The 144179-nt window shown below is 45.4% G+C and overlaps 1 protein-coding gene across 1 annotated transcript; it reads left to right on the top strand.

Annotated features, from left to right (window-relative positions):
• Window positions 1-27751: 27751 nt before the first annotated feature.
• On the top strand, window positions 27752-130085 carry LOC147701193 (free fatty acid receptor 2-like). Its single transcript, XM_086928592.1, has 2 exons — window positions 27752-28129; window positions 128456-130085. The coding sequence occupies exon 2, from the start codon at window positions 128464-128466 to the stop codon at window positions 129427-129429; it is 966 nt and encodes a 321-aa protein (XP_086784718.1). The 5' UTR covers window positions 27752-28129; window positions 128456-128463; the 3' UTR covers window positions 129430-130085.
• The last annotated feature ends 14094 nt before the right edge of the window (window positions 130086-144179 follow it).

The following is a 144179-nucleotide window of genomic DNA, read 5'->3' as shown; positions in this document are numbered from 1 at the left end:
CGGTGGACCACTCCATCCTCCTCCACCGTGTCAGGGCGGCGGGCATAGAGGGCTCGGCCCTCTTATGGCTTGAGTCCTTCCTTGCTGGGAGAGCTCAAGCGGTCCATCTGGCTGGCTTCGCCGCGGCCTCCCGCAAGGTAAAGTGCGGGGTCCCCCAGGGCTCATCACTTTCCCCTCTTCTGTATAATTTATACATTTACCCCCTCATTTTTATGTTACAGCAGCTGGAGGTCACCGTGTTCAACTACGCAGATGACCTCCAGCTAATTTTCAACCTTTCCCACCCATCTTCATCCGCCCAGAATGTCCAGACAGTCATGACGTTCATTCAGGACTGGATGAACTGCAACCACCTCAAACTCAACCCGGACAAGACCGAGCTGGTCCTGACCGGAGGTGGTTGCAGTCCGTGGTCCCCCTCCTTTTGGCCCTCATCCCTTGGTGTCCCTCCACTCCCTGTACCCAAAGTAAAAACTCTTGGGATCCTCCTAAACCCACAACTCACTGTCTATTCACAAGTTGGTTCTGTGGACTCCTCTTGTTTCTTTTCCCTCAGAATAATCAGGAAAGTCTCCCGTTTCTTTTCCCCCTCTGCTTTAAAAATAATCGTGCTGGCCACGGTACTATCTCGTATAGACTATGGCAATATTATCTACAATGGGGCTCCTGCCTATGCGATCCACCGCTTGCAGCTGGTACAGAATCAGGCTGCCCGCCTGATTCACGGCCTACCCAAATACCATCGGGCCACTCCACTGCTTAAAGCACTACACTGGCTTCCTGTGAAAGAGCGCACCCTTTTCAAACTTGGCTGCCTCACTTACCAGGCCAGATCGGGCACCGCTCCCGAGTTCATCTGCTCTGTTATCAAGCCCTACCTTCCAGGCAGAGAACTTCGCTCCACTCATTTGGCCCTTCTAGCTATCCCCCGTTTTAAAAAACAGAAGGCTGGTGGAGCGAGGTTCGCTGTTCTGGCTCCAGTTTTCTGGAACTCCCTCCCTGTTGCCCTGCGGACTTCTCCTTCTTACCTCCAGTTTCGGAAGGACCTCAAAACCTTCCTTTTTACGCTAGCTTACACTGCTTAAACTCCTCCAGCTGCTTGCGTCCACTGTTTCACTCATAGCGCCATGAAACCGCTGGGTAAAAGTGCGCTGAATAAATGTTTTTAAATTCAAATTCAATTCAAGTACCCTAGGAGGATGTATTCTGGTGAGGCTAGGGCGTGTGGGCTGATGAGGTCGGTGATGATTTCGCTGAATTGTGTGCGTGGGCCCGGGGGTCTGTAGATGAGCATTCCTCTGAGGGTCGGTGTGGATCTGGAAGTGTTGGTGTTCGGCGGCGGAGAGGGTGTCTTCGGCGCTGGTCATGACATTGATGGTGTTCCTGTAGATGATTGCGATTCCTCCTCCAGTTTTGTTGGCGCGGTCCTTCCGGGTAATTTTGTAGCTGTCCGGGATGGCTATGGCGATGTCGGGGGCTGAGGAGGCATTCATCCAGGTTTCCGTGAGGAAAGCGACGTCTGGTGCTGTTGTATCGAGGAGGTCCCAGAGTTCGACGGCGTGATTGTGGACGGAGCGGGTGTTGAGAAGGATGCACTTGAGGTGGTTGTTGTTGTTGCTGTGTACGGTGGGTGGGGTGCAGGATCGAAGGAACGTGAATTTGCAGGCTTGGTAGGTGCAGGGTCTGTGGGTTCGCTTCAGAGTGGCTCGGTAGCAGGCGGGTGGTCGTCCGGTGTTGAGTGCGTTGAGAGTGGCGGAGTCGTATCTCAGTCGAGTTCCCTGGCTCCGGCGAGCGGCAGAGGTTCTGGCGCTAGGCGCGGTCCAGGCGCGGACGGGCGCAGACGGGCTTGCCTTAGGCAACCCTTGATGTCCGACAGGTATTCAGTCAAACTTCTTCAATAACATACATAAAGCCTTGGGCATCAGAAGCCTATCTCAAAGGACACAATATCCTGTGAGTGCCAGGGCGACTTGGTAGATCTGCCTTCACCAATCGCTGTGTTCCATCTGAGGTCTCCGTCCCTGGCAAATGTTGTATGGAGTCATTATCAGAGCTTTCACACTAATCATCGGCCCCCTCAAACTGAGTCCCTGCCTTTCTCTTGATCGTCATCAGTCATAATTTCTTCACACTCTTCACTCTGCAGGGTTTTGAAGTATGAGGAGTTTCAAGTGGCAGTGTGTCCATTCCTCCAGGTGGTGTCCATTGAGCAATTATTGTCAATAATCACCCAAGGCTAAGACTCAAAGGTCACATCTTCTTTACAAAGTCTACTTGACTTAGCAAGCACTAGAACACCTTGCTGTATGTGGGAGACCTGGGTTGCTCATCCTGTGCATATTGCTTCACATTCCTCTTAACCACAGCATCTTGGTGTTGCACCCCTTCCACTTAGAGGGACTTTCAGTTTTCCTGTGATGTTGATTGAGTGTGAATATTTTGCACCCACACTTCAATTCAGCAGAGGACACATCTATAGTAATATGAGGAGTGTCTCTGTAATCACATATTGTCTGGCAGAAAACTTCAAATAGCAACTGGTGAGTGTGCATAGCTACACTGGCTAATGTGCGGAGGACTGTTCCACACTGGGTGGTGTGGCCTAGACGACCAATGCAAGACGAACAATTGATGGACCGAATGCATAACAATGTCATACATACACCCCAGTACAGAGATCTGGGCCTAAATCCATCGTTTTTTTGCTCACCATGCCATTCCAGTTTGGACCCAGCCATATGCAGATCAGTCTTGACCCTGCGCCCAATGGGATCAGGATAGCTTGACTCCAATGGTATGGAGAGCACTGGACCTGCATCTGGGCATACCCGTCCAATCGGGGTGACAAATGCAAAAAGAAAAATTGATGGACAGAATGCAGAACAATGTCATACATTCATCCTTGTGTTTGCTTTGCTCGCCCTAAGATGGCAGGGTATGCACAGAAGATGAAGGGTGTTACACAGAAACCGGACCCAGGATGCTTGTTTCCGGTTCTGGTAAAACCTGGCTTGGCAGTTTGGGCTGGACTATTACCATGAGGCACAGGGTCAAGACGGATTTGAATATAGCTGGGTCTGAACAGAGGTGGTGAAGCGAGATAAAGAATGATGATGGATTCAACCCAGATCTCTGACTGGGACTGAGTGTCTTAAAGGTTTCAGCGCTCCTTCCATCATCTCCTTGTGTTTGCTTTGTTCGTCCTAAGTTGGCAGGGTATGCCCAGACATGGGTCCCGTGCTCACTTTGCCACTGGATTCAAGCTAGCCTGGCTGATGAAGGGTGTTACCCAGAAACCAGTCCCTGGATGCTTGTTTCTGGTTCAGAGAAGACCTGGCTTGGCAGTTCCGGCTGGACTGTTCCCATGAGGCACAGGGTCGACTGATTTGCATGTAGCTGTTTCTGAACTGAGGTGGCAAAGTGAGCTAAAGAATGATGATGGATTCAACCCAGATCTGTGACTGGGAGTGAGTGTCTGAAAGGTTTCAGCGCTCCGTCCATCATCTCCTTGTGTTTGCTTTGTTCACCCTAAGTTGGCAGGGCATGCCCAGACGTGTGCCCCTTACTCACTTTGCCACTGGATTCAAGGTAGCCTGGCTAATGAAGGGTGTTACACAGAAACCGGTCCCAGGATACATATTTACGGTTCAGGGAAGACCTGGCTTTGCAGTTCGGGCTGGACTGTTCCCATGAGGTACAGGGTCAAGACTGATTTGCATATAGCTGGGTCTGAACTAAAGTGGCGAAGTGAGCCAAAGAATGATGATGGATTCAACCCAGATCTGTGACTGGAAGTGTGTGTCTGAAAGGTTTCAGCACTCCGTCCATCATCTCCTTGTGTTTGCTTTGTTTGGCCAAGACGACCAGCCAGCAGTTAGTTTCCATAGGTCATACTTAAGATGAATAGGGCTTAGAACGCCAGGTTGAAGTCTAGTTTTGTGAGGAAATGTTGAGGATATGGAGAAGCACTCGCTGTATTCTGGTGCTTCTAGTTATCTCGTTGATGTGTTGATCAAGTTGAAGTAGTTTGCTGAGCTTGATATCAAGTGCCTTAGCTCAGGTGATAACCTTTGGTCTGAGAACCCGGACCTTTAGATAGTTGATCATTCAGTTGCAAATTTGGTTACTTGTCTAGAAAGAGAAGAAGAAATTAAGGGCCTGATGTATGAAAGGGGTTTTACTCATTCTAGGCCTACGGATAAATACATTAGAACAGAAATAGGGGAATCAGTCTCTTCAGGGTTTACCTTTAGTTTCATGTTTAACATCCAGTTCAGTATATCCAGAAGGGAAGAGGTAAGGGTCCAGATTTTGAGAATGTTTTGAAATGGTGAGTGTATTTACCTGATTGGGGGTATGTTTGGAGGACCTGGGGGTGGAGTGAGTGCAATTTGGCTTACAGGTGGCTGTGTCTGTAAACCTCAAAGGGGCGGTGACTTTGTGGAAGTTATTTGGTGGAGACAGATGGAGAGTCCGTTCTGGGGCATTGAATTTGGTATACTGGGTGGGGCAGTTTCAGTTTGATAACTTGAAGTTCACTTTACAGAAAGGAGTGTAGACTTGTGCTACGCACAAAAGAAGCTGTTCGTAGTGTAGTGAAGGCACATTGCTCATCACATCATTTACTGGGGTGGTGAAGAACTTCAGAAAAGTATTGTCTTGGTTAAACATGGCTGAGCTGCAGAATGGGTTTCTGAAGAGGGGTGTACAATGGAGCTGTAGGGGCTACCAGTAGGGTTGTGGATTTGGGCAGTAAGGTCATGGAGGGCAGGTCTTTCCATGTGTTTGGAGATTACATAAATGTTAGGGAGAAGTGCCAGACCAACGACCATATTCAGCCCTCCCTCAGGCGTAGGTGTTAGAAATGGGATTTCTGGTTGGCTAAGGCTTGCGCCAAAGCCAGGCAGAAATCACTACTCTAGTCAGGGCAAGGGAGTCACACGCCAAGATAACCCCTGCTCACCCCCTTGGTAGCTTGGAACGATCAGTCAGGCTTATCCCGGAGGCAATGTGTAAAGCATTTGCGCGCGCACCCAGCAGCAACACCCAAGGCCCACCACAAAGGAAACTCCACGCAAGGTTATATATAAAAATAGCCTTTGTATTATACCAAATACATTAGATAATAAACACACAATTTACACTGTGTCAACGGGCACGGCGGAATTTACAGGGGATTATATACACAGGACATGGCCACATGGACCACTGTCAGGAATAAGCACTTAGTAGAACAAGCACTTTGTAGAAATAGCACTTTGTAGGAATAGCACTTAGTAAAAATAGCACGTAGAACATAGGATAATTGTAGCACCAAATAGCGAATGTAGCACACAACCAGTAGCCACTGGTAGAAGGTAAGTACACCCTACGCAATCCTAACCACTTTAGGCATATATCACGCAGGGAACCATGAACTCACTAGCATAACTATACTAGGAAAAGCAATCTCCTAAGCATAAACACACATTTAGAGATATAGGCCTAAAGGCATTGCATATTATGCATAGCTCACATTAGGCAAGTAATCACATTTGCGAAAAAATCACATAAGGCATAAACATGTACCCCAAGCAAGGGCACACCACATGGAACTGTCCACAGGCCAACTTGGCTTCTCAGAGGGGCTGAAATGCCATTTGTCCACAATGTCAGGGCTGGGTTGCGCAGGGAGCCAAAGAAGAATGCGCAGAAAAACAGGCCTAAACGTAGCAGCTGCCCACTAAGTGCTGGGCAGCTGGGAAACTGAGCCTGGGCACCAGCGTGCACCCTGGCTCTCCTCTGGGGCTCTGATACACAAAAATGCGGCCACACAACGTTGGAGCCTCTCGGGCTCTGAATGAAAAATGCCGCACGTTGGAGCCTCGTGGGGTCTGAATCACAGAAAATACCCCCAGGAGCATTGTGGGCTCTGAATGCAATAATCCTGCCCTGCTGGGGGAGCGGCCTGCTGCCAACCGGGACCGCTCTACCCTCTGAAATGCCCGCAAAGTAATTTATCTCAGGCACCACTGTGCCTATGGAACTCCACTGGGGCACCTAATTAAATATGCCCGTCATGTTGGAGCGGCCCGCAATGGTGGGCCCGCTCAGAAAACAGGGGAGTCAGGCACGGTGCCTCACCGCACAAATCCCCACGCCGGAGAATCCCTCGAAAAAGGGGATTGCAGCTCCGGGCTGCAGGTGAAAACAACAGCGCACCTGGAAAGTAGGAACAAAGCGCTTCCCAGGCGCTTTAGCAAACAAAGTCACCAGTCCAGGCCTAGTCCAGCAAAAGTCTTGAGGGACGTGGGGGGGCAAAGCCTGGCCCCAGGAGCCAGCTCACAGGGCCCTCCAGGCAGGGAGGCAGTCCCCAGTGGCGGTCCTCCTGGCGCCCAGCAGCAGCAGCAGGCCCCCCTCAAGTTAGGCTCAGGAAAAGAACATTTTCATGGGGTCACAGCCCCTCTTTTATACATATATTCCTTTGTCTCTGGCTGCAGGGTGGGGGAAAACCAGAGGCAGCTGGTCTGGAGCACTCTGTTGTGCTCAGCCCCTCTCTCCATTCAATGGACAGGCTAGGGACATCAGTGTCACCACAGGGGGCGAAGCCAGCATTGTGGACGGAAGGCCCAGCCCTATTCAGGTGCCAGGTGCACTCCTCCCTCACATCAACATGCAGATCTCTCCATTCACCACTGGGCAGACCCATCCTGACTCCTGGAGCCAGGCATACCAGCCAGCTCCAGCCAATCACAAGCCAGACAGTCAATTCACATTTATTACACAGACATGCCAACTTCTAGAAGTGGCACTTCCACACCAGACACATTAAATCTACGCACAACGTTGTGCAGCATTTACTCTCACGAGTTCACACATACCAAACTGGCAGGGTGGTGGAAGCTCTTGTTGTTTCTACTGCTGGTAGAATCTGTAGGATCCTTATAAATGGCAAGCAGAGTACTGCAGATGTTATGATTTAAGTTAGAGGACAGGATCATGATCTTCATATTATTTTTGAAGTGGATTCGAGTGATATATTCCAGATTTTAATAAATGGTGCTGGTCTGTTTGTTCCCATATGGAATTTTAAATATTCATTGAGACCCAGAAGAAAGAGAGGAAGTATCCACCCACCAAGCAGGTGTGGTATTTGGGGAATCTAGTGAATTTGCTTTGATAATCCCCAACATGAGACTCTGATTTTTTATCACTGATTACAGCTTCTGATTTACAATCAGAGCCTGGTGTTTGGTTATTTTATACTTTTTGGAAAGACACAGATGAAAATTCATCTCTGAGGTCTTGTGTTGTAATCCTGCGGTCTGATCTGATAGAGCAATCTATTTGTTTTGGGTTGATTCGCTATTGTTGAGTTTTTTGGGGACGCATACATTACAAAACAGAGTAAAAACACATGAAATGGAAACCCAACCACATGGAGTACATGATATGGAGTACAACATATGAGGAAATCACGTGGAGCAATTCACATTCAACAATTCATAGAGAAAAAACTACATTGAGCAAATAACAAAGAGCAAAGCATACAGAGCAAATCAAAGTAAATAAAATGATAGGGAGCATATTATGTAAATCAAATCACAGGAAGAAAGTCATATGGAGCACATCACAGGGAGCAGCTCAAATGAAGCACATCATCTGAAGCAAAACACATGGAGCAATCCTCATTGAGCAATCTCATTGGTGCAAAATGATATGGAGCACATCATATGAAGCAGATTACATGTAGCAAAATGATATGGGGCAGATCACAAGAAACAAACCAAATGGAACAAAACACTGGGACAATTAAGTTGAAGCAAATCACATGGAGCAAAATGAAGTGGATTACAACAAATGAGGGGAAAAAGAATCTGTTCCAACTCGTATGAATAAAAAGAGGTAGTTAACGTCTGTGTGACTAGTTGTCACTTTCAGTAACTGCACTATAATTTACATCTTTGCATGTGAACCTGCAGGTTAGACTGTAGTGTAGTTCCTATTTTCCCAATAGGCCCTGCGCATTGGAATAACATAAACAGTAGTATCGACGTAGAAGTGCGGATCTTCCAGGCCTCCACTGACTATGCTAAACTTAATTGGGGTTGTTACCAACTAGCTCAGAGGTCACTGGAGACTTTCTTGACTGAATAGGAAGTGATCAGCTTCCCTGGCACAGCCAAGAAGGGATTCAGTTTTCCAACAACCGTGCAGCATGACAACTTTGCTCCTCAGATCAAGAGTCAATCTCTAGGGTCGTGTGAAACAATAGACAGTTATTTTACTCAGTCAGTGGTTGTGCAGTTTACTTTCACAATATGTAGAGAATAAAGAGACGGGCGTTTTCAATAAAGGGTAACATTTATTGAACAGTCTTTCTTCTCGTACAAGAGAAATGAATTGCCACAATTGCAAGACTTGTTATTATAAAAAGTACGTACAGTAAGATAAGTATTGCGAAATAATACTGTAAAAGCATTGATATGGTTTCTTAGCCATACAATAGTTTAAAATGAATAAAACATATATACATTCATATATACATTAGGCTAAAATACTCAACTGGTGCTTCTAACTACGCCTACCCCAGTGTACCTGACCTAAGCCTAATACTTGGGAGGGGAGTAAGTAAGTAGCTTTAGTTTAAGTTGGTTTTGCCAAGGTTTGCTTCAAGAATTCTCTCTAAGGGTTTAGTCAACACCATACCTCTGGAATAGAATGATGGAGGTCTGGTATCTCCTTCAGGGGGTCGATATCCCAGTCACCCGCAAGGGTAGACTAGAAACGCCGGAGCTGGATTTCTCTGCAGGAGAAAGACAGCGTCTCTTCTCAGTGCGTCGAGGAGGAGGAGGAGGGGCAGCGTCCGCAGGGAGCTTGCATCTGCTGGGCTCTTTGCAGGGGACGGCTGTTCAGCTCCTAAGTTCACCACACCATCGTTCGCTAGTTAGCAGCGATAGCAGTAGCGATAGCAGCTATGGTATCATCAGCATGACAGCTTCTTCAGCGATGGCATTGATAGCTTCAGCGAAAACAACAGCAGACAGCAGCGGTGCGTCCATTGGGGCGTAGGGGCGTAGCCCCACTAACCCTGGTGGACGCACCTGCGGCTAAAGCAGAGAGAGCACAGAGCACCTAAATGCAGCGCTTCCATCGGGGGTTCCGACCGGGACAGTCCCGATGGAATAGGGAGTGCGCAGGGGGAGGGGCTGCCCGGGCTGGGTTTATGTTACAACAACGTTACGTAAGAGTGTCTGAGTCGACTGACTCTGCTGCGCAATAAAGTCGGAAACTTTCCCGCGCATGCGCGCTAGCCGTCAAGGTACCGAAGGAGCCAGGGGGTGTGTCGCTGGCTGGGCCCCGCCGTTGAGAAGCGTCAGGGCGAGTGTCTGTTTGACCCCCTAGCCAATCCTGGCACTTATGCCGCGCCAGGATTGGCTGGTCCTCCACCGCGCCGAAATACGAGTCCCGGGTTTGGTAGATGGCATGCTTTGTGATCGCGGTCAACGTTGGTATAATGGTAACGGGGGTGCTGTAGTGTTGTAGGTGCCCACTGAGGTGCTCCAGGGCCCGGGCTCAGGCGGGATGCTCATGCTGCGAACTACTCGTTGTGCTCCCCTTGCTGTCCGGTGCCTATTAGAGGCCCCTGGGTCGGGCTGCACTGTCCGCGCTGCCCCCGGAGGAGGAGGAGGAGCAGTGGCTGAGGAGGAAGCGCTGCGAGCGGCAGGGACAGGAGGCAGGAGCAGAAGAATCGCAGTACCGACACTCTCTCTCCGGGCCTCAGGTGAGTGCGGAGCGGGAGGGATGCGGGCCGGGAGGGCATGTAATGGCGTGGGCGGCCGTTGCTCGTGAAGAGAGAGGGGCTGAGCACGACATCCAGCTACAGCGGTCGGCCTCGAAGCTGCTGAACCGGGTTCGAGACTCAGCAGAGACGCCCGAGATTCTGGGCAAATCAATTAATCTGTGCCTCATAAAATGAATGTGTGCGACTGGAGCTCATGTAAAGCGCTCTGATGCCTTCAGGCCGAGATCGTGCTTTAAAAGTGAGGTGCTTGTTGTCCACCCTTTGACAGAAGTTTGTCCTCGGCTCCCTAAAATAGTAATAGAATATCAGCCTAATGTTCTGGATGCTGTAAGCTTTGTTTACGAACACTGGGCAAAAACCTTGTTGCAATGGCTTTCAAAATAAAAATTCTACGGTTGTGTCATGCCCTACTTATCGGGAGTTACGGCATGCAGGGTATGTCAAATCGACCATTTTAGTTGGCAACGCACCCCCCCCTATTAACAAATATATATCTATCTCCAAATCCAAAGTGCGGTAAACTGGCGTGCTGCCTGATCGCTGGTGGTGCACAAAAGCTAGCGCTAGTGCCAGAAATATAGAAAAAACAATTCCCCAATCTCCATATGAATGAAGAGCAGACACTCATAATCATGGCCTAGTGTATGGAACTAGGAAGTGTTTGGGTTTCACTGCGCTTTTATCATCTCGGTCTGTGGGGGGAGGCAATTCACATAAAAGCCAGAAGCATAGAGTTATGTCAAATAAGAACCCCGGCCCTAAATGAACATGCTAAGCTTCTGATGCTAAATGTCTGTGCTTGTGGCTCACGGGTTTGGTGCCTCGTGTATTTTTTTGTTTATATCTTTAAGCTCATTCAAGAACAGATGTGCTGTACATTGGCAGCAGAGCCATCCTTGGTATTCTTGACTGTCTGTGTAGCGTAGTGAGCAAATAGTCACATGCAGCTTGGCGTATTTAAGGATTTTGAAAAAATGGCAGACTTGCTCAGTAAGCATAATTTGTATTTGAGAGGAAGATCAATGCATATATAAGAAAGCGTCAGGCACTGAGGCACAAGGGGTTAAAAATCCCTTACGTAGCTAATACATTGGGAAAAGCAGCAGCGGTGCTGACTAATTCCTCCCTGCTGCAGAATTTCTTGCACAGTGGCCTCCTTAGGAGGGCTGCAAGGACTAACCAGCTTCTTGTGAAAATACTGTCTGCCTCTTTTTTCCTTTCTCAGGCAATCGAAGTAGGCATTTTATTTCTTGTCTCACAGCTTGATGCCTGTGCTGTGAAAGAAGATATTGTTTTGTTTCCTGGGTCTGCTTACATTAAATAATGTAAGCAAAGCTATGCCACTGTTGATAAACGAGGTCTATAATCCGAACCGTCTCCTTTGTCACCCTTTCCGTTTGAGGGATTATTAGACCGCATGGGGAATGTGGCAGACTTTGTCTTCATTTCTTGCTCCGGTACAAGCTGTCAATTTTTCTCCCTTAGTAAAGCTGCTTGTGGAATGACCTGCCCTCCGCAAGCATGTGCTCATTCATATTAGCTTGCCGCCGTCCTTCTTCTGGCAAAGCCTCGTCTGTCAGTCCTTCAGGGCTCCCTTTCAATTCGCTCCTGATTTTGCTTTTTGGGATTAAATGGGGTTATTTCCTTCTGTCGACTTTGGCCTTTTTGCGGGATATGTTTTAATGTGTAATGGTTGCCTCTGGGCAGCAGGGTCTTAGTGGGGTAGAAAATAGGCCTGGGCAACAAAATAAAGTGGCCCATATTTATGAATTGGTGGTAAAAAAAAATGTGGCCCACATTTTCAATACGAGCAACTTTCGACTGTTTAAGGCATAATGTCTGGATGGGGGGTGGGGAACCACATGTTTTTGTGATTGTTGTAGGCAATGTGGTTGATAATATTCAAGAAATGTGACAGTCAAGTCCTTCTCTACCTAAAGGATAATTACATTGACACATCCCTGCCCTTCTACCCTCAAAGTGTGACTGGTCTATCCAATCATGCCACGAGATAACAGCAACCACAGCTGCACACTACTACCTATTACTGCCTTCTAGTCCTGATTTCAAGATGTTTACAATCCCAGCCCACACACAGCCACAAAACTGGCCCACACACTGACCTCACTCTAGGTCGTCTTGAAAACCCAGCCCTTTAAATGGCGAAGCTCTATTTGACTTATACTAAAGAATCTTGTTAGTTTTTAAAGACTGTTAGGTTTCACGTTTCAATCGAGAGTATTTATTGTTTCAAGTTACATCCATGCAAACTCTTGGATGTTGATATTTATTTGAAAATTGCATTTTCGGTGCACAAAATAGATGTGGGGTGTACGCAAGCGAGTCTATCTTTGCATAATAGTACAAACTCTGTTTTATGCATGTATAAGTTTAAACGTGTTATAGTAATTTTTAAAATGTGTTTGACATCCGCTCCAGTAGGTCGCTCTGTACGTCTTTGTATAAATCAATGTCTCGTGCATCGGGCCCCAGATACACTCTCTTTGGCACTGGAGTGCGCTTCAGTTTTCTGCAGCCGATAGAGTGCACTTGAGGCTGAGTGCAAGGTCTTATGGGGCGATAGAAGCTCATGGTGACATGAATTCCTCCCAAGAGCCACTCTCCACTCAATATAAGGCGATAGCTCTGGCTGAACTCTTATAAGGTCCCAAAGAGCAAGACCTATTGGCTATGGCAATGCTTGTTGTTTATTGTCACATGCGGATGTTAAGGTAGTGCTAATGAGGTGAAACCAATGAGCAAACAAAATGAAACAGATACTATCACAAACTATGCTGCATCACACAGCATAATTTGCCTCTTCTTGCAGCATAATTTAGTCAGCCCGCCACATACTCTATGTATCTAGTGGGTTTCAAAAATGAAATGAGCACAGCTTTCTGGCTGGGTCTAGATCTGTGTATGCTCAGAATAGTGATGAAACACAAACATTTCCCTCACTACAGGCACTGCTGTATTGCAGGTTTCTTGAATACCCAGGGATGCATATTAAGGGCAGTATCTGCCTTTGATTTATGAAGTGAGTTGATGACAGCATACCTTTCAATGTGGCATGCAGACCGGCCAGGTTTATCATTTATATCAATTTTGTCATGTTAGATGTTGTATTTACTACAGGTTGTGATTCCTACATAATTGATTAGTGACGTATTGGTCTTGCTGAGGATGGAGCAATGGAGATTGGGCAAAAGATGATGGCTATGACAGCAAGTGTCCTATTATTTAATTTTGGCAATTCACCTTTGAATTTAGATCTCCACATGCTTTTGGATGCATGAATGATGCAGCGATTGACAAGGCATATCTAATTGTCAAAACACAAGGGATACATAAAGGGGAATTTAGAGACACCTTCGCAGATCCATTCTGCAATGGTTTTTTAGGATATACTTGACATAACTTTCATATTGTTCATATTTAACTTCTTTCTGAAGTGCATATTGCTCCAAACTGTCATCCCTTTCTGGTCCATGGCTATGCATACACACAAATTAGAAGATGTAACACACTAGTCTAGCAATCAACAGCGAGGGACTAGCAATTTAAGAAATCAGCATGTTTTCCATCCAGTGGAGTTATGGTAGAGTCATTTACATGTTCACGACTGCTATACAATCAGCCAGTCTCTGATTCCTGTATCTAGCAGAAAGGGTATGAAACCAGCATGAAAACAGAGTACACATTACATTACCAAGGGTTCATTCCCTGCCCGTAAAGGCACATTGCCTGATCAGTCAATGTGTTTACTGTTACTGATCATCTGTTTTCCTCTCCATATTGTTGTGATGTTAATGCTATTGGTTTTACTGGAAATTGTGTTGTATTTACAGAAGTGATATAGTTGAAGTAAAAGGCACTTTACGCCCATTCCCAACCCCACCCATCCATGGGTTGCGGAAGCTAATTAGCAGACTGGGAGCATTGCTTTTATTTTCCTTTAGTGTAATAGGCTGGCTGGTGAAGTGCACTTCCCATAGTGTGCAGCCACTTCAATTTGCCTTTAGGTGACTACCTGGCTTGATGGTGGTTTTCTATTTGATTTCGTGTAACTCCTTGTCTTGATGAGTGCATTGGTTTTAGTTTGTTTGAGGTAACTGCTTCACATGCTGGTTTCATCACACAGCTGATACCCACCCTGAGAAAGCCAGAGCTGCCCTGTTAGTGGTATCAACACCAGTGCGCTTAGGTTCCTTACAGCTCCTTCACTTGAAGTGGGTTACCACCTACCCATTACTTTTTGTATCCTGCTCGTACCAAGTCGGACCCAGACCAGTCCCCACAGTTGCTCCGGATTAATGGACATTGTCATGTCATCTCAGGCGCGATGTAAAGAGTGAGCGGAGGACTCTTTTGGCTCAAGAACCAACTAGCTGGTGACCCTTGTGGTTGTTTAAAGATTTAGGATCAGCCTGTAACTCAGTCTTGAGCTGGGTCGGTGACCTCGATTACAAAGTGGCTGTGCCAGATGTCCCATTATGACCCCTTTTGCCTGTCTCCCCTTCAGGCACACAGGGCATAAAACTGGGGGGTTCTCAACCCTGCCAAAAAACTGAGGGGTGACCCTAAGAGCACAGCTGCCATCCTATCAGGGGTGGGATGCTTTGGTGTGCTAGTCTGGTTTTCTGGGTGCATTGGCTCAAGTTTTTTCCATGTAATTGATTGGGTGTCTTGGTAAGTTGCTTTCATGTGAATGTCTGACTTATGACTGTGCATTCCTTTCAGTGTGCACTTGCTTCAGTTTACTTTTGAGTCACTGTCTAGTTTGCTGAATGTATTGCTTTCATTTTTCTTTCATTAAACTGTTTGACTTGCTTGGTGCTTTTATGTTGGTGCCTGCATGCTGAGGTGTACTCTTCTTCAGTTTAAATGTATGTGACTGGCCTGTTGACTAGCACCCTGCTTTCAAAGTGAAGGTTCACAGGTTCACACTTGCTTTAGTTTACTTTTGTATGGTTGACTGCATGCACTGTTTTGCTGGATGCATTGCTTTAAGTTACTACTTGATGCATTGCTTTCAGTTTGCTTTAAAGTAATTGCCTCTCATTTTCCCAAAGCTTTGTGAAGGCTGTTTCCCAACTGCGTGCAACTTCTTCTACTCTTAGAGCTGAGATTTTCATGAAAGTCTTATAGTCTGAATTCAGCACCTGAGCGTAATAGGACGAAATGTATGAAGCTCTGTGGTTATACTGAATAAGCAGCTACCTATGTTATGCCATCTATTAATGTAATAACTGCACTTTCACAATTGCTTTATTAACCTTCCTGCTTTCTCAAATTTGCTTGAAAATGCACGATTTTTCTCCTTTTTTTTCAAAATTTTCGAGGGGGGGGGTTATCCCCCAAACCCCCCTTTGGGGTTCGGGCTCGCTACGGTGCTGGATGCAAATCACTTTGCGCCCCACCACTTTGAAATGTCACCCACCGCCCCTGACAGCAGACAGCGTTTGCTTAAGGCAACGTTGGTAATATTTATACCTGAAAGGTGCCTTGTTTGACGTAAGTTTTTGGACATAAGACATCAATAAAGATGTCACTAGGAAGTGATCGTCTATCAGTGCTCATTAGAGTTCTATTACTAATCAAAACACAGCAAGCGGGGATTTCCAGGTTGCTGAGTTTTTATCTTGTTGAAGAACTCGGAGTGTTAATCTAGGAATCTCAGATAGTAACTTCTGCTATGTCATTGCACTAATTGGTTGCAAAGGAAGTGGCAGAGTAAGCGATTCTGAAGTGTGGCTCTGTTCGTGTGAGGCCAGAGACGAGTTTCTGAATATTGCACTTGAACGGTTATACCAATATAGGGAATACATGGATTTATAGCCGAATAGGGGCATAAGGTCACAGTATCGATCAGGGTCCTAGATTAGAACGCTACACCCACTCCACGAATTCATGTCCATCAAATTACTAAAACTAGAGCAATAAGACGCATGTGTAACATTGCCCACCCCAAAATACATATATGCATTTGAAATAGGCGTATTTGTAATACGTGAAAATTTAGGTACTGTACGTTTTTGAAGCATAGAAATCATTCAAAAATTATAGCATATGAAATCAATGAACTATTATGCAAAAAGAATTACACATGAAATATCTCTGAAACAGAAGAAGGGCGAGATAATTTCATCACATATAAATGCATTGCAATAAAATGTGCTAGAGGCTGGTGTAAAGTTATTATGTCTCTAGATGTGTTTAGAAATAGAAGTTGAAGCTTCTGTTCTCTAAGAATAGTTTTTACTTTAAGCAAAAAAATGTTCGTGCCAAAAAAAGGTGAATATTAAAAAGTGTTCCATTCAAAAGAATTATTGCTTGAACGGGGAAATTAGAGTTCCAACGCTTTTAGCAGTTTTTGTTGTTCAAAACTGAAGACCGAATTCAGAGTTCATGGGAACGCTGTGTGTCGGAATGCTTCTCTAAAGTTATTGTTTCTGTTCGGGTGAGAACATCATATCAGACAGGCTCTCAAAGAATTGGTCTACAAAATCAGGTGACAGTTCGACCAAATTCGATAGTGCTGTAACTTGGCAGGTGTGAGAATGATTGCTGTCATCATAGTCGGGTTCAGCAATGCTCACAGAAGGTCGTACCTGGGTGATGTTGCTTTTATCACTCGCTCCACTGTTACCACCTAGTCGAAGCACAGGAGTCTCAACGAATGCCGTCATCAGGATTGGTAGCCGCTGGGGACAACACAATGCGTGAGCCGTTATCGGACTTAGCAAAGTATCGATATCCATTGGTACTGCTGATGGAATTGAAAGACAGATGTCCAACTCGCACTCATCTCCGCATAGCATACATCATAGTACAGGTAAGATGCAATTTTGCCATATCGGTCTGAATGAAAGGAACCAGGTCATGTTTAGATCTCTCAGCCTGGCCAATCCAAGGACTCTAGTTATTCTGTCCCGGTAGCGAACTGCTAGGATTGTTTCTTCCATTCCCATAGGAGTCATGTCTGAGCTGTGGCTTGCCATAACGAAGCAGGAGGGTCAAAAATAAAATCCCTGCTACAAGTCCCAAAAATAGGGGTATGCCGCCAAAAACAGAGTGGACAAAATTTGGAACGATTCCCAGAATTGCTTGAAATGGTGTTAGCAGTCCCGTAAAAATCGTCTTAAATATGCCTGGGATGTCTGTGGCACTAGACATGTTAAGGAGTTGGCTCAACATTTCTACTAAATGCACGGGGCAATTTGTTGACAAAAGGTCATGAACCTCCGTAGCTGTCCTTGCAACTAGGAGATCATACGTCTCTTTTGATGACGTTATGGGCACTGTTGTCTGCAAAAGCACAGACTTCATTTTGCTTAAAGTATCAATTCGTATAGAATAGAGATTCAGACGAGGCCAGATGGGAGTCACTATGTCTCCAGGCCCGCTCGGGAACAATGCTTGCATACAGCATTTGACCATGGAAGTTACGCTCACGAGATAACTTTTCCCTGGCACAAGAACACAACATCTGTGATCCGTTCTTAGAATGTAACTCCCATTCGCGAGTTGCATAAAGAAGGGCTCTATCTGAGTTGCAGGTGTGACAAGCTGGTGGCATGAAAGGTTTTTAGAATTACCTTCACAGGCTCCGTGTAAATTAATACCCTGACACAAAAGTATACCGCTTAGTGAATGTTTACAGTTTTCACCACTAAGAAATACATTTTTGTCGCTGTCACTATAGCATGAATGTGTGTATGGTAATTTCCATGCTGATTTAACATATCCTTTACCCAATCGTTCATACTGGCCAGTAGGTATGTATTCAAGGCACTTTTTAAATCGGAAAGTTTTTATCGGAATAGTGATAATTCCGTGTATTATCCATTCAATGACAGGACTTTCTGACATTGTCAATGGTAATCTCTCAAGTTTTTCGATGCTCTGGATTGTATAGTCTGCTCCTTTCTGTGCCAAACTGATTTGTTTATCAGTAAGGTTAAAAATGGAAAACAATGACGTTGTGTTGATTAAACGCCAAGGCACATAGCCTGAACGAAGATTTTGCAGCGTCCAGCCTAATTGTACAATAGAACGTAATTGAGATTGGCCATGCTGTAACATTAGCAACTCTCTGTCTATTATGTCAAAGGCAGAAGATACAATATTGTCCAATGAATATATTCTGGAGGACAGAGTCATTAACACCTTGGCTGCTAGGGAAATTTTCCTCCGGTGCTGAATTGTTGGAAAGCCCCTTGTTCATGACGAGCTCAGCTCGTCATCAGCACAGCTCCACTGTGCCTCATGACGAGCTGAGCTCGTCATGAGCATCGAAGGGGTTAACCCATTGTCCACTACAGAAAGTGATTTTTCCAAATTAATACGATCAATTTCTCGTATTTTTTCTGCTGTTTCAATTTGTGTGACTTTCCAAGCCTTGTTGTACGCAGCATAGATGCTGGCCGCTATGAAACGCTTTTGACGCTGTTTGCGTGGTCCAAGAATGAAATCGCGCAAATCAGCACCATCTTTAAGTAAAGATAAGTGTTGCTTAATTTCAGCCAGTGTGGATGATCCTAGCCATTCGAGGCAGAGTTTCCCTACACTGTATGTTGTTACCATCCCTGGATGTTGTCTCTGGGAGTATCTAGGGTCTTGTCTGGTCATTTTTAACCCCTGTGTTTTATTCAGGAATCTATCTTGACAGTTGTTTGTGTCAGTAGGCCAGATTAACCACTTTTTCCAATCAGGATGTGTTCTGTTAAAATGTAAAATTTTAGTTACGTCTATCTCAATATCTGTTGTTGCATTATCAGGTATTGGCTTCGGAATAGACGGTTTGTTTAGGTCTTTGATCTTAGCTAGGCCAAGACAGGATGTTTGGTGAATTGTGTCATTTAAAAACATCATTTGTTCTGGTATCATGCAGGTTCTGAATAGTGCTTCAAGGCCTTGTACTTGCCAATCTTTCGTACCCCAAATGGTTTTTGTTTCAATGTTATTTTTCCAATAATCAAAACCAAATGTCATCATTTTTTCATAAAATGCTTCTGAATATATTAATTTAGTGTTTGTCAGCATTGTTTTCATTCCTGTTTTATCTAACAGTTTGTAATAAAACGTTTCTGCATCACTGGTGGTAAACCCTGAGAAGTACTTGAATTTCTCAAAGAATGTTTTAGAACCGCTTTTAGGTGGTGTAGCACAATGTTCCCATTGATTATACTTAAAAACATTTGCATAAATCTGCACAGCCTAAAAACATTTCTAGGCTGTGCAGATTTATGCAAATAATGATCGCCATAATGTGTAAAACAGAATAACTGTTCATAACTAGACGAACCTTGTAAATAATCATGTTCTGTAAATCTAGCTGACATTACTAAATCAGACATCATGTCATTAATACTGTCAAAGTCCCAATCATCAGAGAATGTACTAGGTTTTACAAAGTCACTTAAGGAAACCTTCAGTTGATGAGGATACTTCAGGATTTCGACCGGACCATAGATCTCATAGTCAGTTTTCTCCCATACTACCCCACCAGATATTGGAATGGCTGTAACATTTACTGTTGACAGTTCTCTTTTCTTCACGTGGGATGATCTGTGTGGTTTGAGGACTAGGTTGATGTTCTGACTTGCTGTGTCCATTCAATTGTAATAAACTTTCCTAAAATTAAAACTAAAATTAGGCATAGTAGGAGTATAAATACCCCTGAAATAATCCAATGCTCAATCAACGGTGTATCCAGATATAATTCTTTGATTAGTTGAAGGAGTTCTGTTTTATTTTCTTTAAAAGTCATTTTTGTTTCTGGCATCACTTCGGGGTTACTTTGATCCTCGGAAAAGTTGTCGAAGTCGATGAAATAACCACAGGCAGTTCTGTCAATTGTTGGGATTGTTCTTTCAATCTGTCTTTCGGTAGCACTTTCTGATGCCACATTATTGTAGACTGGTGTTTCTTGACAAACTGTTTCAATCTGTGTCTCAAGAGGCACGAGTTCCATGGCATTATTGCATAGTCCTTCTCTGTGCACTGCAGGCTGATCGAATGTGATTAGTCTTTCAGTTTGAACCTCTTGGATTGTTGCAAGTTTGGGTATTCTGTTGTTTCTTGGGAGTCCACTGGGCCTACTGTTGATTATAGGCCACATGCTTGTGGTTTTACCAGGTCGATTGATACAACTCTGTTCTCCTTTTTACCAGTAAGGGGCGGTAGTACTACTGATCTTGTTCCGGTGACTGCCAAGACAGGTACTGCTTTTCTGTAAGAAGGCCCAAATTCCTTCTTCACCGCGATTTTTTCTCTGACTAGATCCCCAATCTTTGGAATCCAGACAGGCCTTGCTGGGGCCGTTGCTTGTGGTGCCTCGTCAGTGGTATCTGGCTGTTGCTTTAACTTTATGTTGCTTAAGGATTTTCTTGTTTCATACAGTTCCTGTAAAACAGCCAAACGATCTTTGATGTCAAAGTCTGTTTTATTATCTTGTACCACTGATACTTGACTATCTAAGTCCTGAATTCTCATTCTAATTCCGAACAATAGTTCGTATTGGCTGAAACCTTTTAGAGAATTTCTTGGCAAATTGTTAAGACTGGTTGGACACTTATTAAATGTTTGACCCACCCAGCGCCTTAACCTAATACCTTCGCTGTTATAGATCGCTTTATGTCTCGGTTTTTTCTTTCTACCACACTATTCCCTTCGGGGTGCGACGGACAAGAATACCGCAACCCAATTCCCATGCTGGCCATGGCCTCCCTATAAGCTCGAGAGCTTAAAGCAGGACCCTGGTCAGAATGGAACGTGGCAATTGCGTATGTGCCGATAAAGACTCGCAGATCTTTTATAACCGTTCTAGCGTCAGCCGAGCGCTGGGGCCACATCCATATGAACCTCGTACAGGAGTCCACTGCTACCATGATATATCTATATTTGCCGTCCCTTTGTAGGGGACCACAGTGGTCCAGGTAAACACATGCAAATGGTTTATCCGAGATGAGAAGGGGTGTCTGCGCTGGTCGTTTTACTGTTGATACTTTTATCCTTTGGCATATTTTGCATTCTAATACATAGTTTTTAGTTTGTATTCTCAAGCGAGGCCACCAATATCTCTGTTTTAATAGTGACATGGTTGAGTAAACGCCAGCGTGTGCAGAAGCAAGCCCTTCTTGTGCCGCTTTGATTAGTCCTAACCTGTGTTCCATGTTTGGAATTACCCTATCCCCCACTCCAGGGATTCGAGCAAAAGGAACATTATTCGTATCTGTTGAATATAAGTACTTTTCTGGAAAGCCTTTTGGGAGTGTTTTCTTATCATTCTTTACTGACGCACTGACAGCTTGTAGAATATCGCTGTCTATTTTTGTTTGTGACCGAGTTATCACAGCTACGGAAGCCGTTTGCACAGCTGCCTTCGCGGCTTCATCAGCCAATGAATTCCCTGCAACGTGAACACCATCACGTTGATGACTCAGAGTGTGTATCACGTGAGTCTTTTGTAGTTCTTTCTGTAAAAGAACTACCTGTTCCCAAAGAATTTTATGCTTTATTGTGCCACCTTTTGCATCTTTGAAACCATTTTCCACCCAATTCTGCAAGTATTCATTATAAGATTGTACGCAATAATAAGAATCGCACACTATTAGTGTGGGGAATTCGCGATCGGTATTTTCTAGCGCCATCTTAAATGCTACCAATTCAGCTCTCTGAGCCGAACAGTTTCTTACTGATTCAGTTTTTGTTACTTTCGGTCTGAATTTACCGCACAGCCAACGACTTTTAACAATCGCACAGGCTGCATCGTAGGATTTTCTCTCTACGTTGAAATGCTGTACAAATCTATCTGTATAGATTATACAGGCGTACTGTGGGAGAGGCAGAAGTTCGATTGGCAGAGGATATTCTTCTTCATATTCTAAATCATTCAGTTCTTCGAATTGCGGGGCGAAATAGTATTTCACATCTTCCGCTCCTAGAGAATCTACACACTGTATCCATTTCGGATCCAGTGACACTGTAGGCAGGTTTACTGGGCTGAATAGCGCCTCGAAGGCGGATTCCGCTGTGAGGACAGTTCTTGTTCATTGGCTAATGCAATTTGCACTGCTTTCACAGTTCTTTCTGTGTGACTGAATGTTTTTCTACTTGTGTGTACAAGTGAGATTTAATTGAAATTGGTACCTTTTCTCCCTCATTAGAGGTCAGGTATGTGAATCCGCATCTTCCTGGGATGACTCGGATTACAAGATCGCGTGTGTTGTCACGTGTATCTAATTTTGTTTTAGCTAACATGTCTGTTTGCAATGATCTCAAAATTTCTGTGTGTTTTTGAGTCCAATTGATTTGTTTAAAATCAGGTTTTATTAGTTCGTAGAGAGGTTTAACCCTCTCTGCGTAATTTAGAATGTATGTTCTTCCGAAATTCAGAAAACCTAGTATGGATTGTAAATTCTTCAGCGTTTTTGGAGCTTGGAGTACAGCGCACTTCTCTAAGAAGTTGTCCGCTAGGCTTTTTCCTTCACTTGATAATTCGTATCCTAAGAACAGTATTGTCAGATGGGTAATTCGAGACTTTTTAAAGTTGAATTTGAAACCCTCTGCTGCGAACCCAAGTATAATGGTGTTCACCCTTTTCAAGTGAGTATCCAAGTCGTCGTCTGTGAGGTAGATATCATCTACGTAAGATAGTGCCTCATCATCATATATTTGTTACTCTAGCTGAGAATAGTCCTGGGCTGTTCTTAAACCCCTGTGGGAGTCGACAGAAATTTTTCTGCGACCCAAACGCTGAGAAAGCGGTCAAATACCTGCTTTCTGGTGCAATGTTGTGACAAAAGAAACCATTAGATATGTCTAATGTCGTTTTATATTTTTTCCTAACTATATTATTCATTAGGGCTGCACTATGCGAGTTTTGTACTGCAAAAGTTTTGCAACATGCATTAAGGTGTCTGTAGTCCAAAACTAGACAATATGAATTGTCTGGTTTGGAGACAGGAAACAAAGGGTTGTTCATTTGAGAGGTGCATTTTCAATCACCCCCTGGTACTCAAGTTGATCTAAGATCTCCCTGACTTGTTTTTTAGCTTCTTGCTTAATGGGATACTGCCGTTGGACAGTTGGTTCACTTTTTAATTGGATTTTGTGAGGAGGTGAGTCCTCATCCCATCCTACATGATTTTTATATAATGCAGGTGCCTGGGCTACTGCCCATTTCCTTGCATATGTATATTTTTTGTGAATCGGAATGTGATTCGAGAAGGCAGGCATAATCATTTCTTCGCCACGAGGGCACTCCCTGACAAACTCTGGGGGCCAATCTTTTCCAGCTAATAGAATATCATAGCCTTTTGAGAGTTTATCCCAAAATAGACCCTTTATTTTCCTAGTCTTATCACCCTCTATACGCAATGTTATTTCGTATATTTTATGGGGCTCGCTAAGTCTGGTGTCGGCAGTTTCAACCTGAATGAATTCATTCGTGTCCACTGTCTCCAGATGACTCATCAAGATCTTGCGGGCTATAGTGATTTCTGCTGCACTGTCCAACATTGTCTGTGCCCACTCCCCGTTTTTCAACTGTGTCCTCAGTATTCTCGGCATGGTTGATTACTCTAATACTGGCTACCTTCTTTTTTGGAAATTGAGATTTTTTACTCTGAGCAGGTTCCTTGTCTTTGGACTTGGTGTGCTCTCCTGGGTCTGACCGTCCTCTTCTTTCCGATTTCTGCGAAAAATATCGAGAGGGACGTGTATCAATACTTTGATATCTATCAGGCTTTTTCAAATTATCCCTATTTCTAAGGTTATATCTTTTCTCAGAGGGCTCCCTCTGGGGAGACTGGTGTTCTTGAGTCGGAGTTCTTTCCCTTCGTCGAGGAGACCTTCCTCTGGACTGGAAAACTTTTTCCTTGGGAGTGGATTGTTTATTTCCATCCCAGCTCTTTTTAGGAGTGTTTGAATTATTTGTCATAAATAATTTTACTAACTCTCTATATGCTTTTGGTAATTCTCTTATGTTAACTAAGAGTTCTTCACTTGACATTTTTTCAATGTCCGGATGTGGTGTGTAGCTGGCTAGAACCGGCCACCTTGCTCCTGGTCTACCTAGTGGACCGAGCCTGGTAATATGATCATTATGTTTTAGGGCGCCTTTAAACCAAAGTAAATGTTCTTAGTATTTTAGTGGGATTTCAGTCTCCTCGAAAGGAGCGTACTCATCCGGAGGTTTCTCTATTTTGTAATAGTCAAACTCTTTTGTTCTAGCGTTTGCCGCTGGAAAGTTTATCCATGAATAGAATACCTCTGTCTGCCGATATTCGTGTGCCTCTATCACGAAAATTACTGTACCACCTTGTGGTGTCAGTCCGTTTTCTATAAGTTTTAAAGTTATAGATTTTCTTAAGTGGACCGGGATGTCGATAGCATCCGGGTCAGTCTGTAGGAGACTCGAGTCTTCCTCTATTAGTAGGGTCGCTAGTCTAGCTGCTTCCCTTTCTTCTTCACTGTCTGACATTTTATAAATGCAGGTTTTGCAGAGTAGGTCTCCAAGGAGACAAAGATTAGGTGCACAATATTTTGGAACACTGTATCCTTCAGCGTTGAATAAACCAGAGCTTTACATAGGAATCTCTTCCTACTGAGTTCGGGCGGATTTTAACCTTTCACCCACTCCAGACGTCTATTGGAGTATTTACGGGAGAAAGGGGTCTGTGTGAAAAATGCACGACTGAGTTACTCTAACGTCTTGCATTAGTTTATCGCCTTACCAAACGTTTGGGCGCCATGTAGTGTAGTTCCTATTTTCCCAATAGGCCCTACGCATTGGAATAACATAAACAGTAGTATCGACGTAGAAGTGCTGATCTTCCAGGCCTCCACTGACTATGCTAAACTTAATTGGGGTTGTTACCAACTAGCTCAGAGGTCACTGGAAACGTTCTTGACTGAATAGGAAGTGATCAGCTTCCCTGGCACAGCCAAGAAGGGATACAGTTTTCCAACAACTGTGCAACATGACAACTTTGCTCCTCAGATCAAGAGTCAATCTCTAGGGTCGTGTGAAACAATAGACAGTTATTTTACTCAGTCAGTGGTTGTGCAGTTTACTTTCACAATATGTAGAGAATAGAGAGACGGGCGTTTTCAATAAAGGGTAACATTTATTGAACAGTCTTTCTTCTCGTACAAGAGAAATGAATTCCCACAATTGCAAGACTTGTTATTATAAAAAGTACGTACAGTAAGATAAGTATTGCGAAATAATACTGTAAAAGCATTGATATGGTTTCTTAGCCATACAATGGTTTAAAATGAATAAAACATATATACATTCATATATACATTAGGCTAAAATACTCAACTGGTGCTTCTAACTACGCCTACCCCCAGTGTACCTGACCTAAGCCTAATACTTGGGAGGGGAGTAAGTAAGTAGCTTTAGTTTAAGTTGGTTTTGCCAAGGTTTGCTTCAAGAATTCCCTCTAAGGGGTTTAGTCAACACCATACCTCTGGAATAGAATGATGATGGAGGTCTGGTATCTCCTTCAGGGGGTCGATATCCCAGTCACCCGCAAGGGTAGACTAGAAACGCCAGAGCTGGATTTCTCTGCAGGAGAAAGACAGCGTCTCTTCTCAGCGCGTCGAGGAGGAGGAGGAGGGGCAGCGTCCTCCGGCAGCTTGCATCTGCTGAGCTCTTTGCAGGGGACGGCTGTTCAGCTCCTAAGTTCACCACACCATCGTTTGCTAGTTAGCAACGATAGCAGTAGCGATAGCAGCTATGGTATCATCAGCATGACAGCTTCTTCAGCGATCGCATTGATAGCTTCAGCGAAAACAACAGCAGACAGCGTTTGCTTAAGGCAACGTTGGTAATATTTATACCTGAAAGGTGCCTTGTTTGACGTAAGTTTTTGGACATAAGACGTCAATAAAGATGTCACTAGGAAGCGATCGTCTATCAGTGCTCATTCGAGTTCTATTACTAATCAAAACACAGCAAGCGGGGATTTCCAGGTTGCTGAGTTTTTATCTTGTTGAAGAACTCGGAGTGTTAATCTAGGAATCTCAGATAGTAACTTCTGCTATGTCATTGCACTAATTGGTTGCAAAGGAAGTGGCAGAGAAAGCGATTCTGAAATGTGGCTCTGTTCGTGTGAGGCCAGAGACGAGTTTATGAATATTGCACTTGAACGGTTATGCCAATATAGGGAATAAATGGATTCATAGCCGAATAGGGGCATAAGGTCACAGTATCGATCAGGGTCCTAGATTAGAACGCTACAAGACCGAGTAATGCAGGTCTCCTCCTGGCCTTAAGAGCCCCGTACAGAACTAAACAGGTCAGCGGTCCCTAGACGACACCCTTTGATGGACATCCAGGACATGGACACACACCCGGGGCATGGACAACCTGGGGCTGGTATTTAATCAACACACAGACTACACAGGGAAGATTTGCCACATTTTGTCCATGTGTGGTGTCAGGAATGCCTAAGAGTGACAACGTTCTGCTTTGTAGAATTTGTATGTGACACTGTTGTAAGCTCTACACCTGGATATTTGGGCCCGAGTCTAGTCAAGATCTTTGTAAAAAATCTCTTCAACATTCTAACACTTAAATCTTAGTTGTAGATGCCGCCTTAAAACTGGTTGTTGTGTACTAGTGGCCTGAAATGGTGAATCGCACATCCTCGTCGCCACTGCTGTGCCCCTTGGAAGCACAGCAAAGAACACCTGTCATAGTTGATTCTGGGGTCCTACCAACATGGCCAGGGTCTGCCTTTTGTTTGCTGGCGGAGCAGGAACATTACGTTCAGGGGAATCTAAATCCGAATTTAGCGTTTGCCTTCACAATTTGTATAGGTTTGATTGTAATTATTATAAATAATAGAAGTAGTAACCGTATCATGACTGTTTATTTATTATACAGACAAACATGTTTATTGACTCTCTTAATTGATTCCCGGTTGTGTTTGATCATAAAATGAATAAAGCTTTCCTAAATCCATCCGGTGAAGGTAGAAACAGTGCCAAGTCCCTCCCGCGATGACTCGTAGGGTTCAGATATTTTACGAGATGGGCAGAGTCCGACGTGCACCTAATCTCTGGAGGGAAAAACATGCTTCATGAGTCGGTTCTTTCCCCCCAGTCTTGTCGTCACCCGACGGCTGAGGGCGGTCACTTGGGTGAAGCAGAGAGGATCCAGCTGTCAGGAGCCCAGTCCTTCCAGAAAGCGCTTGAGAGCACCTCGGGGCTGACAGGAACCCTGTTGCCAGAGAGCGCTGCAGGGCATAGCATCTCACAGCTAAGGCGGAGTCCAGTCCAGCCATAGAGCGCTACAGGGCAGAGTACTTCACAGCAGACGAGAGTCCAGTCCTGCCAGAAAGGGCTACAGGGCAGAACATCTCACAGCTGAAAGGAATGCAGTCCTGCCAGAGAGCGCTGCATAGCAGAACATCGCACAGCTGATAGACGCGTGTATTGCCAGAGCATCCTGAGGAAAAGATCTAATCACAAGAGACAGAAGCTAGCCCTGTCAGAAAGAGCTCATCAAAGAGACAGACGCTCAAGCTAGCCGTGTCAGAGCTCGCTGTCGGCCAGTGCTGCTCTCAAGAGACAGGACCCCGCTCGTGCCAGAGCCTGCTGGGGTGCAGCGCATCTCACAGCAGGCGGGAGCGCAGTCCGGCCAGAGAGCTGTGCAGGGCATAGCATCTCACAGCTAAGGCGGAGCCCAGTCCAGCCTTATAGCGCTACAGGGCAGAACATCTCACATCGGATAGGCGCTAGACCTGTTACAGCACGCTGTAGGACAGAGCTGCTCTCAAGAGACAGTACCCCGCTTGTGCCAGAGCCTGCTGGGGGGCAGCGCATCTCACAGCAGGCGGGAGCGCAGTCCGGCCAGAGAGCTGTGCAGGGCATAGCATCTCACAGCTAAGGCGGAGCCCAGTCCAGCCTTATAGCGCTACAGGGCAGAACATCTCACATCGGATAGGCGCTAGACCTGTTACAGCACGCTGTAGGACAGAGCTGCTCTCAAGAGACAGTACCCCGCTTGTGCCAGAGCCTGCTGGGGGGCAGCGCATCTCACAGCTGAAAGGAATTCAATCTGACAGAGTGTGCTGTGGACAGCTACTCACAGATGACAGGAACACAGCGCTGCTGACAGGGGCCCGGCCCGGCGAAAGCGTGCTGTGGGAGAGCGCATCTCACAGCTGACAGGAACCGAGCCCAGCCCACAAGAGCCCTGCCTCGCTGAACATGCCACGGGGCTGAGCCTGCTTCGAGCCCAAGGCGCCTAGAACACTCCAGGAGCTTGATGCGCTGTTTGGAGAGAAGAGCCTCACTTACTGGAGGCTGCGACACGCCCAGGTACAGTCCTCGAGCTGCTTGGATTGCGAGAGCGCGTGCTGCGTTATGAGCTATTGTGGTATCTGTTTATGTCCATTCTAAGTGCACTTCAACTCGTTGAAAACATTGTTAAATTTCGCATACATTTGTTAGGCCATGTCATGGTGCGTTATCTAAACAGTGTTAGACTTTTATAGCATACGCTTGTATGACTTGGTTAAAGTCGAATAAAGATATCTTGACTTGACATACGCGATGCTGTGTTTTGCTCGACCATGTTCTATTTTCTTTAGATTTGTTATGGAAGATTAGTTCATGTTATGTTTTAAGTTGTGGTGCGACGTGCCCGGCTATTCTATGACGCATTTCATGTTGTGTTGAACTGTTAAGTGCTTTTGAGTAATCTTACTCGACTCTTTTAGGATATGCTACACTTTATATCATAGTATATAATGTCATAACTTGACCTGTATTCGGCTGTGTTATGTATACTAGGTTCTGTTATTCTTCATTCCGTTCGGTTGGACTATATTACAATATATGTTATTCGATAAAATGCGTTGTAATCATTACACTACTTTACACTATGTTCTGATGTACTATCTTCGGTTATGTTCTATTGTGCTATGCTACTCTATGTAATACTAGGCTATGCTGTGACATGCCAACGTCGATACAATGAGCAGTGCTATACAGTAGGCCTGAGCGTTGTTTTCGTCAACATTTACGACGCAAAATTCACTTATTTACGCTATTACGTTAAATTTGCATAATTTGAAGTCCATTCATGTAAAAATACTACTCGCGGGAGCATGGGAGCCGCGCTTGGTGTAAGTTGTGCATTTGGATGTCAGGAGGCATTGTTTTAAATACAGCTGTAAGTGCTATGCTTGCTTGTCACTGTCACAAAATGTCACGTAGTTATGTGGGGGCTCTGCATAATTTGGCACATTTTCCACGTCATTTCGCGGGTTCCCGCACTAGGAAATTGCGCGATTTACGCCTTTCCCTACTTTGCAACTGCTACAGCCCTCCCCACCCCATTTTCATTGTACATGTTCCCTTCTGTCTTGTGTAACGGTAGGAGGAATAGCAGACACATTCTTCAGTCATAGGGGCGGAGTGGCGCATACCTTAGGTTCCCCAGGCTCCTGGGGGCATTCGGATACCACCCAGTCCGCGTCCATCTGCCTCCACTGAATCTCTGAGGTGGCTAATGTGGTCCTGGTGCGCACTTGGGGCAGGTACAAACCTTCCCTGTCATGGACATACCTGCGCATCTACCAGAGGCAGGTGCCGCCGCCAGTGACGCGTGGAGCACGTGGCTTGCCTGTGTGGCTTTACCAGCTGCCTCCATGATACAGGTTTACAGGCCTCGGATCAGGCAGGAAAGTGAATCCGACGTTTGCTGACAAAGCCTACAAGAGCCGGGCCCTCCCGCTCCGGCCCCAAAGGTCGTCTCTTTCACATCAGCAGTTCATCCAAGACGCCCGGCTCCGGAGATGCTGCCGGGCACTGTCCATGGAGAGTTGTCATACTGTCAGATAGTTTTTCACCCAAAGTCTGCGTCATAGCGTTGAGGGCAGCCGTAGGAGAGAGGAGGGAGGCGTGAGACAGCTTCACCGTTTAAGAGTCTCTAATGTATATAATATAGCACGTCACCCAGGTGCTTGCGGGTGTGGTGAGGGGAAGAGACCTCTAGACTTGAGGCAGAGCAGACGTTTATGTGAGAGTCGGGATGAGAGGGTGTGGTGACGGCTGCAAGAACATCTGTATGAGGGATTCTATTACATGTTTGCTGGTTTAAGAAAACTTCAACATGCGCCTAGAGTTTAACTGAGAAGCCAGACGAGGCTCTATAGTGAGCTGAGAGGGGGTCTATTGTGGGCTGTGTGAGGATTTACCGAGGGCTCTGTGAAGGTCCGGCGAGGGCCGTGCGGTGTTAGGGTATTTTGTGCACCGTGTGTGGGTCTGTTGAATGCTATACAAGTGCCTACTGAAGGCTATTTGGAGTTGTTAAGGTTCTATAACGAGTCTTTTAGGATCTATATAAACATATGTTATGTATGCTATATGAGGGTCTCCTGGGGCTGGAGAGAGGGGGCCGTTGGGGTCTATATCACTGTGCGCTGCTGAGGTCTATACAAGGTGAAAGTGGGGTCTAAATTCTTTGGGCTTGTTAGGGCTAACCCTGGGAAAAGCACTATGCTATGCTCGCGAAGTTTCCGCTACTTCGCTCTACGCGAATTGCACGTAGCACAGTGCAAACACGTAGGGTAGCGGGCATTTTTTGCTTGCTCGCGGTCATTTTTTGCTTGCTCGCGGTCCTCAACGCCAAGTTGACGACCGAGAGCAAGCAAAATAACATTCCGGCAAGACTTTTTCCTCGTTCGCGATCAGCAACATCAAGTTGCCGATCGCAAGCGTGGAAAATAAACCTCCCGGCAAGATTCTCAACGCGGGGAGGTCAGGTTTGTCATTGCGAGTGGTCGCGTAAGCTCGCGACCGCTAGCGATGAGACACTACTAGTCCGCGTTGAGAAAGTTGCCGCTCGAGTAAAAATCTACTCAAGATGCAGAAAACTACAGCTCGCACAGTTCAAGACGCCGTTTTAATAGATTGCACAGTGCCGGATGCTTGTCCGCGCTGTGCAATAATTGAAAAAGGCATCTTCCACAGTGCGAACAGGCTACTACGCAGTTCACGTAGTGCTATGCGTAGCTCGCGTAGTGCGAAATGCACTTTGCGTAGCTACGCGTAGCGCTACTTCGCGAACAACGCCCAGGGTTAGTTAGGCCAAAGTGAAGGACAGGTGGAGCCTCATCAGGGTCAGTTCTGAGTTACATAAGGGTATCCGTAATACCAATACTGGAATTTTGTGATTCTGTGGCTTTTTTTGCATCATTATAATTTTGCCGCATCTGCCACATAATTTGTCATCAACTGCATAATCTGCAGATTTTAACGAGAAAAAAAACCTGTTTCTACCTCAAACGGATCAAAAGTAACTAAAACTATGGAGACGTAGGTTTGCGCTGAGTGGAAGAACTTTTACAAAGCTTAACTGTTCATCTATCCGTTTTTTTCTGTATTCGGTTGTTAAATTGGTACTAATGAGGTGAAATATTTCCCCAGACAGTATTACTAAGAGTAAAAATGACAAAATAATAAAACAACGGTATATAAAGATGTGCCACGCTGTGCTGCACAATTTGCCTTTTCTTGCCTCATAATTTAGTCAACCCTGGCTCATAATTTGGTGCTCTCATGTCAAATAATTCCAGCGGCCCGGACTATAGGCTGTGGTGTCTGTATCATGGTCTATCAATGATACATGAGGCTCTGTTTGGGATCATGTTAAGTCTGCTGGATGTACATGAGGGTCTGTCATGTTCTATCTGGGGAGTCTGGAATGTGCACATATGGGGCCGTTAGAGGTTATGTTGGGCTGCTGAGGCCTATATGGGGACCATTGCTCAGTGGAGAAGTGTGGCTCACTGGTTAGAGGACGTATTTAGCCTGGCACCTGAAGGCTGCCAGGGCTCTAGGGTGCACTCTAGAGCCCTGGCAGCCTTCAGGTGCCAGGCTAAATACATGTTTTAATAAGTGTTGCAGGCACTAATCAAAGGTAGCACTCGTATCGGATTAATCTTGTCAAAAATTTAAATACAGAGTGCAGTACCCACACACATACATTGTTTTCACTGGTTAGAGGAGGCAGACCTGGAAGCAGAGGTCAGCCTGGGACCAGGGTTCAATTCCCGGCTCGGTGGGGTCTTGAGTCCTAAAAATGTCCATGGACTCGACAATTCTCGCTCCGGTGCCTACTCGATTCACGGGTTCACACTCTGCGACTCTGGGCAATAGCTTGCTTAATCTCCACAACGGCCCCTCGCGGCGGGATGTCTGGCTTTCACCTTGCGGATACCCTGCCGGGGTTATCTCACAGGGGAATACCAGGACGGGTTCCCTAAGCAAGCGCTTAGAAACCGCTCGGTGATTTGCGCTATATAAATTGCTGAGCTATATGGGGCGATCTAACAAAGTTTTCTTGGGGTTTATGTAGTAAGTTTTGTAACATATAACACAAAAATCATGTTTTCTACCAGAAACCGGAAGTCAAACGAGACCATGATGGGAAGTGAATATCCGTATAAAAGAGTTGGCGATGGGTGAATGGTTGTGTGGGTGTATTTATCTATTCCAGAGCTATCTACAAACAAGCAACGGGCCACAGCACAGCAGAGAGATGTCAGTTCATAGTATACGGCACAAAATGTATTCATTTTGTGTTTCAAGCCCCTCCCTGGTTCCTGAGAACCAGAGATTTCTTGTTGACTACTTGGTAATTCCTTGGTAACCACTCAGTTATTACTTATTGACTACTTGGTGATTACTTGCTGCACACACAAACCATTTCTTTAATTCAAATATTTGGCAGCCTCGGTTTTGTTGTTTTATCTGGCACGCTGCAATCTTGGCACAGAGATGGAGTGTGAAAATCAATTGTTTGAAGAGTGAAAAGGGATAAGCTTATCTGTAATTCTGTATAGACCCACATAAACCCGTTGTTGACATCTGCACTCAATAAAATGCTCAGGCCCTTATTTTAAGTTTTTTTCCCCTAAAATGTGGTTCCAAAATTGCCCTTCATGGGAAAGCAGTGATGCTAATTTCACGTCACTTGTGGAAATCAGACGGAAGCACTGTTCCTCCAACACACTCCTCATGTAGACTCAGAAGTATGAAGCTTTTTTGCGGCTGCAAACGGCCCGATTCACAGAATCGACTGCTCTATGATTGTAAAAATGGATTTTTTTGATGTTCAAACCACAAATTGTGATTCAGTAACAAGTTACTGTATTGCCATTTTGGTTTGAGACTGAATACCGATTCGATTTTTGGAATGGGCGTGTTGAGGGCGTCCTTCCAAATACCAAATAATAGGGTCTACAACTGTTACAACAAAGTTTTTACCACGCACTACCATTACAACGCAGGCATTACCACGCATACCATTACAACGCATTGCGCTGGGGGGTGCTCTAGGATAGGGAATAATTATAATTTTATATCCAACACCTTCCCTAGTGTCCACGGGGACTGGAGTTGGAATATAAAATTATACTTACCACTATCCAGCACCTCTAAGCGCTATGCGTTGTAACGGTATGCGTTGTAAATACCGCGTTGTAATGGTAAGCGTGGTAAAAGTATGCGTTGTAACGTCATACATCCAAATAATAGTGATTAATAGTAATAGCATTATTATTTTACTATCTCCTTAAATCAGGTGCTAAGCCATTTCTAAGGGACCTCTTCCCCATTTGTGAATGTTGACCAAAACATTTTTTAAGAAAAAGCAGTGGTCCTATCGACCACTGCTTGCTCTTAAAAAGGAAACTGACACGTTTTACTTTTTTTGATTCATCCTGTTTTCCTTTAAGGAAAATGTATAAAAAAACTGCTTTATATAAAGCAATCCCTGATATAGTGGTCTGCTAACCTCAGTAGGTCACCATCCCTGTGATGAATGTCATTCCTAAAGGATCACAAATTGTGACCTATCTCATTAATATTCATACGGTAGGTTGATTTGTGACCTACTAGGAATGGCTAATATAAAAAAATAAGAGTTTCATACATTATGAATAGTGATTATCAGGTACAGTCAGAAAAAATTGCTTTTTGGAAATCGCTACCGAAATGTACATGGTCTCTTAATTCCACTTTTTATTTAATGGCTGCACCTGGTATGTACAGTGCTACAAAGTTGCTTCTCTGTGATAGGAAGCACTGTGTATAAACAGTAACTTCCCCATTCTTAGTTTAATTGGAGTCGAGTCATGTTTTCAAGAAATGCTCCTGCAGGGGCTGGCTGTAGAGCGGTGGGACCAGTGCCATAGTTTCTGCTGACTTCAGGCGGGGGCGCCTTTTTGGCACGTATATCATTGTTTCAACAGCACCTGCTGCCAATGTGCCTTGACTCCAGCAATTTTTGGGCAACAATAAAAATGTCAAGATATGATTTATCTTCTTCCTGGTGATAGATATGAGTTTCGACTCATCATAAGGTAGCACAGAGGGTTAATTTGCCTGCTGCAAAAATGTGTACCATTCATATCACAAAGTGCATATAAGGTAAATTGGTCACTGGGTTACTGCCTTTGTCAGAGAGAACCCTTTGTTACTTGCAATGTAGAAATTAAAATCCTAACATAGAACAGTGAGCTACTAACTGTCATCATAGAGCTGCATGCAAACTTCAAGGTATAGATCACAGCGTTATGATTTTTTTCCATCTTTCATTATCATAATAATGCAAAAAGGGTAGAAATCCTTGAATTCTTAGTTTGGGTGTCTCCAGACCAAAAACTCTTAAACCATACTGCCTACCAGTAAGGATAACACATGACTCCTACACCTTGCAGTCCACTGCCTTACGTATTATTTTCCATACATTTATTTACATACCTATGATTGATTGTTTCTGTGTAATGTGTGTCTGTGAGGTAAAGTGCTCTGACACCCTACACTGGTATGAGTGGCACTATAAAACGAATTAAATGCATCTGGGAGAGAGTGGTTATGAAGACTTCTTGAGCGCAATGTTAACGGGTTGTAGTGAGGGAATCCTAGGCTGAGGTGGTCATTAGGGGGGTGCTAACAAACACTGTTGCACTGGGCAAAACTAGTGCTAAAGCCGGGTCTCTGCACCTGCTGTCATTGGCCACATGGTGTCGCTCTGAGGGCATCAAAAGATTTTGCCACATTACCTTTGAAATGCTTAGCATGTCCTGAGTAAGCGTTGGCAGTGGGACTGTGTCCTGTGCCAATATGGAAGATGCATCATCCTTTGCCTACTCTTAAATTCAAAGTAGCCGCCGCCGTTGGCATGAACCACCTACTATTAATGTTTATTACATTGGGCCTATTCAGCCTTTCTTCCTTCCAAAGACAATAAAATAAGTAACATTAAGGTATCATTAAGAGTTATGTGTTCTGTTAAAACTGCAAAGAAATCCAAGAGCCAGATGAACCTGTTTCATTCTCAAACCAGTGATGTGCATTTCGCAAACCAATTGGTTTGTGAATGGGAAGGCAACATGCGATGTGATCTATGTAGTACTAGGTCTTATCGGAAATAGTCCATTCTCATTCAATTGGAAAATGACCTGCCTAATGAATATTAATCAGGCTGGTCACCCTTTGAGATCTCTTTTGATTGTCTATGACTACAGGGATGGAAGGAAATTCAGAGTAGCTGTCACTGGCCCTCAGAACCACAGCATGAAAATGGTCCATAAATGTAAAGCTCATCCAAACAGGTGCCACCCAAATACATTAGGCCCAGGGTCCACAAAATCCTTAGGATGTCACTGGACCAGTACCATGTTATGCGCAGAATCTTGCAGCCATTCGAATTGATTTTGCTGATACTTGATTAGAAAATCTACTTGTGAGGCAGCAAATCTGCTCAAGAAGCAGCCCTCTCAGACGAAAGAGAGAGCTAGGTGGACTGGTGCTGCCTGCTTTGCAATATTATGCCTGGGCCTTCAAGCTTTCACATTTGCGAATGTTGCTGAAAATGCCTGTGAGTACAGGGAGAGGCGACATGTTCCGGGCTATGTAAAGGGGCGCTGGTTTACCAGAAGAAGGATTTATGTTCAAATTTGGGGACCAACATTTTTTCAAAAAGGTCAAACTTAAGGTCCTCTTGTCTATAGCAAAAACTGGGCTAGATTAAGGAGAAAGGTGGGGCTCAATTACTTCTCAAATCTAGCGCCATTCTGGGATTGCCCAGGCTCGCTAGAATGCCTCCAGGATTGTTTGACGACACCACTAAGAGATGCTGGGATTACAGTGTGGGGAGATCTGATTAGTGAAGATACTTTTGTCTCTTGGGAAGATCTAAGAGAGAGAGGAGGGACAGGTCTCTCTAGATTTAAGTAGACCCAGCTAAAAAGCTGGGTACAAGCCCAGCGTAGTCGGAACATATCATTTGATAGCGGCAATGACCTGGAGAAAAAGGTAGTTGTCAGGACGGTGGGGAAAAGAGAGGTCTCAGTGTGGTATTGGGCAATTGAAGAGGTAGTGGATGGGGTATTTAAGCTTGCAGATGAGTTTTGGGGGAGCACATGGACACACAGTGTGAACTTTTATGGCAGGACTCATTTAAAACTCTTTTTAGATTAGTTAAACCCACCTGGCTAAAGCGGAACCATCTGTTCACTGCTCATAGAGCGTATCTATCCCCTCTCAGACTATCAACATTTTTGATAGGAAAAGTTTGTAATAAATGTGGGATGGCAAAAGCATCAGACATACATATGTTTAAGGACAGCCCTTCTATCTCTTCCTTCTGGGAAAACGTGCGGAAGACTCTTGAGAGCATGTTGAAAGTACCAATCCTTATAGACCTGCCCCTGATAATCTTCGGCCTCAATAGCAACATCGTAGGCCCTGCCAGATCTCTGTTATTCTACGCAATTTTAATGGCAAGGAGGCAAATTTGCAAACATAGGATAGACCCAGTTCCACCTGACTACTCAGATTGGTTGACCTCACTATACGAACACAAGAGTCTATTCCATCTACCCATGTGCACCAGAAACACTCTTGTCCGACTAGAATACTCTCTCAACCAACAAAAATTGGAAGAGATGGCCGCCTTGAGCAAATACTACTATCTCACAATAGCGGCACAAGAGAAGACACTGAAGGCAGTTTTGAAAAATATCTTCAGGGAACCTGGGAACCCTTGGTCAGCCACCCTTACTGCGGCAAAGGACCTCCTTAACTTAGCTACAGAGTTCTGAGACACTGAGCTAGTCAATTACACTGCAATTAAAAATACGATTAAAAAACAAGTTCGCATCCGCTCCCGGGCATTGGACTTGGAGTCATTGGCAAAAAGAGACTTCCATGAGTCCCTATGCCTGCCGCACACAGTCCACAAGCCAAAACTCCATCTCACGCAGGCCGTGGACCGCCCAGCCCTACACAAGATTTTAGCCTAGAGACTACACCCCCTGCCCCTTAAACAATTATACGCCACCGAACGGGCAGGATCGGCAACTCTGGAATGCAGGCTCTGTGACTACAAACGGGAGTCTCTGGCCCACCTTTTATTCTGCTGCCCGGCCCTGCACACAGCACTCAGCCTCTATCTCAGGCCTATCATCAGACAACTGGGGACGGGTACCGCAAAGGAGGCGGTCCATCAATTATATACATTGAACTCAGTAAAACAGATGGCCTCATTTGGTAAGTTCATTCAACAGACTCGGTCTAAGCTGATGGCCATCTAAGACGAAAACGATTAGAGACTTAGCTGAGGCATGCTGGGCCACACTAATATGGACACTACCCCTGTCAGCTTACCAGCATCCAGGTCTTAATTATATAGACTTGCTTCAAAGAAGATGATTTATCTGTTCTTTTTTTAACTTTTGTAATTTTTGTACTTCGGTTTTAATGTAATGGTTTTGAGTAACCAAACAATAAATTAATCAATCAATTAATCACTATACGAACAGGTCCCAATATCCAAGATGGACATGTCTAGAACATGTAGTGAGAAAAACATCACATATTGGGACCTGTTGATTCAATGGAAGTAGAATTATTATTTTTTTGGGTCCTATGATTATGCCTTTTGGATACTCCTTGGACTATTCTAAGCTCCCAGGCTTTCAATAAAGTGCATCAGGTTTGTTTAAGACCTAAATGGAGTAAACCCAAACCCCCTCTTGAATGGCAGGGTGAAGCATCCTTCCGACCTAAATTTTTTTTTTACTCTTAATGGCTGAGGTACCGATTTTATATAAGAAGCCAATGACTCTTAAGTTAAATCAGTTGGGTTACGAACAGGTGGTTGGCTCCATCAAGGTGGTTGAAGGCGAATGTGGCAAAAAAAAAAGCAGCCCTCTCACTGCGACCGCTCATGGCCACCCGCATTAGAAAATGGCGCTAGGGGGCGCTGTATCTTGCTTGCATTTCTGAAGCCTTGTGGGAAAAAATTCCCCATACGGCAATTGGCAGAATTTGGCCAAGACTCCATGGGGATAACACTGCAGTGCTAAGCATGTCCTTAAATTCTTAGCCGGAAACACAGAATGCTACAGTTCATTCACAAATGTGCTTGGTATTTGCAAACTATGTACATCATTGCATTCTCCAGTGGGGTGCAAACTCCTGAATCCTGATTCATCTATTTGAAATAGAAATCATCTAATAAGCAGAAAATACACAGCTGATCTTATTGTTGGACAAAGCATCCTTTGAGTCTGAGTTTATTTTAAAAAACTTTCTCACTGCAGTTATCTGGTGTATGCAAGCCAATAATTTAAAATATAACACAGGTAAAACCATGATTCTGCTGCTTGGAAAGTCAAACATTTGTGCCACAGCCAAATTGTGCCCTCCACCCCGACATGCCTCTTTTGAGGTCATTAAAAAAAAGAAAATCTGGGAATAAAATTTGATGCCAGACAAAGACAGTGGCTTGCACTTTGATAGCTTCCAAATTGGACTACTGTAACAGTCTGTTTGTTGGATCCTCAAAACAGGCTACTCAAAAACTCCCCATTGTGTAGAATACAGCTAACAAACCAGTGCTAAAACTTCCCAGACGGTCGTCTGCCTCACCAGCTCTAAAAGCTTTACATTGGCTGCCAGTACATCAGAGGGTGCTTTTAAAATTCTTCTGCTGCACTTCAGAGCCTACAAATCCACGCGTTTGAGGTACTTGTTGGCCAGATTTACTCACTACACTACTAAAAGGACCCTGAGATCTTCCCATGCCAATCTTCTCAAGCCTGTCTCTTTTAGACTCAGAACCAGAGGTGGTAAATCCTTCTCAGCTCTGGACACTGAGGGCCTCATTACAATGGCAGGCAGACTATGTCCGCCTGCCACCGTAATGGTAAATGGGACCAACCGCCAGAGGTGCGGTGGTTCCACCAGGCCCATTATGATGCGATCGCCACCCTGGCGGCCGCATCCAGTATCTATTACATTGCAGCGAGTAGTGCTGTAAGCAGCACCCAACGCAATGTAATAGATGCATGTTGTGCATTGCCACCATGTGCGTGCCAATGAAGGGGGGTACCATAGGTACCCCCAAGGTCAGCCACCAACCTCCCAACCCCCCGGGGGCCGCAACAGGCCCCCAAAGCCATTCATTGCATGCCTTTCCATGGCAGAGTCTCCGTCATGGAAAGGTATACCCACAGCAGGCATCCCAATATGGATGAGGGTGCCTGCCAGACACCGCCACCATATTGTGTGCCCTTTCCGCCCGGCTGGCATTCCGACTGGTGGAAAAGCGGCGGACGGTCTTTCCGTCCACCGTGGTGCCCCTTGCCATACTAATATGGCGAGGGGTGAAACAGGGACATTTGGTGGCAATCTGCCCACAATCCTAATAGGCCCCTAATAGACTTGGAATCAACTTCCCAGGCCTTAAAGATTCATCGATACTGAAGCAACATTTAGAAAACGATTTAAGACCTGGCTTTTTGCAGTCCCCGACAAACTCTGTTTCTCTCTTGTCCTTTGATTTAGTAACGTCTTAGGTCCGGTTTAGCATGTGTGCTTAGGTTATCTTCTGCACCCCGAGTGTGCTGGGTATACTCAGACGTGAGTCCCTGGCTCTCCACACCAGTGGAGTCAAGCTATCCAGGCTGATGAAGGCTGATAGCCAGAAACCGGTCCTTGGATGCTTGATTCCGGTCTGGGAAAGACATGGCTTGGTAGTTCGGACTGGACTGTTCCCATGAGGCACAGGATCAGAGCTGATTTGCATATAGCCAGTGTCTAACCCAGGGTGGTGTGGGGTGCAAAAAAATGATGGATTTAGGCCCAGATCCTTGTACTGGGATGAATCTATGAAATTTTTTACATTCTGTCCATCAACTGTGTTTTTTGCAATTTTCACCCCGAGTGTGCTGGGTATACTCAGACGTGAGTCCCAGGCTCTCCACACCACTGGAGTCAAGCTATCCAGGCTGAAGAAGGCTGATAGCCAGAAACCGGTCCTTGGATGCTTGATTCCGGTCTGGGAAAGATATGGCTTGGTAGTTCGGACTGTACTGTTCCCATGAGGCACAGGGTCAGAGCTGATTTGCATATAGCCAGTGTCTAACCCAGGGTGGTGTGGAGTGCAAAAAAACGATGGATTTAGGCCCAGATCCTTGTACTGGGGTGAATGTAAGACATTGTTCTACTTTCTGTCCATCAACTGTGTTTTTTGCTATCTTCTGCATAGAGCCCGGATGGGCCCCTGGGAGGGGCAGTGCTCTTTATAAGTACTCAATTAAATTGAGAATTGCTGGGATTCTTGTACTGAGGGCCATAAAGGGGGGGAGTGGGTGCAAACACATGAAAGCAGTGGTAGAGACCCTTCAAAAATAAGGTGTGATTCGCAGAGATACGCCTGGTGAGTCCATGGAGAAGAAAGCTGGATGGGAGCCAACGAGATGTCAGGAAAAGAGAGTTCCAAGTCCCCCACAGGAAATACAATTATTAATTTGACTTTAAGTATATGATATCATTCAATCTAAATGTTTATTGTAAGACTGTTTAAAAGACACACTCATAAAACCATTTAGATAAATAAATTAAAGCAACAATAAAAGACACTAGTCTACAATCGGTCATAAAACAATGAAACAATAAAACAAATGAGCACATCCATTCCGGCCTCCCCGTTACAGCCACAGCATGTTTCACGAACCATCTCCGGGTGGCAAATAACAAGTGCATTAACACTCTCATGGTGAAATAATCCCTACCAGTTGGCACGCTACAATGAGGGACACCGCAAAGACCCTCCCCTTCTGGGTACACCAGAGTCTAACGAAGAACATAAGTGTTATTGGGGCAGATGTATCAAGATTCCGTTTTACGAATCCTAAATAGCGATTTTTTGCGAATCGCTATTTAGAATTCGCAAAATGGAATGTATGTACAAAATCGCAATTTTTTAGCGATTCCTTATTATTCTTTATTTGCGAATTCGCATTTTGCGAATTCGCAAATAAAGAATAATTTCCAATGCATTCCTATGGGCCAGGAGGCTCATAGGAATGATAGTGAATTAATTCTCAAATTGCAAATTCGCAATTTGCTAATCGCAATTTGAGAATTATTTCAAGAGTGCAGGGGTGTCTCAAAGACACCCCGCTGCACCCCTGAAATGTACATGTGTGTGCATTTGGCACACATACATCCCCTATAGGCATGTATGTGTGCCACATGCCACCCTCACAAATGCCAAATAGGGCATTTTTAAAAGAAATCGCAAATTACCACCAACTACAAGTTGGTGGTAATTTGCGATTTCTTAACACAAAATCGCAATTTCAAAATGATTCATACATATCATTTAAGGAATCACAAAATTTGCGATTCCTTAAATGCTATGGCAAAATAAGGAATCGCAAATTATTGCGATTGCTTAAATTGCGATTTTTTCATACATATGAAAAAATGCAAAAAGGCCGTTTGCGAGTCGCAAAAGCCGAAATTCTGCGAATTTCGGCCTTTGCGAGTCGCAAAAGCCTTGATACATCTGGCCCATCATCTCTACTTACTTCTAAAAGGAGCAGCTCCTCGTCACCAAGTAGGAGTAGCAGGCTGCACTACAACAAACTGGCAAAGGAAGGCACCTTCCACTAGTGACAGGGGCTTGATGTTCCAAAGTCCCCCACGCTCTGCACAACTCATCCTTGGTACACGTACAACACTCTACCAAAGTGCAAATAGAGGTCAATTACTCTTTGGATGCATGTTCAATGGTGTTCCCGCTAGGGATCAAGAGCGCAGACCATTCTAAAGTAAAAGAACCTACCTTCCTCACCCACTTCTCTGAATGTATGAATTCACATTTGGAGATGTTAATCACAGGCTTCTTCTGCATGTAGAAGGTGTCAAGAATCTCTTCATAGCATTGCACGGTGTAGTTTCTGCACTAAAAGCTTAGCATTGTTGGCGTAGAGGAGAATGTTCTGCTACCATAATAGGGGATGTCTGCTTCTACCTCTACAAACACACTGCAAGTCCAATTATCAACAGAGCAAACAGTGTGCAGTTGTTGCACAGCCTTCTTAACCCTTTCTAGCACAGGGAATTGTAGTGGGAATTGTACTCTGACCTCATAAGTGCCCTTTGAAACATGTGATGGGTATTACTTCTGCGGAGATCCTGTTAGAACTTGGTCTACAACCACCTGGAGAGGCATCACCTTGAAAAGAACCAAATCGACAGTCAAGTGGACGACAGCCATCAGCATGGATCCGAATGATTATTTAAAGGCTGGGATCAAACAAAACGTAAGGCGCTCCTTAGCTCCTATCCCTCCCTGAAATCAGGGCTGGGCATTTAATTGCACTCCCCAATCCAACACCCTGTGTGGCAGCTGAATCAGCCTCATTGGGACAATTCCAAGGAGCTTTGCCTGGGCATCAAGAAAGGATATTGACCACTGACAGGATCTACCCTGCAACCCTTTTAAATAGCTGTACAATAACAGCATCCCTCCAAGGGCTTTGGTGGAGGAGGCTCAAACAAATGTTTGCATTTGACCCTGAATTACTCTTAGAAAAGGAACACAAATCACGTTGGGCCTGGAACTGGGGCTGACTTTTGGACAGGACCATATGTAAGCTCCTAATTGTAAAAGCCTCACGGCGGAGTCAGAGAGACTAAGCTAGCAAACACATCCCCATGAAGCTCAAGAAATTGTCCTACCAGGTGCTATTGCAGTCCAGGTGGGTGGTACTTGATAGTACTTCACTATCTAGTCCAAGTCACACAAAGAACCAACCAGAGGAAGCAGCATCCATGAGCTGAATACTACTATAAAAAAAACTAGAATGGTCAGGTGAGGCAGCAACAAGAGGCAGAGCAGGGCAAGGAGGACTCTGGTAAGTTCAAGTTCAAGTTCAGAAATTTATATAGCGCACTACTCACCCAGAGGGTCTCCAGGCGCTTGAGTGAAATAGGCAGCCTCGCCACTTATGCCAAAAGTCTCCACTCACAGCTCTCCAGACCTCCTGCTCACACACACTGTCTAGTTGCATCCATTCGTCCCCCTTTTATGTAAACGAAAGTCTGCACACATGCCAATCAAAGTCTTAAAATGTTTACTAACAAAAAGAAAATATATCTGTGAGCCACTGATGCACTCAGTCAGATGGTACCCCGAAGCAGAACAGCAAGGAGCTCTTGAAACGAAGACAAAACATAAATATATGCAGTTTTACAAACAGCTTTCTATGACCTTATTAACCACTTAGCTGCCACTGCACCCCAGTGCTAATACTTTTTTATGATATTGAGGACACTTTGTGCTTAAGCCTTTATAACTCTTTTCCAAAAAAGATATCCAGGCTAAATTTGTGTCCGGTTTTTCGCCCACATGTTGGGGATTATAAAGGTATGGAGGACTTGTGGATTCCGCTGGAGGGAATCAAGGAAACCGCTAAAATATAGCAAAATGTTAGATGTTTTTGGAAAAATAGAAAAAAGTACTGTCCATAAAAGCTTTTTTTTTTCATTTAAAAAAAACACCAATAAAAAGGTTGCTGTGTTAAGGCCAGCATCTTTCCAGCTTTCTGGAACAAGCAGAGTTACAAAAAAGAATTTTTTTTAACCACAGTTTTTGCATTTTTCAAAGAGGTATTCCTCTTTTTTGTGATTTCTACCTACTTGAAGTTTGTGGTGGACCCAATTGTGAACCTGGAAAGCTATACATTTTGAAATGTGGTCCGAAGTCTCAATTCAGCAAGGATTCAGTTGTGTAAATCATTCATGGTTTGTTATTCCCTCCCTCGCCTACTCTCCCACCCTTTGAGAGAGCAGAAAGACTGTTAGGGTTGTGTTGGGGTTTGGGGCATGGCTTGTTGCCAGGAAAGGCCGCAATTCCCAGACTGGTGATGAATTTCGATTTGAATCCAGTTACCAGGTTGTAAGGAAAGACACACCTTTTATGGGCAGTGCCACTTGTTCCTGAGGATGGAAGCTGGTGAGACAACAAATTAGTTAATTGTAGTATAGAAATTCAGATCAAATTGGAGACAACATAGCTTTAGAGGTGAGGACCATTGCTCACCCCATCAATATTTCATGAGGACTCAGGGTAATAACTTGTAGCAGAAGTGTTGCTTGAGTTTTAGAACTTGACATAGATCCTAAACTACAAACATTGTCTCTCCCTATCTGAAGGGGTTTACCGAATCTTGGTAAAAAATCCATACGTATTGGCCAATTAGACTTTTAAATAAAAAGCAATCTCTTGATTTACTTGTCATTCCAAATGTAACAGTTGAATAACATTAACAAGCTAGATTTTTACCATTGAAATACCATTTGTAATTCCTAATAAAACATGTTTTGTCCTATATATAAGGGATTATGTGTAGGGGTGGACGGCAAATTCCGTTCCACTCGCGAAACTTGCAAAATTTTGGCAATTCCGTGTTCCGGGGGGCATGAAATGGGACGTTCCTCGTCATAAAACTGTGTTGGGTCCTCGTGGCTCTTTCTTTCCGTCTATCTCTACCTCAATCTCGATCCTACTGACTTGCTGGCAAACGTCTTCCATTTGTTCCCTAGTGAAATGGATCCAAAATCGAATGAAACTCTGTTGCTGGAAAAGCAGTCTGTTTATTTCAATTTTGCTTTAAATTTGCCATTTTGGTAAGGAAAGTAAGTAAAGTAAGTACCCTGAGAAAACATGCCCCTAAGACTTACTTCACCAAAGGTTCAAACCTGGCGGCATACATAATCTTGTCCTCCAAGCCCTGCATGTTGAAAAATTGCTTTGTGTGTCGGGATTTTTGAGCTTTTTCATCCGGGCACATGCGTCTATACATCATCGCATGGCCCCATGCTTCATTGTATATATAGTACCAACCTCATTGACTCAGGATGATTTATGTTATTCCAAAAAAAGGGTTCCTGTGTGTATGCATCTGAACGCCCCATGTATCCCTGTTGAAGGGATATATAAAGTATAATCACCCATGTTCTGTGTATCTTCTGGTAATGCATTTCATTACCTTTCATATCAGTGCACCTATCTCTCATGAGGATCACCTATGTCAGTACCTTTACATGACCCAGTGACTGCTGAGAGATGGAGTTCCGTTTTTCACAAAGTCATGTTTACTAGCCATATACAGAAGAACCTCGGCTGACTGTTAAATCTCTTGTGAACTTATTTCCGTAATATGTGTGACTTTGAGAAATAAAGAGCCTTGTTATAGTTGTGCCTTATCTGAAAGGTGGTACAAAAGGGGGTGGTGATGGACGGAGCGTCTGAATCAATCAAACACTCACACCCAGTCAAAAGATCTGGGTTTAATCCATCACCGTTCTTTAGCCCACTCTGCCACCCCAGTTCAGACATGGCTATATGCGAATCAGTCTGACCCTGTGCCTCATGGGAACAGTCCAGCCCGAACTGCCAAGCCATGTCTTCCCTGGACCGGAAACAAGCTTCCGAGGACCGGTTTCTGCCATTCCAGCCGTCTTCAGCCCGGCTTGCTTGAATCCAGTGGCAAAGTGAGCAAGGAACTCACGTCTGAGCATACCCTGCCACACTTATGGAGGCCAAAAGCGGTACAAAAGGGGGTGGTGATGGACATAGCATCTGAATCAATCAAACACTCACACCCAGTCAAAAGATCTGGTTTAATCCATCACCGTTCTTTAGCCCACTCTGCCACCCCAGTTCAGACATGGCTATATGCAAATCAGTCTGACCCTGTGCCTCATGGGAACAGTCCAGCCCGAACTGCCAAGCCATGTCTTCCCTGGACCGGAAGCAAGCTTCAGAGGACCGGTTTCTGGCATTCCAGCCGTCTTCAGCCCGGCTTGCTTGAATCCAGTGGCAAAGTGAGCAAGGGACTCACGTCTGAGCATACCCTGCCACACTTATGGCGGCCAAAAGCAGTACTTTTGTACCATGATAGGGTTCCAGGAGGGGGGCCACGTACCCCCCTCCCAACATCTATAAAGAGGTGGTCCCGAGGCTTGGGGGTCCATCACGGACCCTCACATTTTAATATTGAGAGCCCCGGAGAGGTGGCGGTCCCTGGGGCGTGTCGAGGGGGTTCAAGCCCAACCTGTTTTTAAAATTTTATTTTAAAAAACAAGCCCCGGGGGTGGCGGTCTCCGGGGCTTCAAGGGGCCGTGAGCCCCTGCAAATATTGTAGATAAGCCCTTGGGGGTGGCAGTTCCTGGTGGTTGGGGGTGCCTTTGAGCCCCCCACACATAACATTCAAAAGCCCCAGGGCTGAGGGGGCTGTGAGCCCCCACAATTATGTTAGAAAAGCCCCGGGGTGGCGGGCCCCAGGGCTAGAGGGCCCCTTTGGGCCCCCCAAACCAATATAAATATTGACCCTGGGGTTTGGCCTACCCAAGGGCTTTTTTATTATTTTTTCCCTGCCGGATCCACGCACTCTGCGTGGATTTTGCGGATTTTTAAAAAAAAGAAATTTTTTATTGGGCTTGGGGGGGGGGGGGTCCTTGGGGGTCCTTATGGGACCCCCAGAGCAGGCCTAGGGGGTCAAGGTGTTTCTACCCTCCTCCTTTTTGTGTTTTGCGCCTTTTTTTTCTGTTTTCTTTTGCCTCGGTTCTACTGAGGCACAAGATGGCTGCCAACTCTTCCTGATTTGGAGTGTTGACAGCCAATTAGCATGAAGCTCATGCTCGGGAGGGTGCGCGGATCCTCTGTGGCCATAGATATCGGAACTTTTTTAATTTAAATTTTCTCAGCAACTACTGAGCGGATTTACACCATTTAACAAAAAGGGTTCTTTTGGAACCAAGGGCTACCTTTTTGCCAAATTTGGTGTAATTCCGTTCAGCAGTTCGGGCTGTAGCCGTGTCTAAAGTTTTCTTTGGGAAATTGCATGGGGAGAACACGTTTTGGGAACCCCTTTTTTTCAGCCCCCGCTTGGCGAATCACCCTGAAACTTTCAAGATAGGAGCGGACTGGAGCGGACCATAAGTTTTGAGAATTTCGCGAAGATTTTTCAACCGGCGCCAAAGTTATTGGGAATAGAATGTTACGAATTTCCTATGGAAAATAGGTACTAACTATAATTACCTACGGGAGCCCACAGGAATGACGGGAAATTATTTCCCCAACTTAAAACGCGCCACAGGGCGTGTTTGCACACGTCATCTCAGGCCCCGTCCCCTCCCTTCCCCACTGTGTAAACACGCCCTGTGGCCATTTTAAGTTGGGAGATTAAGTCCATTTGAATCCTGAGAGTTCCTATAGTCAAACTAAGCCACTAAGTACCTCCAGTAAGCACCAAAGATCTGCGTTGCAGAGAGGTGTAAAAAGTGGCATGGCCTGGACCATCTCTCTGCAACGCAGCACAGTGGTGCTTACTGGAAGCACCTGGTTGGCTAGTTATCCCCCAGGGATCCTCAGGATTGAAGGGGAATTATTTCTCCAACTTAAAAGTGATATAGGGCGGGTTTGCACATGTCACCTCAGACCCCATCCCCTCCCTTCCCCATTGTGTATACAAGCCCTGTGGCCGTTTTAAGTTGGGAGATTAAGTCCCCTTGAATACTGAGGGTCCCTAGGGTCAAATTAGCCCACTAGATACCTCTGGTAAGCGCCATTGCAGAGAGGTGTAAAAAGGGGTACGGTCTGCACCACCTCTCTGCAACGCAGCGCAGTGGTGCTTAATGGAAGCACCTGGTGGGCTAGTTGGCCTCCAGGGTCCCTCAGGAATGAAGGGGAATTATTTCCCCAACTTATAATGTGCCACAGTGCGTGTTTGCACACTTCACCTCAGGCCCCATCCCCTCCCTTCACTTCTGTGTAAGCCGGGCTAATGCCCCAGAGACCCCATCCCCTCTCTGTTGGGGACCTTGGGAGGGTCCCCAATCGCCCCACGGTCCCACCCGATTACCGGATCACCAGCTCGCAGCCTCCTGCTAGAGCCAGCATTACTTTTCCACATGGGGAGCTGCTTAAATGCAGCTCCACGTGTGGAAAAGCAAACTGCTTTGGTATTTGAAAGAGAGAGCAGGTTTCCAAATACCAAAGCAGAGTTTGCTATGGCAGGACGGGAGCTGCGAGGCTCCCACCCTACCATAGCAAGCTACAGTGTCCCGGAGGTGGGCACCCCAGGACACTGCAGGAGCTGGCCCTAAGGAGTGGCAGTCCCCAGGGCCATGATAGGGTTCCAGGAGGGGGGCCACGTGCCCCCCTCCCAACATCTATAAAGCCCCGGGGAGGTGGTGGTCCCCAGGCTTGGAGGTCCATCACGGACCCTCACATTTTAATATTAAGAGCCCCGGAGAGGGTGTGGTCCCTGGGGCATGTTGGGGGGGTTAAAGCCCACCCACACAGGTTTTTTAAATTTTATTTTAAAAAACAAGCCCCGGGGGTGGCGGTCTCCGGGCCTTCAGGGGGCTGTGAGCCCCCGCAAATATAGTAGATAAGCCCCGGGGGTGGCGGTTCCTGGTGGTGCCTTTGAGCCCCCCACACATAACATTCGAAAGCCCCGGGGCTGGGGGGGCTGTGAGCCCCCACAATTATGTTAGAAAAGCCCCGGGGGTGGCGGGCCCCAGGGCTAGGGGGCCCCTTTGGGCCCCCAAACCAATATAAATATTGACCCTGGGATTTGTCCTACCCAAGGGCTTTTTATTTTTTTTCCCCTGCCGGATCCACGCACCCTATGTGGATTTTGTGGATTTAAAAAAAAAAAGACTTTTTTTTGGGCCTTGGGGGTCCTTGGGGGTCCTTGTGGGACCCCCTGAGCAGGCCTAGGGGGTCAGGGTGTTTCTACCCTCCCCCTTTTTGTGTTTTGCGCCTTTTTTTCTGTTTTCTTTTGCCTCGGTTCTACTGAGGTACAAGATGGCTGCCAACTCTTCCTGATTTGGAGTGTTGACAGCCAATTAGCAGGAAGCTCATGCTCGGGAGGATGCGCGGATCCTCTGTGGCCATAGATATCGAAACTTTTTTAATTTAAATTTTCTCAGCAACTACTGAGCGGATTTACACCATTTAACAAAAATGGTTCTTTCGGAACCAAGGGCTACCTTTTTGCCAAATTTGGTGTAATTCCGTTCAGCAGTTCGGGCTGTAGCCGTGTCTAAAGTTTCCTTTGGGAAATTGCATGAGGAAAACACGTTTTGGGAACACCCTTTTTTCTCAGCCCCCGCTTGGGGAATCACCCTGAAACTTTCAAGATAGGAGCGGACTGGTGCGGGCCATACGTTTTGAGAATTTCGCGAAGATTTTTCAACCGGCGCCAAAGTTATTGGGAATAGAATGTTGCGAATTTCCTATGGAAAATAGGTGCTAACTATAATTACCTACTGGCGACCGCCAGTAGGTGATATAGATATATATCTATATGTATATAATACATGACTAGTGAGACTCTGAAATTGAGGTAGGCATAAGGACCTTTAGGAACCTCTAGTTGGATCAGGTTTTTTGACAGTGGCAATGTCAAAGGAGAAGTGTGGCTCAATGATTAGAGCGGCAGACCCTGATGCAGAGGTCTAGCCCGGGACCAGGGTTCAATTCCCCGCCTCGGCGGGTCTTGGGCTAAAAATTCCACGGACCTGATAATTCTCGTCTCGGTGCCTATTCCAATCATGGAGCCCCACTCTGCAACTCTGGGCAATAGCTTGCTTAATCTCCACAACGGCCCCCACAACGCTAAGGATGCCTGGCCTCCACCTTGGGGGTGCCCAGGAGTGGGCGCCTCACAGGGAAAGTCAGGATGGGTTCAACAGCGGTATTCGTACAAGCGCCTTGAGACCCTTGCGGGTGAGTAGTGCGCTATACAAGTATCAATTTACAATGTCAATTACTTCCTCTTCCTCTTTCCTTCAGACATAGCTATACTATACCTATTTGGCAAAAGTACTGCCATTTTTAAAATTATAAAAATGCTTTTTGCTCAAATGATACCTTTAACTCTTTATGAGCTAAGAACCAACCCCTAGATTCATCATCGGCATGTTTTGCGAGTCTAAAATAGCGATTAATAACGAATCGCTATTACAGACTCGCAAAACGGGATTCATGTAGGAATTGCAATATTATTTGCGATTCCTACAGCTTCCTAATTTGTGATTAGCTAATTGCTAATCGCAAATAAGGAATCACTCCCCATTCATTTGGCCTTTAGGCCCATAGGAATGAATGAAAGATATATCAATGTGCGAATCGCCATTAGTGATTCGCATTTTGAGTTTGCGATTTCAAGGGTGCAGGGGTGTCCAAAGGACACCCTGTTGCACCCCTGAAATGATATCGGATGCTGGTGTTACGCACCCACATGTCCCAAGGACATGTGTGTGTGTAACATACAACTTAGAAAAATGCACTTAAAAGAATTTTTCTAGGTTTCCGCTATTTACCACGAGGTTTGACTTTGCGGTAAATAGCGGCCCAATATTGCAAATTCGCAATTTTTAAATGTTTCATGAATTGCATTTAAGGACTCTCAAATAGAGAATCCTTAAATGCAATTCCTCGCAGATTTGCGAATTCTATAATAGCGATTTTTGCATTTGGGATGATAAATCCCAAATGCAAAATTTGCGCTCGCAAAGGCCCAGATTCTCAGAATCTGGCCCTTGCGAGCCGATTTTAGGTTGATGAATCTAGCTGCAAGTCCTGTGCACACATTTGTATTGTAATAGGTCCTGATGTCAGAACTCAACATTAGAGCCAATGTTCCTTGGAATGAATGAGTCTCAAAATCCAGGTTTCGTACGTAGAAAAGATTTATAAGTCAATCTTGATCAGTACATTCTTTACAACTCTTTATGAGCTATCTAAGCATTACCCTTTGCTAGAGATGATCTTCCACAATAATGCTCGAACACTTTTCATGGCCATCGCATGCGAGCATTTGTCTTTAATCTAAAAGAGGTTGAGCTTCAGAAGCATTTATGAGCACGAGATGTAGTCCCACAGGAGTACTCTTTCACATACTCTTACATGCCTTTGTAAATCGGCCCCAACTAGTGAAAATCCCTGTTAGTAAAAGTGCAAAGAGTTTACTTTTCTTTCTATTTGTACTAACTGTTTATGAATAGTTTCCAAATATTCCCAATGTATTCTCATTTAAGATGTTTTCGGTCTTGTTCCTTAAATGTGTAAAAATAGCAAAAGAGTAGAAAAGCAGTACAACTTTCTGTAATCCAAAATACGTTTTCATCAACAAACCCAAAGGCTGTCCTTTTGGGTTTGTTGATGCTTTTTGGAGAGCATACTTTATACTGACTTCTTTCTTTATAACTACACTGAGCAGTCTTCTACAACCTCTAATGCTCACACAGATGTTGAAGTATCCTCCACATGTGGACTATACATCAGCTGCAAGTGGGGGCTGGGAATGTACTACATTCTGAGCCAGCCTTGTGAGAGTCAATTCAGGCCCACCCACTGCCAAGCAGCATTATGCGGATCTGTGTGGTGAACAGTAATGAATAGGGTGATAGTCCCTGTAATAAAAGTCAACATAATTGCTCTTTGAAAACGTTATCTGTAAGATACGCAAGCAAACATGGATGAAACATTAGCTGAAACAACAACCGGACCTAGATATGGAACTTCATGTTTATGGAACAATCAGGTTACACGTGGGAGCTCGTGGGCACCTCCCGGCTACAGCTCATTTTATCTGAGCACTCCTGGCCACCATAGAGCTGACTGATGATAGACTGAACTTCAGATAACAGACAGTGCAGGCTTTCTGTATGGTGGACACACTGAAATCTATACAATATTCCTCAGTCCAGTGGCTGCATTGACTTGGTATGAGACTACACTACATTTTGAATGATATACACAGAAAAGCTTGTTCACAATCTATAGATTGGTATAGTCATAAGGTAGTAAACACATAACATTGGGCCTCATTTATGAGGCTGTGCGTCACTTTTACGCCGCCGGTGCGTCACTTTTTGTGACGCACCAGTGGCGTAAAAATTGGGCCTTGTTGCACCATATTTACAAAGTGACGCATCTAGGTAGATGCGTCACTTTGTAAACCCCTGCGCTACATTATATCTGCGCCAGGTATAATGTATGCAAGGGGGGCGTATTGACGCAAGGAAGGGTTGTAGAAGTGACGCAGTGAAATCTATGAGACTTCACTGCGTCACTTTTAGAACGCCATTGCGTCAAAATTTTGCGCCTTGCCAAATGTGAAAGGACGCATTGCTGGAGTTGCATCACTTTTGTGACACACTTCTGCAATGCATCACTTTTGCGCTTACAGATACGTCAGAAATACTGACTATCTGTAACTCCTTGCGACATGATGCGTCATACATTATATATGACGCATCAGGAATGTCGCAAGGAGTGCGCACTGAGAAGTGACGCATTGCTTCGCTTCTTTCACGCTGCGATGCGTCATTTCATCCTAAATGAGGCCCATTGTTTTTACAGTTGATGCTCTGGACGCCAGATTGTTGCCCTCATAATTGGCGCTGTATAGTAGACCATTTAAATGTTGGGCAAGAGACACAAAGCGTCTCTTGTATAGTAGATGCTCAGACTTCTGCAGTACAGGCACAGAATGGCTTCCATATGGTGAAAACATTACATAGTTGAATAATATATACAGAATAGTTTCCATTTAGCTGGATGGATTGAACTCTCGACTTTGACTTCCATACCAAAGGTAGATTGGATAGATTTAAATGTTGGGGATGGACACAGCTTGGCTTCCATAAAGTGGAAACACTGAGTTTTGGCTACTTGACACAGAATGGAGGTCATACAAAGGATACATTTCAATTGGAGGACAGGCACCAAATGGCTCCCATACAGAGGATACATGGACTGCTGGAGAAACAACATAAATAAATGTTCTGGACAGTGTGCAGACATTGGACGTAGAATGCCACCCCACAGGCAATGCATTATATTTGGGCAAGAAAATATCTTCTCTGCAAGGGACCCACTGAACTGTGAACCTTAGGCACAGAAAGGGATAGTTTAGTTTGCATTGTTATGCACAGTAAGGCACCGTAGTGGTTGATTGCCATTAATCAACTTTGGAGATAAAGGCTGATGCATACGTAAATGAGACCAGAATTCTAATCCTCAGGATCTCCACTTTGCCCAAATTGTGCTTCAGATATCATAGCTTTCTAATATTAGGTTCACAAATTAAATATTCTGAGTACAAATAATATTCAACACACAAAAATCTAAAAAGTGGTGCATTTATACACCAGCCAAGATGGAGCTATGGAACAACCTACTGACGAAAAAGCACGAGACCAGCTCTGAAACTGGCAAATCTGTGGCAACAATACGGCACCCCAAGGGACAATGACAGCTTCCAAAGGCTGCTGAAATGGGCAAGGTCTGTAGCGCCGAGTCACCTTAACAACTGTTGCAGTGTTTTAAGGAGTGATCCACCAGGGCACGAAAAACCAAATGTAAAGGTAAAACATGCAGAAGGACATAACAAACCAGGGATGGACCAGAGTTACAGAGCGGCGAAAATTGGGGTTATGATTGAGTGGGGTGAAAACCTGTCTCAAGCAACAACCACAACCATTGCCAGGGTGAACCACAAAAGTCACTAACATAACCTGTGCTTAACCCTCTGGTAGTTTGGAACAAAAGTCAGGCTTAACTTAGAGGTACTGTGTAAGCTATCTATGCAGTACACAAACAGTATTAAAGAGAAAATACAACACAAGGGGGCATATTACCAACGTTAAGCGATATTTAACGCTAACGATGCTTAGCAACGAATTTTTTAACGCTAAGCATCGCCGGAAATTATATCAGAGATAACTTGCTATTAGCAAGGTTTATCTCAGAAGTGATAAAAATCCTCACGCTAACTGCCAATTGAGAGATTATCGCTAGAAAACCAACGATAATCTCTCAACGTTTGGTGTTAGCTTGATGATAGGGGCTCACAAACTTAGCCATGATATCCACTTTCCATAGGATATCATGGCTAAGTCAGGAAAATACCAGGTGTAAAAAAAGCAGTGCTAACCGCGGTTAGCGCTGCTTTTTTTTTATCACTAACAGGGTTAGCGAAATCCTTGATAATAGGAGAAATGTCGCTTAACAACATTTCTCCTATTATTTTTCTCTGGAACGCCCCCTTTGCATCTCATCAGAGATGCAAGGGGCAGCGTAGAGAAAGAGGGTGCTAACATGCGAATTTGCGTGTTAGCACCCTGTTGCTGATAGGGAGATAATTTTATCTACGCTTTCTTGGCTTTTAAAGCCAAAAAAGCAGAGATAAATCCCTTGATAACATGCCCCAAGATTAATTCAAAATCAATTTAGAAAAATAGAGAAACATTTAAAAAATAATTTGACACTTAATGACAAATATATAATCAGTAGAACCAGAGCTATGAATCTTTTATTTTTTAGTAAAAATTAGCACCTGAAAGAATAAAGGCCCCAACGATGGAACATCTATTCGTGGGGCAAAGTTGAAAGTTATGGCAGACCATGATGCAGCACGGTTTGGATACAGGAGGTGGATAAGGCCCAATCTCCACTTACCGTCAAACTTTGGCAAGAAAAAGTCTGAGAAGGTACAGATGAGCAGTGCAAGGCAACCAGTGGTGTCTAAAAAAGGATGCGTTGTTGTCAGGAAGAGCTGGACATATTATGGTGAAGATTCCTACGTTTGGAATCAGTTACTTTTTTAAAGTTGAAAATCTCCAGTGGGACGAAGCCGCAGGCTGTAGCCAACAATGGCCCCAGGAGGCTGGATACCTTTCAGAAGTGGAGCTGCTGAGTAGGATTTGCTGTTGCAGAGAAGAATGTGGCGGGTGCTAGCGCAAAGTCAGGCTGACCTATGATGTATCTTGGGCAGATCGGCATGTAGGTAGGTGCTAGCGTCCTGTCAGTTCTCAAAGTACTTTTTTATGAAAAAGGTTTGAAGTCACAAGTTTTAGTTTTGGCTTTTTAAACACCTATAGCACCACTTCCTAGGGTCCAGGACTGGGTGGGCACCACTTAGAGGACAGGGCTTACTTCAGGCAGGGTCTGGATGTAGGTACAAGGTTACTGGAGATGTTTATGTACCCACAGTTCAGAACAGGAAGCTAGCCTGCCCACCTTGGAGTCACTCCGATAGTCCTGAGATCAAGCAGCAAGACAGGCCTCAACCAGCAGGGCAGTCCTCTGAGGATACAATATAGTACAGACAAAGTGGTCCCAGAACAAAGTCAAGGAAAGTATGTAACAATCATTCAAATAATTTTCATCAAACTTGAAAAGTACTGCTACATTGTTATTTATTCACAATGTGCACATGTATTCAATAGTATAACGTCTGACAGACAATGATAAAATTCAAACACAGTCAGTGCCCCAGTAAGGTAAGGGAAGGGAAAGTGATGGTGTGGAGGGAAGTGTCAGGAAAGAAATTGTGACTTTGGCAATAATCAATCAATGATATTCGTTAGCCATTGCAATCAATTAGTTCGAAAAAAGTGTTAAATTAATATCTCAAATTATTAAACATAAAAATGTCATGCTTCCAAAGCTGTCATCAATCAATGATAATTATATAATATCATTGATATATGACTGCTTTGGAAGCATGACATTTTTATGTCATGCTTTCCCTTCCCTTACCTTACTGGGGCACTGACTGTGTTTGAATTTTATCATTCAAAGAGCTCCGGCCATGGCACTGTGCTGAGGGGGCCCCCTGGAGCTTGGGGTCTGCTTGCTCCGCAGGGGCTGCAGGGACCTGTTTTATGCTACTGGAGTCAGGTAGGCCATGGAGCAGCTCATTAGAACCAACAAGATCAAGAGTATGAGGACATAAACAGCAATTTTTGAGTTGCCTTCTGGAAAAAACTGTTTCACTTTCTTTAGCGAGATCTGGTACAAGTTTGTCTTTATTTTTTGACAATGTGTTCTTTGAGTGTGTGTTTGGTGTCCAATGTCAATCTAAGTGACCTGGTATTCACTGAAAGTTGGGGTTCACAACTGTCAATGTTCACGTCATTGATCAGGTATGTAGTTTCTTGTGTGTGTTTCTTGGAAAATACCAGAAAATCTGTTTTGGATCAGTTCAGCTTCTGATAGGGGCTGAACATCCAGGTCTGGATGAAGTGCAGGCAGTATTTAAGGTACTGGATGCCTGAAGCAGAGAAGAATATATTGAAGATAAAACCCAGATAAATAACACCAGACTTTAAGAAGTTGCTGAAAAAGAGGAAGGTGGCACTTGCAATATGACTGGTTTCCTTTAAAGTTTTCTACAAATACTTCTAAGCATATGACTCAACCAACCACATATGACTCAACTAACCATATACAATGATTGTGAAAGTGAGCTATATTTGTCGACGTTTCGGGCCTGTCTCGTAAAATATCAGGAAGACGGATAGGATTCCTTCTTCATTCAGAACACCGATCGTGACAGCCGTACAGAGTGCTTAAATCTTGGGCATTCTCTCACATATAATCAACCAATACAGATAAATGTACATCATTGATAAAAATACTGGAAGATAACTGATTTATCTCATCCACATCAAATTGAGTCCTTCAAACTGAGCCAATTTTCTATGAGCCCACAAATGTTCATACCCAAATGGTTTTCATTCTACATATATATTCTTGGCTCTGATGATAGTCTTCCTGATATTTGTGACTTAAAATCTAACTTTACAATTAAAGAGGGGTATAAAAATTACAATTCCTCATACACTAAACATGACATTCATACCTGCTCCCAAACACAAATTATCACTTATTCAATCAGTCAGGATTTATAAAGTGCGGTAAATCACCCGTGCAGGTCTCAAGGTGCTTCGTTCATTTGAACAACCATGTCTTGAGTCCTTTTCTGTATTCCTGGAGTGATGTGGCATTCCTGAGGTACAGGGGAAGGTCTTTCCAGGCTTTGGCCAGCAGGTGAGAGATGGATTGTCCACCCCTGATGAATTGTCGGATTCGAGAATATCCAATAATTTTATATACTTAAGACAATACGAAAAACAATAAAAATCCATAATACAGTACTTCAAAATCTTCACTTATCAAAATATGCTTTAAAAATAGGTCCTTGATGTCAGGGGCTATCGCGGTGTCGTGAGCAAACAAATCCAAACAGTTCTAGCTGACAGCGGCGTCGCTGGCCAGCTACGGTGTCGGGAAGACCCGCAAAACACTATCTTTAAAAAATTCAGGGCTTCAATGACCTCTCGTTGAGCTTCCGAAAACACGGTGTCTGCAGGCATCAGTTCTGGAGGACGGTGCAGGAGTCGTCGGGGCCCTCGAGGTCACACGCGTTGCAGGTCGATCTCCTCTCTGATGGAGTCAGGAGCACTGGCGTCGGCAGGCGTTGTGTGCTGCAGTGCGAAGTGCAGCGGTGTGGCGTGCGGTGCCCTCAGGTCACAGTGCTAGCTGCGGCTCGGTGGCGGCATCAGATGACGTTGTCGGTAAGACCAGGGTCGCGGTGCGAGATGAAGGCAGAGCTCGTCACAGTGCTGGCAGGTCACGGGGCAAGCAGCGTTGTTGTTGTTGCTGAAGCATTGTCGTCGGCTGACGAACTGAAGTCAATGGCGCTGTCGTCGGTAGGCCAAGGCTGTGTCGCGGGATGAGGACAATGCGTCCTGTAACTTTACGAGTGGTGCCCTAGAACCACAGTGCAAGCAGCTGCGCTGATTTTAGTGTGGAGCGGCGTCGTTGGGGATAACAGGGTGTCATCGTGAAGCGAGGTGGTGCAGAGTGTGGTGCCCGCAGGCCGTGGTGCGGGCAACGGCTTGGTGGCGGCAACAGGCTGCAACAGGCGTCATCGGTGAGACCAGGGCCACGGTGCAGCATTGCGGTGGTGCCCTCTGCGGTGCCAAGGTGTGGTGGCGAAGTGGTGTGGAGTGGGGTGCCCACAGGTCGCGGTGCGAGCAGCGGCTCAGTGGCGGTGTCAGTAGGCGGCGTCGGTGAGACCAGGGTTGGGGTGCAGCTGTGCCCTCTACGGTGCCTTCAGGACACGAAGTTGGCAGCAGCGCCATAGACGTCGTCAAGTTGCTTTTCTTCTGTTGCAGTACAAAACACACAGTCCCCAGTGCTGAGAGCAGAAGAGCTTGATGTCTTTGCTGTTCCTAAGACTTCTTGAACAGGGGGCAAGCTCAACCTCAAGCCCTTGGAGAAACTCACAAAAGTAGATTGCAGAAAGTTCAGTCCAGTCCTTTAACTGCCCAAGTCAGAAGAAGCCACTGTAGGCCAGCCCAGCAAAGCACATAGCAAAGTGGTAGTCCCTCCTCACAGCTTCTCCAGCTCTTCTTCTTGGCAGTTTTCTTGATCCAAAAGAATTTTAAAGTTCAGGGGTCTGGACCCCAATATTTATATCCCAAAATGCTTTGATCTCCTAGGCAGAGAGTGTCTGTGCCCACCCAAACCAGTTTTGCCTTCTCTGGTGTGATTTTCTGGCAGGAGGTGGAGACGGCATTGTCAGAGGCAGACCAGGCCCTTTGAGGTGCAAGGAAATCTCCCCCCCCCCCCTTCCCCCATTGCAGCCTAGGTCTATTCATCCCTTTTCTGACCCTACCTAGACTGTCTGAAGCCACTCCTGCTCCCCAGCCTTCTGTCATCCCAAACCCAGACATGCAATCCACATTCCAGCAGTGGCACACGGGATGACTTTCTAAAAGTGGTATTTTCAAACACAGAATGTAAAAATCACCATTACTAAAAGATGCATCTTTAGATTCTCAGTTCAGGCAAACTAAACTTTATTTTCCCACCTATTTCTCAGGACCAGTTATGTTTATAAGATGTTATTAACAAACTTTCCATTCTATCCTATGGGGAACAGTAAGCCTTGAAATAGTGAAACACAAAATTGGCTGCAATTCACTATCAGGAAATGCCAAACACACCAAGGCATGTCCTACCTTTCACATACACTGCACCTTGCCCACAGAGGTACCTTGGGCCTACCTTAGGGGTGACTGACATGTAGGAAAGGGAAGGATTAGGGCCTGGCAAGTGGATACACTCACAAAGCCGACCTGGCAGTTACATACTGTGCGCAGACTGCAATGGCAGGTCTGAGTTACCTTTTTAGGGCTACTCATGTGGGTGGCACAATCAGTGCTGCAGGCCCACTAGTAGCAGTTGATTTAAAGGCCCTGGCACACTCAGTGCACTTTACTAGGGACTAACAAATAAATCAAATTCCCAATCCTGGAAACACCAATCCATAACACAATTTACATAGAGAGCATATGCACTTTAGCACTGATTAGCAGTGTTAAAGTGCCCAGAGTCCTAAAACCAACAAAAACAGGTCAGAAAAAATAAGAGGAAGAAGCAAAAAAGTTTGGGGAAAACCCTGCAAAAAGGGCCATTTCCAACAAGGGGTATCCACGAGGAAAAAGGATGAGTATCGCAGGTTCTGGTTGGTAAATGGAAGGTCATTTGTTTGGTGATGTATGCTGGTCCTTTGTCATGCAGGATTCTGTATGAGTGGGTCAGCATCTTGAACTGGCATCTCTTCTGAATTGGGACCCAGTTTAGGTTTTTTGAGGTGTGGGGTGATGTGAATCAATCTTGGGAGGTCAAGGATGAGTCTTGCCGCTGTGCTTTGTATTGTCTGTAGTCTCTTCAAAAGGCATGCACTGATTTCCACATCATGAGTTTTACCGCTGTCCAACCTGCTGGTGATGAGGGCTTGAGTGACAGTCCTTCTGGTGTCAACTGGAAGCCACCTGCAGATCTTACAAAGCACCCGTAGCGTGTAGAAGCAGGCAGAGGAGAATTACTTGTTTCTATGTAGATCATTTTCTGTACAAGATGATGCCGAGGTTGTGACATGGTCTGTCGGGCGGGGAAAGGGCCAAGTTCAGCAGGCCTCCAAGTGTCATTCCATGGAGAGGTGTTGTTCCCATAGATATGGGCTTCTGTCTTGTCTGAGTTGAGCTTGAGACAGTTGTCCTTCATTAAATTGGCTGCGTTGATCATACATCTGTGGAAGTTGGTTCTGGTGGTGGAGGGGGCTGTGACAGCGAGAGGATGAGCTGGGTGTCATCGGCATGGGGGAGGATGTTGAGTCTGTGCGATCTGATGGTGATGGCAAGGGGGGTCATGTATGTGTTGAAAAGGGTGGGGCTGAGGGACAATCCTTGTGCGATGCCGCAGATGGTTTCCTTGGGTTCTGAGTGAAATTGGTGGGAGAGGGATTTTCTTGGTTTTATCCGTTGTCTCCTTGGATTTGGATCTGGTGGAGTCTGTTGATCAAGATGTGGTGAGAGACAGTGTCAGAGGCAGCTGACAGGTCTAGGAGGACAAGGACTGCTGTTTCACCACAGTCTAGTAGGACCCAGATGTAATCCGTGGCTGATATCACGGCTGCCTTAGAGCTGTGGTTGGCTTGGAATCCCTTTTGAGAAGGGTCCTGAAGGCTGTGGTGTTCCAAGTGTTTGGTGAGTTGCTGGTTGATTGGCTTTTCAAGAACCTTTGCTGGGAAGGAAAGCAGGGAGATGTGCCAGTAGTTCTTCGGATCTGCCAGGGCAGCAGATGGGTTCTTCAGGAGGGGCCTCACTTTGGTGTGTTTCCAGTCCTCAGGGAAGGAGGCCATGGTGATGGAGATGTTCAGGAATTTCTTGAGCTTGTCGTTAATTGTCTTGCTACCAATGTTGAAGATGTGGTGTGGACATGGGTTCATATGTGCAACTGAGTGTAAGGAGTTCATGATGGAGATTGTGGTTTGAGTTGTGAGAGAGTTCCAATGGTGTTCGGGGTTTGTGTTCATGTGTGTGAGTAAGCTAATACTGTCACTGGCAGGGAGTTGGGCTTTGAAGTTCCCGTAGGTCGGTTGTATTAGCATTGTTAAGGTCGTTCAGGTGGAAGTTTAGGTTTCCTAGGAGGATATAGTGCTCAGAGTCGATGGCACGTTGGGTCGATGAGGTCAGGGATGGCATTGTAGAAGCTGGGGTGTGGTCCCAGTGTTCTGTATTTGAGGATGCCTCTAATGGTGCTTTTTCATCTGTATAAAGCTGGAAATGAAGATGCTCCTTAATTGGGGTTGGACCGTCTGAGGAAGTTGTGCAGCAGATGGTGTCCTTGTAGATGATTGCAATTCCACCTCCGTGTTTGTTGATTCAGCCTGGGTGTGGGGATGGCAATGTCTGGTGCAGAGGCGGTGCTCAGCCTGGTCTCTTCAATGAAGATGATGCCCTGGCGTGTTTGCAGAAGGCATGGTGAGCGCAGTTGCTTATGTATTGCAGGTGAAGTTGCAGTGCTGGTAGGAGAACTGTCCTCTGGTGGTGAATGGCGATGTGAGGCAGCAGCTGTTGATGCGCCCAGGGTTCGGAAGTCTGATGCGAAGTAACTGTGCGGGGTGGGAGAAGCAGGGTTCCTGGCGCAGACACACTTGACTTTGGCAGACCTTGGGGCGTGCTGACTGGGCGGACACACATCGACCTCGAGTAAGTAGGTCCTGGGAAGAGGGAGGAATGCTCGCTCAGAGGCGGTGGTGGGGCTATGTGGAAGGCGGGAAATGGGCAGAAGGCGGGAGCAGCAAATGAGGAAAAAACAAGGTAAACCTGTAAATAATGATGAGAAGAATGAGAAAGTACTAAGTAAAATGGAGAAAAAGAAGGAGAAAACCATAAAAGGAAGTATGTACAATGCAATAGTTCTCGCATTACTGATAGTTTGAGGTATTGGCGGTGCAAATAATAATGCAACGCCAATAGCTCATACTTTCAGTAATGTAAGACCTAGTGCATTGAAAATGCTTGCGTAGTAAGCCAGGAACCAGCATTGTATGTCTCAGTGCGGTACTGCAAGCTGCTCCTAGAGGTCCCTAGTGAGCAAGGCACCAGCATTGCATGTCTCGGTGCAGTACCACAAGCTGTTCCTATAGGTCACTAGTGAGCAAGGCACCAGCACTGCATGTCTTGATGCAGTACCGCAAGCTGCTCCTAGAGGTCCCTAAAGGCCTCTTAAGTGAGTGGCACAATATGTGCTTCACACCCACTAGCACTATTACATTTAAAGGCCCTGTGTACATGTAGTGCCATTTTACTAGGGACTTCCAAATAATTTAAATGTGCCAATTTGGTGTCAGCCAATTTTACCACATTTAAAGGAGAGAGAACACGCACTTTAGCAGTTGTAAGGGCACAGAGTCCCAAAAGACAACAAAAACATGTTAAGAAAACAGGAGCGGAGAAGGGAAAAAACTGTGGGGGTGGCTCTGCAGAGAGGGCCATGTGCAACAACAACCAATAATGATACGTGACTCAGCCGCTGTACAAAGGTGCCACTACAGGTGTTGAGAAAATTAAATCATTTGTATATGCTGATGCTGGCCTTACACCCCTCACACCTTTTGATACCTCACTACTGGCGTTGTTGTCACTAATACAGACCTTTTTATACTTCTCAGTAAATAAGATAAAGTGGTCCAAATGTGTAAAATTACCAGTCTCTAGAATAACTACAAGGCCTGCCTAGGTCGCCTCATCATGAAATAGACGCCATGTGGTTAACCCCTTCAGTGCTGATGACGAGCCCAGGCTCATCATGCAGCACGGTGCTCGTGTGCTCATGACGAGCCTGGACTCATCATGAGCCGTGGAACGCTCACACGCGGGGCTAATTCCCCCGCTGTGCTGAGCATTCCATTGCGCGGGCGGGTTCATGACGAGCCCAGTGCTGCATGACGAGCCTGGGCTCGTCATCAGCACAGCGGCGCCGTGCGCGGCCCCCTTCCCCCGCACCGCGGGGAAATTAGCCCCGCAGCGAAGGGGTTAAAATAGTTGGGTGTTCTACCTAATTCTGGCCTCAAGAAAATGATACCTGACAATTTGGCCTTTCTCACATTATGAACATGAAATTGTGCCCCAATGGGGAAAATCTAAGGGCCTGAGTAAAAGTTCCATGGTCCATGGGTCCGCCAAACTTGTGGTGGCTGCGCAGGTCACAGTACGGAAACTGCCTCATCAGTGGTCGGTTCACCATGTTACGACTACGGCAGTCGGATCATTGTGAGACCACTGTAACCACCAGTGAACCGCGATCTCCGGCAGTCTTGAGGCCGCAATATGCCTGGTGGTGCCATTGTGGCACTGCCAAGCACAATATGAGTTTCCTCCCCGCTAGCAGTTTCATGGCGGTGAGCCCACCATGAAAATCTTGGTGGTGAGGAAACTGTCTGTTGCCTCAGACCCGTGGGATGCATGCAAGGGTGCACATTGTGTGCCCCCCTGTGTGCATGCACCCCGTCTCCTGCACGGCATGACCTTAACAGGCCATGCCGCGCAGGAGCAGGCTTTGACATTCCCACTGCAGTGCCTTTTTGAAAGGCATCACCGTGGGAACGTCAAAGGACAGCCCACCAGACTACAAAAATACTCCGAATCTTGTGTGCTGTTGGCGGCCCTGGTTGGTGGTCCTGGAGTAGGGCAGCGGCGTGAGGGCACGCTCCAAGCTCACCAAACATGTAATCATGCCCTAAATCTGTAACCATGGGGCAGAATACATACTGTCAAAATGAATATAGACTATTTATTTGGCATGCTTACATTATTAGTACACAGTAGCGCTTTAAATCAAGTAGACCTCGATGTTAAGATATTTATCTGAGGAGGGTGTAAACCGCGTTTGAAAGCTGCCAAAGTACAAGCACACAGAAGCTGGCAGCGACTACTACACATACACATACATAGGTATTACCTATCACATCAATGTTCACATGTACAATATTTCCCAGACGAGATCAAATACCTGGCTGGGTTCAATTGGAGAGGTATTAGGAGAACAGAAGGGTATAGACCCCTTACGTAAACCTAAAGGACCCCCTAAAAGACTCTTCGACCCGATAATAACCGCAATGCTACAATCTTGTCCATAAGTTGCTGGTTATCCATCCCTGGCTTCAGACTGACAATCAAGGGAGTAAGATGTTTGCAATGTACACCTCACCCAGGGAATCTGAAAATCGATAACGTAGCTTTTGCCTTTCGATTAAACACATATCTGGTCTAAATTAAATAAAACGGGGAAGCAAAGAAATCATTCCACAAAGTAAGCACTCTTTCAAACAGGAAATAAAGTGAACAAGAATATACCAGTTATGGCCAAGCCTGCAAGGGCCCCTGCTGACTGGGGTAATTATAGGCCAATATCACCGGTGAAAATATTGGCAAAAATCTGAAGGCTTATAATGGTACAAAGAGTTAAGTAGTCGATCTATAAAAAGCAGGTGGTCTTCATTAGGAATGAATATATGGGAAGCAATTACTATGGATATAAAAGATAGCGCATGGCATTGTGTTCAATTAACTGTAAAAAACAAACAAAATATGATAAGTTATGTGGTATTTCAAATGCACAATTTTAATTAGCGTAAAACATAACCTATCTGTACAAGACTTATTACTTTTGGGCAAGGCTACTTAATAAGTAGAACTAAGTTAAGGTGCCCATGATATTTCATCCAAGTGCCACATACACTGCTGCTGCCTGGTTATTTAGGAGAAAAAAAATAGTAGATTGGATTACGTCAGTTTAATGGGATTAAATCTCATTACATAAATGTGTTAGTAAACTTGATCAAATTATCCCTAAAGGGTTTGCTTGCATTCAAAGCAAAGACTGTAGACATGAGCGCGCGTGCGTGTGCGTGTGTTTGTGCGTGTGTGCGTGGTTGTGTGTGTGTGTATTTGTAAAAATTCTTAAATATCTTCTCTCCAGACCTCCGCATATTTCACACAGAAACTTTAAAAAGTATTTGAAGTTTGTGAGGTTCTAAAAAATATTGTCTTTTCAATGAATCTCAGCAGTCCTTTTTTATGCTAGTGTAATTTAATGTATTTTCTTTCGTGAGTTTTTAGTCGCTCATCAGGAAACGCTAAATACGGTGTGCACTTCTAAAGAATGCTTGCATTCACATACACAATGCTAACGAGGAACTCTCAAGACAAGCACTAGCAGAGGCCTGGGGCAGTCAAGAACCTGTCACCTACACGAAGGCCAATACTCGGAAACTTGGCTTAATAAAATCCTAATATATTTAGGCAGTCTTGGTACATTTTGATTCATTTTGTTTTCATGTATTGCTTATATTTAATAGATGTTTCCCAGAAAATGAATTGTCGCTACTTGCCAGGCTAGAATAGGCCATGTGAAAAGCAAGTCAAATATTAAAACTATAAGAGATACCATCATCCGAGTGGTGGATAAAATAATTTTTAAAAGACAGGGTTTGAGTGCTGAAGGGATGCTTACCATACGGGCATGCATGGTGCAATCTGTGCATTGTAGGAGTAAGTGACGAAATGACAAGATCATGTTTGACTACAAAACGGGCATTAACTGTAAATAGAAAGTTGATATTTGCGTGCAAAATGATTGCGGCTACAAAATATATTTAAGCCTCAAATTCATTCTGGGTTCAGAAGCAGTATTTCCAGCGTGGGTTCCCTTGCGCCAGTGTGGGCCTCCTGGTGTGGTCTTTTTATTGAATTTGCATTTTAAAGTTATTTCAACATTAATATCGTTAATACCTTTTATATGACATTAATGCCATTTCTGCCTGAGATCTGAGCCTGTAACACTGGTATTACCTGCATGCTTTCTAAGCTCTCGGACCCTCCTGATGGGTCTGACCTCTGAACCTGCAAGGTCTGTCTGGCTCTGCTGAATATTGTGTGGCCAGTGTAACTTTCACTATGTGGCTGCCCCAATCCGGACTCGGGATGGAAGGGGTAGCCTCATCCTCTGGCTTCCTTCCTCTGTTGGATTCACTTTTAATATCCTCACAGTGTCCCTTCTCAGTTGATTCTTAGTCATAACTTACCACAGCAATCACACATGGACGGACCAAAAAAGGTGAAAAGTGGAATACAGTAATGAAGACATATGCAAGATGTATTTTTGAAAAATGACAGGCAGCGGAAAAATGTACAGAAGCTTTGGAACTGCCTTTCATAACTATGGCTTCTTAGCCAACTTCTAGAGGTGTTTGGCTGGAAGTATTTTCATAGATTTCTTGGGAAGGCAGCACATTCAGCACACTTGGAGAGGGCCATGCTTGACATAGCATGAAAGAATTGAAATATTCCACGAGTTTCTCTTCAGAACCTTCTTTTTTAAATAATAGATGTGATTAATGTAATGTAAAATGCACCATATGTGTCCCCCATTCAGTCAGAAATGTTGCAAGGGAGAACCCCCCCCCCCTCCGAAAACAAAATGTCCAACATGAGGTATTTAAATGTCACCACTTGTAAACTTTACTAGCTAGTAACAGTATTCTTCACAAAGATTCTTGTCATAATGGTTGATATTTGCATTTTTTTCACCAATCCTGCTATTCGAGTACTGTCGATGCCAGCAAACGCCACTCCAGCACCACAGAAGAACCACGGAGTTAACCGCCAGCAAGCTCCCTTCCCATCAGGGGCACCATCAGAGAGACACACTGAGTGCAACAGAGACTCTCAAACTAGAACTGGAACCACCCACCTCCCCATGTTTGAGGTTCATGCTCCTTTCCTGAGAACCCAGTACCTTAAGGGCAACAGAGTGCAGGACACAAATGATTCCCTGCTGCCCATTTAAGGACTTATTGGATCTATCAGAAATTTAGTACAAGACCCGCGAAGAACTGATCCAAGAACTCTTCCCTCACAGACTCAATGACCGTATAGGATCTGAGGGAGTTGCTACTCTTGCGTGAAATTGCTGTGAGCCAATTCCAACCAACATCTGGACATATCATCCTACCACACCCCTTACAATGCTTGATCTGCACTGAAAGATTATAGGCAACATGCTAGCCAATAAGATTGCACCACTGATGGCAGGAATGGTTCAGGGATCAATCCACCTTCATACCGAAAAAAATGCAGCAAGGAATATTCAGTTGCTTGTGCTTTTCCTGGAGGAATGTCTAGAAGATGCTGCTAAATTAGTGGTAGCATCGGTGGCTATTGAAAGATCCTTCGACAGATTAAATTGGGAATGCCAATGCACAGTACTGAAGGACATGAGGAACGGGGAATGATTATTCGCAGTACTGAAAGAAATGGGGAACAGAGTACTGAAATAAATGGGATTCAGAGAGGGGCTAATGAAGGGAAGTGGGTTACTATGCACACATCCAGCAAGGAGGGGAGATAATGTCAGACTCCTGACTTGCAAACGGGGTACACCTCAGTGTTGTCCCCTTTATCCCTCTCCCGTTGACTGCATTCATGGAGCCATTTTCTGCAGTATGCCGTAGGAGGACGAAATCTTAGGTCAATTCAGTCCGATGATATAAGAACATAATGTCAACTTATGCGGATAAGTATGGAACTGAATAATAGATGTACCCGGCCTGAGAGTATTAAAGTGTTGTTTTCCCTATACCCTCTCAGAGAAGCAACTGAATGCAGAGAGGAGACCGTCCCAGAGATATATCCGAACTAGGAGTGTACCCTGTTTCATTTTCTAGAGCTCCAGGTCTACCGCTCAGATGATGACCTCATAGAAGGTATTTCGGCTAAAACAGTCAAAGGTTTGTGCGGTGTCGGTTCTCTGGAAGCGCCTGCCACTTTTAGTTTTGGACAGAATAGAATTGAAAAAATGGTTGTGCTACCTCATCTTTTGTATTTTCTTCACAATTCTTAACCTGGGTCTGTCCATGAGCTCCTTTGATGAGCTGCATGGAAGGTTATCAGACATCTTAGGGGTGGTGGCTGGAGCTCCCTGCGGCAGAAGGAGGGCTTTTCCCTCTGGATATGCATTTATGCCACCTATCTGCACAATTGCAGTGGATGTAAAAATGGCTGTGCTGGAATAATTCCATTCAGCAACACTATGTTCAGGATATTCTAGATAATACAGCTATTCTGACGTGCAGCTTCACACCACGTAAAGGACTTGTGAACGTCTCTGGGATAAATATGGCGGCACCGGGCGATGAAGAGGATAAAGACAAGCATGCCTTATGCTTCAGATTTGCCTTTGTTGCTTTGGCCGCCTTTCATGCATTGATGGAGAGAGCAGGCACAGCAGTATAGTCACAGGCAGGTAAACCCTGCGCTTTTGTTGTCTAACAGATCCATCCTATCCCTGCTGGACAGGGTTTGGCATTTAAACAGTGCAATGTATGTGTAAAAACGCATGACATTTCGCAACTGGCATCCCACAGACACGCTTAGTACTAAAAACACTTGTAACATTGGGTCAGGGAAGAGACGTTTTCACCTCCTGGTATAAAGCATTATTAAAAATGTCCTAATCTGATCTCAAATTCTGTGGAGCAGGTGAGTGGTAACATTGGCGGTTAGCTAACTGACGAAGAATGATTATCAGCATTGGGATGCAGAAACTAATCTCCAGAAATGCAATATTCAAGTTGGTACAATACAGCATGCTGCAGGGCACCGCCAGACTCCAAGTTGATGGCACAAGTTGCACCCCAGTGCCCAACACTTGCCCAAGCGGCAAAGCTATGGGAGTCACCCTCATGAACACGCTCTAGACATGCCCCTCGCTCAGCTGGCACTGACCACAGCTGTTGGCCTTAATAAGCCGGGTAGCAGACAGAGTGTCGGCCAGGGGGCCTGGAGTAGGTATGTTAGGATTCTTAGATAGAACCTAAGTCGGGTAGCAGACAGAGTGTTGGCCAGGGGGCCTGGAGTAGGTATGCTAGGGCTGTTAGTTAGAACCTAAGTCGGGTAGCAGACAGAGTGTTGGCCAGGGGGCCTGGAGTAGGTATGTTAGGGTTGTTAGATAAAACCTAAGTCGGGTAGCAGACGGATTGTTGGCCAGGGGGCCTAGAGTAGGTATGCTAGGACTCTTAGATAGAACCTAAGTCGGGTAGCAGACGGAGTGTCGGTCAGAGGGCCTGGAGTAGGTACGCTAGGACTCTTATATAGAATCTAAGTCGGGTAGCAGACAGTGTCAGCCAGGGGTCCTGGAGTAGGTATGCTAGGGCTGTTAGATAGGTCCTAAGTCAGCTGACAGACAGTGTGTCGGCCAGGGGGCCTGGAGTAGGTATGCTAGGACTCTTAGATAGAACCTAAGTCGGCTGGCAGACAGAGTGTCAGCCAGGAGGCTTGGAGAAGGTGTGTTAGGGCTGTTAGATAGAACCGAAGCCGGGTAGCAGACAGAGTGTCGGCCAGGCGGCCTGAAATAGATATGTTAGGACTGTAAGATAGCTCCTAAGTCGGGTAGCAGACAGAGTGTCGGCCAGGAGGCCTGCAGTAGGTACGCTAGGACTCTTAGATAGAACCTAAGTTGGGTAGCAGACGGAGTGTCGGCCAGGGCGCCTGGAGTAGGTACGCTAGGACTCTTAGACAGAAACTAAGTCGGGTAGCAGACGGAGTGTCGGCCAGGGGGCCTGGAGTAGGTACGCTAGGACTCTTAGACAGAAACTAAGTCGGGTGGCAGACATAGTGTCAGCCAGGGGGCCTGAAGTAGGTATGTTAGGGCTGTTAGAACCAAACATGACAAGATGACTTGTATATTTGTTGATCCAAATCTGATCTTGGCCAGATTTTAATGCTGTGGAAATGTGATGGGAAAAAATGATCGACCTATGGGGCAAAGGCAGTGGAAACACATCTGACAAAACATCAAATAGCAGAGCTCACATGTCAGACTAAGGGGAGAATGAGAAGGTTTTTTTGCCAGGGCTTTATTCATCAGCAACATACTTATTTTATTTATTTATTTATTTAGAAAGTTTTATATAGCGCGGACAAGATCCTTGCGGATATCAGAGCGCTTTACAAGATAAGTACCTGGGGGAGCATAGACAGACAGGTGGAACAATAGGTCACATAGTATGAGACAGCATTCGATGTCCAGTGCCCTCCTCCGCCGTGTAGCGGGGGACCTCTTCCAGCCCTCCGAAGTCGTCGAGCTGTCGGGACTAGGCTCCTGGAATTTCAGCTGTCCCTGTGATGTGCAATTAATAACAGTACTGAAAGGTTGAGTGAGAGAGTTCGGGCGGGGAGGTGTAGTGGAACAATAGGTCGCAAAGTATGAGACAGCATTCGATGTCCAGTGCCCTCCTCCGCCGTGTAGCGGGGGACCTCTTCCAGCCCTCCGAAGTCGTCGAGCTGTCGGGACTAGGCTCCTGGAATTTCAGCTGCCCCTGTTTATTACGAATGTTCAGAGGAAAGCTAGTAGGGATTTGCTCATTGTAGATCTCAGGCAGTTGGCATATGATACATATTCTTAGAGTTACAAAGAGGGCAGGCACGTGAGATAACGAACTTTCCCGAAGGTGTCAGAGCGCTTTACATAGGATCCAGTGGAAAACATAAGGACTGACGGTTACATGCGTAAAATGATTGCAAATTTTTGCATTACAAAAGAACCAGTTAAAAGCATACGGACCAGGGATTACAAGTGTAACAAAAAGGAATACAAATGGATATACTCTAGGCCTATACTAGTAATATCTCTATCAACATAGGAAACAACGTTGGAAACGTTCTACAGCATATACTAGTGATTAGAGCTATCTCTATATACATAGGGAAGGGAAAGGACTGGATATACTCTAAGAGTCACAGAGAAGGCAAGCACGTGAGATAAACGAGAGATGGAAGCAGAAAGTGGTGAAAAAGACAGTGAGGAGTGTGTCAGAGGCAACAGGAGAGACAATCGGAAAGTCGAAAGGACAGTGAGAGATCACTAAAATGACGGAAGAGAACGTTAGAAGAAGAGGCAAGTCATACGGAGAAAATGGCGGGGAGCAAGAAGGTCCAAGTCCGACAGTTCCGGAAGAGGGCTGGCATAGCCAGCAGGTCCAGGGGGAGAAAAGCAGTCCGTAGCAAAGTCGCAGCCTCATCGTTCACGAGGAGCTGGGGCAGAGGAGAACAATCTGGAGACCAGAGGAGGGTCACGGGAGAGAGACCACAGGCGCCCAGGCAGCGATGGAAGGCAGCAAAGTTTGAAGCAAAGGGAAGGAGGGGCCTCTCACCAGAGCCCAGTGGAAAACCAGATCAGTCTTGCGTGACCCCGGGGCAGTCTGGTGATGTCGACAGCCTCAGCACTCCAAGTGGGGGAATGCAGCAATTCTTAAGATCAGGTACAGCTTTTGGTGTGCGAGGGCAGTGAGAGTTGGGTTCAGAAGCTCAATAGGGGGAGCCGATCGCCAGTTGCAGGTCGCCGCCAGCCGCCATTTTAAGGTCAGGCATGCGCTGGAAGGAATATCGTTATGAGGATCACCTCCAGTGAAATGCCGCTAATGAAGCACCTGGGTTTTGTAAAGCTTGTCTCAGCTTCTGTGCTGCGACCTTCAGCCGTACCTCCTGTTGGGGATTGCAGCTGTCGGCGCTCTCGGCAAGATTACGACCGCCATTTTGTATGCCGCCGCCTTCTCCCCCGCACTGCAGATTTTCACCGCTCCCACGGCACCAACAACGATCGGAGCAGCCCAGCCCTGCAAGTGCACCACACTCTCTGGTTCAGGTGTCGTGGAGAATGCTCTCCCGTGGCCAGGAGCCGTGCCGGAGCAGAGCGTGGACCGGGAGCCGAGGCAGACCCCCGCCGGTTACTTCAAATTGTTTATTTAGTAAACAACCTCTTAAATGTCAGGATGTCCCTTGGTTATGTTCTCCACAAAGTTTCAATTGTAATATTAACCTCAAATGCTGAAAAGCTTAAAAAAACATTAGAAAAAGAATCATCAGCAAATCAAATAGATCTGGTACTGGCCGCCAGGCTTTTTAACTTTGTCAATATGCTAGCTTTAGTTTGTTTGTTTACTTTTGTAAAACGTTATTGTTTGGGAAGCTGCTGTCCCTCGTCAATCTAAAAACATACCTAAAAGCTTTAATCCGTTTTTGATCTCGTAAAGCGCATCTTGTCATAATAGTCCGAGGCACTGAAGGACCCATTTTGTGTGAGAATGTGCGCCTTGTGAAAGAACAGAACCCGTCACTCACCGTGGAGCCAGCTGGTGGTTGAAGTGGGCTGGCATGTATTGCCCCAGGGCCAGGCTGATGCTGAAGTGGCTGGAAGAAAAACTGTGAATAATACAATAACAGACCAATGGATGAAGGGGGCTGGCTGAAAGTAAACATATTTATGTGCATATAATGATTGCAAAATCAAAAGGTATTGGCTAACGTCAAACCTAAAACCGGTTATTAAACTCACGATGCACCTGATAAATCACAGCCTTGCAACAGGTGCCTGGGGCTGAGGTCCAGAAGCTGCACGCGCCTCACGAGGCCTGCATCCTGCTGCCCAGTTTAATAGTAAAGAGATCTTCCAAGGTACCAGAGTTTATAGGAAATCGAGATAACACCATCCAAGCATGAGCACTCCCAGCAGGGCCAACTACACCTACCACTCATAACACCCTTGCACACGTACACCTTGCAGTGACATTACATGTCCATTCTCGCGCTTCCACGATTTGTTTGTGGATCTGCCCCAAGTTTCGATTCTGACAGCTTTAGCAAACATTTCCTGACGCTAGTAATACTTTTGCACGCGCAGAGTTCAAGATTGTCTGCTTTCTGCCCTGCAGTGGAATCGCTGCGGTCCTATCATGTTTCTGAGCTTCTTGGCACTCCTCTGATCTCCCACGACAATGATTAACAGCCAGGCTGTTTTATGAGGCTCTGCATAGGACATTCAGTGCATTTACCTTGCGTCTCACCATAGTCTGAATAAACACTTTAATGGTTAACACTGATTAAGGTGTCTAAGTGGCTGAGAGGGAGGCCTGTGTCCTTTCACCGCTGTGAAGAGGCCAGCACGGCCCTGCTTCCCACCCGTCCTCGAGCTGGAGTCCGTCCCGACGCCGAACTGGAGTCCGTTCCAATCCCCAGCGGAAGTCCGTCCCACCCGTGAGCTCAGTCCCTCCCACTTGGCCACGCTCCAAAGCAGAGTTTTCTTCAGTTTGTTTCCACTGCTTTCATCTGCTCCGCTCCCGGCACATGTTGTATGATTGATTGATCAAGTGTGATATTTATAGAGCGCAAATTCACACAAGTGGGCGTCTTGGCGCTGTAGAACAGCTGTATCACAGACAGCGAAAATGGAGACGACTAACAAAAAGAAAGGGTTTAAGGGTAGGGTTCTCTTGAAGAAAAGATGTGCAGTCCTTCTTAAATGAGCTGAGAGGTTGTTTCACTATTTAGAGAAAAATACAAAGAGAACGAGCACCCATGAGGGAAAGTTCCACTCGAGGCACCAGTGGCGGATGGTAGGGAACGACGGTGCGAGGCGCAAAGGGAGGGGTTTAGAAAAAAAGGACTTACCTCTTCGTCACTAGTAACCAGCCACAGCCTCTTCTTCGTACTTGCTGTTCTCCTGGCTCCCAGCACCCCCATGCTCCTCTAAGCCAATCACGACGCTGCTGTCACTATGACAGCAGTGCTGTTATTGGTCTGAGCACCGTAGTTCGGCACTCAGATGGAGACTGATAGCCTGTGCACGTTCTCCACCTGGATGTGCATTATAGCTCAGGGGAGAACATGCTAAGTGCGCATGACGGTTTGGCCGACCTAAGACGGCCACCCAAATCGTCATGCGCACTTAAGGTGTAGCAACCACCCCTCCCTCGGTCCTAGGATGCTTGATTCCGGTCCAGGGAAGAAATGGCTTGGCAGTTCGGGCTGGACTGTTTCGATGAGGCACAGGGTTAAGGCTGATTTGCATATAGCCATGTCTGAACTGGGGTGGTGTGGAGTGCAGAAAAACGATGGATTTAGGCCCAGATCTCTGTACTGGGGTGAATGCTTGACATTGTTCTGCATTCTGTCCATAAACGGTTGTTTTTGTAGTTGTAATATAGTGGTCAGACTGCCAGTTCAGTGATCCCTGACCCACTGAACCTCAACCACCTCCCAATTAGGCTTTTAGACTGTTTGAAAATCCTGTGCACAGTGCAAAGAGTTTTAAAGGTCAAATGCAGGTTGGCTTGGAGCCAATGAAGCTTGATCCTGGAGGGCGTGCGAAGCCTACAGACTGGACGTACTGCCAGATTTTATATCCTTTCATGTGTCACCAGTGAAGAGTCAGGCAAACCTAAATAAACCAAGTTGTAATAGTCTAATATGGAAAGAAGAGAAGCTATCACCGCTTCAGCCTGGTATTGATAAAGGAGGAAAGGGTGAATTTGGAGAGGCAGATGCAGGTGAAAGAGACAGGATTCATGTGGAATGAGAGAGTGAAACCCTGCTCAGTTTCAGCTCCTTAAGATTTATCTTTGCAAGTGCTGGAAGGAGTACAACCTAAAGGCTGTTGCCAGAGGGATGGATGCCAAGTGGTTGATGTAAAGCAGTAGCTCAGATTTATTTGAATTAGGCTTGAGAAAATTACTTAACTTCCACTTCTGAATATTTTGAAGGCAAGTGGTTAAACCATCAGCAGAGGAGCTGCAACATTTTTAGTTTAGCTATGTGTGACATTTCCATGTTTTCTCTGTGCTAATATGTGACATTTTATGCCTGTGTGTGACACTCCGAGTGACACTTCATCAAAAATAGAACAAAGAGGGTATGTCCATGAAATAAAATTAAATCAGCCAGTTTGCGCAATAAAATGCGTTAAAAGTGGCATTAAAACATCCTACAATGCAAAGGAATATTGAATAAATGTCTGGACAGGCTAAAGGAATCAGTGACCTAAGGTATGGGACAACTTGCAGCTTGAGATAGGTTTTCCATTTCTCCATAACCCCCCTGGATATGCCTGTCTGATGAATGCATGCGCACACACACACAAGCACATGCACACATGCATACAAAAAATGTAGGGCTGTAACTATCAATTTAGCATCAGAAAATAACATTTTAATCCAGTAGGATAGTTCAAAAGAAGATAATCAAAATGTCTTTAGTGACTACAGCACACTTGGCCATGCATTTTGCAAGGTGTGATCTGCGAACTCATGAATAGCAGTCTTTCTCTTCAAGTAAAAGGGATGAAAGCTGGAGTAGACCCTGCTGGGTTTTTAACCCATGGCCTTTTGACAATGGTCTGCTCCTGGCACTGTGGGGTCAAACCAAGTGAGCTACCTGGTTATCCACACCTGATACCACTCACACAAGATTTACACCCACTGTCCTTGAAAGAGACACTCAGCTACTGAACAAGGAATGAACAGTGGTAGTAATTTGTGCTGCAAGTTACAAAACAATCAAGCTCCCTATGGATGGAAACAACAATAAAAATTGTCAGTTCACAATATAGGGCTAAGTCAATTTGCTTTGTTTGGCTTGGTGTCAAAGCACAGCTCCCATTTGACCCCACATCTGGAGTGGCACAACTAAGTCATGACCATTCTGCCTTCAGCATGCTACTTTCTGGGACACGTAGGGGCTTATTTAAGAGCCCCTTACGTCACTTTTGCACCGCCGTTGTGTAACTTTTTGTGACACAGCATTAGCGCAAACGATGCGCCGTGTTACGCCATGTTTACAAGGTGACTGTCTAGGCAGACGTGTCACCTTCAAGCCCTGAGCCACATTATACATGTGGCAGGTATAATGTATGAAGGGTGGGAGTTTCATTTCAACAGAGCCTTGTAGGAGTGGCGCGGTGAAATCTATCAGATTTCACCATGCTACTTCTAGGACCCCACTGTGTCAAAGCCTTACGCCTGCCTCATTGCAGGCATAAGGGTGATGCGGTGCTATGTGTGTGGGCCTGCCACATGCATTGCTGGAGTTGCGTCATGCTTGCGACGCAAATCCAGCAATAAGTGACTTTTGCGCTTACAGATAAGTTAGGTTTCCTGACGGATCTGTCACTAATTAATGCATGGAGTGCTGTACAGTAAATATGGCACATCCATCGTGTCGCAAGGAGGGCGCAGTGAAAACTGTTGCATCGCCGTTTTCACGCAGCAATGCCAGAGTTTTCATCACTAAGCCCTGGTGTTTTCAGTCACAGCACTCAGGTAATGTTAGCTGACAAGGAATATTTAACTAGGGGTGTCAGAAATTCAGCCTCCGGAAGCATGCAGTTGTTCATAAAGTTTTATAAAGTGTGTTTGTGGGACACGAAAAAGTGTTTAGAATACTGTCAGCTATTTTCCGGACAAGTACTTTACATCATATGCTTCAATGGGAATTAATTACTCTTAATAAACACCATTTGTAAATGTTGGCATTTGCCTATTTGGTAGTAGGGTACAAATGTAGAAAGATGCAATTCATTCTAGTTTAACAAGCTAGATGTTCCACAAGAAAACCTTCATGTTTGGTGAAAATATTATATTTTTATGCAACAAAAAATAATTACATTTTTATTTTTTTTCAGGCTTTGTGTTACAGTACAGATACAAAGCATCTACCTAAATGAACCTCTAAAAGACTTTCAAACCTAGCAACGAAATAGTAGGATACATTTTTTTTGTTCTTAGGTAGGGCGATAGGTAGACCTTTTGATTTTACTAAAAATGTTATGTATACTATACTTACTGTTAGGCCTGGAATGCTAGGCATGGTTTGCCCTCTAACATTTAGCCTTCAACCTTCCTGTTTTGCTGGCTTCGTTTTTGCTGGCCTTAGGTCTCTGCACACTTTACCACTGCTGACAAATGCGAGAGGGCTTGTGCTCTTTCCCTAAAACATGGTAGAATTAACTTATACCCAATTGGCATATTTAAGTTACTTGTAAGTCCCTAGGGAATTAAATGCTATTGGTGGGCCTGTAACAAGTATTTTCACACCCACTTCAGTAGTTCTTTAAACATGTTCATAACCGCAACGGCGGCCCGCAAATACTGCACCTCACTTTTTGTTTTTTCTTGATTAGACTTTCCGTGCACAACAATTCCTGTACCTGCCGTTGTTTGGTACAGCTGCGCAGCAGAATTTAGAATTGTACTTGATATGGAATTGTGCAACGGAAATATCCTTATCCAAATAAGTAAGCCAGGCAATTTGAGATGGGTATTTTTCTTTATTTTCTTTTTAGCTCTTTTTTCATATTCAACCAAACACGAGACATCCAGCCAACGTGTTCCGTTCCAAATATTTCACTTGAACTTCTGCAGGGCTGGAAACAACATATACAATATAAATACAGAAACGTAACAAAAAATGACATAAAAAAAAAAGACATGAACAATTTTTTAAGAAACATACTACACACGATACAAACACATAACTGCCACAGACTCTTTTTTCTTTTCACAAAGGCACAAATATTACAAAGCATAATAGTACCCACGTCAATAACGAATGACGAGTAGATATATAACGTAACAAATCACCTCCCACATCTCTGTGAACAGCGATGATACACATATAACAGGAATATACACAACATTTAAAAAAGGAAAAAGAAAAATAGAGAAAATAGTACGGCAGAGGCACCCTCATAGCCCTTCCTGTTTGTCCCATCCCATAATGGGTATCTCATTTACTCTATCATAATCCTTAATACACTCCCCCATGGTTAATGTGATTGCATTATGCCGGTAATAAAGATATCACAGTCACTATTTAAGGAAAAGATTGACATACATTCCATATTTCGAAAATTGGAGTGTTCCCACTTAATCATGTGTGATATGACTATGAAGATAGGATTCATCCTCTTCGTATTAGAGAATATATCATCAATGTATCCTTATATTATGCTCAATCCATACTTTGAGGGTGCTCAGGCCTTATTATTATCTTTATTTTTATTATTCATCTTTTAATATGGTGAAATCGGATTTTAAATTACAATTTAGAAGATGGCCCTTTCAGAAAGTTGGCATTGCCCTTCCTTAGCCATTTAGGGGCATATTTACTCGAAACACAATGCAGCAAGCCCCCTTGTTGTTCTGCATGAAAGGGATAGGGCATGAACGCTCTGGGGCAGATTTACAAGCCCCTTACGCCTCATTTATGCCGCCGTTGCGTCACTTTTATAATGCAGCAGCGGCGCAAAGCCAGCACCATGCTGCAGGGTATTTACAACGTGACTCATCTGGGAGATGCGTCACTTTGTAAATCCCTGCACCACAGGCACGGGGGGGGCCTTCCAGCGCAGGAAGGCCTCCTAAAAGTGGCTGAGTGAAATCAACAAGATTTCACTAAGTCACTTTAAAGGCCATGCTGCGTCAAAACCCTGTGTCTGCTTGAAGCAATGCACCGCCTTTCCAACGGGGGATGTGACACGCATCTGCCTATCCCTGCGCCACGGTGCACCGCATTGTAAATGTGGTGGGGCACGGGTGGGCAGATGCATCACAACTCTTCTGGTGCATCCCTGCTAATTAGCAGAGATGCACCAGAAGTAGTAAATCTGCCCCTCTGTATTTAACATTATACTGTACAGTCCTGCTCTCTGCCTTGGCTGGCACAAAAAACTGCTGCCTAGAACCAATGCAGGCACCCTTGCACCATGGTGCAATAGTGCCTGCATTGTAGGCAGGATTGTTTTGTGTTGGAAGGGGCAGCTTCCTGCACAAAAGCAATTGTCAAAGGCATTTTCCCCTTTCTACATGTGCAGCACAATGCAGCACATGTAGAAAGAGGAATAAAAGCAGAGAAATGAAGATATTTCTCCTTGTTGCATCGTTGGTGGGGAGGCGTACAATTCTGATGCATTCCCAGTATAGCCCAGAGGAACGCCTGGAGACACAGACGGAGAGAGCGGTGCTGTTGGACTTGGCCCTTCTGGCAGGTCCACCCCTGAAGTTGTTGCTTGTTATATGTAACCTGGGGATGGTGATTTCCCCTCTGAGTGCGTGTGGTGAGAGAGAGACCTGCCCTCCCATAGGAAGGCATGGGGAATGTATGTGTCCCTGGTAGTTCCTGATGCGTGGGGTATGCAGGGTCGAGTTTGGTATGTGCAAAGTCATAAGATTGAAGGCTGCGCAATGGTGTATGCAGCATGAGTGTGTCTAGTGTAGAAGTCCCAGTTTTAGAAGTTGGCATATTTGTGGAATGTGTGTCTGCCGTGTGATTGGCTGAGGCAGGCTGGTGAGCCTGGCTCCAAGAGTCTGGGAGGGTCTGCCCCGGTGGTGAATGGAGTGTTTAGCATGCTGATGCGAGGGAAGGAGTGAGCCTGGGCCTGCTTGTGGATTGACTGTCTGGTTTGAGTGTCCTGAATGAGGCTGGGTTTTCCCCACACAATGCTGGCTCCACCCCCTGGGGTGCGTCTGATGTCCCTAGCCTGGCCAGTGAAAAGAATCCCCCATAACCAGTTCCAGCTGGTTCTCTCCCTGCCTGCCCCTTTAGACAAAAGGATGTTGTGTATAAAAAGGGTGCTGTGACACTCTGAAAACGTTCTTGTTCTCAACTTGAATCTACCAGGGGCTGCTGCTGCTTGGGCTCAGGGTTGGCTTGCCTCCCTGGGCCCTGCCCTACTCCTGGACTGCTGATGGCCCTTTTCCCTTCTAGGAGCTGATGTGCTCCACCTGAGGTCCTGGACTCTTTATGGACTCTGCTATTCTTCCTCTAGCGCTTGGGAGCTCTTTCCTCTGACCCCCAGCACTTGGGGAGCGCTGTTCTTCCTACCTAGCACCTGGAAGCGCTGGTTCCTGCCCTCTAGCGCTTGGAGCGCTTTATTTATGTCACTAGTGCTGGGAGCGCTCCACTTCCCCTTATAGCGCTGTCCTAGCGCCTGGGAGCACTGTTTACTCAAACCGGTGCCCACCCGGCCTTTGCCCTGTTCTGCGGAGGTTCCACACCCCCAGCGAGTGCCTACCTCGCTATTTGCCCTTAAATCCTCGAGGGAGCCTGGCCCTCGTCATTTCCCCCGAGTTCACCGCCGCCGGCCCGGGACCCCTCGTGATGTCCTTCCCGGGCCTCGCTGGGATTGGCTGCCGGCCCGGGATGTGCTGCTGACGTCTCCCCGGGCCGCGCTATGATTGGCCGGCGGCCCGAGGAGCTGGTGAGGCGACTGGAGCGAGCCGAGAATGCAGGGAGCGGCGGGAGCCGACTCCGCGCGCCTGCTTCCCCCGAGAGGACTGCTGCTTTCCCCCCGGGGCCCCCAGGAGCGAGCGGGAGCCCCGGAGAGCGAGGAGAGACCAGCATGAGCAAAACCCGGTGAGTGTTGCAGGAGGGAGAGGAGGGGCATCGGGGCACATTGCCGGTGCCCGCCCCTCCCCTCCAGTGCGAGCACCCGGGTGTCCAGAGGCCCGTGGGGCCTCCCCTGATGACGAGTCTCCCCCAGAGGGACTCCACCTATGCGAAGCCAGAGCCCGAGAGGCTCAGGGGGCAAGCCGCGATCACGAGTCCCCCGAGAGGGACTCCACCCCCCCCCCTGCTCTTTACGAGCCCGCAAAGGCTCCAAGATGGCCCAGTCGTTTCTCGAGCCCCGAGAGGCTCCACCATTGGCCCCTTTGGCCCGAGCCCCGGGAGGCTCCACCATCGGCCCCTTTGTCCCCGAGCCCCGAGAGGCTCCACCTTGGTTCCTTGTCCTTTCAAGCCTGCGAGGCTCAGCCCAGCATCTGTGTTCTGGAGTCCTAGAGGCTCCCTCATGGCGCAGTTATTCCCCCGAGCCTGCAAGGCTCCCACGATGTCCCTCAGCTGCCCAGCACTTCGTGGGCAGCTGCCACGTTTAAGTTCATTATTGGCTACCTGCAGCCTGTCCTGACATTGAGACTTTGGGGGCGTCCTAGCCCCCGGAAGGCCAGTTGGCCTGGTGAAAGTATGGACTAATGTTCATGTGATTCCTGAGAGTTATATTGTGTTGCACCTCTGAAGGTGCTCCTGAGGCGTTGTGTGCTTTATCCTTTGTGTTCCTTCCAGAATGTCCTATACCTCAAAGATGTTGCTAATGGTTATATGTGTCCTAATGCCAGTTCCATCAGGTGCATATCCCTAGCAGTGGCCCCCTGGCCCTGCACTGTACATAGTAACCTTGTAAAGTGTGTGTTCCTATGTGTCCTTTTTAATACAAGACTATTCTCATATATACCTTGTGTGGAGTTCCTTTTGTGGGAGGCCCTGGATGTTGTTGCTGGTGGGTGCGTGCGCAAATGCTTTACGCATGACCTCCGAGATAGGCCTGACTGCTCTCTCTGCGTTACCTAGAGGGTGAGCAGGGGTTGTCTTGGCGTGTGACCCCCTTGCCCTGACATAGGAGTGGTGGTCTCTGACTGGATGTGGCGCAAGCCCTGGCCGGCCGGGGTCCCATTTCCTACAGGTGCTCCTTATTTACCTGAGCTGCAGCCAGGTGAGGTGAGGCGCCATCCCCACAGAAATTGGATTGTGGAGGAGAATCTACACCTGACAAACTGGTGATATAATCTCTTTTTTATCATTTCTCACATAACTTTACAGCAGTAGCAACATCTAGGTCTTGATTAATGCAGAGGATCAAGTCCTCATATGCAGAAACATGTCGACCACTCGCTGAGCAGATATTATGTTAAATCTGCTTTCTTCTCACTTTTCACTATGTTTTTAAGCTTAGGGAGCCGAGAGAAAATATTAAAATTAACTACTCTACTCAGTTTCACCTAATTTTATTCACTTCACTAATTTCACTTGCACTGCTTTTTTCAGTTGTAACATCATACCAACACCATACTGACACCACCTAGCGAAAAACTATTGTTGAGTCTTCTTACTCGCACAGTCCTTCCCTCACAACTTGTGTGATTGTGTGCACACTAACTCCTGGGTAAGGAGAACCCAAATGATGTAATAGTGGTGGTACAGAGAGACAACTGATGGAAAAATTCTCACTCTGGTTGTATGTTGCACGTATGTGTGTTTAAATGTCTTTGTGTGTTCAATTGCTTTCAATCCACAATCTTTCCTTGTATCGTGTAACTGGTTGTCTGTGAGAAAAAATATGTTTTTGACTCCTGGGTACTTTTTGTTGCAACTAGCATTCCCAGGTCTACCAGTGTTGGTAAATCAGGGAATGTGTCAGAATCCGTGCATGGAAATACTCACTTTCCACCCATACCATGCCTCCCTGCCATACAGTAACTCTGTGTTACTCTAGATTTTTATCAAGCCACACCGGGCCATGCAAAGTGGCCTTGCATGGCTTGATAAATCTGTTTTAGGTGTTTTGTCACACTGCGTCTCCCTGCGTGGTGCAGGGCAATGGAAAACCTTTCATACATTTTGCATTAGATTTATAGCCTGTCTCTGGATCGCATGTCTGGGTGTAGCTGGCATTTGGGCTTTGTGCATTTCCTCCTAGACAGCCACACCCAAAAGAGAGCTTAGGTGTGCATGGATGGGAAGGCGAGCTCGGCAAAGCCCTACTTATGCTTGAATAGGCTGTGTCCTGCCTCCTCACAAGGGGCTGCATACCCTTGTAGTTAGTCTGGAGCCAGGTCAGAGAAGGCAGGAAATGTTTGCACTTCAAGTGGAAACCTATAGAAGCTTATACCACTTCAAAGGAGGGCCCATGTATTAATATTGGACCTCAGACACCAACTATTCATTACACCTCTGGACCTGTGGACTCTGCCAGGAAGAAGGTCTGTTGTGCTGCTTAAAGGACTGCCTCTTTACAGGACTGCTGCACTGTAAAGACTGCAGCACTGCTGTGCTGGCCTGCTGCCTGCTGCCCTCTGGCCTGAGTGAGAAGCACTGGACCTGTCTCTATTGAACCCAGGAACCCAGTGTCACTCCAAAGGCTAGTTGGCTTGCCTTCTGCTTAGAGCCTCAGGGACAGAAGGTTCCAACAACCTTAAACTCTGCACCACTATAGCATAGGGCACTGGGTCAGCCTACTTTAGCCACTGGCTAACTTCACTTTGAGTGACTATATTTAGCCCTTTCACAATGAGAACATCCATATATCAAGTAGCTCTCTTCTGTGCCAGTGTTTTTGTTGTTACTTGATTATTAATATAGTGTATACTTTGGTTATTGTAGCGCCTGATGTGATAGCAGGCCATCGTCTACTAGATGAGAGCAGAAGTCTTTTGCCAATGCTGCTAGAAATTTCTTTTGAAGTGGTCTTTGTTTATCTGACTACTGCTTTTTCACACTGTACCAGCAGCTCACATGAATCACAAATGTAAACTCATGAGGGTGCTCTATGTTTGCAAACTAACCTGTTTGTCATTCCTGCCTTCTATCCTTCTTTTCTTCCTTCTTTCTTTACTCTTTCTTTTGTTGCTTCTTTCTTTCTCTTTCTTTCTGTAATTCTTACTTTCTTTCCTTTTTTCCTGCTTTCTCTTTATTTCCTCTTTCTTTCTTCCCATTTTTGTTTTTTTCTTGCCTTCCGCATTTAGTTTTTTCCCTTCATTCTTTCTGACATTCCTTTTTCCTTTTTGTGTCTTGTTTGTTTCTTTTCTTCTTTCCCCTTTCTTCCTTTCTTTTCTTCTTCCTCTTTCAGTCTTTTCTTTTTACCCTTTTCTGCTTCTTTCTTTCCTTCTTTCTTTCTGTTTGCTTGTTTTCTTTTCTTCTTTACTCTTTTTTCTTCCTTTCTTTCTTTCTTTCTTCCCTTTCTTTCTTTCTTTCTTCCCGCTTTCATTCCTTCTTTCTTTCCTTATTTCATCCCTCTTCCTCTTTCTTTCTTACTTTTTACTTTTTTTCTTTCTTTGCCAATGGCAATGGGTTGGAATCCAATTGCAGACCAATTGGCTATTTTAAGTCTGTTAGCAAAGTCCTGTTCATTTCACTAATTATCTATAGGGATTTTCAGCCAGTCTTATCCATTAGTCTGTGGTTCAGTCATTCATGTATTTCTTTCACTCACCCCAGCATGCATCAACGGGCAATGTGTGAGCTACGGCTTGCTGCCCTTTCACAAGGAGCACAACAGAACAGTATTTCCTTTCAGGGCCAGAGAGAGCTATGGCAATGTTTTTTTTTTTTTAAGACCAAAACAGCATTTTTGCTTTAAGCCAATGTTTTGATTAAATTGAGAAGGGCCCAGCAGCTTCCTGCAAAACCTATGACAAAACGAAACAAGAATTTCAAAAAGACTGGTTGCCAATGCCAGACCTATTGGTTTTGCCAATGCTAGTTTTCTTGGCAAGAGTCTTGAACTATTTAGCAGGACGTCATGTCCTTTCGAATAATATATTTAAGTCTTGGGCGGGGTTCCAAATAATGTTGGATTATGGCAGCTTGCTTGAAGTAGCCCCAGTGACTAATTGCCTATGCTGTATGCTGCCTGGAATGATTCTGCCAATGAGATAAAATTCAGCATGCCCTCCCAGTTCAATTTTGGAAGAAACAATCCTAACCACAGTTCTGCCCACTCTGCAGAGCAGCTCTGCTTTAGCCGACGCTTGATGTAACTTTGTCCTAATCAAATGTATACAGATGAGTGATCTCTGGGGTACTGCTGAACGCTCTAACTTCTTCCATTCTGCCCCCAAATCACAGAAAGGCACTACTATATCTCACAATCCTTTTTTCCTCATACCTTGTAAAATTTCTGTAGTCAGGTATCATGTGCTCATCCTGCGGATGGGACTTGGATAGGACCCGAATGGCACCAATCCATATGCGCAAGGAAGGGGAGGGCAATTAACCAAATCAACATGGCAATAGTAGGCAAATGAAGCCTTCTTTATGATGTAACAGGAAGCCATTTTTTTTCACTCAGCAGTTTTAAGTTCTGAAAGTGCCCACAGGTTTGTGTGACAGTATTTAAGTTTGTGCAGGGATGCAGTAATATTACCTATAATGTATTCGCCTAACACGAGATGCGTGGCACTTTGCAGGGATGAAAAAGTCAAGTTGTCAAGTCTGAGGATCAGCCGCATATGAGGTATTAGGACTGTGGAAGGATCTATTTGGAGTAATCAAAGGACTTATGTAAACATTGAACAGAAAAGGCGACAGAGAAATGTCTAATGGGGACCCCAAAAGTAATTGCATCCAAAAAAAGACAGAGCATCAGATTGAGTATGAAGCATGAGTAATGATAAAAAACAATTGTCCTCTGAACCTTTAATACAGATGACCTTGTAGGAGAACATCATGGTTGGTCATATCAAAGGCCGCAGATAAACCAAGCAAAACAAGAGAGGTAGCATTGTCCTATTGAGGCATATGATCAATTTAACCCCTCCCTTGCAGGTGACGGAACCACTCCGTCATCAGCCGCTGTCGCGCTGTGCTGATGACGGACCGGTTCCATCACAGCCCGCTCGGAACGCCTGCGCGGTGCAGATTCCGCGCCTGCGCTGAACGTTCCATTGAGCGGGCGGGGACGTGACGGAACCTCTCTGTCATGAGCACAGCGCAACCGCGGCTGGTGACGGAGCGGTTCCGTCACCAGCATGCGCCCGCTGCGCGGCCCCCCGCCCCCTTAGCACTGCGGCGGAATAGCCGCCGCAGTGAAGGGGTTAATCAATAGCCAAGGCCAGGGCAGTTTGGGTGCTTCAGGCAGGACAAAAAAACTGTTGCCAGGGATCAAAAGGTTGTTAACTTCTAAATAGGGTGTTTACCCACAATACACTCAAAACGTTTTTCCAGACACAGCAGCAAGGGGATAGGTCAATAGTTTTCTAAACTAATGGAATCAAGGAAGAGAAACAATATTCTAAGTGATTACTGGCCAATGACTGAGTTCAGTACACAAAAAAATTGAAGCTTCAGTTAAAGAACCAAGACATTTAAAATAGTAATATGCCACCCACAACGTATTTGGTGTAGAGCCTTACCAGAGGCCAAGTTCTGCAGCCAAAAAAGGAACCACATGAAGTGAAAAAGATACAAACGACCTTGAAGTAATATAAACTAAATAGATACAACAAAAACTACCAAGCAATTATAGGGTTTTAATCTATTTCCCCACATTGTAGAAAACGGTGTTTCATCAGACCACCTTTCATGTATCATACTCTCCAAAGAGGGTTCATCTATCAAATTAGTTTTTTTACAATTTCAAAGCATTGCATTGATTTTAATTACCAGATACATCAGCATTACTGTCGCAGGGTTAGCCAAATTTAGCCTGTGTTACAGTCATTACAGGTATTTGGATTATGCCTAGCTAAACCCCTTTACGTAGCTTGCAGGAAAAGGGAAGGAAAAAAAGAAAAGAAAAGAAAACAAGCATTTACAATGCAATGGTCTCGGCATTTTTAAAGGTAGAGCTATTGGCATTGCTCATGACATTTTTTTTTTTTTTAAATCATAAATAGCATTGTCATTTACATTGCCAAATGAAAGGATCCCTCGCCCCCCCCACACACACGCACAACAGGCTGCCAAAAGAGCCGCATGATGTGAGACCAGTGGCTACAGCCCCATGCCCTAAACCGGTAAACTGTGGGCCTAGGCCACCAACTCGGTGTGAAGGTCCTTGCAAGATAAGGCTTGCAGCCCTTCACCTCAGTGCTGTCCTGAAAAGTAATGGATGGAGAGAAAATCTGCAATTGAATTCATTTATTGTGTTATGCTATTACCCCCGCTCCACCATGGGAAACTTAACAACCCCAAATCCCCCAAGGTTAAGGGGCTGTGTGTGTGGGTGTGATTATTGTTTGATTTCAATCTAGAGTGATGATGCCTCACTCCGGACCCCATGCCGCGATAATCACTTGAAAAGGGGCAACAGTAGTCGCTGCCTACACTAAGTGGCTCTGGTCTTCACAACATAGGGAGCCGAAGTGACGGGTCAATCGCATCCCAGGCTTTCTGACTCCTGCCCGTGACTTACAACACAGGACCAAAATGTCCCACCTGTGCTTCCCACAGCCTCCTCTTCTTTGCACCAGATTCACTAAAGTAAGAGAACGCGAATGGGCCTCATTGCTTAGCGCTCTTGGCAGCCAGGGTGTCAGGAGGAGTGTTTTGAAAATGTCCTTACTAGTGCATACGAATAAAAAATGCAATGGGAAAATCAATAGGCAAGAACAATAGGCATGAATGTGTCAGGGTTCCTGACAGGCAGCACTTATCGAGCGGTTGGCATTCAACGGGTTGCACTGTAAATGTCTGCAGTGACTGTCCTGTATGGGAATGTGAACTGCCTTGCCTATTCACGGACAGACATAGACCAGTCAAATGCAGAGCTTCCAGGGTTAGTTTGAAAACGTGTCAACTGGGAGATAGGTTACTGCGCCCACTCCCGAAATCATTGTGTAATTTGTAGGTCACAGGATCAAAGACAAGCAGGGCTGGCTCCGCCTGTCACCCATTTCAGGTGGATAAGATAGATGTTATTTCCAAGTGGGAATTATAAAAGTGTACAAAATGTTTCCTCCCTAAATTATGATATGGAAACCCTCGCTGCTCATTTTTAGTACTTCCTCACTTCCCAAATAAAGGCAACTCATTAGTATCCCAAATAGTTCAACCCAATCTTACCCCCATCCTAATTAAGGCATCAAATTCAACATCCTGCAGCTGAGGTGCTAGAGTGTGTGCCCTACACACGCAACACAACAGCAAAATACTTCACCTGCCACACTCGTCCACACCATAGACATTACCGTTTACACACTACAGACTGAAACTACAGCCAGTTAACACTCTCACTGCCACACTACAGATCATATCCTACAACTAACACACTATACAGTATATGCAACACAGTATATCTGTCACATAATACACGACACACTACAGCCGAAACACTACATCCCACACACTACAACTGACACACAATATCAGATAGACACTACAGGCGACACACTGCAGCCAAGACGGGGTCTCTGACTGCCTAAAATCTGACCTACTACAGACAACAGACGACAGACCGACCCTTCAGGGGACACACCACTCTCAGCCCCCCAAGCACCGCCAGCAGGCATGGCACAGCCTTGGTTCTAATGTGCAAGTTCATCAGCACCGGGTGAACCCTTCCTGTCCCAAGACAGCAGATATTCTCGCGAGCAGAGAGATTGGATATCAAGGACAGAAATGGAATTCTTTCCAGGAACAGTTCAGAGTCGATGGACCGGCTCTGAACAGACTTGTGGGGGCAACACTTGTGGGGTTTCCATTTCAATTAAAACACAATCTCTAGCAATTCCACCTTGTAGCACGTGTGGGAACACGTGTTTTCTCACTTAAAACGACAACTTGCATTGCAAATGCATGCTGCTCAATTGAGGCCTCAAGGGAGGCTGTGTGCCCGTGTTTGAACATGAACGCCTGTATTTTTACTTTAATGTGTTGAAGAGGACACAAGGACGACTCTTAGAGAATCATCATCTAAGGAAACTGGACCCCTAGTCCTTGGTGGCACTGTTACTTACAGTTACGGACCTTTTGGTTATTATAATTATATTCGAGTCTTCCGGGTATATGCCTTTATGTATGACCGTATTATAGACTGTCTGGTATGGCTACTGCTGCCTGTCTGCCCTGCCTCAAACCTGGCCTGGCCTCAATATCGTCGGCTGATGGCTCGTGAGGGGGGGTACGGCCCGGGAGTGCTGGGGCCTGGTGGTGCATGCATGGTGTCAATCGGAAAAAAATCTCAGTATGCTGCGCTGCCTGCCGCACACGCACAGCCCCTACAACATCCAGTGGGCATACTCACTGGTATTTTATAAGTTAACCCAGGCGGGAGGCAGGCCTCAACCGAAGCACACAGGGACTCAGAACAGAGGCCCAGATAGCCACTAAGGCTAAGCCACCACTGTTAAGCAGTAGTAAACGTCTAGGAGGGGACTGGGGGATAACAATAAATTACTACTAAATTGAAAGGCAGGCAGGGCCTTTAACTTTTAACACAGGCCGGCCCTGCCCCTGGCCCTATTATCGTGATAATGTGTCCGGCGTCGGCGGCCGCTACTTGGCCAGGCCAGGCCAGCCCAGGCAGAGTGCAGTGCGGATACTTCAAGGCGCAGGGCCGAGCCTTCTTTAACAACATAACCCCTGCCAGTGGCGGCCTGTTGAGCCCAGGCAGGAGCTCAGCATGTCATGATGTCTGACTGACTGGCAGTTACCTAGTACTTACGCACTCCTCGTCGTGGTCGGATGGGTCTGCAAGGCACTGCTTTTATTAACTGATAGGCGGGCTGCGGGTGTGCCGTGTGTGGGGCGTGGCATTGGCAAGCAAGCAGAACAAAATCTGGACCAGCGCGCACAACCAAATACCCAATCAATGTCTTCACTCCCGCCCAGTACTGCTCCCGAGTCTGCCCACCACCGGCAACAGTCGCAGTTCACTCAACCAAGGGCCGTGCCCTCGCGATGCCGCGGGCGCCATGATGATGCCATGTCACTGAAAGTATTATTATGATAAATGAATACTGAGCTGCCTACAATTGCTTTGCTCCGGAGTCCAGACCGGCTCACATTCACAACAATGACTCACTGGCTCAAGTCAACCGGAGCACACTGGCACTCTGCGCGCGCCGATTCAGAGTCACGTAATTATAAACATCTTGTCATCACCTCATCTTTCATATGTGACGATGTGCAGACTGTAGACCCGGGGCTGAAAAATAAGTGCCGGTGCTAAGCACCGGATAGCACCGGCACACTGGTGAGCAGGGGGTAACACTGTGATGGGGAGCAGGAGAAGAGGCACTGGGCAACACGGAATCGCAGTGTCCTGGAGGGCTGGCACGGAGTGCAGGAGCCATACTAGAACGTGTACAAGAGGATGGATGTCCAGTCGCGCCTCACAATACTCGCGAGGAGGGGGGAACGGAACTCTCGCGGGGAGGGGGGACGGGGGGACGGGACTCGTGCGGGGAGGGGGGACGGGACTCGCGCGGGGGGTTAAACATACAAAAACAAGAAAAGTTACCTGACTGCCCGTGTCCGCGCCAAAGCAGAGAAAGCAGCTCTAGTTTTCGGCAGGAGCCGATAGCCTCTGAATCAGCACAGCGTGTGTGCAAGGAAGGCAGGAGCAATTTGCTTCTCCTTGCATCGCGTGTGGGCGAAAAAGACTGCAGCTGGGCTCCGAGACGCCGGGCGGACATCTGCAGTTTGTGCCGGAGCATGTGCTCTGCATCACCGTACTCGGCGCCGGCTGGGCAACAATGGCGGCAACAAAGTTTAGGACATTTTCGGATTTGGGGGCGTGTTTTGCTGTGCTGAGTGACGGACGACGTCACTGTCTAAAGAACAGCAAAAATTACGCCCCCAAATCCGAAAAGGACGGGGCTACATCGGAAGGACGGATCTCTCCTCCAATGGCTGGCCTCCCTTTAGGAAGCCAACCAATGGAGAAGAGACGGGGCAAGGAGGCGGGATCTACTGAGCTACTAAGAGACAGCTTAACGGTCCCGAGACCTAAAAAGGGATAGTGTGATAGAAAGAAAGAGACAGGAAAGAAGGAGGTGAAAGCCAGGGATGGGAAAGGCTCTGTAGTGGTGAATCTCACTGGAGCTATAGTCAATTGACGTCCCACTGGTTAACCTATGGCTGATATTGCAGACCCGCGAGTCCCCCACCCCTTTGGTGCTTCTTTGGCCTTATCCAAGTCTCGTTCTCCTCTCCCCGGGGGGAGCCGGGATGTGTTCAAGGGGGCTTGGTAGAGTCCAGGTATGTATCTAGTGACTCCCACATTGCTCTGTTTGCTGGCCTCCATGGTGAATTCTGCAGAGTCATGTTGTCTGCGCCTCTAGGGTACGTCACCCAGTTAAGCCAGCCTTTGTATGAGGTCTTGGCCGTATCCTTCCAGTTAGTCAGGACCATTTTCACAGCGGTGGTCAGAAGCAGGTCAAGTAGGTCCCTGTCGTGTTCTGATCTTAGTTCTGTGTCCAAGAATACGGTGATGAGGGGGGAGAATTCAGCTGTTAAAGTGCAGCCCAGTACCCTATTTTTGAGTCCAAAGATTTTGTCCCAGAACGGTTTGAGTGATGGGCAATAGTAGATAAGATGTGCCAGGTCCCCCTTATCCTTGCGGCAGTTCCAGCACATCTCATCTTCCATGGGGCCTAGTGTATGTAACCGCGCAGGGGTCCAGAAGGCTTTGTGGAGTAGCCAGAATTTTGTTTGTGATAAAACTGGGGTGATTTTGTTACGTGACGGAGAGGACCATAGTTTAGCAACTTGTGGCTCGTTAAGTAAGAATGCGCCTTGTTTTAACCAATAGTTAGTCATTTTTATCATTAAGTTTGGTGGAGTTTGGACGTAGAAGTTTATTGAGGTGTGATACCTGATGGCCTAGCATGTTGATCTTTGCCAAGTATTGTAGGATTGATGGTTCGGCAGGCGAGTGATTGGCTCTGGATAGGGCTGTTTTGATTTTCGGATTCTGAAAACGGACCTCTCACCTCCCATTGTTTTTGCGGTAGCAAAATTTCTAACTGCGATGTGGCACATTCGCACTCACTCCCTGAAACAAGAGCAAGGTATGGGATAAACGAAGTGTGATGAATTGTAATGGTAATACACAGTTAATGATTTTAATACCCTTTTTTAACAATTTTTATCGATGTTCGGTGTACATTAATTGCTTGTTTTAATCGAATATTTGTCTGTATATCTTTTATGATCTAAAATTGATCGAAATAAAGATTGAAACTGAACGGAACTGATTTTCAGGAAGTTGTTGAATTCGATGTCTGTTAGGATATGTCTAGATTTCAATACCGCAAAGGTGGTGGGATATCACCCCCTCTAGCTGTGGCTTGAGTATATCTCTATGGTGTCTCAGAAAAAAAAGTACTCCGGAAAAATATACCTGCACTTCTATTTTCCAATTTCAATCACTAAGGGACTATTGCCCTGCGACAGACCGGCATTTTTTTAAAACTTGCACTTTCCCCCTTATAAATATCATTTCTATGTCTTCTGACCAAAATGGTTCCGTGAGGTAGGAAAGCAAAGTCAGTATGTATCGGAGCTGGAGACAGCGCAGAGTAGCCTCAAGGAAGAGAGAGCGGAGGACACTTGTAACACTCTAACGTGACTGCAAAGAGAGGTGCATGCTATGTGTTACTGTGAGAAAGGGGGCAGCTCCAGAATAGGCTTAATCCATGTACACTAGGTATGGGCAAAGGAAGTAGGGAGGCTGCAGTACCTCAAAAATAAAATTCTGGAACAATAACAAGCATTTGCAATGCGATTGGTCTCACATTTACACTACTTTAAGCTATAGATATTCTAAATAACAATACCTTTGATTTCTGTTTTGGTTTTAAAACATACATAAAAGGCATTGTCATTTAAAACACCAATAGCTCAAACTCTCACACGGGCGAGACCTATTGCATTGCAAATGCTTATTTGTTGTAGCAGACAGTGTCTTCCCAATCAAAACATGTACACCTTCCTCCCAATAAGTGGGTGAAGCCAAAGGCCCTCTCTGTGATTCTGTGCTACCAAGCCAGACCATAAAAAGGAACTGTCCCAGAAGATCTAAATACCTTGAGTCCAGTAACAAACGTTCTGTTCTTAGTGGAGGTATCAGTGCTCTCTGTGGATTCTTGAAGGAAAATGATCTTCCAAACAGACTTCTCTCTGGCTTCTGCCCACTGCGCTGCACGAAAACAACCATTCTGAGATGTATCCTCTAAATCCTAAACCACACAGTACCTCCCTAAAGATCTTCCCTCCTGAAGATAAAGGAATTCTATCAGACATCTTGAATTAGATTCATGCTTGGTCCAACGGCTATCACTGGAAACTCTACCTAACGAAAATAGCATTTTTCCTCATCTCATCCCCATCTGCAACCTCCTGATATTGGGATGGCTCTAAGATGCTGTGCTTGTGAACACCATTGCAGAAAATGTTGATTCTGTGAAATTGGGGGGATTTTACCTTGGCAAACATCTTAAACTGCAAGATCATAATGCAAATTTTGTCAAATGTGCTCAACTCCATCTCAAACTTATAAAATGAATGAATCAATACAAAACAAAGCAAAGCTTCAAAAAATCACGCAGGCTCTCCTCTTTTTACGGCTGGACGATGGTAATTTAATGTCAGGAGGAATTCCTAAATACAAGCTGCTACCACACTGGTCTTGAGCACCAGAAAATGCGATCATATTTCCCCCACTCCACTAACACTGAACTGGCTTCCAAATTACGCAAGATTTAATTTCAAAGTGGACTACATCACACATGGAGCACTGCATGAAGGACGCGCTACTTATCTTGCAAGTAAACTTCACATCTCAAAAGGTCCAAGACATCTGAGGAGCTCTACATACCCTCCTTCTTGACTACAAAACAGTTCTTCTCGGAAAATATATTCAGGCTTTGGAATTCCATTTCCCCTGGGAAAATAACAATTTCCTCTTTCAAGTTGTTCAAGAAAAAGCTAAAAACATTTATGGTTGATAATGACCTTTCACTATAAATAATCCAATCTTCTGACCACTCCCCTGGACTGAATAAAATAACTGTTCTGAAACATTAGTTGGACTGTTTATCTTAATTCCCACTTGTTTCCCTGTAATCCAGGGCATACACATCTACCTATGTTTTTACTTTCTGTTTTCAACCTTGTTCAGGCTATAGAAAACTGAATAAATAAAAATAACATAAATATGTATGGTTGTGTGTGCAAATAATGTGATGGTTCCTCGGTCATCACTACCATATTTAACATTTGCCTGAGGGTGCTTGGCTCTGATTCACTCATTTGAGTTCACCTTTTGCTGCTAAGCTGAGAAACTCATTTGTTGGCCAGGATGGAAGGAGATGTTGAGCACTTGTTGTAACTTTCAGAAAGACATTTGGAGAAACCTAAGTGCGCATGTCTGGTTGACCGGCCTAAGATGGCCGGCCAAACTGACACTCACACTTAAAAGTGTTCACCACCCCTCCCCCTGGCATGCCTGTCACACAGGATTGCCTGACCCCACAGCACTGAAAGTCGCAGGCAAAAATAAAATGATAATACAATCCTTTTATCATCATTTCATTTTTCATCTTTGAGCAGGGGGTTGGCACTCCTCTGCCATTACGGAGGAGCCACCCTTGACCCAAAGTGCTAGTTATGTGTAATAACTGGAACAGACCACTTGCAACAGATGGACAAACATTTTCGAGCCCACACCCCAACCTTCAGAATCTGTGAGAAATCTCAGACACCCCAACAATAAAAAGCACCAAGAGGGGGTGAGGAGAGCTGGAAAGAAGTACGTATATGAGGGATGCTTCTGATTTCAGGACACATGAGAGAGAAGAGAGATATAGGCGAAGCAACTCGAAATATTTTAAAAAGGTTTCCTTTCCAAAAATTCAGCCATTTGAAAAAGATAAAAACACAATTATTGCACTTTTGTGTGAATGCTTTTGTAGATTTAGGGCAGCTTGACATGCTACAACATTCCAAGCTGTGTGTGTTTTCTCTTGGGAATGTTCCAGCCTAGAGTCAGATATGCTGGCTGGCTACTGGAGGACTCCATAGGGTTGTTTCCTGCTTCATCCCTGCGGCTCCTGACCCCTTTTATCTCAGCATATGGCTCCTCATTTTTGAGCAAGGATTTTCAAACTTTTCCTGGCGCTCTTTCCTGTTTTTTCTTCCATGGGAAAGCTGAGAAACCTTGCTGTACAAATAATTGTGTGACATTTGTTCTGCCTCCTTCAGCGCATACCATGGCTTCTGAAATGGCATCGAGTGACCTCGACATCTCTTGCATTCGTGCTCTGAATAACAAGAACGAAATACAAGTAAACAGAGGATGTTTGCCTTCGCTTGGTCGAACATTGTGCATCTATCTCCAGAAGCCATATTACTGAGTCCTTTATCCTTCTGCAAACAGATTGGATACAAAGCAGATCATTGCTGTAGATTTGTCAGCTCTGGCGCTCTCTGCGAGGGAACCGGTTATTGATCTCTTGGGGACATATCTAGTTCTCTAGTCCTTTGTCTGTGTTTGCGAAGGGGCCACCATTCCCCAAACTCAGGCCTCTTATCTTGGGCGCGAGCGGCTTCAGCCACAGGAAATTGCAAAGAGATACCGGAGAGGCGTGGCTGCCAGAATAAAGTGCCAGGTTAGGAATCAGGAGTCTCAGTCTCTAGCCCACTTGCACCCTGGAGGAAAGTGAATTATTAGTTGGGGTGCGTGATTGTCCACCACAAATAATAAAGCCATTGAGCTGTTAGATCCAGTCGAAGGATTCAATCATTTAAAGACCAGCCTGAAGATGGATGAGTAGTCTGGGTCGCCGACCCTCAATCCACCGGCAAGTGGTGTAAGCATTGCTTTTACCAGGAGCAAAGGAAGTTCTCTATCCCTTACTGTACACTGTCTTCATCATCAGGCAGCCTCCAGCCAGAAAACAAGCTTTGAAACTGTTTTCACAAGCAGCGTTAAAGCTGAAGGAAGGTGCCCCATGGTGTGTGGAATTGGGGGCGAGTAGGAACCTCCTGTGTGAGGAAATGTGGGGAGTGTAATACTGCATATGTTGTGAAAGGGAGCCACACGTCACACTTGAGCGTGCTCTCGTACCAGTTGTCGCTGTGTACGAATGGGAAGTTTCAATAGGTGCATGGTACAGCAGGCACAGTATGCCAGTGTGAGATGTCAGGTGTCTATGTTTTCTGTTGTGTTTTTATTTCACTTATTTGTGGTCTGAGACCTGTCGTCGTTTTGTACAAATGGAAAGATTTGATAGATGCATGACACTAGAGACAGGATAAATTGGTGAGTGAGTTCTTTCTAAATGCGACTGCGACTAATGGAGTCAGTCATCATTCCATACTGATGTGAATCTCTGACTTGGCTTCGGTCGGTCTAAGTGCAGAGTGCTGTATGTGGGCGCTTCCTAATCCTGGGACCTTAAAGTGTTGGTCCAGTGTACTGACACAAACTGATATCAGTATTGGACCTCACGGGTTGTGTTTTCAGAGGTTTCACTCCGCGCACACTGAAGGCTGCCATCATTGTGTGCGTAAGATGTTTTGCCTGATGTTTCTGCAGTTTACAGATGGTGTGGTGCTAGGTGCAGATTTAGGTGTCTACTTTCATCTGTCTGGTTTGTGGCCACAAAGGTTTGGCCGGCTAGCTTGAGTTGGTATTGGGCTTGGTGAAGGGGTGGGCTGCACTATTATCTGAACATGAGAGTGATGCAGTGTATTGTCCTTGTGGGCATTTGTGTGTTACTGGTGGAAGATGGAGAAGGTGTGAGAGTTTGTGAGTATGTCGTGTTGTCATTGTTGCATTGGGTTAACCTTTGCCCTGTGTATGGAAAGGTGATGCGTAGTGATGGGGCGTATCTGGTATGCCATGTTTGTAAAGAATGTGGATGATATAGTGCTGTGATGTGTCTTTGTATGTATGGGCAAAGTGGGCATGCTGTAGATGTTTGGGTGTGGAGCTGTGAGAATAAGATGATGCATGAAATGTTGGTGTCTGTGTGCTGGGTGAACAACAAAATAAACAGAAGAGGGACCCTGTATCTAAGGAATAACTACAAAAAGGGGGGAACAACCCGCCAGGGCGAGACCAGAAGGAAAAAACATGAAAGGGTGTTCCCTAATAAACAAAGTACAGAAATTCAACCCACATCAGCGGCTAACCCACACATAATAATACAAAAGATTATATTCAAAAGAGTTTTTAATTTTCATTTTTTTCACATGTAAACATCAAAATATTTCTTTTAGATAAATTCATTTAAACATTAGAAAATTTAATCATCAAGGAACAAATGACAGTTTAAAAAGCTAGGACACGCAAGATCAGTTTAAAGAAAGGCACCAAATTCATCCACTCATACATACAAGCATCACTTTTATACCATCACTTCCACACACATGTATTCACATCCATATCAATCCACACAAAGACAAGAAAAGCGCCGACGCGCGTTTCGGACAAGTGCCATAAGAGGCTTCCTTCATCAGGGCGCACTTGGTAAAAACATGGACAGACACAGAATTAATGTCTGTGGCAAGGTCTTGAGAGGCGGTCCTAGGTAACAGCAAGGCTGAGGGAGGGTAATCTGTGGGGGAAAAAAATATAATTTCAGGACTAATCCAAATTAAGTAAAATTACGAGAAGGTGGCCTATGAGAGCGAGTAAGCAAGACAACAAATATTCAATCAACCAAAGACATAAAATTCACTCAAAGTAAGACTGTCCTTATATCCCACAAGTAGTAGAACTCAACAACCAAGTGAGATATAGATAAAGAAAGGTGTATAGCCAAGTAAGACCAAAAGTTCTCCAGGACAAGGGAAGGTGCACCCATATTTGGAACCAGTTCGAGGAGAAGTAGTCTACCTAGAAAGCTAAGGTAAACGAGGCCAGTCTAGATATCCAGGGGCGGTCTATAGATGAATGAGAGACCTTATCCACACGATAAATAAACTCCAGTTTCCACAGGTCAGGAGGTTAAAATTTAAGGATGGCCCCACATAAGATCCAGGCGTTCACAGGGAGCAAGAATGCAGAGACAACAATTCCGCAGACAGCATGAAATATCTAATGAAGACATGAGAAAATAAATGTGACACAAGTCTAACGATAGTGAAAGATGACAAAGTGAGGACAACAGGAAAGAAACGAATAAAGAAATACCTCAAAGTAATTGGCAAAAACTGTAGTTAATACAGGAAATAACAAGGATGCCTTTTAAGCAGAAGGGAACGACCTGAAAGGAATAGATGAAAAAACTACTAAATAGACTACACACAACATATAGGGGTGTCGTTACTCTGACATAATGCATCTCCAAACGTGAAGTGAATGAGACCCTACCTTAAAGGAATGTACTCGGAGATGTTTGGTCGGAGGTAAAATGGGGACAAGGAATATCCCGCAAGTACAGGAAGTCAATTCCAAAGGAAAATTGGGGGCCTAAAAGAAAAATGAAGAGTAGGTTGAAAGACTCCATACTGAATATAAAGCCTCCATAATTGTAAAAAGAAGCGGGCACCGGTAACAGAAAGTAAAGTGGAAAGCAGCGAGAGTGGCACATGGTCAATATAAACTAACCTGAATAGACCCGAGGGTCCGGATAGAAAGCGGCGTCCTCGCGGATGACAGACGCGGAGCTCCTTCTCCATGCAGCGTGAAGGTTTTCGTCGGTAAAAGACACACGCGAGGAGGCGGGATTAAATACACACGCCCGGATAGAAAATACCGAGCACCTGTGTGCCAAAGAAATAAACAGTGGACTAGGAAAAGAGTTACGAATGCCAAGCCCTGTGTGCCAAAGAAATGAACGATGGACCAAGAAAAAAGGGGGTACGAATGACAAACATAAACAAAGGACTAAACAAATAAACAACCAGGAATAAACAGAAAAGACAGACTAATCGGCCCGACTACCAGGAAAAAAGATTTTATGTCAATGAAATACAAAGGGACGAGGCCGATAAACCAATAACCAATTTAAGACAAAGGGGAGGTAATAAAAAAACGGATACTAGAACCCCATACAGTTAAACAAAAATAAAATACACCAGAGAAATAAATACAAGAGGAGGACTATATTACAAGTCGCAAATTTCTAGTGCAGATTAGGGAACACCCTTTCATGTTTTTTCCTTCTGTGTGCTGGGTGAAGTCTGAGAGTTGATTTGAGATGGAGAGACAAAGGCGCCCTAAAGTGACCTAACAGATCATGACTGTAATCTAGGAGCCTAACATGAACTAAAGAACTTACTTCATACAAGAATGGCCCCTGACTCCTTTGAGAAGACCCTGCTCTACAACTATTGCAACTATATTGGAAAGCATACTAAGGGCTTGATTATGACTTTGGCAGTGCGGCACTGGGTCTGCCTCACCGCTGCACCGCTGCACCGCCAAAGACGTGGTCAGACCGCCCACCAGATTAGGAGTTTCCTCCTGTCTAGCAGGCTGGTTTTTGGCATTCCCACTGCGGTGTCTCAGAAAATGGGCACCACAATGGGAATGCCAAAAACAAAAATTGCACAACATGAACTGTAAAGTCAATGCCATGCAGGAACTGGGGTGCATGCAAACAGGTGTGCATCCCCATTCCGAGGAGGCACAGGGGTCCTCAGTGTCCGCTTTTTTTCCTCTCCACCACAGTGTTTATGGAGGAGAAACCTCCATGACACCGCTGCCAAGCCTATTGCGGTCTCTTGACTGCCGCAATACCACCAGGGAATGGCGGTTCCCTGGCAGCTGCGGCAGGGCTGTGGTGGTCCGACCGCTCAAATCATAATATGAAATATGTGGTAGGAAGATTGCCACCGTCGCACCTCCACAATTCTGGCTGTCCGTGGACCGCCAGACTTGTAATCACGGCCATAGTGTGGGCTAGTTATCCTTTTTGAAGGCTCTAACAAACATATGGAGTCCTAATGAGACCCTTGTGTTCCTTACCACGTTAGGGCAGCCACGGCCCGTGGAGGGAGTTTCGGTGGGGCATGGAGGCGGGGCGGGGGAGGGGCAGGTTGGGGGGGTGCTAAAAAATGGAGTATGGATAATTGAAGGTAAGTAAACAATTTAATAAATAAAACGAATTTCGTAGCGCGCCCTGCATCGCAAAATGTGATGCAGATAATTTGGCACAGAACTACTGTCTTATGAGCAACAACCCTCTCCAGTTCAAAGAGGACCAAAAATTTCCGGACATAATAAATCTATACTAATATAATAAAGAGAGAGCCAAAACCTTTCAGGCGGGTAATCTCAGGAACCTCAGCACCAATCACAACACCCAATACAGCGTTGGAAAGGGCAGTTTCAGCAGAAGGACATAGGCTATGCAGACGCCCACCATATACATTTAAAAGGTAAAAGAACCGTGCCAGCAAAGTAGGCCCTTGTGGGCGTGTCTGGGTTGTGCTGTGGGCGTGTGCTGGGGGCGTGACAAATGCTGGGGGCGTGTGGTACGTTCCGCCCTTCATACCATGTCTCATATCGTGTGCTGTGGGCGTGTCCTGGGGCCGTGGGCGTGTGCGGGGCGCTGGATTACAGGTTCTGTACATTCCAGCTCCGGGTGTGCTTGCCCCGCGCTCCCAGTGATGTGCACCTGCTTTACTGTATTGAGGTCAGGCATGGCGCTATTCCCAAGGGCCGGAAGGAGCGCAAACAGGGGTCATTGTGTAGGAAATGTAATCTCGCCTTAACTTCCGGTGACGCCTGAAGCGCACACTGGAGATTTTCCACTTCTGTTGCGCACAGGCCTCGCGCCACGCACATCCGGACACAAGGCCCACCTCCATGGAAATAGCAAGAAAGGAACTATCCCTCCCCCGGGAATATGTGAAGATATTCCTCAAACCAACATCCTGCATACCATCACTCCGCAATTTTTATAACGCAGGACTATTACTCCGCAAAGACATCATTTCTAAAACTTTTACAACGCATATGGGCTTGTAAATTTGCCCCTCATTCTTTTAAATTGCATTATTTATATTATTATTTTTAAATATTTTATTTTATTACCCTTTACACCCTATAAACGAATCCCACCCTGCTCCCTTTAAAAACCCCTACACCCCATAATCATAACCCACCCTTACTCCTTAAAATACCCCCACACCCTTAAACACTAACCCATCTTAACCCTATAAATATACCCTGTACCCCAAAACCCAAACCTAGCCCTGAACCCTATAAATACCCCTGTACCTAAAAACCCAAACCTACCCCTGAACCCTAAAAATACCCCTGTACCCCTGTACCCCAAAACCCAAACCTACCCCTGAACCCTAAAATACCCCTGTACCCCAAACCCAAACAAGCCCTGAACCCTTAAAATACCCCTGTACCCCAAAACCCAAAACTAACCCTGAACCCTAAAAATACCCCAGTACCTCAAAACCCAAACCTATCCATAAACCCTAATAATAACCCTGTACCACAAAACCCAAACCCACCCCTGAACCCTAAAATACCCCTGTACCCCAAAACCCAAACCCAGCCCTGAACCCTAAAAATACCCCTGTACCCCAAAACCAAAACCTAGCCCTGAACCCTTAAAATACCCCTGTACCCCAAAACCCAAACCTACCCCTGAACCCTAAAAATACTCCTATACCCCAAAACCCAAACCTAGCCCTGAACCCTAAAAATACCCCTGTACCCCAAAACCCATACCTATCCCTAAACCCTAAAACTACCCCTGTACCCCATAACCCAAAACTATATCTGAACCCTTAAAATACCCAAACACCCCAAAACATATACCTCAGTACCCCAAAACATATACCCCTATACCCATACTTAGCATATAAAATGTAATGCCATGCGTTATAATGGCATTTTGGAGTCATGGTACTTTCGTAATGAAAGTATGCGGAGTGATGGTATGCGGAAAGAAAGTTGCGGAATAATGGGTGTTTACCCTCCCCCGATAAGTACATTGGTGGCACGGCGACCCACATCTCCAGCAACATACTCATATTTTTTCACCACCCATTTGAAAAATGCACAGGTGTCTCTCATTGATGGCCAGCACCAACGTACACTTTTAGACACACGTCCCGCCACAAGTTCTAGATTTGCGAACTTTAGAGCTGGGGAGCTACGTTCGAATCTTGGCATCAGCTCAACATCCTGTGATTCCAGGCAAATCGCTTTGTCTCCCCGTGCCTACCACAAATGAATGTGTTCTTCTGTAATGTAAATTGTGCTCATGCCGTGTTGTCGAGTTCGCGCTATATAATATTGCAAGGAAAAATAAAGTAAGGAAACTCGAGTTCACACACTTCTGAACGCGCACTCTTAAGTGCATCAGCAGTGCACTGTGAATCGGAGCGTTTCACAGGCCTGTCACAGATAAGAAATGCTATCAAAACGAAATCCTACAAAACAATATACTACTGGCCGGCAGCAATTCATACCCGGACAACGTCGGGACGGGCTGCAAGTGCAAGTATAAAACAATAAAGGCATAATCCCCTGCAGAGACTGCCGTATAACAGGTTCCGTCCCAGGCTGTGTCAAAAGTGCTTTGCAACGTCCCTAAGGAGGCAGCCATGAACGACAAGACTCAGAAGTATATTTCAGCTGGGATGAACATGTCCATAAACTGCAAATTCTGTTGTGTTTGATGATCATCTTCTGTCCTGATAAACAGCTTTCTTGAATGCACAATAGTCCATTCCCAACTTCCACTCTTGGAGAGGATGTTGTACTCTCCATCGCTGAGCTATGTCATGCTTCACTATTAACGACATCATTTGCTATCTCATATTCCCGCTATGTGCTGCAATTTTTAAAATCCCATTGTTTGTGACAAGGTCAACTTGTCATAAGCACAGGGCAGGTTATTATTATTATTAGATTTTGTAAAGCGCGTAGTCACCCGTAAGTATCCGAGCGCTAAGATCCGAAACAAGCTAGAGGGTAACAGGGTGAGAGAGGGGGAAAGGAAGATCAGGGGAACAGGTGCATTTTCAGCCGCTTCCTGAATCAGAGATAGTCTGGTTCCGTCCTAAGATCACGGGGGAGGGAATTCCAAAGGCGGGCTGTGTTTACAGAGAAGTGCCGTCCACCCCTGCGCACCTTCTTCACTCTGGGGATGGTGATGAGGTATTCATGATCAGATCGGAGGGATCTTGAGGCTTTGTAGGGCCTGATAAATTTTTTTAGGATGGGGGGGCCTTTGTCCTGCAGGAGTTTGTGAGACAGACAGAGAGCTTTAAACTTCACTCGCTCTCTCACTCGAAGCCAGTGGAGGTGTTTCAGGGCTGGTTTGGCCGAAGATTTAGCCGGGGTATTGGTGAGGATCCGGGCCGCGGCGTTCTGGATCCTTTGCAGTTTATTGAGGGTTGCCTCGGGAGCGCCCAGATAGATGGTGTTGCTGTAATCCAGCCTTGATAGAATAAGGCCTTGGATTAGCAGTTTCTGGGAGGCAGGAGGGAGTAAGGGCAAAATCTTCCTGATAGATTTGAGGAGCCCAAAACAAGTCCCAGCGATTTTTTTGGCTTGAGTCTTGAAAAACAGGTCTTTTTCAAACAAAATTCCCAGGCTCTTGATCTCAGACTTGGGGGCAGGGGGTTCACCCAAGCAAGGGGGCCAGATGTTCTGAGAGAGGGAAAGCCCCTTCTGGCCAAGGAGGAGAATATCTGTCTTTGAACCGTTAAGTTTCAGTGACGAGCTATTCATCCATCCTTGAATTTCTGCCAGACAGTTATATAGGTCCGATTGTTCTGGGTTGGGGTGAGATAAAGACACCACTAATTGAGTGTCATCGGTGTAGCTGATGATTTTCACTCCGAACGGGTTGACAACCTCCTCCAATGGGGACATGTAGACATTGAATAATGTCGGGCTTAGAGATGAGCCCTGAGACATACACCGCATTGGAGGGGGGTTTTGGGAGAGCGGGTGTCATTCTCCCAGACATGAAAGGAGCACTGGCCGAGGAAGGATTTGAACCAGGTCAGCGCAGTGCCCCAACACCGATGTTCTTGAGTCGCTGGATTAAGACCCGATGGTTGACGGTGTCGAAGGCCGCACTCAGGTCCAGGAGGATCACTGCCACTGATCCTCCTGCGTCCAAAAGGGCTCTGGCCTCCTCCACTTCTGCGAGTAGGGCGATGTCAGTGCCCTGCCCTGGGCGGAATCCAGTTTGCGAGCATCTGAGCAGATTGTTGGTCTCCATATACTGCGAAAGCTTTTTGTTCACTAGCTTTTCAGCGATTTTACTGGTTCCAGGGAGGAGAGAGATTGGCCTGTAATTGGCTAAGTCCGAGGGGTCCAGATAAGGTTTTTTAAGTAGCGCCTTGACGACGGCCGCCTTCCAGCTGGAGGGAACTTTTCCCTGGAGCAGTGAGGCGTTGATGAGATGAGTGAGTGGAGGGACGATGGTAGGGTAAAACCCTTGACGAGTTGACCTTGTCACAAGCATCGAAGGGGTTAAGTAACCAAGACCAATAAATGCACGGCTTGCATGGCTGCCCCATATTATGTGACTGAAAATTGTTATCCTTGTGCACTCCAATATTTTGATTTACTCTAAAATAGAATTGAATTAAAGGTTGGCGCGACTCATGCCACAAGGCGTCCTACCCTTGTCTTACAAACACAATATATGGTGTGGAAAGAGACACCTTCCCACAAATGAGTGCGCTCGATTTGCAATGAAACACTCGGGTTTCTTCACAACATTTTTTTAGTTTCATCCATATTTATTCCAACATCTGTGAATAAAAGTTCCATTTGATTTTCCATTCGCTATGGTTTTATAACACAGTTCATTAAAGTTTATCTCTCCAATGGTCAACAAATCTTTATCTCCCAATGCATTTCGGGTCGAAAAACACAGACCCTTCGTCAGGGGACTATGAAATGAAAAGAAACAGGACCAATTAATTCACTGTCTAATAATCACTATGTAAACTAAATTGCATTAACACCATCAAAGAACACATATAATTAATATGGCACATAATCAATATGGCAATACATTCAAGGTTAGCTAAACGTTACATGCTGTGCCTAGTATTATTCCTCATATTGAAAAAGCATAGGACTATCAATTATCGATATCTGTCTGAAAAATGAAAAATAACTGTTTAATACCTAACTCACTCGGGGAAACCACTGTGACTAACGCTCAGTTCATTCGCGCATAGCTTTTTAACTCGCAGCCTAACGGCAGGTTTACTTACATGCGACCATTGGGTCTGAAGCGCAGAGTATGCGACTTTTTCGTCTTGGCGTTCTAACAATTACGCGCCAAATATTTACGAGTTAACGAAGAACTACAGTTCCGGTCACGTGATCGGCAAATACTCCAATCACTGAGGTTCTATACTCTTGTCACATGGTTAGGTATACTAAGGCTTCAAGGAAGTTGGCTATGTAAACAAACTACGGGTGAGAAACCCATGAATACAAATAGAATAACATAAACTAGGAAACGTATCACGTATATTGCATGAAACGAGTAGTCATAACAGGAAAGGATACCATAATTGACATATTGCATGAAACGAATGGTAGAAACAAAAAAGGATGAAGTAATTAACGACATGCATGTAAATTAAAGAAATACTCAATTAGGGGTCTCGGATATAGTTCAAGCCTAATGTTGGGTGGATCTACAGAAAACAGGAATATTCAATTCGGTCATTGAGCCCAATGGGGTGGGCAGAGTTAAGTTTCTTAATGCAAAAGTATTCACATCTAAGTCTTTGTTTAATAGGATCCTGATCTCGGCGTGGTGAGATTTTCTCCAAAACCATGAAGCGTAATTGGGAGATTTGGTGTCTGGCTTCTGACCAGTGACTTGCTACAGTGGATTTTAAATTCATCAGTCTTATATTGCTCTTATGTTCAGTTATACGTGTTTTAACTTTTCTTTCGTTCTGACCAACGTATGTTTTCCCACATGGACATTTAATTACATATATACAGTTCATCGTATCACATGTGCTGTTATGTTTTAGTTCAATTTGTTGTCCTTTGGTGGGGTGAGTGAATTGTTTCCCGCAATAACGTTTCCACAGTGGGTGCAATTTTGACATCTTTGCATGCCTCGATAGGTCATTGTAGGTTTCTTAGGAGTATTCAAAAGTTCTTTAATGTTTTTGGACCTTTGAAACGCAAAAGTTATTTTCTCATTGTATAAGTCTTTTACGTCAGGTTCTTGCTGAATTAATCTCCAATGTTTGTTGATGATTTTTTTGATTTTAGATGCGTCGGTGGAAAATTTCAACACACACACTGTTTTCGCTTCTTGGATTTTTGTCTTCTCTTTTAACATGCTAGTTCGAGACTGAATGGCCACTTTAATTAAAGATGTTTGCAAAACATCATCTGGATATCCTCTTGACTGGTATTTGATTATTTGTTCTTGCAAAACATTTATCAGATCTCCCTCATTGGAGGTAATTCGTTTCATTCTGATAAATTGTGAAGTCGGTAAGTGTTTTTTTAGGGACATGGGGTGAAAACTTTGGAACAGTAATGAAGAGTTTTTATCTGTTTTTTTGATGTGAACACTCGTACTGATAGTATTATTTGAAATTTCCACTCTCACGTCAAGAAATGCAATTGCTTGTTCATCTATGGTATGGGTGAATTTAATGCGTTCATTACGTGAGTTGAGTACCATGATATTATTTTCCAAGTCTTGTCGTTCACCTCTCCATATTATAAACAAATCATCAATGTACCTTTTGTACATAACCAAGTGCTCTGTCCATGTTGGGTTTCCGAGAATAAAGTCAGTTTAAAATTTGTTCATGAAAATATTGGCGTACGAGGGCGCCCCCCCAAAACCCATGGATGTGCCACTACTTTGATTGTAGAATTTTCCTTCCCATTCGAAATAACTGCAGTATAATGCAAATTGCATGAGCTCTATGATTAACAGTTTCTGTTGCTCCTCAAGGTCACTGTTTATTAGGCTCCATTCTAATGCCTCTATACCCTCACTGTGGGGAATAGAGGTATAGAGGGCCGTAACATCAATGGTGCATAGTAAATATGTTTCATTTATATCTAGCACGATGGTTTTCAACAAATTCAAGAAAGCAGTCGTATCCTTAATATATGTAGAAGTCTTTTGTACAATTGGTTGCAAGAACTTATCCACAAATTTCCCTATGGGTTCAGAGATTGACCCACACGCCGAGACGATGGGTCTAAATGGCGGGTTGTTAAGATCCTTGTGTATTTTTGGCGTCATGTATAACTTGGGTCGTCTAGGATGTTTCATTTCAAAATATTGTTTCGTTTTTTCATTGATCCACTTCATGTCATAGGCATGGTCGATGATTTTTTTTTAGAATTAATTGGTATTCGTTAGTAGGATCAGATTCTAAAGGAAGATATATGTCTGAGTTGTTGATATGATCATTCACGTTTTTTATGTAGAAATCAGTATCCATGACTACTAAGGCACCTCCTTTGTCTGCCTTCTGGAATGTTAATTGTTTGTTGTTATTCAGATTTTTCAATGTATTCCATTCACTAGAGGAAAGGTTACTTTTTTTAGGTTTGGTGTATGTTATTTGTTGAACATCTGTGAGGACCGACCGTTCAAAAGCTTCAATAGTTTTATGCGTGAATGGTACGCAAAACGAACTTTTAGGCTTGAATTCCTTATCCCAAGTTTTTTCTGGTTGGGTTTCAGTGGAATCTTTAAAGAAGTATCTCAACTTCAACGATCTGAAGAATTTGAATAATGCAATGTCTGTTTCAGCTGGATTGGAACAATATGTAGGTACAAATGTCATCCCTTTATTTAGGAGTTTAGTTTCAGCTGCAGTGAGTTGTTTGGATGAAATATTAACAATCAATTGGTTTTCGTTTTTTGACTCCTTGTCCTTTCTGCTATGCTTTTTTCTGTTTCCACGTCCTCTTCTTGTGGTTTCTCAATATGAGGAATAATACTAGGCACAGCATGTAACGTTTAGCTAACCTTGAATGTATTGCCATATTGATTATGTGCCATATTAATTATATGTGTTCTTTGATGGTGTTGATGCAATTTAGTTTACATAGTGATTATTAGACGGTGAATTAATTGGTCCTGTTTCTTTTCATTTCATAGTCCCCTGACGAAGGGTCTGTGTTTTTCGACCCGAAATGCATTGGGAGATAAAGATTTTTTGACCATTGGAGAGATAAACTTTAATGAACTGTGTTATAAAACCATAGCGAATGGAAAATCAAATGGAACTTTTATTCACAGATGTTGGAATACATATGGATGAAACTAAAAAAATGTTGTGAAGAAACCCGAGTGTTTCATTGCAACTTGAGCGCACTCATTTTTGGGAAGGTGTCTCTTTCCACACCATATATTGTGCCCCATATTATGGCCATGTTTGGTGAGAGGCCGACTGCGTGTCTGTCATGTCCATTGTTTGAGAAATTATCTTCCAGTATGGTTATATGTCCAAGTTGGTTTAATTCCCAGATCAAATGGAGCACAAAGAAATCCTCAGTGCATGTTCAGATTTGCGCCATCACCTATTTATCTTGAATGCTTGTTCATCTTTATGAACGGTGTGGTCCAACTGGCTGACAGCCCTTCATTCTGATCACTGGATTATGATACCGGCGGGTGGACCATTTGTCAGGGGGAAGATCACCACCTCTGACAGAATCTAGGATGCCGTCGGGCGGTGGTCAGACTCGCATCTCTAAAATGGCAGCTGTGTTGAGGCTGCCACTGCCATTGGGAATACAATATCCATTTCCCACAGCCTTTTCATGGTGGTCTCACCACCATGAAAAGTCTGTTGGAAAGCGACTTTAGGGGCCCATACAGGTCCCCCATCCCTCGTCGGTAACAGCAAAGTGGCCTGGGGAGCGCATGTAGCGCCCCCATGCACATCCATACTCTGTGTTCCATGCACAAGGTGCATGGCATACAGGGCATGGATGCGCACAAAGGGCTCTCTAACAATGTGGCTTGTGCTGAGGCCCTTTTCCTGGCAAAGGCACAAGCCGCAGTGTTAAAGAGCACTTTTCTGACCAACACCACGATGGTCGAATTGTAATTGGCCAGTTATACCGCTGTCTGCCTGCCGGGCTGTCCCCCAGACCGCTGTGATTGCAAGCGCCGGTTGGAACATCCAGCAACAAAATAATGCAGTAAGCGTCGGGAAAGATTTGCACTATTCCTTAGAAAATGTGGGTGCATGTTTGGACTTGTACTATCACCCACTAACGATTCAGGCATATTGAGATTTTCATCACCATTCATAAAACCTCAGAACATATCCATGTTTGCATAAATATTCAAAAATAATGCCCTTTTTCATTTCCACACATACCAGCAAAAACTACAGTTTTGTTAATCTATATATATAAAAACTAAAGTATGTCTGTTTGTCCTTTATGCATTACTACACCATTCATCCGATCGGCATGAAACTTTGGGAAGTTGTTGAGAACACTCCTGCGAAGGTTTCTGGCAAAAAAAAAAAAAATTGTTAAAAGTTGTTGAGTACACTCCTGCGACGGTTTCTGGCAAAAAAAAAAAAAAAAAAGAAAAATTTGGTAAATATCGGTCCCCCGGCATGATGTTTTCTTGTGATTTTTGTTTTTTTCCTTTTGTCTGTTTGCACCTAAAGTTATGGTCTATGAATTTGTTGCGTGCTTTGCTACTTTTGAGTGAAGTTCATGCTAAATAGTTTATTTCGGAAGGTTAACATAGAAAATACATAAAATCAAAAAAGACTTTAGAACTAAGAGGACTAGATTTTAATTCCAGCATCACCAATTACTCAAACATTGTCTGATTTTGAATCTGCCTTGTATTCAGTTCTCTTGTCCGCCAATACTGTGATGATTTGGGGCTAGTTTATAGTTTGGTAGGTGGAGTGTAGCCAATCAGAGTAGGGGGAATATTACTTCTACCTGACAGACTACCGGCAGCCACATTTAGAGATAACTGCCGGTACAGCCATCATCTCTGTACACTGAAGGGAACCGCTGTCACGTTTCCTTTCAATGTACAAAAAGTAGGTGGATGGCCGTCGCCAGGTTTGACGGCCGTCCACCAAACTTTTAACTTTGTTTTAATAAAAATTTTAAAAAACACCTTTTCAAAGCTGGAGTTTGTTTTTGAAAAAACAAAACACTAATGACCACCAAATCCTGGGCGAAAACTCCTGGGTGTGGGGGTCATTATTGCTTTTTTCCTGTCCACCTCCAGATTATTCCTCGAACTGACGAACAGGAAAAAAGTAGTACATTGTCCATCCTAGATTGGGCGGACTGCTTAATGTCCTTTCTTTGATATGTCCTACTGCCTCAAACTATCGGAGGAAGTATTCAGTCGACAGAGCTAATGTTGGTGGAATATTAAATCCCCACCCATCACTAAATGAGCCGTGCAGCCCGAGGTTTTACGCATTTACGTAACCTCTCGCCAAACCCTAAATCAGGTCCTTAAGAAAAGACTAAACACCTGTATGAAACGATATATGAAAAATAAATCCAAGGATAAATTGGTTAAACTTAGAAGAGCCTAGAGGTGATTTATGCTGTTGTACAATACATGTCTCATCACCTCCATGCAGCCTCACTGCCTCTTGTAACTAGAGCACCAGAGGCTACTCATACTCTGGCTCCAGCTTCAATCCTGCAAATATAAGCAGCACCACCAGAGCCTGACAGCAGAGTCAAACTTCTGAATGTATCCACGTAGGCATCAAGTTTGATGCGACCCTAAACACAGACACTTCGTAGTCTTGTTTTGAGATGTATTACAAGCAGACCTGCTATGGCCTTGATAAAATGTCTCTTGAATGTAAATACTCTGCTTCAGAGTTTCTCTTTGATCCTGTTTGCATCAGGGCCCAAAGGCTTCAATTAGAGTTTTCCTGACCACAATTAAGGCAGACTTACTTCCTCTCCCAAAGTGGCGAGGACACCTGCCATGTCTAGAGGTCTGTACCAGGAAGGAAGCAGTTTTACCCAATGGCATCACAGAGGTGCCATTTGTCATAATAGAAGCATGGAAAATGACCCCTCCCTCACCTAATGGGTAGTAAAACACAGCTGTGATAGATTAGCAAGTGCAACTGCTGCAGCATTGATAGCTACGCGCCTATCTTCCCAAACTAATCTGCCTCCAGGCACCAGCTCCACAGATCTGCCTGTAACCTGCATGTCACTCATGCTTGACTGTACCTGTTTTGCTGGTGGTGGAAGTTAGTACTGGTCTGCCCTGCTGCATCTGTTCTGCTGCCAAGGGAAGATTGCATTTACTCCCTTCTGTGAGAGAGGAAATGATGCTTTGCTACTGCCTCTCTGCAATTTACTCTGAGGAGGCAAGTGCTGCCTGAATAAATAAAAAACAAAATACCTCTAACACCATCAATCAATTATTCATTATGCCACAATGGTTATCTAAATTAACCCTGGTCTACCATTTATTTATGGACTCATTCAATGCTTTTCAAATGGTAAAAAGAGGTTACCATCACATAATGTTTTAAGATATATGACCCCTTCTATTTGGAAGCAAACAATACTTTAAACACAGGTACAAAACACATAGACGAACATGCAAACATTAATGTGACCTAATACTGAGACAAAAAATATACAAACAACCATGTTCCAGGTTAGAACAATCCTCATACACATTTCTTATTGACAACAGTGGTCAGTCCTACTTCCTTATCGTGTAATTGGGACTTCATTTTATTCAGCCCTCAATTGTTTCCTTATTCAGGTCTTAGAGCGGTCAGGGACTTATTAGCAAACTCTAATAAAAAGCATTGAATGTTCAGCTTGAGTGTGCCTGATATCGAACGGTGTCTTTTAATTAGGTGGATCTGACCCTCTCTGGGAGGCCAATACTGAAGAAACAATACACCTCTGACACGGACATTGATGGTGTTAGAGGTATTTTGTTGTGTATATTGATGTTAATTTTGATTCCATCCTCTATCATACCTGAACTGAATCACTTTCCCCTTTGTAGAATTGATTAAATAAAAAAAGCGCTACGATGCGGTCGCTTTTCTTTCTTTACTTTCTTCTCTGGCATTTTATGCCACATGTCCAGCCTTGAAGTAAGAGCTCCAACTTAAACTGTACTGACTCAGAACTCATAAAGTGAACCATACAAAATTTCATAAACACAAGCTTAGAGAGATGCTATTTAATAAACATCCTCATTATGCAAAATAATTACCATTTCTTTCAACAGAACACTTTTGAAATTCACATGCCCAGGACAGAGGGCGTGGGGAGGAAAGGAAGAGGGAAAAAGGCAAGTGTAGGATAGTGTAACAAATAAAGTTATTCATACAAATTTGTCTGTGGTCCTATACACATTTCACATTAAGTACCACACCTAACATATATACATTATCACAATCGATTCATGTACTTGAGAGCCTATCCTGTTATCAAAGCACACAGTCACTAATGATCCGTTGTTAACAGGTGGGAGTAGACAAAAGGCGTGTCGACGTTTCGACCCCAAATGAGTAGGCGACGCTATTACCCTACGGCGGGGTCTTCCTCAGGACAGACAGTGTTGGGGTGTGGGGGTGGGGTGGGAGGGCGCCTATAAAGAGAAAGACTATTTAAAAAATTATTGTTTACTATTTTAAGAAAAAAGATGTGGGCTATATGCGCCCTACCAGATTACCTACAAAGGGGACGGTGGTATCCTTAATTCCGTCTGGTGTGGATGGTGGGCCAAGGGCTCCTGGTTTGAAAGAGAGCGTGAGCCTAAAGAAAAAGTATAGGCTACTGTGAGTTTGTGGGCAGGAAATTGCTAAGTCCCACAATTAAAACATTATAATACTACTATATACAATTGTGCAAAAGTGCTTAAATAAGCAAGCATCACACACAACCCAGCCGGGTTAAAATCAATTTAAACACTATCCTATGTTGGAGCAAAAACCACCCCAACCAAAAGCAGGAAAGGTCATGATCAAAATTGTTATTCAAAAATCAGAACGAATGACCAAAGCACATAAGTTCGCCATAAGGTACGAAAGGCAACAAACAGGTTGGACAAAGCTCACCTATTCACGCTAAAGCTCCGTTGCATCGATTTCCAGAAAAAAATCCACTGTTACATAAACCGAAAACCGGCTTCCAGTACTTAAACAAGGATCCTGCAGGTTAAGCAAAACATAGGGCTTGTTCTTAGTTCATTGTTTTACTTTGCTAGGAGGATACACACTGCACGGCCAATGGATTCATTTACTCACCGAAAGGGAAAGTATATTGGGCGGAAAGAATCCCACCATCCACACCAGACGGAATTAAGGATACCACCGTCCCCTTTGTAGGTAATCTGGTAGGGCGCATATAGCCCACATCTTTTTTCTTAAAATAGTAAACAATAATTTTTAAAATAGTCTTTCTCTTTATAGGTGCCCTCCCACCCCACCCCCACACCCCAACACTGTCTGTCCTGAGGAAGACCCCGCCGTAGGGCAATAGCGTCGCCTACTCATTTGGGGTCGAAACGTCGACACGCCTTTTGTCTACTCCCACCTGTTAACAACGGATCATTAGTGACTGTGTGCTTTGATAACAGGATAGGCTCTCAAGTACATGAATCGATTTGTGATAATGTATATATGCCAGGTGTGGTACTTAATGTGAAATGTGTATAGGACCACAGACAAATTTGTATGAATAACTTTATTTGTTACACTATCCTACACTTGCCTTTTTCCCTCTTCCTTTCCTCCCCACGCCCTCTGTCCTGGGCATGTGAATTTCAAAAGTGTTCTGTTGAAAGAAATGGTAATTATTTTGCATAATGAGGATGTTTATTAAATAGCATCTCTCTAAGCTTGTGTTTATGAAATTTTGTATGGTTCACTTTATGAGTTCTGAGTCAGTACAGTTTAAGTTTGTGCTAACTGGGACCCCTTTTTCATATACTATTGACTACCCAGGTCCCAGTACTTTTGGGTCAACCCGTATGTTGTAACATTGAAGTAAGAGCTGGCAGTGATGGGTCTACAGAAGTGGATGGCAGGCATTTTGTTTTGGTGCATCTTCACTGCTCACAGGCTTGTGCACTCTGAAATCAAAGAAAAGGCACTACCTCTCTCTGAATAGACCTGTCCCCCGAGAGACAGATCAGGAGCCTTCTCACAACGGATTGATACCTCACACTAAAGTTAAGTGGTCGGTCTGAGGTCGATAAAGTTAGTACCATTGGGTTGGGTAACAATAAACAGCGGTTATTCGGCGTCAAGATACCCTTCTGCGCGAACGCACAAATGCAAGTTATCTTTATAAGGTCTCATTTGTTCAAAAATAAACTCCTTCTCACAGAAATCATGTCACCCCCTCCAGCCTACCCAACCCTCTTCTGACCCAAGTGCTGCATTAGCTGTTACATGCAGTTGTTAATCCATCTGCAGGGTGTGTGCTTTTTAGGTCGAGCAACCGCACACATGCGCTGCCTGCAAGACCTCCTATATTCACTCTAGAGAGAGTAATTTCAGCTGCTGCCTCCAATTGGTTCATTACTCCATTGCTTTTGTTTCCTGTCTCCTTGTTGGTCGGTGTTCCAGATACATAATTTCCGTTTGGAAGCCAGGAGCACTGGCCAACTACAGTATCACTACACTGTAGGTCTTTATGCACCTATTCATCGCCAACTTTTTTTTTTAACAAATGCCGCTTTGCGCTCTTTCTCTTTAAAGGTGGCACGCTATTTCTTTAGACTGGGCTCGTCTAAACAATGGTGTGGCCGGTATTAAAGTGAAAGAGCAGAATGGGGCACTTTTATTAAAAAAAAGCATGTTTTGTCGACTTGAGAAACAAATGATTTTATTTGTAAAAGCACCCCATCCTGCTTTCACTTTAAAAGCACATTTGTTTTGAAGAGCCCTGTCTAAAGAAAGTAGCGGGTCACCATTAAAGAGGAAGTGTGGAAGAGGGCCCTGTATATAAAGAAAGAAGCTCTTCTTCCCTTCCACTACCCTATGACGCAAACGTAGCATTTCCCCATAATCAGACAGCCGCCGACTGAAATGCTGTGTGCTTACCTCTCAGCACGCAGGGAGTGAGCCGGTTCGTAAGCAATCTCCTGAGAAACTTGCCTCACTTTAAGCCCACATTCAAATGATTATTTAAACTTTTACGAATACATTTTAAAACAGATTAATTTCTTACTTTAATGTGACTTATTTCTCTTCATTCCAAAATAACTTTTTACTACAGGGGCAGTTTACCATCACCAGGCATTCTCTAACGATCTTGCGTGAGTGTAATCTTATTCTAGAATGGCGCGTACTTTCAGTATGTAAATAAATTGCCCACTCCCATTCTGGGATAATTGCTTTTTTACAAAGCCTAATGGTAATGCGACTTGTTCAAGATGGTCGCTACTTTCAAACAGAGCAGGAAAGTGTCAATGTTTTCATTGGACCTCAAACGTCTTCTGCTTAACTAGTACGTGGTAAGAAAACAGAGTAAAGCTACAGTCAAGATTGTTTGAGGAGGGCTAGTGATGTAGATTTGTTAATGTTCTGCATGGTAAACAACGTTAATCACGATTGTTCCCGCATAGAATCACAACCCGGTCGATACCACGACCGTGTTGAGACTCCGCATACCATTACTCCGCAAGTCGGAACAACGACTTGCGGAGGAGGGGGTGGGGAGGTCTTGGATTTAAAATCCAACACCTTCCTAGTGTCCACACAGACTGCAGTTGGAATAGTAAATTATACTATTCCAACATCCAGCGCCCCCACTCCGCAAGTCGTTGTTCCGACTTGCGAAGAAATGGCATGCAGAATCACAACGCGGTCGTGGTAACGATCGTGTTGTAATTCCATGCGGGAAAAAAGACTGCGGGACAAAGAGCTAGGGGGCATATTATCAAGGGGGTTTATCTCCACTTTTTTGGCTTTAAAAGCCAAGAAAGCGGAGATAGGGGGAGGAGCTTCGCGGGCGACCAAGATGGCCGCGTAAGCTCGGAGCTCCGTGGACCGTCCGATCCACCGCAACTATCCTGCCTGAAATCCTGGTCCACGTTGGTGGCACTGTAATGCTGACGGCCTACTGAGGCGGGGAATGCAATCGGCTTCCAAATCGGTGACTCCTGAGCAAAGTTACGTCGAGCTGAACTCCGCTCCGTGACGGTGCCATTGTCTATCCGGACTTCGTCACTCCGCCACTTCGCTCGACCTGACTACACGGACCCTGCCTGCCATCTCCTTGGTGCAGACACTGCGCGCCTGCCTTGCCCTCGTCGACCTGATTGTGACTTTTTGATCCGACCGCCTCTCGGCTGTGGACCCTAACCTGCTGCCGCCTGTCCCTTGTTCTTGGGAACCCATCATGGCGGGCAGAGGCGATCCGGACAGGGCATCAAATAAAGGCGGTCGGGGTAAACCGCAGACACAGAACAACCGCATGGAGCGGTATGTGAATCTCAAGTCGCCACCTACGTCGGGAGCCATCTCTAAAGGGGCCCCAGTGTCTGGCCCGCCGGACGGCTCGGATCCTACCCTCGTGGACATCATGGGTGCCATCACCAGCCTCCGTGCCGATGTACAGCAGCAGCACGAGACTCTGTCCCATAAGGTGGACTCCATGGCCATTGATATCTCCCTAATCAGGACCGACTTGGGCAAGACGAATGACCGTGTGAGAGCGCTTGACATCAAGACCACTAGTCTGACCTCGGATGTCTCTGAATTGCAAACTGAGGTCCGGAACTTGCGATCGACTGCCAATCTTTTCTCAAAGCGGCTGGAGGACTTTGAGGGGCGAGCCAGGCGGCAGAACGTTCGTATAGTGGGGGTTCCGGAAGGGTCCGAGAATGGCGCAGCGGACCTGTTTGTGGAAGAATTGGTCAAAACACATCTGGCGCCCTCTGGACTGAGCAACTTCTTTTCAGTGGAACGTGCCCACCGTGTGCCAGGGGGTCCACCTAAAACGGGGGTGACGCCGCGGCCAATTGTGGCGCGCCTTCTCAATTTCAGAGATCGTGATGCGATCCTCCAGGCATCCAGGTCGCACGGGCCACTACACTATCAGAATGCGGAGGTGCATTTCTACCCGGATTTCACCAGGCTGGTACAACGCCAACGGTTGAGCTACGCGGGAGTCAAGAGACGCCTCAGGGACATGGGTCTCAAGTACTCGATGCAATTCCCAGCGAAGCTCCATGTGGAATTCAAGGGCCGTGCCTACTTTTTTGACTATCCGGATAATGTGAGCGAGTGGCTGGACACTGTGACACCAGAGCGGGCTGAACATGAGGAAGATGTCGGAAGCGCCTTGGGCGGAGCGGAGCGGCAAGAATGAACTGGGAGCCGGAGCTACCCCTGCCTCGAATGACCGCCGAGATGGTGTTTTTGGTGTGATTAATCTCTCCTTTGTTTTCATGGTGGGTGGCGGGACGATTTCACGGAGATTCCTTACTCCTCTGGGTCTTCGGTAGAGTAGTTTATGGGGCGACAGGCACACTGCTGGTTGGGGGGGCTTTTTAGTCTAATGCAGGGGTGCAGGGTGGGGGGTTGGTTGGGTACAGTTTTGTTTTGTTCTGTGTTTCTTTTTCCTTCTCTTTTGTGGCAAATGGACAATGGCGATCCTGGACTTTTATTGATGCAAGTGTCTTTTGGGGATGGGTGGGGCGGGCAGTGGAGGGATGAGGGGTAGGGTGTTGAAGATTCTTAGTTGGAATGTTAACGGGTTGGGTGATCGCATCAAGAGAGGGGTGGTTATACAACTGGTTAAACGACATATGCCAGACGTTGTACTTCTTCAGGAGACGCACTTGGTGGGCAACGCCTGTAAAGCCCTGAATCGCAAGGGATATAAAATGGTGGCGCATTCGGGGTTCTCTTCCGGCTCCAGGGGGGCGGGAATTCTTGTGCGTGCATCCCTTCCCCTAGAGATAGAAACCACCGTGATTGATGATAGGGGGAGGTACGCCGCCGTGGCTGGGAGATGGGAAGGGCGTTCGCTTACGTTGTTGTCTGTGTACGTCCCCCCAGGGCTCCAGTCTAGTACTTTTCAGGACCTTGGTGGTGCCATCTTGTCTATGCCGGCTGGTCGTTTGATTGTGGGGGGTGACTTTAACTCAGTTTGCTCTGGTCTCCTTGATCGTCAACCACCTCGCGACCTACGTGGGCCCCAGCTGTGGCTGCCGTCCTTCCTTGAGTCTACTGGGCTGGTGGATGTGTGGCGGCTTTTGCACCCCACGCTCCGTCAATTTTCTTTCCTGTCGGGCGCGCACGGGAGCCTCTCGCGTATCGATTATGTCCTTACGCTGGCTTCGGACGCGCTGGCCGTGTCCGAGGCCCGCTTTCTTGCTCGGGGCGTCTCAGATCACTCCCCGCTATGGGTCTCCTTTGACTTTGGAGCGACTCTGCCGGAACGCCCGGCTGCAGTCAATCCATGGTATTTCCGTGATTTCAAGACCCGCTCCCTTCTGGCCAAATCTATTGACCTATACTTCTCTGAGAATGTGGGCTCGGTGGAGTCGGCCGTTACACTGTGGGAAGCTTTTAAGACGGTGCTCCGTGGTGAGGCCCAGGCACTAATTGCTGCTACCCGTCGTGACAGAGACTCAGCTATGCTGACTATTGAGCAGGAAGTGCTACGCCTCGAGGCCCAATTGGGGTCCGATCCGGACCCCTTGGTCCTCCACAATCTCTCGCTGAAGCAAGCGGAGTACCACGCCCTGGCCACTAATGCCGCTCTTGTCCTGGCCAAGGAACAGCAAGGTCGCATCTACGATGTGGGCGATAAGGCCGGGAAGCTGCTGGCTTGGCTCGACAGAAGAGATATGGCCAGTCGGGTGGTGCCGGAGCTTCTTGGTGACGACGGTGCGATCCTCACGGATCCCAGCGCCATTGTGGATTCTTTCGCAGACTACTTTCGGGGGGTCTATGAGTCTGCCTCGGACTGCTCGGAGGCGGACTCGACGGCCTTCCTTTTTGATATCGACCTGCCCAGTCTTTCCGTGGAAGAAAGGGAGGACCTGGATAGGGACATCACCGCGGACGAGGTTGATCTGGCGATCCGTTCACTTAATTCCGGCAAGGCCTCCGGGCCTAACGGCATACCAGTAGAACTATATAAAATCCGCTCGGACGCCGTCTCCCCGCATCTCCGTAAGATGTTTCTGGAATCCTTTGAGAGGGGCTCTCTCCCCCTGGACCAACGATTGGCCACCATCGTGGTCATCCACAAGGAGGGCAAACCACGGGACGTTTGTCGTTCTTACCGTCCTATTTCCCTCCTTAATGCGGAGCCCAAGGTCCTTGCCAAACTCTTGGCTAATCGTTTGATTGGAGTCATTGGTGATCTCGTGCACCCCGATCAGTCTGGGTTCATCCCCCACCGTAACACTGCCCTGAACTTGCGTCGCCTTCATGGGGTTATGGCCCGGGCCCACACTCTTGAAGAGCCGGCTGTGTTGGCGTCCCTGGATGCCACTATGGCCTTTGACTCGCTTGAATGGCCTTACTTGTGGGCGGTTCTGGCCAAACTCGGGTTTGGACCGGTTTTCGTTAGCTGGGTGAAGCTCCTGTATGCTGACCCGATGGCCAATGTTACAGTCAATGGCCGCCTATCGGCGCCATTCCCCCTACGACGCGGTACCAGACAGGGTTGCCCCCTGTCCCCCCTATTGTTTGCCTTGGCCCTCGAACCCCTTGCAGCGCTGTTGCGGTCACATCCCGACTTGAAGGGTATCGAATGGGCCCCTGGCTTTGAGGACAGGGTCTCCTTGTACGCTGACGACATATTGCTGTACATGTCTTCGCCTTGCAGGTCCCTTATTGTGGCCTGTGACGCCATCAAACTCTTTGGGCGGTACTCTGGCCTGGTTATCAACTGGGCCAAGTCCTCGCTATATGTCCTTAAAGGAGATACCCCGCGCCTCCCTAGGGGCTTCGGTATTCAGATTGCTTCGCGCGGTTTCAAATACTTGGGTATCTATATATCCGGTAATGCCAAGCTCCGGTATGACCACAACCTGCTCCCTCCTCTTCAGCGATTGCGACGGGATGTCGACAGTTGGCGCCACTTACCACTCTCCCTCCTTGGCCGTGCCGCCCTTTTCAAGATGGTGGCCCTGCCTAGATTCCTGTACGCACTACAAAACACGCAAGACCCTGTCCCGGCCCGCTACTTCCGTGAGATCGAAGGCCTTCTTCGTAATCTCCTCTGGGAGGGTCGCCCTCGCGTCGCCCTCCACAAGCTCACGCTCCCTTGGTATGATGGGGGCATTGCCCTCCCCGATGTGCGCCGTTATTATTGGTCGTCGCAGCTAGCTGCCCTGAACCATGGGTTTTACGGCCCAGTGGTGAACCCCGGATACGCCATGGATAAGTGGTTGACGGGCGGCGGTAATTACTACCGTGCCCTGTATTCCAAATCCTTCGACCGCAAGTTAACGGGTCCCACCCGGACGGCAGTCCGCACCTGGAAGGCGGTTACCAAGGCGCAGGGATGGCAGAATAGGCTCACGAGGTTCACTCCCCTCTTTGACTCCGACATCCTGGGTAGGCTGTGGCACACCAAGGGTTTTGATAAGTGGGACCTCATTGGTATTAGCAGGGTTGAGGACATGCTCTCTAGGGGTTTGATTAAGACCTTCCCCCAGCTACAAGCTGAATACCAGCTGGGCGCGACAGAGTTCTTCCGTTATGCGCAGCTGAGACATGCGCTGCTTTCGGCCTCTCCGCCGGACGGCGTCATTCCCGAAAGTTCCCCGCTGGAAGATAGAATCCTGGATGGGCATATGCCAGACAGTGCAATTTCCCTCTCGTACAAGAAGTTGATTAATACACGCACGGACCTCCTCCTGGGCTTGAGAGATCAGTGGGGGGCGGATGGACTTGAATTGGACGACGAGGATTGGCAGAGTGCGGTTTCCTCTCCTAAGGAGGTTGCCATTTCTTCCCGTCTTCGCCTCGTACAGTTTAAGGTCCTGCACCGGGTGTACGTGACAGGGCCCCGATTGATGCGTATGGGTTTCTCACCTGACGGTCTCTGCCGCAGGGGCTGTGGGGCTCCTGCTACTTTCCTACATATCCTCTGGGAATGCCCGGTGATCGCCTCCTACTGGAGAAGGGTTCACCGAGTGATGGCGGAGGTTACTGGCGTGGCATCCCAGGCGGAGGCCCGTCGATGCCTCTTGAATGTATGGGAGCCGTCCGACCACAACGTTGCACAGACTAGGTGGGTCACCCTTGGGAACATGGTGGCGAAGAGGGACATAGCCCCGAGATGGGGTGCGACTGAGGCCCCTCTATTGGTGCAGTGGAAGGCCAACATGGACTGGTGTATGTTTAGGGAAAAGACAGTCTATGTGGCCAGAGGGAAACCCCGGACTTGGACGAAAATTTGGGGAGCATGGAACGAATATAGGGGAAATGTGTGTCAACCGCCCGAACCAATTGATCAACATGATATCGCTTTTCCCTGACCTGTGACGCCAACTGAGCATTGATGTTCTTTCTATCTCCTGATACCTCCCCCGCCCCCCTCCTTCCCATCCTGCAATCTGCCTTTCTTTAGTGTTTTCTGCCTTATTCCCTACCCATCCCCGACACCCAGCGTCACGCTTTCTACACTGCCACTTTCGCGCCCGCGGGCGCCTGTTGTTGTTTTTCTATCATAAAATCAACCTTTGATGATTCTGTCTCGATTGTTTGACACTATTGGTCTCCTCTAATCTTGCTGCCTTGCCTCCGGGATGTCAGGCTGAATAGCTGTGTGTTCTGGTCTCAATAAAGGTTTTCAAAAATTTTAAAAAAAGAAAAAAAAAAAAAAGAAAGCGGAGATAAAATTATCTCCCTATTACCTAGTAGGAGATAGCGACCATCTTGGGCCCCACTTTGCATGTCAGTGATATTTATCACTAATGACATGCAAAGTGGGCGTGCCAAGATGTTAGCGACTGAAAACAGTCGCTAACTTCGCTATCTCCTATTACCAACTTTTGGAGATATTCGCGCTAAGCACGAATATCTCAAAAAGCTAACACCTGCCCTGAGCAGTTCTTAGCCATGTTATCCAATGGGAGGTGGATAACATGGCTAAGAGCATTAGCTCAGTAATGCATGAACATCGCTGACTTTTTCAGCGATATTCATGCATTGCGGTGATTTTTATCGCATTTGCGATAAACCTTGGTAATACCAAGGTTTATTTGCGGTAAAAATCGCCGCAGCTCGGCGGTACATTTTTGTCTCTAACCAAGCAATAGCGATAATTATCGCTATTGCTTGGTAATATGCCTCTATATTCGTTCTGCATATTTGTACTTTGGATCTAAAGAGGAGTCATTTTCAGCCGGGGCTCCATCTCCACACTGGCACATGTGAGCGGAGGGCAGCGCAGAGATGTCGAGAGTGGTGGGAAGTACGGGTGAGTGTTTGCTCCTTAAAAGCCTTTTGTTAGCTTTAATACTCGGTTACAGCAATGCAGACACCTGCAAATTTGGAGATGGGGCTTTCCACAGGCTAATTTGTTCCTGCCCCTATGCTGACATGGTAGCCAATGTGCTATGCATTAAGCCCTTTAGAAAACACAACTTAATTGGTGGCAAAGTCATGCTCTTAATTAATGGAGAAGTCGCGCCCTATTGTGGTAGTAGCATCAGGGTGTCAAAGAACAGAGGTGGGTGCAGGACACCATGCCCCTTTCTTAACACCCTTTGTGGTGTGTGGCCATGTTCCTGAAAAAATACGAATGTACAGCAGACAATCTCAAATCACAGTCCCATCTCTCACGATGTTGCTCGGAGAGGAAGGCTGCTAAGTAAGTCTGCTTTGATGGAAGCAAACTGCCCCCCTGTGAGTTAATCAATACTTGACAGAAGTAGCCAAATGTCACATTTATGTATTTATTTATTTATTTAGACATTTTTATATAGCACAAACTTTACCCAGTAGTGTCAAAGCGCTTTGCAATAGAACAAAGTAAATTACATGAATAGTGACTGTAGTATGGAAGTAGGTGTCACTACTAATAGGTACTTGTTGTGAAACCTCCAAAAACAACAGGTTATAGAAACATTCAATATTTTAAAATGCGAAAGGTGGTGCAAATAGAGTGGTACAACTCAGAGTGCATCTTTACAAAATTACAAACAATGTACATGCACAGAGCATGGCAGTTGCATTTTGATGTCACCATGCATGAAAATAAGTTTAAGGAAGCAAGTTCAAGGGAATCTGCTTACCATCCACATTCACTTTTACAGCTGAACAGCTTGCCCTCTGCGGATTACTTCCTTATTGCACTGTGGGCCTTTTTAGGACAAAGAACCGAAAGTCGCTGCAGGGTACCAACAGTAGAGCAGCCCATCTTACTCAGTCGGTTCAGTTCAGTTCAAAATACTTTATTCGGTTAAAAACAGAGAATAACCATAAAAGTAGCATGAAAAGGTACAATTTACAATGGGTCAGGTGATCATTATTTAAAATCTCAGCAAAAAAAAAAACATATAAGAAGACAACCAAAATAGATACATATATACAGCATAAAAGATTAATTGATTTGGATGGATTTACGACACTTAAAAACTGATTTAAAAAATTCAACAAGTGATGCTACCATAAAAACAGTTTCCATTTTCTGACACTCTAAGAACGCTAAGCGGCATCTATACACATTTAAGTCTTTGAGAATGGGAATAATACGTTTTCTTCGATAAAAAGTATAAAATTTACAAAAGAATAAAATAAGAATATCGGATTGTGGGAACACATCATCACATGGGCAGGGACATAAGTCTTTTGCCCAACAATTCATCACAGGAAAAGATAATAACCTAAAAACAATGTTAAATCTAAACCGGGTTAAAAGGAAACGTTCATGGTTGGACATATATAATGATAGGTATGGCTGTAGTTTCTCTCCATTTATAATTGCCTGATGTGCAGAAACAGTCTTTTTTTTCACCTCCTCCATTTGTCTTTTGTCCCTGAGGTGAACAATACACAGATTTTTCAGACCTCTTCTTGATATATGTGCCATGGATGACGGGTCCTCAAAATATTGAGCACAACTTAATTCTTCAAGAAAGTTTCTGACATAGCATATCCATTTGAAATTATTAATATTGTCCAGTGCAAGAATGTCCTTTAAAATGGCCCGGTTAACCACGCATTCATCATTTGTCCAAACCCTGTGCCAAAGAAGAATTGGCTGAATCTTGATTGTATCAGTGAAAAACACCACACCCAATTCAGCATGGCATATAAGGGTCGCAGTGCTCTCAGGGAGCTGCCACAGAATGTGGCGTAAAAACTTATTTTCCATGGTTTGAATTGTACTAACATTTGAGTAACCCCACAATCCTGAACCATAAGTAGCTACGGCTATACAAGTAGCATTATAGATAGTTAAAATTTCCTTTATGGGTTTTTTCCCTAGCTTTTTCATAAAACACTGTAAAGCCATAATAGTTTTGGAAAATAGCAGGGTTCTAGCATTAATTGCAGAAGTCCATGAGCCACTTTCATAAAACAAAATGCCCAGGTATGGGAAAGTAGCGGTCTTCTCTAAGGGATTGGAATTTATAAAAATTGGCTTCAAATGCCTGCTTGTTCTTGTCCCACAATACATAGACAGGGACTCACTCAGGGACTCCTGTCTTTCAGTCTGCAGTGTCACAGAGTGCCCCCCCAGCACTGGCCGCAACTAGGCATGTTTCCTGCTCTTTCGCTTGTCTGTGTTTCACCTTGCACAATTTCTGAACAAAGCTTAGTGACTCTACTAAAAACCTTACTGTGTTTTGGGGATTTCTAACAGACATACATTTATAGTGTGCACTTTTTCATTTACAATGACAATAGCTCCAACAAATACAAAACCTCTTGCTAAATTAAAAAAAAATGCTAATTACAACGCCAATAGCTCCAACTGCAACAAATGACAGACTGCCATACCCTTTCCAGGGATAAGCAGTTTGACTGAGCGATTTGGTAACAAGCTTTGGCAAAGCCAATAGATTCACCTGTATTAGATCTCCTACCTTTGTTGATGTTTTAGCCGTTGCACAGCAGCGTGAGTTGCTGTGCATCATGGTTTAAAGAAAAGAAAAAAAGTGCTATGATATGGTGAGAACTTGCAGGTATAAATATTCAGATCACTTCTGAACCTGTGGACTTTACCAGGAAGAGGACAGCCCAACTATACAATCTACCCTGCTGACCTGCTTCGCAGCCAAAGGACTGCTTTGCTGCCCAAGGACTGATGTTGCTGCACCAGAGCTCTTCTGCTTTGAGTAGCCCTGCTGAAACCAACCTGCATGTGTGTCCCAAGGCTCTGAGTTCTCCAAGGGTCAGTCGGCTGACCTTCTGTTCTCAAAGCCACAGGGACGCAACAGGCTCCTCTGTCCCACACATCATTGAAGCAGGACCACGCATAGCTTCGACTGCTGCACAAGCCTGATCCAGTGCAACACGTTTTGATGCCTACCACTGGCCCAGCGCCATGCAGTTCCTGTAGCTACGACAAAGGAATGCATATGCCCTCACCGGCTATCAACCCTGACCTAGTGCAACACATCTTGACAATGTTACAGGCTCAGCTTGATGTGGCACGACACATCCCAATGCAAGTCCTGGCAAGCCCCAGCGGCTTCACCAGCACTGGCCCAGCACGTTGCACCTTGACCGCAATGGTGACGCATCGCTACGCCATTCTTCACACGCTTCAGTGGCTTCCTCGATGACAATGCAGGACCTTGCAACCACAAGCTCCTGTTGATGATTGCTAACTTTCCTGCTTGACTCATCTCACCATACAACCTTGATTCACAAGCTGGACATCAACGATTTCTTGTTGCCGGCCAGCGCAACTCAGTGCAAGGACTTCACATCACACAGCAACCAGGAATTTAAGGTACTCTTGTTCAGCTGGCCTAAGTTGGTCCCTCTCAGCGTACCTGTGCTCCATCGTGGCCAGCCTAAACTTGTGACTTTTTCCTGGTCCGACACAACCAAATACCGACAGTTGGTGTTTTGAGCTTTTAGGCACTATTTTCACTGAAATCTTTAAAATTACATACCCTTGGTTCTTGTTGTCTTGGTGTCAAATAAGTTATTAAATTGTGGTCTATTTTTCTAAATTGGTGTGGGATTTTTCTTATGTTGTGTTTTCAATTTATAATTGTTCGATGTACTGCATAAATAGCCTGACTGCTTCTGTATGAAGCTACCAGAGGTTTAAGCACAGGTTAATTTGGGGTTTGCTTGTGTTTCACTTTGACAGATTTTGTGGTTCCTGCTTGTGTAGGGTTTCAGTCCCCTCAGCCAGTAGCCCAATTAAAAAAATTCACCCACATACATTTTAATATTAGTCTGCCAGTTTAACCACTGGAGAATGTATGCTTAAGGGACATAACCTCAAAAAACTATGGAGCCTATTTTGGTTGTTTCTTCCAGAAGTTTTGTACTTCTTCTATGTTTATATCTGTTTATGGAAAGCATAAAACAGCCCGTTAATGCTTAGCTCTCTCTCTTTAGTGTGTTAGTTAACTGTGTTATGCTATTCTGTATCTATGACAGAATTGTGCATGATATTCTTTCCTCTACTGAGACCTGTTCCTTGTTTTACAGAAGGTTACACAGCAGACAAGTGGCTCCATGTCATGTATAACAACTTCGACCAATTTCAGCATTTTAACCAACAATGCTTTGCATGCTTGGAGCTCATAATGATGTGTTGAAAAGCAAAAGTGCACGCCCCACAATGGGCTTGCAATATTGGCATCATTCCAAGTGAACAAGGTGGTTTCTGAGCAAACTAATTGACTATTGATCACTTGATTAGGGTTTTGGGCATTATCAAGTGAATGGTTCCAACTGTGGGCAAATTATGCAAGTTGGCCTTTGATCTACTCAAAACTGGGTCCAGATTGACATCGATGGTAATGGAGTGTTGTCCTTGAGAAAGGCTAGAGAGAGGGGTTTTAGCACATCGCTAGGCTTCTTATTGCTGAGTTCCTGAAATTATTTCAGGAACACATTTTTTTTTACCAAAAAATCTGAACTTGAAATAAACTTTAAGGTTAGAATTAGGTTTGACATTTTGGAACCTGGTGTGTAAATCCTGATCTCTGCACTTGATACACTCCTTAAACTGTTCAATGAATTTTGATAAACTCTTTGGTAACACCTGGAATGCTATAGTAGATGGATCAGATACTACCACCAGGTAAAGAAAGCTGTGCCTAATTCTGAGTTTGGGATTTGAGATTCCAAAATTCAGTATTGTGGATTTAAAAAATGTCATGCCATTTCCTAAAGTAAAGAGACTGTTGAATGCAAAGGTTCCCAAAGTCAATAAGATCAAACATAGAAGATATTTGTCACCTAAAGCTACCTTTATAATTGCATGAGTGTAGACGACATTTCTTCATATCTAGCCATGATTTCTAATAAATTTATAAGGGAACCTATTTTAAGAATTAGACTGGGGATAGACCCTTAACGGAGAAGTGAAGGTTTTTAGGTAAAATTAGACTCAAATACTGACTTTCTTCTTGAATGTGGTCTCTTTTTGGTAGAAAGGAAAAATTGGTGTGGCCTATTTTTAAAAAAATGTTATTCCTTTACATTGGCAGAAGTCTTAGCTAATTCATTTTCAATTAAAATATTTGATATTGCACTAGCGGGAGTAAACCACAATTAGGTAGCTAAAGAACAGGAACATTCTTCTGACTGATCTAGTTTTGAATATGGAACTATGCACCTCAAGAATGTTTTTTCCTCTCTGTGGTCCTTGGTACATGTTTTTATTTACCCTTTTAAAAGTTTTTGGGAACCAAAATTCAACTGATATGTTAACATAATACTACTGTGAAGTTACTTTAAGTTTGAGGTTCCATGTAGAGATATGAGGCACTTATTTAATGCACTTTATTATTGCACTTTGCATTTGATAGTCTGATCTGGATTTTTTTACCTAGACCTGTGAAATTATGTTTGTTTATACAGAAAATAACTTAATGTGTTGACTAAAAGTTGTTATACGTGTATTGTCTATTAGTGACCTAAAATAAATAAAAGAAAAAGAATTTCATCAAAAGGCCCTAGAAGAGGGACGAGCGAGCTATGAAGAGCTAACTGGTACCCACTAGCTGTGCATTCCTCTCCACCTTGGCTTCCTGGCGTCTAAAAAGGCCTCTCAATAGCCTCTAACATGGCAGTGCAGCTTGGTAGAATCAGCTACGACTGATGTAGTTATGATGACTGACTCAGCCTTAGTCCTACTAGCCCTTCAGATCTCCCAGTTCTTTACCGTTCAGTGAAGCCTGTGTGGAACGTACCACTGATAAAGGGCCTGATTGACTGATATCCCATCCACCGAAATATTAATCCCATAGGAATTAATTGATTTTTTCTTTTGGCGGGTGCAATATCTGTCACTATTGTGAAGGAGTAACCTGTCCGCCAAGATCTAAATCAGTCCCATAGTCTTGTTTCTGATTGGGTGGAAGCTCCTGGATCTCACAGTGTCATTGGATTGCAAAGTAGGGATGGTGAAAATCACCACAGAGCTAATCTGGGTTATGCCAAACAAGGACAAGCAGTTTGTCAGAGCGGAGGGAGTTAGGGACTGACTGCACCCCACTTTCGCTACTGCAACTGTCCCTATCTGACCTCAGATGTTTAGGAGCTGCATGGTTTTCAAACCCATTGTGTCTTCCGGGAGGCAATTTATTTAATTGGGACATTCCACCTATTGGCAGATTCAGGGTTGGACTTGGACACAGAATAAACCTGGGCACTAAAATAAAAGAGACTCTTTTTAAATATTTGCAAATCAGGCCAGCTTGGATTGTTTGTGGTAAAATCAGGGAAATCAACAGTAAAACTCAGCCAACCAAACCAGTAAACAGGCCCACAAACAGCCACAAAACCGTCCCACACACCGGCCCACCAGGCACTGCCTGATTGCCCTATAAGCCAGTTTAACTCTGGGCATAATGTCCTGATAGACTTCTAGCCTGATGTAGCAGGATATGTGAGGCATTGAACTCCTGTTCGCTTGTTCAGAGTTGAGCCAAAAGCACGGGTCTAAGTGGTAGAGCGGACGTCTAGAGCAGGCTGTAAGGTTATAGTGACATAAAAAAACATCAAGGCCTGGGTGTCATGCAGGCTCTAGCAAGAATCAAAGTAAAAAATAAATATCAGTTGTGCATGTTCTACACTGTTTGTTTTTTGTAGTTTCTGTTGTGAGACCTGGTCACTAATAAGAAACACTTTTCTGTTTTCTTTCAGACACAAGAATGGATGTAGAAAGCACTCAGTATGTGGTGCTGTCGATCTACATTATTACCTTCCTGACCGGCTTTCCCTCCAATCTGCTAGCCTTCTACACCTTCTTCATCAGAGTCCGCCAGAAGCTGGTACCCATAGACATACTCCTGCTCAACCTCACCATCTCTGACCTGCTACTCCTTCTCTTCCTTCCCTTCAAGATGAACGAGGCGGCCTCCGGGATGCGGTGGAACATGCCCCCTTTCCTCTGCCCACTGACTGGCTTTTTCTACTACAGCAGCATCTACACCAGTACCCTCTTCCTGACAGCTGTCAGCGTAGAGCGATACTTGGGTGTGGCCTTCCCTATCAAGTACAAAATCAACCGTAAGCCCCAGTATGCCATAGTGGCCAGCCTCATCTTCTGGGTGCTAGCAAGTTCGCACTGTAGTGTTGTCTATATTGTACAATATGGAGTTCCCAACAATGAGACTGACATTAACACAAATCACTGCTATGATAATTTCTCAGAGGAACAGAAAAGAATTCTTCTGCCTGTCCGGCTAGAAATGTGCATAGTGCTCTTCATCATCCCTTTTATCATAACTCTCTTCTGCTACATTAATTTTGTAAGGATTCTGATGTCACTGCCCAACATCTCATCCAAGAGGAAGCAAAGGGCCATCGGTCTCGCAGTGGCGACCCTTGTCAACTTCATCCTCTGTTTTGCTCCCTATAACATTTCCCATATTGTTGGTTTCATAACAAACAAAAGCCCTGACTGGAGGGTTGGTGCCCTGCTTCCGAGTACCTTCAATGCCACCCTGGACCCGGTTATATTCTACTTCTCTTCCACTGCTGTGCAAAGGACTTTCATCGATTGTTTCACATTGATACTTAGAAGGCTTCATTGCCTCAAACCAGTTCGGAGGACCATGATACCATCATGTCAGGCAGCAGTGGAGAGAAGCAAGGAAGACAGATCTTCCATTTGATTGGTGGACCTGTCTTTACATGGCATTGGGCAAAGAGTTCTATTTGCCAAGGCAGCTCCATGCTTTATGCGTCCTAAGGAGGGTCTATCCCTGTAGCACTAACACCTTGACCCTACATCGCTTCATTTGAAAGTTGAAGATGCTTATTTAACAAGTCTCTCTGCTTCTGAGGCAATGCTTTTGGGGTACAGGAATCACTCCAAAATGGCGGTAAGCTTCGAGAAGTGGACCAAAAACACTGCTGCCCCACTCTCCTTCTAAAAAGCAAAAACGTGAGTTTGTAAATTGACAATTGTGGCTTGCACTTGCATACTGACCTTTACAGCCTGCTCATAAAGCAAAAAGGAGTAAATGGATGACTTCTTGGAGAGACAGAGAACACTGGACTAGGCCGTGATGGCTCCAAACTGCAACAAGGGAAAGGTTAAAGGTTAACAAAGTTACAATGTTTTTCATTTCCATTTCCTGTGTGTACTTGATGGCAAATGCTATGAGCTCCATTCCAGAATCGTCTTCAACCTTTTCTATACCTCAGATACAATAGGCACATCAGCCTTTTTATTTATGAACTATCTGTCCTAGAACAGACTAGCAGTGCTAGCGAACCCGGGGCTGTATGAAATCCAGCCACTTCAATTTAAAAGAAATTGCACTATGTATTATTGTTTCTGTTTCCTCCGAGGAATAGCCATAAGTTAAAATGAAGGAATATTTACCGAGATGAGGAGGTGTTCTTCTGAAGTTAAGTAAGGGCAGGTGCTAATTCTTCAGCAGCTTTTTGGCAAATGGCAAGGAACAGTCATTGGCTTTTCCTAGGCTGAAGAAGGTTTGACATCTATTCACTAAATTGCCCGGGGAATGCCCAGACACATGAGGATACTTCAGGCAGATCAATATTAGTGTGTTTTGTTTTAAAGACTCAGGCAAGCTCTGTACCCAGGTGTAGACCCTCTTTTTCATGAACTAGGATAGCGTCTTGATGCACACTCATTCCAGCGCCTACGTCCATATATTACCACATTTCCAGATTGAGCCCCAACGTCACAATTCCCACCTTACCAGGCTGTTTTATGTAATATTTCGCCCTACCCCCTCATCAGTTCCTCTCCAACACATTCTACTCCTGTGTCCACATCATGTCACCTGTATAGTCTGACACTTGCCTCGCCCATGTGTCACCACATTTTGCTGGTTTGACTCCTCGCCTTCAGCCATCTCCTACTTCTGCACATTCTCATTCAGTCTGAATCCTCCAGTTTTGAGTCCCCTTCAGAAAATCCCACTCTTTCTCCATTTTTACCTCTCCGTTGCATTCCCAAGGCTGTGGAAGATCTGCAAGCAGGAATATCCTTTGGTCTGAGGCAGTGAGAGGCCATGTTACTAAGAATAGCTTTCCCCACGCTACTGAAGGCATTGTCAATGGAAGCAACCACTGCTTTGCCGAGCTGTGGGAGGCCGTATTATTAGGAAAAATCATGGCTTCTCCTAGGGTGTGAAATGCCATATTATTGGGTACAAGTGTATTTCTCTTGGATGTGGATGGCACTTTCATTAGAAATAGCTTTGTTTTTCTCAGTTTTTGAAAGGCTTTTGGCACAACTGCTGCATCCCCAGGTTCTAGAAGGCCCTATCCTAAGAAGTGTTGGTTTCTTCTCAAAGGTGATGGAAAGTGTCTGCATTTGGAACATCCTTTCCTTTGGCAAAGCACTGTGAAACGTTGCCACTGATCGTAGTCAGTGTATTCCTAGGCTGTGGGAGGTCAAATAATTAGAGTAGCTTTTGCTTCTCTTAAGCTAGTAATATGATAGAAGTAGACATTGTATCTCTAGGTTCTGATTGACTATGGCTCTTCAAGACTATGGAAAGGTCCAGCATGGGATGAAGCCAATGCTTGTCCTTGACTGTGGTAAGGTTTTCTATAGGTGTGAAGTGCTGAGTAACCTGGTCATGAACGCCTTACCATTTAGCTGTACCTTCCCTCTTCAGTGAGAGACCATGCACTTAAGGCAGTGAAGTTGATGTAGATATCACATTTCTGCAATGCGGAGTTCTCCCATCCTTTCATAGATCCTGTATTTGGTACTTCATAATTATTGGATGGCCACCGACCTCAGCCATTGCGTTTACTGGATGCGAGATAGTCCACTTTAGGAACAGTGGTGCCTTCACCAATGCTATAAGATTTCTTGCCATTAGAGTAGATATTACTTCTCCTAGGATACAGTGGAATCTGCAATGGAAGACACATTTGCTTGTCCTTGATTGCTAACAGCTCTATGGAGGAGATTCTGCATTAATTTCTTCCAAACTCCTGGAGGCCACATCGAAGGGAGGCAGTGATTGGTTCCAAGCAACGGTAACCGGTGGGTGGAAGATAATACCACTTTAAGAACTTATACCCATGTCTAGATCATAGAGATCCACTCTGGTAGAGATTCCATCACACTCTGGTTTGTGGGCCTTGCACCTGTTTTGTTTCATGTTTAATGGCATACGTATGGCAATTTTAGCAGCTAGAATGAAACCTCAAAAACACAGCCCTGGCGTTTCCTCTATTTCCAGAAGGGTACGGAAAACCATTGTAAGATTCCCTAATACTGTAATAATTTATTTCTTCACAAAGTATTTTATTATATTTTTATATTGTTTAAAATATATCAAATTTTGTAATAAAACCTATAAATCCAGTACATGTGTTTTTTTTCCAAATATGTTATACAAGTTAGTCTAGTAACAAATGTATTCAGTTAGAAAATCTGAGCCTTCCTTCGGCAGATCCTAAGCTGTTGTATAAAGACAACCTATTCCGCCAGCATGACCAACCATCAGCTTCCAAACTTTCAGGCTATATATATATATATAATGTATTACCCTACTCACCAGCAAGGGAGACCTGTGTCAGGCTAGATCTCCCAGCTTCCTGGCTTCCTTGTGGCAAGTATTAGTTGCTACATAAGGACCCCAGTGCCTGGGTACTACCAGGGAGCTCAATAAAACACTCAGTAATGCTAATTTGTTCCATTTCTCCCAGTGCATATCAAGTATGAGCAGACAAGCCTTACTCTTGGAGAATGATTAAAGGGTTAGCACTCAAATATGGACCACACATAAATATACAAAATAGATTGTACAGTAAACTACGGGACCAGAAAGTTACACCGTTTACACTGAGTGTGGCCTAGAGGAAGGGGAGTAGCTCTGTGGGCTGCTGATTAGGCTCAAGCTAGTCCATCACAGATTCACTCATATACTACAGTGTGGCATTCATTTTGCAAAGTGAAAACCCCAACAGGACACATTCTGACATCCTGGAACTAGCACATAAAAGTTTGATTAAAACACTAATGTCTGTTCTCTGCTCAACTGTGCATGCAGGTCTCACAACTCACAACGTTGAACTCCTCTGGTATTCACAGTGTTGGTCGGGGATGGAGGAGGGGTCAGCTGAGGAGAGTTGAGGGACAGAACAACAGCCAGCAAGGTCAATAACTATTCTCAATGAAACCCACCATCTTGAATCTTTGAACTCAAGGGCTCACAGGAATTGGTACTTCATTCCCCTGATGTACGCACATCACGCACAAGGAACCAAAACACATTTCAGGAGAGTTGGGATCTCACCTATTAGGGACTGTGCAGATCCTCCATGTGAGAACTGTCTGTACAGGTTTTAAACACCGTTGAGTGCCATTAAAAAAAAGCCTGCATCCATGAACTGTGATCAGCTGATGCCAACTCCCAGTCGATTCTGTTCAGGAGGGCAGTGCTTAATGCTAGTAGATTAGTACCTCTTTACCTACCAGAGACTATAGCTGCATACTATCCAAATCTGTAGCTCAACATTCCCTGACTAGGAAAATATACCAGCTCTCCATAATAGTGCAATTATGAGCAGCAAAGCACTGGGGCACTACTCCAAGGAGTCCAACCTTACAATATGTCTGGGCATATGTTTAATTGCAAAGGAGTTAAGGAGAATCTGGACATTCGGGATTTGTCTAGGTTTACTTTACGTGGATGGTATCTCTCAGTTCAGTATTCACGATCCCTACATTAGTACGTCAGAAATTGGGTTTCTGGTTGGCAGAGGTATACACCCTGTCCAAGCTGGAACACAATCCTAGTCAATGTAAGTCACAACACACCTTTAATTAACCTGTGCTCCCCCTCTGGTAGCTTGGTACAGAGCAGTCATGCTAAACTTTGTGCAACACTTCAAACAGTAAAACAGTGAAAACACCACAAAAAGACTCCATACCAAGTTAGAAGAATAGATTATATTTTTATAAACAAATAAATAACAAAACCACAACAAAAATCCAATAAGTATAACCGGCATTATAAATTTTTAAAGAGGCATGAGAATATAGTGCTTGAAAGCTTAAAGAGCGAAACAGGGATATCTGGTCGCGCTTGACTGGGGTAAATCCAAACGTTCATGGGCTTTGAAGTGCACAGAGGTCTTCCCTTCAGAGCCACTATAGGGGTATATGCAGCTTTTTGTGTGGGGACAGGACACAGCCTATTCAGGTGTAAGTGTCAGCTCCCCCCTCCCATCCTGCCGAGGATTGACCATCAGGATGTGGATGGCCCATCAGTCATACCTAAGTTCCCTTTGTGTGTGGATGTCTACAGGGAAATCACAAAGTCAAACTGTCACCTACCCCATACGTGCATTGGAGAGAGACTGCAGGCACACAGGGCTAAGAGCAGAAAAATAAAATTTTATTAAAAGTGGCATTTTGTATCTTTGAAATAGTTAATACAACTTTGTCATCAAAGAGTATTTATTATTACCTGTCCAATTGTACCAAACATGACAGATCTACTCCTTCTCAATCGGGAATTACAACTTATTAAGTGTAATACAGAGTTCCCAATGTTAACCTGTGAGAGTGGTAGGCCTCACAGTAGTGAAAAACTAGTTTGGGTGTTTTTTTCTACCAGGACATACACAACTTAAAACAACATTTCCTATCTTTTGATTGCACAGCACCCTACCCTATTGGCTACCTGGGGCCTATCTTATGTGTGACTTACATGTAATAAAAGGGGAGTTTAGGGCTGCCAAGGAGTTATAAATGCCAAGTCAACATGGCAGTGTAAATTGCATTCAGAGGTCTGCAGTGGCAGACCTGAGACATGTTTAAAGGGTTACTTGAGTGGGTGGCACAATCAGTGTTGTAGGTCCACTATTAGTATTTATTTTACAGGCCCTGGGTACATGTAGTGCACTTTACTAGAGGCATAAGTAATATAAATACGCCAATTGTGGATAATCCAATGCTACCATGTTTTAAATAGAGTGCACATGCACTTTAGCACTTGTTAGCAGTGGTAGAAAAGTACCAAAAGCCACCGAAAATGAGGTCAGAAAAAGGGAGGAGGGAGGCAAAACATATGGGATGACCCTTCAGATAGGGCTATTTCCCAACCCAACCCCCTCCACCCTAAAGCCAGGGTAGACTAACCACTAACTTGATGGACTTACCTGCTTAGCGTGTTGGAAAATGGAAAGTGGCCCACTACTGTAGGGACACTTGCCAGTTCTATGCCTCTCTGAATCCAGTTACATTCTTTTGTCTATACTCTCTGGGGCCACTGAACTGACCCACGGGAAACCCTTCTCCTCACCTGTGGACTCCATCTGTGCAGCAGTGTCATTGGCTCACAGTTGCATCCCAGTACACAGACGGTACCACCATGGCCAATTGAGTTATGTGGCACACTCCACTCCTTGGTCAGACGGCTGTCCCCAACCCAAGGAAATCCCTGTCCACAAGGCCAATAACCAACGTGGCCACTGACAGCTGTCAGTGTCTACAACCAGGTCCCAAACCATCCAGGGGTCACTGGCCTCTGTGGTTTCTTAGAGTAGTGGACATTAGCCCCAGGTGTCCTTCCCCCTTTCTCCAATCTACCTCCCACCAGTTAAGGGGGCTATTCTGTAACTGTTCCTTTAACCCAGGGTCTGTACCCTTAATCTCAATATGTCACTGGCAAACAAGGACTTCTAGAGGAGTACCACAAACCCCCTCAGGGGAGACACACTCTGAATGTGTCAAACAAGAGTCTGCTTGGTGCCGGTCCCAAGCTCTCTGTCACCTGTGTAGAAGGTTGGCTTGATATATGGTGCACACTTATTCAAGTGGTGCACCTTGCACTAATCCAGGCAACCCTTATGTTGATTTTCATTGTAGTTGTCTTTGATAACCATAGAAAGCTCTAAAAGTGGTAGCTGTGGAGAGCAGCCCCCAGTCTTATCTTGAAAGAGGGTTAAGCAGCTTGTTTTAACAATTTAATCAGTAGAGTAGATTAGATTAAAGGAAACCAAACAGTGTCTATCAAACATAAGTCTATTTATAACAACACAATACAAATTCCACATGGTATATCTCCTACCCGGAGACATCAACACAATACACAAGAATAATGCAAAAGTTATCAGATAAGTAGCCAAAATACAGTGGTCTCCAGGGGGAGACCAAACCATATATTAAAAAAGTGGAATTTAAACTGCAGAGGAGAACAGGACTTGGACCAGAAGACCCAGAGGAGCAGTGGACATAAGGAACCACCCACCGAGGCTGTATGCAGAGTGGGAACACAGCCACGTGCCCAATGGAAGTCAATGTAGAAGGCGCTGTTTCAGTTTTGAAGAAGAAGGACCCTTCCTAGAGGACCCTGATGAAACCCTTTGGAAGCAAGAAGGTTGGAGAGTCACCCCACCCGCGGATGCCCCGGGAACCAGGTTACCTACACCAGGGAAACCGGATGCACAGTACTTGATCCCTCCCGCTATACCTGAAGCGGACGCAGGGACGGACGAGCGGGTGCTTAACTTGCTGACACAAAATTACCTTTTAGCTTTGCCCTTCGCGCTGATTGCTAGCGCTTTTAAAAATTGTAATTGTGCAGTTTTAACTTGTATTCTGTGCTCTTTCACTCTCCTTCATTTTCGTCACCTGAGGCGGAAGCCGGGTGACATCTCGCTCTCTGCTTACCTCTGCCTGTGTCTTCTCTCACCCCTCTGACGGGTGGCAATAGGGTCGCGATGGTCCTTTGCGACTGTCCCTTACCCGTACGGCCGATTTGGTGCCGCAGGGTATTCTGGGACCTGTAGGCTGTGGTCATCGCTAGCGGACATCTTAGAGGGAGCCAGGCACGCTGGTCGGTGGTCCAGTGGTGCGGTGTCTCGCCTGCTTATCTATAAATTTAGTGGCCCTCTGCTCCGCCCAGCGGACGCGTAGAGCGGACGCGCCTCTTTCTCGCCAAAGGAGCGCCTAAGGTTAACCCGTCTGCGCCCGTCAGCGGACGGGTGCGGGCAGGTGCATATTTTCTGCTCTTGTTACCTGACAGTGTGTGTTCTTATACTGCTACTGAGCTTATGGCTTTTAGGGGCTTTGCGGGTAACTGTCGTACAGTTTTCCCATGTAGACCCAGAAATAAGAGGCGCTGCCCTGGGTGTGGCTGGCTTCCGGGCAACACCCCTGTTTCTACTTTATGTGATCTACCTGAAAATGGCTCTTGTTTACTCCTGAACACTAGATCCTTAAGTAAACATGCCTTAGATATTTATAATCTTTTATCTGAGGCTAACCCCATTTGTCTTTTTCTAACCGAGACTTGGTTGGGAGAGTGTTCCGGCCCTGATATAGCTGCCGCTATTCCTTCTTATTATGTCATCTTTAGGAAGGATAGGAACAACGGAAGAGGGGGTGGTATTGCGTTGGTGGTGAACAAGTGTTTCTCCTGTTCCATCATTCCAACAGACGATATTCAAGAGTGTGAGGCCCTGGGGTTTTCCCTATCCTTGTCCCCACAATAAATCCTGTGTAGGGTTATTAATCTACAGATCCCCTGGTCCCATGGGCTCTTTTCACGAGGAGCTCCATGCCGCAGTCTCGGCACTCTGTTTGAAAACCGATCACTGCCTGCTTCTGGGGGACTTTAATATTCACATGGATTTGAGGAATGATGTGGATGCTATTAAGATCTTTGACACTACATCCCCTTTGGGTCTTACCTCCTACCTTTCTGGTCCCACGCATAATAAGGGCCACACACTCGACCAAGTTTTCTCCACTACTGTAATTGACATCTCCCCCCCGTACCTGCCCTATGGTCAGATCATTATTTAATACATTTTCAGATCCCTCTCTTTGGTAAATTATCATCTAGGACACAGGGTTGTTCCCTGCAGACCTCTCGTGCTTTCTGTCGAGTGTCCGCAGACATGATGGCTCAGGCATTATCTGCTCACCCTTGCCAGCTGTCAGGTAGTTTGGAGACGGATCTCGACCTTCTGCAAACTTGGTTCACGGAGAGACTGGATGAACTAGCCCCGGCGACCTGTTCCCGCAAACTCACCAGTCGTGCCTCTGCCCCTTGGTTTACGGCCGCTCTGTCTGAAATGCGGCGGACGTGTAAGAAGGTGGAAAGGGCCTGGCATCGCAAATATGATCTTTCAGACAAAACGGCCTACAGGGAATCCATTAAACTTTATCATGGCTGCATTATGCTAGAAAAGAAAGCCTATTTTGCAAGAAGAATTGAGGCCGCTGCGAATATGAGTAAAGAAATATTTACTATTGTTAAAGAATTCACTTCTCCATCCGCGAGCTTGTCGAAACACTCTCACTCTGAAGTTTGGGTCACCCAACTTGCTGATTTCCTTGCTAGCAAAATTAAGGCCATTCAGGATTCCTTCCAGGTATCTGGCACGGTGATAGCCCCATGCACTAGTGCCTCCTTGCCTCTGTCTTTGACTCATGAGGGTCCAACCCTTTCTACCTTTCCTTCTCTGTCCTGCTCCACCTCACTGGACCTTCTTATGAAGCTTAAATCTGGTTCTTCACTGGATCCTTGTCCAGCCAAATTCCTCGGAGGAATGGCCTCAGTAATTAACCCTCTAGTCAATCCAGTGCTCAATCTGTCACTTAGCACGGGAGTGGTCCCTCCAACTTGGAAGCAGGCGCTTATTCTGCCGCTTCTAAAAAAGCCTAATCTGGACCCTCTGGTACATGCAAACTATAGGCCAATTTCTCTCCTCCCAGCGTTTGCCAAAGTGGTGGAGAAGCATGTCCACTCCTCTCTTTCCAACTTCCTTGAAAGCCACAACATCTTGCACGACACTCAGTCCGGCTTCCGCGCCAATATGAGCACGGAGACCGCGCTGTTGGAGGTCACTGAGGCTATTAAGGAGGTTCTTGATCTGGGAGGCAAGGTGATGCTGGTGATGTTGGATCTGTCGGCGGCCTTTGACACCGTTCCCCATGATGGTCTCCTTTCAAGACTCAGGGAGATCGGGCTACGGGGAACGGTGCTCAGCTGGTTTAAGTCCTTCCTAGCAGGCTGCCGTCAAACGGTCTGGGCCCCTCCGTTCTCTGCCGAGGTGCCGCCTTTGGAGGTAGGAGTTCCACAGGGCTCAATTTTGAGCCCTACTCTCTTTAATATCTATATGGCCCCTCTGGGGGCACTGGCGGAGTCGTTTGGTGCCCAGATCGTTTCTTACGCGGACAACACCCAGCTCCTCTTTACCTGTAAGAAGGGCTCTGACTTTGACGGTGAGAGTACCGGAGGTTGTCTTGGGGCCGTGTTTGATTGGTTCCAGCTCAACAGCCTCAAGTGCAACTCCGAAAAATCTGAGGTGTTATTTTTTGGCTGTCCTGTTGACCCTAGGTGGCAGTCTTCAGACTCAGATTCTCGGTCTTGTGGGGAAGTGCTTTGGCCTCCTCAAGATGCTTAGAAAGTTTCTTCCTTTGCTTTCCCTGGATCATAGGAAAATTAGTGTGCAGGCCTTGATAGGCTCCCGCTTAGACTAGAGTTGATTCTGGAAGTGAAGAATCTGCAAGCAGATGATACCTAGACTATGCCACTTGGAGGTGACTAGGAGGCACAGAGACATAGGGCCTCATTTATGAAGGCCTTGCGCCACTGGTACATCACTTTTTCCCATTTTAAAAGTGATGCACCGGCGGCGCAAGACCTTCATAAATAAGGCCCATAATGCCCAACGATGTCAGGAGGTTCTGTAGAGTCAACAGTGACCATGTCGCTGCAGTTGTTAGAACCAGGCGATGCTGAGGAAGACCAGGAGCCATGCATGAGCTTTCCCACATCGGATGTCAGTGACTAGGTGGTCGGTGTTTGGTGGGAACACCTACAAGTTTTGGTAGCCGCAACTGGTGTGAAAGCAGAAAAAGGAGCAACATTGGGACAGCAAGGTCCAAGGTGCTCACCAACAGCAGGAGAGTCTGAGCAGGCCCCTCAGCAAGCAGTGTAGACCACTGAAGCAAGAGAAGTTTCTCAGGAGGACCCACATGCTGAAGGCAAAGGAGTCACAAGTGGACCTCGAGCAGCTCACCAAGGATGAAGGCCCACGGTGCAGACGATGCAGTGAGGATGTCGATCTTGGAGAGAAGATGTGCTGGAGGGTGGAGCGTCTTGGAACCCAAAGATCTCTGGAGTGCAGAGCCAACAAACTCTGGCAACAACGGTGCACAGGGGTTGCGTCCTAGCAGTACCGACAAGGGATACCGGCCTAAAAACTGCAGAGAGCACAGGTCAGGACTTGAGGGAGTTGCAGAACCACCACCTGTGTTATTGAGCCTCAGGACGTCCATAGGAGGCCAGGAGCAGCAGACCGGTGAGCTTTGTGGGGGCACCTGCAGATGCAGGGGCGTGACTTCTTCACTCCAAGGGAGATTTCTTTGGGTTTCCTTGATGCCCACAGGTCTATTGAACAACCTGGAAAAAGCACAGACAGAGCTGACGAAGACTTGAAGAACAGCGAGACCAGAAGCCGCAGCAGTCTTCCTTGGTGCAGTCTTGGTTCCATTCGAAGTCCAACGCAGTCCAAGTGTCCAGACGATTGAAGAGCAACATAGTTTCAGGGTTTAGTCTTGTCCCACGACGAATCTAAGAACCCACCCACAGGTAAGCCCTTAAGTACCATAAGGAAAGGGTTGGAACAACTCCGGGGTCCCTCCCAGAGGAGGGGTTGGACAGAGGGGAGGATACTCCCATGTCTTTTGTCCAGTGTTGCGCCACAGCGAGAGCTCCCAGAATTGATTCAAACTGGAATATTCAAGGTGGGCATCAAATGTGCCCTCCAAGGAGTCTGGTGATGCTGGCAAGCGCCCCCAGCCCAGCCCAATACACCAAGTCCTGTCTGGGAGGTGGTCACATCTCCCTGTGGCAGGAAACCTATTGTCCTACCTTTTCCTGCTTGAGCCTGCCTCAGCAGCAGGAGGGCAGAATTATGTGTGTGGTCGACAGCAGCACTAGCTTGCTTGCAGACCCTGAAAAGCTGTTACCGGGAGTACAGGTGGGCCTCCTAAGTGGCCCCCAGTACATGGGATCACACTTCCAACCCGGGAATCAGTGTTGGGGTACGATTCCAACATGTTTGATACCAAAATGACCGGGTTCAGTGCAGCCACTACATAGTTAGACATCTCGTAGTGACTGATATCCACTATGGGCCAGATCTACAACCAAGAGTCGCGAGTCGCCATTTGCGAGGCACAATTTCTGATGTACAACAGTGCAATTCACACTCTTTGTGATTTCCAATGGGGTCGCAAATAGCGGGTCTCATTAATATTAAGGAGCCTCTCGCAATTAGATTTTTCTTTTTTTAAATGCAGACTGTTTTCCTTAAAGGAAAATGGGATGCATTTAAAACTGAAAAAACTTTTCAGTTTTATTTTTCTAAGGGCAGGCAGTGGTCTCTGGGACCACTGCCTGCTCTTAAAAATATTTGCCAACAAACTCCCCTTTGCGAGTTGTTTACCACTTACTTGAAGTAGGTGGTAAACTGCGAGTGTTTTGCGTCCGCAAATGCTGTTGCAAAACACTAGTACATAGCATGTTGACTCACTAATAGGAAGGGACGCCCCTTCCTAGTAATGAGAATCGCGAATGCTATTGTCCTTTTTTACTGCAGCAAACAGGAGGTTCTCCTGTTTGCGATCGCAATATAGGTTTGTATATCTGGCCCCAAATGTCTAAAATGCCTGATCACACTTACCCTTGGATAATTGACTCTGGGGTTTGTAGGGGTGTCCTGCTCATGCAGGGACACCATCAGACTTATAACCAAGCACCCTGCCCTCAGGACTGAAGAGCCAGTCATAGTGGTGACTTATAGATTTTAAGTGCCATGACCTTAGATATAAGGAAACGTATATCTGTTGTGAGAGATGGAAGCACCAACTCACACCGGCTGCAATGGCAGGCCTGTAGTCACAGTTTGAGTGGACTCCCATGGGTGGCACAAAACATGCTGCAGCCCATTGAGACCCTGGTGTACCTATGCCCTGGGTACCATAATGGCATATACTAGGGACTTACAAGGTACGCCAGTAGCCAATTATGGAGGGTCTTAAGTATTTACCATGTCAATTTAGGGGAGAAAGGATAGTTGGTGGGGTCCTCATTAGCAGGATCCCAGCAGACTAGATCAAAAACACAATGACACCAAGCAAAAAGTTGGGGTAACCATGAAAACAGATCCTACTTTCCTGCACAACCCCACCCAGCCCAATGTAAGGAGAAGAGACTAACTTTGCCCAGTTGAGTCTTCATTTTCTAAGTGGAAATATCTGGAGAGTCCGTCAGCGTTGACATGGTCACTCCCAGGTCTATGTTTAACAGAAAAGTCCATCTCTTGTAGGCAAATGGCCCACCTCAAAAGTTGGGGATTTTTACGCTTTATTTGTTTAAGCCATAAGAGGGGCTTATGGTCTGTCTGAATAGTGAAGTAAGTGCTAAATAGGTATGGCCTCAACGTTTTCAAGGCCGAGACCACAGCAAAGGCCTCCCTCTCAATAGCTGATCAACGCTTTTCCCTGGGGGTCAACCTTCTGCTTATAAATCTACTGGTTGATCCTGGCCATTGCATTAAGTTGTGACAATACTGCAGATACCCCTATCTCAGAAGCATCTGTCTGGACAATTATGATTTTTTTGGAGTAATCAGGATTTTGCAGAATTGGAGCACAGCAAATGGCTTGCTTCAGATCATCAAATACCTTCTGACAGCTAACCGTCTCTGGAACTTTCTTAGGCATTCTTTTGGAGGTGAGATCATTAAGGGGTGTCACTATGGATCCATTGCCCTTAACAAACCTCCTGTAGTATCCAGTAAGGCCCAAGAAAGCTCTGACCTGAGTCCTAGTAGATGGAGCAATCCAGTCCATGATGGTCTGGATTTTGCTCTCCAATGGTTGAACTTGGCCATCAAGGTGGCCCAAGTGCCCAACCTTGCTCTGCCGTTTCTGGTGCCTTGTGGCTTTGATAGTGAGGCCAGCCTTCTGCAGGGCCTCAAATACACTTCTGAAGTAGACCTGGTGATCTTCCCAGGTGGAGCTAAAGACAGCAGCAATATCATCTAGATATGCTGTACTATAGGCTTCCAGACCTGTACGGACTTTGTTCACCAGCCTCTGAAATATGGCAGGTGAATTCTTCAAATCAAAAGGCATCACAAAAAACTGATAATGCCAACTGGCGGCTGAAAATGCTGTGTTTTGTTTGGCATCCTCAGAGAGGATGATTTGCCAGTAACCAGAAGTCAATTTTAAATGTACTGTGATACCTGGCAGAGGCCAGAGTATAAATCAGCTCATCTGCCCTGGGAATCCGATGGGCATCAGTCCAAGTGCCCACAACCTCACTTCTCTCTTACCATCCTTAGTGTGAATATTTGGCACAAGGACTACAGGACTAGCCCACCAGATATCCAAAGGCTCAAAGACCCCCACCTCCATCATTTTCTGGGCCTCTGTCAACTGACCCTTAAACAGGGTCCTGAGAGAGAAGATCAGGGAGAGGATCACTCTCATACTTCTTTCCCTCATCAGTGGCCATGAATATGGGAATCTAGGAGGAGGATACATTTTACCCTTCCTGCTCCTTCTCTTCGTAGCTGGTTGATTAATGTTTAGAGGATCCAGGACTCCCGCTGTGTCTAGTATCTTGGCCTGTACACTAGTGCCTGCAAAGGCATTGACTGAAATGCCCATCATCTTTTCATGTGTCCTGAACTCCAATTAAGACCAGTCATTGCCCTACAGACAGTCCACAGGTAGGTCCGGGGACACCAGAACTCTCTTTGGGCCAGTTACCCCTCTCCAGATGAGATAAACAACTGCCAAGGGAAGATCTGCCCTGAAATTGCTAGCATTGGTCACTTGGTACACCTGTCCAAGTAGGATCCGTTCAGGGGACACACTTTTTTCTGTCATCATAGTAACACTAGCCCCTGTGTCCTTGTAAGCTACAGTTTCCTATGAAAGGCTGTTGTCTGTACTTGCCCAAGTTAGTCAGACTTACAAGAAAGGTGACCAGTTCCATGCCACCATTACAAACCAAAACAGTCTGAGTGGGTTTCCTGACTAAGCCAGAACCTACCTAAGTACCCAAGGTTAACCCTACTAAACCTTGGAGGCAGTACTGCTACTTGTGCTAGTGCTAGGGGTGCTAGGTGCTTTAGGAGCAGTAGCAGTAGTATCCTTTGTGCCAGACTTAGAGCAAATGGAATCTTTTGCCCTATGGCCTTTTTCCATACAGAGATAGCACCAAGATATCTTGTTTGAAGAAGAAAGAATAATAATTTTGGGACCAACCCCCAGGGGAAATCTTTTGGAGACCTTGTGAAGGCTCTTTCTTGTCTTTACCTTTCTCTCCAGCTTTCCCTTGGGCATTAGAAGTATCTTGCTTTTTCTGGTCACTACCACCATGAG

Source organism: Lissotriton vulgaris, chromosome 7 (assembly GCF_964263255.1).
Source record: "Lissotriton vulgaris chromosome 7, aLisVul1.2, whole genome shotgun sequence".
NCBI lineage: Eukaryota > Metazoa > Chordata > Amphibia > Caudata > Salamandridae > Lissotriton > Lissotriton vulgaris.
The sequence above is the reverse complement of the archived record's forward strand: the minus strand, read 5'-3'. Positions and strand labels throughout refer to the sequence as shown.

Excerpts from the sequence above, each read along its gene's own strand:
- LOC147701193 (XM_086928592.1), top strand. The coding sequence starts at position 128,464 with ATGGATGTAGAAAGCACTCAGTATGTGGTGCTGTCGATCTACATTATT.